The sequence below is a fragment of the Daucus carota genome, chromosome 9, assembly GCF_001625215.2.
Source record: "Daucus carota subsp. sativus chromosome 9, DH1 v3.0, whole genome shotgun sequence".
Lineage (NCBI taxonomy): Eukaryota > Viridiplantae > Streptophyta > Magnoliopsida > Apiales > Apiaceae > Daucus > Daucus carota.
The window spans coordinates 29,624,946-29,752,561 of NC_030389.2; the positions used below are offsets into that span (position 1 = coordinate 29,624,946).

General features: G+C 34.3%; 8 protein-coding genes and 1 long non-coding RNA gene across 14 annotated transcripts; 6 read left to right on the top strand and 3 right to left on the bottom strand.

Annotated features, from left to right (window-relative positions):
• Positions 1 to 53,941: 53,941 nt before the first annotated feature.
• LOC108192748 (uncharacterized) lies at positions 53,942 to 58,484 on the top strand. Of its 5 annotated transcripts, XM_064084697.1 has the most exons (4): positions 53,942 to 57,010; positions 57,346 to 57,518; positions 57,597 to 57,716; positions 57,994 to 58,484. In XM_064084697.1, exon 1 carries the CDS (start codon positions 53,997 to 53,999, stop codon positions 56,910 to 56,912), a length of 2,916 nt encoding a protein of 971 aa, XP_063940767.1. In that variant the 5' UTR covers positions 53,942 to 53,996; the 3' UTR covers positions 56,913 to 57,010; positions 57,346 to 57,518; positions 57,597 to 57,716; positions 57,994 to 58,484. The 5 variants fall into 5 exon arrangements, with proteins under 5 accessions (XP_063940767.1, XP_017227737.2, XP_017227736.2 ...); XM_017372248.2 differs by having other exon boundaries at positions 57,346 to 57,716; XM_017372247.2 differs by having other exon boundaries at positions 57,597 to 58,484.
• Positions 58,485 to 58,616: 132 nt separating this feature from the next.
• LOC108203349 (cytochrome P450 CYP94D108-like) lies at positions 58,617 to 60,876 on the top strand. The gene is made up of 2 exons (XM_017372220.2): positions 58,617 to 59,712; positions 59,805 to 60,876. The coding sequence occupies exons 1-2, from the start codon at positions 58,773 to 58,775 to the stop codon at positions 60,428 to 60,430; spliced, it is 1,566 nt and encodes a 521-aa protein (XP_017227709.1). The 5' UTR covers positions 58,617 to 58,772; the 3' UTR covers positions 60,431 to 60,876.
• A 128-nt stretch (positions 60,877 to 61,004) lies between these two features.
• Positions 61,005 to 63,892, bottom strand: LOC108192529 (mitochondrial fission 1 protein A). The gene is made up of 5 exons (XM_017372221.2): positions 63,683 to 63,892; positions 61,962 to 62,097; positions 61,732 to 61,856; positions 61,356 to 61,419; positions 61,005 to 61,253 (listed from the first exon to the last, which is right to left on the bottom strand). The coding sequence occupies exons 1-5, from the start codon at positions 63,761 to 63,763 to the stop codon at positions 61,168 to 61,170; spliced, it is 492 nt and encodes a 163-aa protein (XP_017227710.1). The 5' UTR covers positions 63,764 to 63,892; the 3' UTR covers positions 61,005 to 61,167.
• Positions 63,893 to 65,215: 1,323 nt separating this feature from the next.
• On the top strand, positions 65,216 to 65,536 carry LOC108192653 (photosystem II 5 kDa protein, chloroplastic). The gene has a single exon (XM_017372223.2). It carries the CDS (start codon positions 65,216 to 65,218, stop codon positions 65,534 to 65,536), a length of 321 nt encoding a protein of 106 aa, XP_017227712.1.
• Positions 65,537 to 65,840: 304 nt separating this feature from the next.
• LOC108192752 (uncharacterized) lies at positions 65,841 to 75,220 on the bottom strand. The gene is made up of 2 exons (XR_010287698.1): positions 75,103 to 75,220; positions 65,841 to 66,115 (listed from the first exon to the last, which is right to left on the bottom strand). It is a non-coding gene; the product is annotated as an uncharacterized LOC108192752 (long non-coding RNA).
• On the bottom strand, positions 69,049 to 69,826 carry LOC135149302 (uncharacterized). Its single transcript, XM_064084698.1, has 2 exons — positions 69,640 to 69,826; positions 69,049 to 69,564 (listed from the first exon to the last, which is right to left on the bottom strand). Exons 1-2 carry the CDS (start codon positions 69,808 to 69,810, stop codon positions 69,049 to 69,051), a joined length of 687 nt encoding a protein of 228 aa, XP_063940768.1. The 5' UTR covers positions 69,811 to 69,826.
• A 10,283-nt stretch (positions 75,221 to 85,503) lies between the features above and the next one.
• Positions 85,504 to 87,629, top strand: LOC108192354 (early nodulin-like protein 18). Its single transcript, XM_017372182.2, has 2 exons — positions 85,504 to 85,812; positions 86,961 to 87,629. The coding sequence occupies exons 1-2, from the start codon at positions 85,608 to 85,610 to the stop codon at positions 87,473 to 87,475; spliced, it is 720 nt and encodes a 239-aa protein (XP_017227671.1). The 5' UTR covers positions 85,504 to 85,607; the 3' UTR covers positions 87,476 to 87,629.
• A 2,447-nt stretch (positions 87,630 to 90,076) lies between these two features.
• On the top strand, positions 90,077 to 92,481 carry LOC108192403 (protein NRT1/ PTR FAMILY 4.5). Its single transcript, XM_017372193.2, has 4 exons — positions 90,077 to 90,169; positions 90,260 to 90,347; positions 90,502 to 90,719; positions 90,921 to 92,481. The coding sequence occupies exons 1-4, from the start codon at positions 90,167 to 90,169 to the stop codon at positions 92,310 to 92,312; spliced, it is 1,701 nt and encodes a 566-aa protein (XP_017227682.2). The 5' UTR covers positions 90,077 to 90,166; the 3' UTR covers positions 92,313 to 92,481.
• A 3,287-nt stretch (positions 92,482 to 95,768) lies between these two features.
• LOC108192665 (uncharacterized) lies at positions 95,769 to 100,826 on the top strand. Of its 2 annotated transcripts, XM_017372209.2 has the most exons (3): positions 95,769 to 95,851; positions 99,659 to 99,746; positions 99,861 to 100,826. In XM_017372209.2, the coding sequence occupies exons 1-3, from the start codon at positions 95,837 to 95,839 to the stop codon at positions 100,724 to 100,726; spliced, it is 969 nt and encodes a 322-aa protein (XP_017227698.1). In that variant the 5' UTR covers positions 95,769 to 95,836; the 3' UTR covers positions 100,727 to 100,826. The 2 variants fall into 2 exon arrangements, with proteins under 2 accessions (XP_017227698.1, XP_017227697.1); XM_017372208.2 differs by having other exon boundaries at positions 99,659 to 100,826.
• The last annotated feature ends 26,790 nt before the right edge of the window (positions 100,827 to 127,616 follow it).

Here is a 127,616-nt window from a genome sequence, read left to right on the forward strand (position 1 = left end):
TTTTCCTGACTTTATTGCTTCAGCATGTTCTTTCTTTAGTTCTTCTTCTTCTGCAGCAATCAACTCCAAGTCCAAATTGGCTTCTGGATTTTCTTGTTCAAAAATTAACTTAGCAAGTTCTTCATCAGTCATTGGTTGATCTGATCCAGCCACTGGTCTCTGCTTTGACCCAGATGTGACATTGTGTGTTGGGACTGGAACAGACTTTGAACTTTGCTTAGGTTTTGAACTGTCAGAGTTTGAAATTCTTCCACCAGTTCCTGCCTGAAATCTCTTGTGCTTTGTAAAATCATCAGCATCATCATCATCATCCTTTTTCTTCCTTTTCAGAGTTTGAGTAGTAGACTTGCATTTGACTTGAGCTACTCTCTCCCCCTTTTTGGCATCATCCTCATCAGGAATCAGAATTGATGTGATCAGAGAAAGTGATGTTTGGATAGCTTCCAGCTGCTTTGACATCTTTTCTTGATTTGATTCAATCAAGGTCATCCTCTGGTCCAGAGATTCATTTGCAGTGACCAGCTTCTGTACACTTTCTTTTATAGGATTGATGGTCCTTTTCTTTTCCAGTTCATTTGTCTCCTTGACCTTTGCCACCTCTGTTCTTAGACCATCTATTGATTTAGATGTCTGGGCATGAGCAGGATGAAATGTCTTTAGATAGAGAATTGTGCCTTTGAGGCTTGACATAACATCAGAGTTTGTAATTTTCTTCTCTGCCATAGCTAAGAACTCTTCAGCTTTAGGTGTTTCCAAGGAATGCTGGTGGCTCAACCAGAGTTTATCCCAGACTTCACTTGGTGGATCAACCTGAAGATCTCTTGGGAGTGGCTCAGAGGCTGTATTCAGAGTTTGTAGCCTGGCATTGAACTGGCTAGTAGACTCCCATTTTTGTTGTGTCAGAGGGACTTCAGCATTTTCATCCTTGTCAGTATCTGAACTGGCATCATCCTCAGTATCAGAGTTTGCTTTTTCATCTTGAGGAACCGGATCAGCAACTTTCTCCACATTATCCTTAGCAGATTTTTCTTGAGCTTCAGACTGTGACAGGATGGGCTCTTTACCAGTCTGAGCAAGAGATTGTAAAGCTTCTACAGCTACTTTGTCAGGGTCCTCAACTACATCAGACCTGTAGTTCTCTGGAGCTGTATCATGAACAATGGCATTCTCAGGTATTTTCATTGGAGAATGAGGAATTGGAGTAGAATGGCCATGATCAGATATTGGAGATTTAGGATCAGACATTTGGGACATTGTGGCTCCAGCTTCAGTTGTAGCTTGTGCATCACACGCTATTTCTTCATCTACTGCAGATGCTGTAGAAGTTGCTTTAGGAGATGTTGTAGGAGATATTAGAGGAACAGCTTGAAGAGGGTCCACCATCAGAGGTTGAGATGAATCATCAGGAATAGTACTGGATGGTGCTTGCTCTTCTTGGATGGTGAAATCAGTAATTTCAGATTCTGGAATCTTGGCCCTCTTTGGCTTGTGTGCCCTTCTTTTGAATCTAGCTGGTTTTGGACTGGGCTGAGCAGGTTCATTTGTTGTTGTAGGAATAGGTTCAGGATTTACATCTTGTGCAGGTTCAAGATCATCAAATTCATATGCTGCAACAAGTCTCCTCCTTCTTTTCTGCTTTGGAGTAGAAGCAGCTTCAGAGTTTACTGGGACATCAGAGTTTGCAGCATCAGAGTTTGCTGGTTTATTAGACTTTGTCTTTAGAACTTGTGTATCAACAGAGGTTCTGGTTTTGGTAGTAGAGGGTTGGTCATCAGACTTTGTAGATTTGGATGGTTTGGTAGTTGATGATCTGGGTTTTCTGGTGACTGTGGGAGAGGTAGGATGTTGTGGTTGAGATTGTTGAGGCTGTTGATGTGGTTCTTGAGGAAGGTTCAGCCTTGCTCTGAATGGAGCTGGGATTTGCAGAGGCCTGAGAACTGGTCTCTTCTCATCTTTAGATATGAGATCCTTAAAAGCCCTTTTATGAAGTTTAAAAGGTTTGATCTCATCTGCAGCATCAAAATCCACTTCTCCAACAGTGGCATTAAACAACAATTGACAAAATCTTGAGAAATATATGACGTTCCTGTTCTCAAGCATTCTTTCACCAATATTTCTAAGAACTAATCTACCAAAATCAAAAGCAGTAGAATAGATCAGAGAATACCCGATTTGGAGCATGTCCATTGGAATAGCATCCCAGTTGGTAGATTTCTTCTGGAAAGCTCTAGTAATGCAATCAAAGAAAAAACTCCATTCCTTATTGAGCCATGGACGCTTCAACTGACCCAGTTTATCCAGAGATTCGTAGTACCCCAAATCAAGCATCATCGTTCTGAGATTTGCATCTCCATTTGTAATGTATGCAGGATGTTCCGGCAAGTTGAGTGCCTGACGAACTGTTGCTGGAGTAACTGCATACTCCTCCCCGTCATAGGAAAACACAATTGATGGTGATCCATCTGCACCACCATTGTCATATGTACCCGACCTCCAAAAGCTGATGATTTGGCTTCCTGAAAGTCTTGCAGGAGCGGTGAGAGCTGTACCGATGACACTCTGTGCCAAGAATCGCTGAAAGGGATGATAATCCCTTGGGGCTTCAGCAGTATCAAGGATGGCTGCATAGTTGTTGGGAACAAATTCAACACCTGCCAAGATAAACGCTGTAGTGGCCATTATACCAGAGATTGTGTTTGAGAAAATGTGTGTGAGAAGATTTGAATATGAGAGAGAAGAGAGCAAGAGTGTGTTGAGAGAGTATGTGTAAGTGAAGAAGTGAATAAGTGTATAAGTGAATGATAAGAAATAAAATCTGAAGTGAAAAACTCTTCAGATTTTGTTTTACTGAACACGCATGAGCTGTTTGTTCACTTGGACACCTGTCACAGTTTAACTGGTAGATGAAAGTTAGTGGGATGGAGAAACGATATTAGTAATCATGAGTGCAGTAAAACACGCGCAGTAATAAAGGCTGATTACACGTTCTCCTATTAAGATGTTTTTCATGTAAACCCACTAACAATACACCCGTTTGAAAATACTCTCTTCACATTCTCTGAATATTTGAACTCCTGAAATGTACAAGATTAAAAAAAATCAAGAACAATTCACTCGAATTTTAAACTCTGAGATTTAAATCATAGAAAATAAATTTCTAAATACCTCAGAATAAAAACATAAGTGTCAGAATATTCATCAATAAATCAGAGGTTGGTTCTAAAATCCATAGCTCAATAATGTGCTTGTGAAATCTGTGTGTGGACATGTGAAATCAGAGAATATAAAATTTCACAATTTCGTAATTATAAGGTAGACAAAAATAATTTATGCAAGCTCTCAAAATTTAGACTGGGACATACTCTGATGAAAACAATAAAATAATATAACCCCCTTTTTTTTTTTTTTTTTTTTTTTTTTTTTTTTTTTTTTTCAGGACGCTTCTCAGTGTAAGTGAGGCACGACCTTTAAATATAATATGGCATTGGTATTTCTCCAGTAATCAGAGAATGTGACTGGTCACCATAGATTATAAAATCTTAGCAATTACTTAATACCAGCAAATGTTTGGTTCTTCCCAGTCACTGTCATCTAAGATCTCAAAGGAGTACCATGCTTATTCTTCAGGGGGTTTTGTCTCAGGGTAACAAAACATCAGAGTTTATAATCACTGTCTAATATATGAGAGAAAATTCAAATTAATCAGTCTCACTTATAATTAAGATATGTGAAGTAGTAGAGTCTCAATGATATCAGCATGCATAGTGTGAACTAATGCAGCACAGAATTGAGATCAGGATTAAGGAACTTAGCTGAGATTCATGATTACTCATTCTGAACATGCTTCATGGTATCTTCATAGGTGATTTGTCTCAGAGAAGATAAAAATGAGATCATTTATCAAGATTCAGAGTTTTATAAGCATCAGAGAATACTATCAGAGAATGTCATCAGAGAAAAGCAAACAGAGTATATCATCAGAGAATGTCATCAGATTTTAACAATCAGATTATATCATGGCAAATGTGTGAGTAATACATATGGTAAATTTGATAATTTAAATTGAAAGATCTAACCAATATGTTTACTCAGTTCCTGATATCATTCCTAGCTCATTCACCAGCCTAGTAAAAGTTGCTTCACTTAATGGTTTGGTGAAAATGTCTGCTAGCTGCTGTTCAGTAGGAACAAAGTGAAGTTCAATTGTTCCTTCCTCCACATGCTCCCTTATAAAATGATATCTTATACTGATGTGCTTTGTCAGAGAATGTTGAACTGGGTTTCCTGTCATAGCAATAGCACTTTGGTTATCACAATAAATAGGAATTTTAGAGAAGGATAACCCATAGTCCAACAGTTGATTCTTCATCCAAAGAATTTGAGCACAACAGCTGCCTGCAGCAATATACTCTGATTCTGCTGTTGATGTTGAGATGGACTTCTGCTTCTTACTGTACCAAGAAACTAGTCTTCCACCCAGAAATTGACAACTTCCACTTGTGCTTTTCCTGTCAATTTTGCAACCTGCAAAATCTGCATCAGAGTATCCAATTAGATTAAAATCTGATTCTCTAGGATACCATAATCCCAATGATGTTGTTCCCTTGAGATATCTGAATATCCTTTTTACTGCAATCAGATGAGGCTCTCTTGGATCTGCCTGAAATCTTGCACATAGACATGTGGCATACATAATGTCTGGTCTACTTGCAGTCAAATAAAGCAATGATCCAATCATTCCTCTATAGTTTGTGATGTCCACTGATGCACCAGTATCTTTTTCTAGTTTGGTTGCTGTTGCCATAGGAGTAGTTGCAGCTGAACTGTCTTGCATACCAAATTTCTTCAAAAGATTTTTGGTATACTTGGCTTGATTTATAAAAATCCCATCTTCAGTCTGTTCAACTTGTAAGCCCAGAAAATAACTGAGTTCCCCCATCATGCTCATTTGGTACCTAGACTGCATGAGCTTGGCAAATCTTTGACAGAGTTTAGCATTAGTGGAGCCAAAGATAATATCATCAACATAGATTTGAACTAAAAGCAGATCATTACCATGATTCAAATAAAACAGAGTTTTATCTATGGTACCTCTAGTAAATCCACTTTCAAGAAGAAATTGAGCTAGAGTTTCATACCATGCCCTTGGAGCCTGCTTTAGTCCATAAAGTGCTTTGTCCAACCTGTAGACATAGTCTGGATGTTTTGGATCCACAAAGCCTGGAGGTTGTTCAACATATACCTCTTCATCCAGTTTCCCATTTAGAAAAGCACTTTTGACATCCATCTGAAATACTTTGAATTTCTTGTGTGCAGCATAGGCCAGAAAGATTCTAATTGCCTCCAATCTTGCAACTGGAGCAAATGTCTCATCATAGTCAATACCTTCCTGTTGTGAATACCCTTTTGCCACAAGTCTTGCTTTATTCCTTGTAATGACACCCTCACTGTCAGTTTTGTTTCTGAAAACCCATTTTGCACCAACTATTGATCTGTCTTTGGGTCTTGGTACTAGGGTCCAGACTTTATTTCTCTCAAATTCATTTAACTCTTCTTGCATTGCTTGAATCCAATCAGCATCTTGAAGAGCTTCCTCCACCTTTTTGGGTTCTGTTTGTGACAGAAAGCAATGATGTAAACACTCATTGGCTGTAGCTGTCCTTGTTTGTACACCTGCTTCTGGATTTCCAATAATCAAATCAGGTGTATGAGATTTTGTCCACTTCCTTGCATGTGGAAGTTGACCATTTTCATCATTGGATCCTCCCCCTTGATCCATGCTCTCCTGATTCTGCTGATTATTCTCTGTAGCTCCCCCTGCAATTGTGCTATCAGAGTTTGAATCAGCATTCTCTGATGAGTTTGAGTTAACATTCTCTGATGAGTCTTCAGTAGAGTCTGAAACATTCTGATGCTCCCCCTCAACAAGTGCTTCACCATCATGAACCTGTAAGTTTTCATCAGAGTTTACTGTATTTTGTTCACAGTCAGAGTTTGACTGATCATCAGAGTTTGTTGAATCAGAGAAAATTTCTTCATTTTCAAAATGCAGTTCTTCATGATCATCCATATCTGTTAGACCCATTATTCTTTTGTCATCAAATGACACATGTATGGATTCCATGATCACCTTGGTTCTCAGATTATAGACTCTGAAGGCCTTTGTTATGATAGGATAACCTACAAAAATGCCTTCATCAGCTTTTAAATCAAACTTGGTAAGCTGTTCTGGATGAGTCTTCAATACAAAGCATTTGCACCCAAATATGTGAAAGTACTTCAGATTTGGCTTCTTTTTCTTCACCATCTCATATGGAGTTTTGCCATGCTTATTAATCAAGGTTGCATTTTGAGTGAAACAAGCTGTTTGAACAGCTTCTGCCCAGAAATAAGTAGGCAATTTAGCCTCATCAAGCATAGTTCTGGCAGCTTCTATAAGAGTCCTGTTCTTTCTCTCAACTACACCATTTTGCTGTGGTGTACCAGGTGCAGAGAATTGTTGCACTACACCTCTTTCTTTGCAGAACTCCTCCATTGTTGAATTTCTGAACTCAGTTCCATTATCACTTCTAATGATCTTCACTTTGTCTTCAGATCCATGATCCAGTTGCTTTACATGATCCATCAGATGCAAGGCTGTTTCATCTTTAGAGTGAAGAAAATATACCCAAGTATATCTAGTATACTCATCAACAATAACAAGAGCATATTTCTTCCTTGCAATAGATGGTACATTTACTGGTCCAAATAGATCAACATGTAAAAGGTGATATGGTTTCTTAATTGAGAATTCAGTCTTACTCTTGAAAGAAGTCTTTCTCTGTTTGGCTTTTTGACATGAATCACATAATCCATCAGATGTTAGTAGTGATTCAGGGAGTCCTCTCACAAGCTTTTTCTTTATAAGCTCATTTATTGAATTGAAATTTAGATGTGAGAGCTTCTTGTGCCACTTCCAACTTTCTTCTGCAGAGATTCTTGTAGATAAGCAAATTGCTTTTCCCTCAGAGTTTGTAGGCAGGTGGATTTCATAAATATTTCCATGTCTGTGTGCAATCACTGCCACCTTGCCTGTAGACTTACTTACTATCTCACTGTGTTCTTCATAGAAATCAACATGATACCCTTTGTCACAGATCTGACTGACAGAGAGTAAATTGTGCTTTAGCCCTTGAACAAGAGCTACATTTGATATGATGACATTTCCAAGATTGATATTGCCATATCCCAGAGTCCTTCCTATGTTGCCATCTCCATAAGAAACACTTGGGCCAGCTTTCTCCACAAACTCTGATAGCAGGGTCTTATTTCCAGTCATGTGTCCTGAACATCCACTGTCCAAGACTAGGATATTCTTCCTGTTGCCCTGCAATCACAAAGACCACTAGATGTTAGTTTTAAGGACCCAGACTTGCTTGGATCCCTTGGCCTTATTAAGTTTGTTAGCTTTTGCAGCGGTATTATTATCAGAGTTTGAGCTAACAGACTTTGCAACAGAGTTTGTACTGGAAACAGAGTTTGTACTTGCAGAGTTTTTATTAACCTTTAAAGAAGGTTTCAATTGATAATAATCATAATACAAACTATGATATTTTTTGCAAGTATAAATAGAATGCCATAAACTACCACAATGAAAACATGGATCTTGTGGTTTATATCTAATACTACTTTTTCTAACTCCAGACTTTGTAGGTAAAGAGTTAATGTCCTTGTTCTTCCTGCAAAAATTAGCAAGATGATTAGTATTACCACAGTTATGGCATGTCTTCCTAGGTGCATTTGGAATAGGCATGTAGTTATTACTCTTGTCTATGCCAATCTTACCATTTCTATTTTTCCTAGGCTCTCTGTTTTTGTCATCAGACTTTACCTCTTTAAGCTTGTGTTTAAGCTGTTTCTGAGTCATCAGTCCTATGTTAACCTGTTTGGGCTTTTCAGATTTTAAATTGTTGTTAATCTCTGATTTTGGTCTACTCTGTTTAGACTTAGAGGATTCAGCAACAAATTTAACAGGTTTAACCTTAGGTTTTTGAGTTTTGACAAACTCTGTTTTTGATGACTCAGCTTCTGAGTTATCAGAGTAACCTAGTCCCTTTTTCCAATTTCCACTACCTAAGATATCCTGAGTAGTTTTGCCTGAGCTAGTCCATGTCTTAATAATCTCCCTCTCCTTAGCAAGTTCTGATTGAAGAGATGCATACCTCTTTAATAATTCATCTTTGACAATGACAGCATCATCTCTTTCTTTCTGAACTTCTAGCATTTGAACTAATTCTTTTTCTAAAAAATCATTCCTTTTCTTTACACTCAGAGTTTCAGATTTTAATCTTTCATTTTCTAAAGTCTGATCTCTAAAGCTAGTGTGCAAAGTTTTAAGAAATAATCTTAACTCAGTTATATCTTCAGTATCAAAGGCAAGTGTAGAATGAGGTACCTTTGCAGTAGATTCAGAGTTGTTGTCAGTGTTTGCCATTAGAGCATAGTTGACTTCTTCTTCTGAATCAGATGTATCTGTCCAGTTTCCTTTCTTGGTGATAAAGGCCTTTTCTTTTTCCTTTTTGGCCTTCTTGCATTCAGATGCAAAGTGACCCTTTTCACCACAGTTGAAACAGGTGTACTTGTCAGCTTTTCCAGCTTTCCCTTCCTTGCCCTCATTCTTCCTGAAGTTCTTCTTCTCATAAACTCTGTCAGAGTTTCTGTCTTTCCTTGAAAAACTTTTGCCTTTGTTGAACTTTTTGTAGGCCAACTTCTTGAAGCTCTTCACCATCAATGCTGCTAACTGCATCATCTCATCATCACTTTCTTCAGAGTCTGAGGGAACATCAGAGTTTGAGTCATCAGAGTTTGATGTCTCAATGTCAGACTTTGTGACATGAGCTTTTCCCTTGCTCTTAGCAGCTTCCTCTTGAACTTTCAGAGCAACAGACTTTGATTTTCCTCCATGTCGTTTGCTCCTCTGTTCCATCTCAAGTTCATGAGTCTTCAGTCTTCCATAAACATCATCAAGAGACATTTCTCCAAGATCAAGATTGTCTCTTATTGTGGTGACTTTCAAATCCCATTTTTCAGGAAGAGCTAGAAGGAATTTGAGGTTTGAGTCTTCAAGATCATATTCCTTGTCCACCAGAGATAAGTCATTCAGCAGTTTGACAAATCTGTCATACAGATCTGTCAGGGACTCACCAGATTTTGAGTCAAAGTGTTCATACTCCTGTGTAAGGATTGTTTTTCTGTTTTTCTTAATGGCCTGAGTTCCTTGACATCTGGTTTCCAGAGCATCCCAGATTTGTTTAGCAGTTTTGCACCCAATCACCCTATTAGACATTGCATTATCAAGGGCACTATGCAACAGATGCTTCACCTTTGCATCTTTGCTGATTGATGAGATGTCCTCTGGAGTATAGTCTTTCTTTTCTTTTGGAACCATCTTTTGAGGTTCATCTGCAATCCCAACAGAGAGCTTGGTGGGCATATGTGGTCCATCAAAAATCCTGTCAAGGTATTCTGGATCAACAGAGTCTAAGAATATGATCATTCTTTCTTTCCAGACTGGATATTCAGATGCCTTAAGGATTGGAACTCTAAAGGATGAAGCTTGTGATTTTTCAGACATGATTGTGTTTAAGATCTCACTGTAGTAATCTTAACAGAGCTGGCTCTGATACCACTTGTTAGGTCCTATATTTTCACTATATAGAATGATATAGTGATCACAATCTGTAACACAGTAAGACAATATAAGAGATCGAAAGCAATAAACTCTTATATTCACAAAGCTTTTAATAGTTACAAAAACTCTCTCAGTGATTTATATTGTATCACAAAGAGCTGCTAGGGTTCTTAACAATATACTCGATAACTCAACTCCTATAGAGTAACCCTAATCTGTGTTTATATAGACACAGTTACAAAATCAATCTCTGATTTGATATCCTATAAATCAGCTAATAATTCTATCAATCAAAGATTGCTCCAGTTTTCTGTTTAGTTTCCATAGTCAGCAAATCACTCCTCAGCATCTATCCTTCCTTGAAGTATATCCGCTTCTGAGCTCTTTCCACGTGTAAACTCTGTCGAGTCTTGACTATGTAAACTCTGATCAGACTTTATCAAACTCTGTCAGACTTTACTAAACTCTGTCAGACTTTACTTAACTCTGATCAGCTTCTAGCTTAAACTCTGATGATTCCTGTTCTAAAACAAACTTTAAGAACATTAGTAGTAATCATCAATTATATCTAACATCACGTAACACAAATTTCCACATAAATTCATATAAATCAGCACACAACGGATAGTTGATTTATGGATTAAAACTAACTATAAACTCTTGAAATGACCTGCATGCAAAAATAATTAATAATATGTAAAATACTAATAGTAAGCTGATAAAACCTGGACCAAGCTTATTAGCTTGCTGACTGCACATCACACATACCCAACTCCCTTCTCAGCACGACATATCGTTCTTCAGGAAGAGGTTTTGTGAAGATGTCAGCTAGCTGATCTGCTGTAGCCACAAAAATCAGCTTGACAGCACCCTTTGCAACATTGTCTCTCAGAAAATGATGTCGGACATCTATATGCTTTGTCCGTGAATGGTTGACTGGATTTTCTGAAATGTTGATTGTACTAGTGTTGTCACAAAAGATTGGAGTTTGCTTGCATTTGATTCCAAAGTCCTTCAATTGTTGTCTCATCCAAAGCATTTGAGAGCAACAGCTACCAGCTGCTAAATACTCCCCCTCAGCAGTAGATAGAGCAACTGAAGTTTGCTTCTTGCTTAACCAAGAAACTAAGCTTTGACCCAAAAATGCACAAACACCACTTGTACTTTTTCTATCAGTTTGACTACCTGCATAATCTGCATCACTATACCCAACAAGATCAAAAGCATTTGTGATAGGATAGAATAAACCCAAAGTAATGGTTCCACTTAAATATTTAAATATTCTTTTAACAGCTTGTAAGTGAGAATCCTTTGGTTTTGCTTGAAATCTAGCACAAACACAAACACTATACATAATATCAGGTCTAGAGGCTGTAAGATAAAGTAAACTTCCAATCATACCTCTATACATCCGAATATCAACATCTTTACCATTTTCATCTGCTGTCAGCTTGTTGACAACGCTCATTGGTGTTGATTTCGCCTTGATATTCTCATATCCAAATCTTTTGAGTAGATTCTTGATATACTTGGATTGATGCACATAAATTCCTTCTGGAGTTTGCTTAATTTGGAGCCCCAAGAAATAATTGAGCTCTCCCATCATGCTCATGTCAAACTCACTATGCATGCACTTTGAAAACCACTTACACAAAGAATCATTAGTAGATCCAAATATAATATCATCCACATATATTTGAACAACTAATATATCTTGACCTTTAATAATGGTAAACAAAGTAGGATCAATTTTACCTCTAATAAAACCATTTTTGATCAAAAATTCACTTAACCTTTCATACCATGACCGAGGTGCTTGCCTTAATCCATAAAGTGCCTTCTTGAGCTTGTAGACACGGTTTGGATATTTTTCATCCTCGAATCCTGGTGGTTGCTTGACATAGACTTCTTCCTTTAGATATCCATTTAAGAATGCACTTTTGACGTCCATTTGATGTAGCTTGAACTTCTTGAAGCATGCAAATGATAATAGCATCCTAATAGATTCCAATCTTGCAACTGGAGCATATGTTTGATCAAAATCAATTCCTTCTTGCTGATTGTATCCTTGTGCAACAAGTCTAGCTTTGTTCCGAGTAATAGTACCAAATTCATCAACTTTATTCTTGAACACCCATTTGGTTCCAACAATTGAAGCATCCTCTGGTGGATCTACAAGTTCCCAAACATCACATCTTTCGAATTGGTTGAGTTCTTCTTGCATTGCCATGATCCAATTTTCATCTTGTAAAGCTTCTTGAACATTCTTTGGTTCCTCTTGAGCTATGAAGGCAGCATAAGCACAAATGTTGGCTTGAGCTTTCCTTGTCCTGATTCCAGCTGATTTATCTCCAATGATCAACTGAGGAGGATGATTCTTCACTGTTCTAGTTGATTTTGGTAGATTATGTTGAGCTATGACTTCTTCATTCCTTGTAGTCTGCCTAGAAGGAGTCTGATCAACAACATTTTGGCTTGCTGATGAAGTTTGACCTCTGGATTCATCCAATGTAAGCTTAGACATCTTATCCAAAGTTTCTTCAAGAGATGGAGTGGATTCAGTAGCTTTATTGCCTTCTGAAGTTGTGGCAGTTGACTTGTCAGCTTGCTGATTTCCAGTTTCCTTCACTGTCAGCTTGCTGCTAGTACCTGTACCTGCACATTCTTCCTCATCCCTTGCAAGATCATCAGTAGACTCTTGAAATGAAACATCAATAGACTCTTCAACAGTATGTTTAGCAAGATTATATACTCTATAAGCACGACTTGTTAAAGAATAGCCCAAAAATATAGCTTCATAAGATTTAGAATCGAATTTACCATCCCTATCAATGGTTTTGAGTACGAAGCACTTAGATCCAAAAACCTTGAAATAGCTGATATTAGGCTTCTTTTTCCTTAGCAATTCATAAGGAGTCTTGTTGAGAATTGGCCTGATAAGCACTCTGTTAAGAACATAGCTTGCTGTGTTGACAGCTTCTGCCCAAAAACTTCTTGGCAGCTTGCTCTCCTGCAGCAATGTCCTAGCTGTTTCTTGTAAGGACCTGTTCTTACGCTCTACAACTCCATTTTGCTGAGGTGTACGAGGTGCTGAGAACTCATGTGAGATTCCTCTTTCTTCACAATAAGTAATGAAGTCTTTTTGGAATTCCCCACCATGATCACTTCGAATACCTACAAGTCTTGTATCTAGCTTGTTCTCAAGCAACTTGATTAGTTTCTCAAATTCACTAAAAGCACAATCTTTAGTTCGCAAGAATAATACCCAAGTGAATCTAGAATAATCATCAACAATAACAAAGGCATATTGTTTACCTCCAATACTTTTATAAGCTTCGGGACCAAATAGATCCAAGTGAAGAAGCTCTAAAGGTTTAGAAGTAGATACCATTTTCTTTGCCTTATGTGGAGTCCTTGTTTGCTTTCCCAATTGACAAGCTGAACATGTCTCCATCTTAACATACTTAAGCTTTGGTAGTCCTCGAACAAGCTTCTTTGCTGACAGCTTGCTGAGATGATCCATATGAGCATGTCCAAGCCTTCTATGCCAAATTTCTAGATTGTTATCTACAGCTGCTAAACAAACACCTGCCTCCTGTTCTTCAAAGTTCAAAACATATATATTTCCTTCTCGTTTTGCAACTAGAGGAGTTTTGTTAGCACCAACAAGTATATTACATTCATTCTTACCAAAGTTAACAATATGACCATCATCAAATAACTGACTTATACTAAGCAAGTTATAAGTAAGACCTTTGACATATTGTACCTTGTTAATAGAAATGATACTATTACCTATAGTTCCTTTGCCAAGAATAGGAAGAGTTTTGCTATCACCAATTGTGACACGACCACCCTTCTTCATCTTCAAGCTTAGAAACTGAGATTTGTCTCCACTCATGTGCCTAGTGCATCCACTATCCAATATCCATTGATTTGGCTTTACTTTAGACACGAGACAAACCTACAAAACAAACACAAACAACTCAACGTTTTGGTACCCAAATTTTGTTGGGTCCAACAGTGTTAGTTGATAAAACATATAGAACATTAAGATCAGATTTCTTGATCCACATTTGGACCACTTTAGAACTCTTCTTCCATGTTCTGCCGGTCTTATCAGCATACTGTCTTGGAGCTGTCTTCTGTCTGTTTCTGTTGTCAGCATACTGCCTGTGAGCTGACTTCCTTTCCCAGCTTGCTGATTGAGAATTCTTCATTGGACAATTATTAGCAAGATGGCCCTTCGTTCCACACTTGTGACAAGTCACCCAAGGCATGGCATAATTGTATGGAATGCCATTTTTCCCTTCATATTTCATTGAAGAAGTGGATGTAGAAGCTGCACCAATGCCTCCTTTGTCATGAGAACCTTTAGCTTGTTTCATTATAGATTTGAGACTTTCTTCTCCTTGAACAAACTTTCCCATGGCTTTCTGAAGATCTTTGACTTCTTGCTCCAATGATTTGATCTTTTCAGCTTGAATAGAGATTTCGGCTAAGCTTTGAGATTTGCTTAACTCGAACGCCTCCAAGCTTGCATCCTTAGCTTTAAGATCTGCTCTCAGCGAGCTGAGTTCCTTCATGAGTGTATCATTCCTTCTTTGGATTTGCATGTTGTTCCCTTCAAGTTGTGAGATCTGTTCCTTGAGGGTAGCAATGATTCCACTACTAGCTTTGGCACTCTTTTCATTCAAGAAATCACCTATGACTTTCTTCAAATGAACATTTTCTTTCTCGAGCTCATAATTCTCATTCTTTAGATCAATGAGTTCCATTATTGATAAACAACTCTTATCCTGCATGGTTAGTTCACAAGTAGTTGTATCAATAGTATTTAATTCAGAATTAATAGAGTTTACCTCACTATTAGTGTCCGTATCTGAATCAGTTGTATCAATTGAGCCATCGAGACCAACAAGAGCCAAATTCACCATCTCATCACTAGAATCATCAGAAGCTGACTCATCTTCATCATCACTCCAAGTTAGAAGTGCCTTGGATTTCTTTTTGTTCTTAAAATCAGCTTGCTGTCTAGGCGGCTTTGACTTGTTCTTTAGCTTGTAGCAATCCCTTTTGAAATGCCCTTTCTTGCCACATTCAAAACATGCATCATCCTTTGGATCTTTCTTTGCACCAAAAGCTTTGCCCTTTTCACGCTTCATTTTGTTTTTCTTTTCAATCATTCTCTTGATTTTCCTGGACATAAGAGCTAGATCCTCATCTGATTCTGTTTCCTCATCTGTTTCCAGCTTGCTGACAGAGGAGTGCAGTGCAAGATTCTTCATTTTCTCTGTTGGCAGCTTGCTGCTTTCTGAGCTGTTAGCTTCAATCTTAGCTTCAAATTGTTCCAACTCAGCAAATATAGCCAGGTGATCCATAGTATCAATATTGAGAGCTGACTCCAATGCTGTGACTTTGGCACCATATTCGAATGGAACATCATTTAGAATATTCATGTTGATTTCCGATTGAGGAATCTTTTTCCCAAGTCTTTCAAGACTGTTGAGAGTGACTTGGAATCTAGCTTGGCTTTCTCGAATGGATTCTCCCTTCTTGATAGCAAAGCTTCCAAATTCTTTCATAAGCTTCCCGAGCTTGACTTTCTTTAAAGCCTTTGAGCCTTCGTGATATGTCTCCAATGCATCCCAAATTTCTTTTGCAGATTTGAGAGAAGAGACCTTGTCATATTCAGCTTGATTCAGCCCATTGATTAATGTACTCCTTGCTTTTCCATTGGCAGCAACCTTTGATAGCTCGTCCGCTGTGAGAACATCAACGTCCTTGACTTTGCCATCGCTATCACGATATTCATAAGGACCTCTTTGCACAACTCTTTGCATTAGGGGATCTCTGGATAGATGAGCCTCCATTTGGCCTTTCCACCAATTGTAGTTGTCAGAACCCGTGAGGAGAGGAGCTCTAAAATCGGACTTTCCCTGAAAGTTATCAGCCATATCGATCGATACTATTCCTGTTACAGAAGTATTAGTACAAACACAGCTCTGATACCAATTGAAATTACACACCTAGAGGGGGGTGAATAGGTGTTATGGCTAATATGACCGATTTTTAATGTTACCGAATATTTATACTGTCACAGACAGCTTGCTGTTAATTTCAGAGTAAACAGTCAGCTAGCTAACAATGCAGATGCAATGCAAAACAGATATAATCAGTAAGCTAGCAACACAGAGAATTTTAGCCAGGTTCGACCCCTAACCCTAATGGTCTACGTCCTGGTCCCCTACCAACTGGTAAGAGATTATATTATTAATCAATAATGTTAACAATTACAATGATTCAATAATATAACTCCCTTTATCCCTTGTTCCTGTTATCAGCTTGCTGAAACCCCTGAACCACGAACCAAAAGCTCTCCAAGACCTATACTTCTCAAGTATACTCTTCTAGCTAACTAGTCCCCTTGTTCCCTTGTTTCACAAGCTCGATACACAGCAACAAACCTTTACACTTTGAACAATACAATGTATGAGTGTAATACAACCGAAACTATAAACTCAATATAGATATATAATCGAATATAAGTACTAGAGCTCAAGTAAAGATTTTGCAATGTAAGTGTGTTGTATTTCAGAAGCTTGAAGTGTGTTCTTGTTCTCTACCAAAACGGAAACCACACTCAAGTTTATATACCATCATTCCAAACGGTCATAACTCAACAAACTATCCAACGTTCTTGGCCCAACAACCTCACGTTTAATTTGCTTGAATAATGAACGTTTGAACGATGTATCTTTACTGAGTAAAAGGTGTAAAGACGTTGTAAATATCTCAGTAAAACGTTTATGTATAAAACCACAATTTGAAATCAAATAGGAGTAGTTTTAGATAAGATCGAGTATGAGATAAAAACTCCTATAAGTTAGGAAATCGTTTTTGTTTGAAATTCTGATTTAAAAACTGAGCTCTAATATTTATATAAGTCATATATAAATATTAAAGTCCTTACAAATCGATTCCTAATAAATCTCCTTGCTTTTCGACTTTGATCCTTATCCATTTGTTATTCTGTTCACGCTGTGAGCTCGCTGATAAGCCTGAATGACAACCTGTAAGCTTGCTGACAGTTGAACATAACACTGAAACTTATCAAGCTGTTAGCACATGCATATATCATTGATAGCTCGCTAACAAGCACCAGTTTTATGCTATTAGCTTGCTGGCAGTGTGATCATCAAAACCTTGAGAGTATCATCGAGTACGGGTTGCCGCGAAGGGGAGTCGCTACCTCGGAGGAAGTGATTTGGCAAAGAAAGGAAGGGAAGGAAGGATGGAATGGAGAAAAGAGGAGAAAAGAGGGTCGTGTGTGTGCACCGGGGGTTTGCGTGTGTCGGAGGCGGAGCCGCCACGATAGAACTTTGAGAGAGATAGATAGATAGATAGAATAGTGCTGAAAAAGAGAGATAGATAGATAGATAGATAGATAGATAGATAGATAGATAGATAGATAGATAGATAGATAGATAGATAGATAGATAGATAGATAGATAGATAGATAGATAGATAGATAGATATAGATAGATAGATAGATAGATAGATAGATAGATAGATAGATAGATATAGATAGATAGTTAGATAGAGAGTGCTGAGAAAGAGAAAGAGAGATGAGTGGAGGAGTGTAAAAAGCGGCGGAAAGAGAGAGCGCCGGGAGAAAACTGCAGTCGACGAGATGGAGAGGAACAAAGAATCAATATGAGTGGAGGCAAGTCCAAGTCAATTTCCTTGAAGGTTGTGGAAAAAGTTACTAAAAAAAGGTTATGTAAATAAGAGGCACTCCAAGGGAAAAAGGCTAGCTTTAATTACAAAATTCGATAATGAGTCATCAAACTCTGATGATGGCTCAAACTCTGATAATCTCACAGATTCTGATGATGAAAAGATTGATGGTGAGGTGATGCAACTTGATGCCTTGATGGTGAAGAGTTTAAAGAAGATGACATATAAAAAACTTCAAGAAACGTAAAATATTGTCTAGAAGGGATTCCAACTCGGAAAAGAAGAGTCTGAGAAACGCTGAGGGAAGAGTAAGCAGATCTGAGAAAGTGGACAAGTCCAAGATCAAATGTTACAACAGTGTTAAAAAAAGGATACTTTGCACTTGAGTGCAAGAAAGGAATGTCAAGATTTCATCACAAAGAAGATGGATTGGGATGACACTTCAGATTCTGATAAGGAGGTGAACTATGCCTTGATGGTAAATGTTGAAAGTAGCTCACAAACTTTTGAGATAAAGGTACCTCACTCCATCCTTGCTTTTGATACTGATGATACAGCTGAGTTAAGAATTTTTCTTGAAAACATGGATGTTAGCTTTAGAGATCAGACTTTCGAGAATGACAGAATAAAATCTGAATGTCATAATTGTGGTAATACTAACAATCTTGCTATTTATTACATGAGAAATGAAGATATAAACTCTGTTGCTCCTAGCTAAATGAGGAGCGGAGAGTGGTCTAAGACACATAACTTTTGTTTTCACGGTCTATTTATTTTGTAATATCATAGTTTGGAGTATTATAGTTTGTATTATGATTATTATAAACTTAAACCCTCTTTGAATAATGTCAAGGTTGATTGTTCATGTATAAATTTTGATAAGAAGTATGTTACCACAAATCTGATAAAAAGACTTCTACTACAAATGCTAATACTACAAATGACGCATGAGTACTAAAACACATGAATAGGTGATATCCATGCCTTGGACTCAGAGTCTACTGAATACAAACATATTTTAATACAAAATATTGATAATAGATTTATTCTTAGTATGTCCACTTTGCAAGAATTATTGACTTGTTATAGGTTATATACTTATATTCTATACCAAGGAAAAATACGAGTTCCTAATGAAAAGATCATATTACATATTTTTAAGATATATTTTACTTAACAATATAAATACACATACACATATAAAACCTCCCATTAATATTAATGAATTTCAATGTATGTAATCTTAAAAATATTTTATTAGTTTAAAGGGTTCGGGTATCGGCTCATATTTACATCAAAAAATTCCCAATGCTACTTTTTACGGATCAATGATTTTTGTTTCTTTCCTTGGTTGCCTTCTGTTAATTTGCTTCTTTAATATAAATCACATCCTTCTTGATTGTTCTTACTTTTCAAAGCTGCTACATGATTTATCTCCGAGGTCTGTGCACATATTTTCTTCTAGAAAATCATTCGAAAAATTTCATATAACTTTAAAATTAATCGAAATTACATGAATCCATATTACATGGACAAATTTTGCAATCTAAATAAAACAATACACCTGCGATCTTCAGGATTAAGAATAGAACAATACACGTAAAATGATACATATGAGCACATAATCTTTGTAAATATGAGCACGATTTAAAACTTGATGAAGACATAAAGAGTGATACTATATTTGTTGGTGAAGGTGAGTGCCGAGTAGATAATGACTGGAGAAAAAACGATAGCAGCTAATGAGTGGCGAGTAGATAATAACGATAGCAGATTTTGGTGAAGGCATATGGCAAGGAGTACATTCCTGCGGCTCTTTTATATAAAAGACTGTGCGTTTAACATCCATAGCTGGCAGTTTTCATGGTAAGATGCAAAGACTAATTATAAGATACTTTTGGAACAGGCTAATTTCTCATGTCTTCATCATTGCTCTAGTCCCTAATTTCCCATCCCCTCTAATTTCATTTCAGGGAGAAAAAATTTTGGTGTGTGTATATATATAAGAATCAACAAACTGAGTTAAAGTTTGTTTAGTAATATTATAATTTGCACAAAGTTTTATAACGCCAAATCATTTTATAATGAAAAGCCACCCCGGATATATCTTAATCCTTATTCTCTTATTTTATTTCATTGATATATATATATATATATATATATATATGTAACTTATAATTGATTTCCAAATGTATATTTTGTGTGCATACGAAATGAAATAAACTAATACATCGCAACAATAAAGTCGTGCCCATAAGGAAAAGTGTATATCAGGGAAAACATAAGGAATAAATATTTGAAAATGATTTATTTGAACGGGATAGTTTATCAGAGTACATGGCTAGTGGATCTCTTGCAGTGCAGAACAACACTAGAGATAATAGAATTAAAACATCAGAATACTGTAGAAACGGCAAGAACAAGCGTAACAGTACTTGCTGCTTTCATCTGAGAGTGAATCTGTCCTCCCATAACATTACCTACAGCATCTGCAAATTGAACATGGAAAGAACTAATAATGCCTCCAGAAGCAGCATTCAAACAACTATAAGTCCCACATAACGAAATTATCTGGAAGCTTGTAGAAACACATGGCGGACGGATTGCACCTCGTGGATACGCAACATCAACATCAGAAATGAGTCCGTTGCCAGTAAGCACAGTTACAGAAAGCCCGAAATGCTGTGCAAATTGCACCACACAACTTATGACATCAAATCCATTAGGGATTTCAAGAAAGACTGTTTCCATTACAGAATGATTGCTGATGGCATTCATTGGCACACCGTTGGTGGTTAAAGACCCATCAGAATTGAACGAATAATGAGGAGCTCCTCCATGGCTGCAAGGAGCTTGAGATGAGGATCCACCCAAGTTTTTTGAATTACTCATCCCTGTGAAAATGTTATTGCTCTGAACTAAACAATGAGCTGTGTTCATGAAATTTATAGCTACGGACAATATTTTGCATATTCTTTCATACATATATATATTCTTACCACTGATTGATTGATAGAAGATATATATATATATATATATATATATATATATATATATATATATATATATATGGGTCAAGTTCCGTGGAGACGCACCTTATCAAGAGACGAGAGAGACATAACACCAGCCGTTGATTCCATCAGTATTCTTAGAACAATCAGAGGGGTATGTTGGGCAACAAAAAAAATTATACGTTGATCTGGATTGGAAGCATACGATCCATATATGTTTTTTATAAGGTAACGTGTATATTCTTCTAATTTGAGCTTCAATCATGGATTTTCTAAATTTGGCATCTTTGTAAGTCTTAATATATACGAGGTATATAACTCAAAATCAAGTCTTTAAGAGCTAAAAAGATTTGCAGAGGGTTCAATGTCAATGGAAGCTAACATGGGCGACCCAAGATTTCGTTCTTGCTTTTGATCTCATTGTTTCACCATATTTTATGAATCTCGTAGAGAACACCCTAAGTACTCTAAATTGTTAATTCTTTATTGGTTCATGCGTGATAACGGTAGTGAACAGTTGCAGAACATAGTAAGGTCAACGTCTATTCATCCCAACATTGTTCTCTCAAGGTTCGTTGTTCTTCTTAATCTCTTTCAGAATCAGATACTTATATAGTTGTTTGAAGAATATCACGTAGAACACCAACTAGTCTTTGTTCTTGATGTTTTTGATCCGGGAACGATAAGCTGATTGTTAGAATTAAACCTAGTATGCTTGTTGGGGTTTTGTCATCGCTGTCTGATGATTAGAAATCATGGATTCATCCACTGCTGCTGAAGTTTTCGGACCGACAAAACAATGTTATCAAGTCACTGCTGCTGAACTATGCAAGTTTATTATTTCAAACAAAGCTGCTAATAATCAGTTCAAAATCAACTTTCTGAATCTGTTGAGCAATGTTTTGATAGAGGCTTCATCCACTCCGTACGTGAACACGAATATGGTTGAATTTTCTGGTGATCATGATATTTGCAAAAAGTATAATTGGTGCAAGTATCTTATACAATGCTTACCAGAACTGTTTTAGTTATGAAAAATTAACTTGTTTGGTTTATTACACCTTGTTATGAAACAAATCACTGTAAGGATTCAAACCAGAATTCGACAGGATTCAAACCAGAATCCGACTGCTGTTCCTTGTTCCCGTTGGTGTTATGCATCGAAACAGCTTCCCTTTGAGAGAATTTTTTTTGTGTGTGTGATAGGCTTGTTTGTTTCTCCATAGTGTTATTTGTATTAAAGTTTTACCATATTAAGAGATTGTATTAAAGTTTTTACCATATTGATATTGAAGGTGCATATTAATATTAATGCATATTAATGATATTATTAAAAGATTTGTATTAAAGTTTTACCATATTAAGATATTTGTGAATATTAATGCATACGTTGACAATCCATGATGTATGCATTTTATTTAATGATTTTAAAATTTGAATTTTCTTTACTAGTCTCCTTATTTATGTTTGTGTAGTGCGATTTGCTTGCTACAAGTGAGTTTCTTTCCATTCTTTCCGGATTCTACCTCCTAATTTAAGAGTCTGGATCCTCTGTCTCGTTGTTGTGTCTCCTTAGATGTCCTTTTTGTTTTATTGGTCAATTTTCCTATCTCTCAGGCGATTTCACTCTTTAAAGTCTGTTAGTTTATATTTTTAATATATAATTAAAATATTATTATATTTAAAATGTCAACTTTATATTTTCTCACTCATATTTTTTTGTGACATAAAAGATTAACTTTAGAATGTACAGTTTTTTGGTCAAAAAATTTAGTAATAATTGCTTCTCCTGAATGTAGAGGTGAATTTCCTTCGTATATAAATACATTTGCTTTTCAGAAAATATCTCATTATACCAAAATTTAATTTTAGTATATTAAATATTATATAAAAATATTTCAATATTTTAATATAATCTTAGTTATAAAGAAAGTATTTTTTGATTTTTAATATAATAATATTAAGAATATGTTTTCAAAAATCTAATTAATTATTTAATATAGAAAATATAAAAATAAAAATTACTATATAATATCATATTTATACCATATGAAAATATTTTAGTTGATTATGTATTATACGAAAAAATTATATTCTAATAATTAAGATATACGTTATATAAATTTGAAAAAATTAATATACTTCAAATAGAAACTATCAAAGAAAGAATAAAGGAAAAATTATAAATCACACCTGAGGTAAGGAACCGACCAATAGGGGAAAGGAGACATATTAGGGGATACAACAAGGGGGACAGAAGATCCGGGCTCCTAATTTAATGTTATAGTTTAACAAATAAAGAAAAAACAACTTAATAGAATTATTATTCTCAAATAATAAAATATTTAATCTTATACTACAATATTCAAATATTTAATCTTACACCGGAACACTAAAATGAATCCATGATAAAATAAGCGAAAATATAAACAAATATGAAAATTGTATAAAATTGAAAATTCACAATATTTACTCAAAAAAATTATATTAAATTTTATATTAGAACAATTTATATATTATGCACAAACCTAAATATTACGAGCAAAAAAAGGTTCTAGATCTCTCATTACAACCTTAGTATTTTTGACAACCTTAGTATTTTTGAGAACACCTTAATGAATCTCCATATTAATCAAGTAATAAATTTAAAAAAAACACAACTATATATTTTTATTATATGGATACGTAACACCTTAAAGAATCTCTACGAAAGAAGATATTGAGTTAATATTTGAGAATTTTAAATTAGCAAGACACTTAATGAATTAATTTATTTTTTTTTAAATTTATCATCTAAAATTAAATAAAATACAAAGGTGCAATTTTTATCGTATTCGTAAGTAACATCTCAAAGAATATCTATGAAATCAGTAAGAAAAAATTTGAAAAAATAAGTTATTCCATATGATATGTTACATTTTTGGTGAAAAACTCATACATGAATATAAATTTTATTTAAATAATTTAAAATATTATACATTGTCATCCAATTTTTAATAAAATTGGATATTTTGATCATGAAATTGTTATCATGTATCTAAAGAACACCAGAAAGAATCTTGTAAAAATAACTTAGTAATTTAATATTAAAAAGATATAAATTAATAGGTAAAATATACTACAACAGTAAAGGAAGAATGAGATTTTCTTCTTTAACTCAGAATAGTAATAAATACAAAAGAATTTGCGGATATTAAAAGTAGACCTTATTGATATTATTTTAATTTTAAATTTGTAAATTTTAATATTAGAATATATAATTATTTTTATCACTTTCCACGAACACGTTATAAAAATCTCCATATAAATTAAAACATTAAATCCTTAATACAAACTTTTTCAAATCTCTATTCACCTTCTCAAAAAACTCCTGATAATTTTTCTCACATTTTTAATAATAATAAATTTATGAGAGATTAATTTGAATAGCTATTGAAGTATTTATTTTTTAAAATTTAATAACGTCAATATCTAAAATTTTAAGAAAAATATTATCTACTTTTAACGGATGGTAAAGAGACATTATTGGTTGTATTATGTATTTAAAAAAATAAAAGTAATAATTCAACTTAAATTAAATGAAAATGCATCATTCTTAACACTCCATTCAAGAACACCTTAACCAATCTCTCTCAATTATACCTTGCCATCTTTAACCAAATTATAATCTTCAACCACTTTTAATCATAAATTTTTGGTCAAAACCTTATATTTTAAACTATATTTGAAAAATAACAAAAGATATTGTGCACAAACCTTTGAAAAAGATATTGTGCACAAGCCTTTGAAATAGATATATAATTCGAATGAAAAATTTTAAAGAACACCTTAATGAATAGAGTTATAAATATTTTATTGAGATTCTTTTAAGTGTTTTCCTCGTTTAAATTATATTATACTTAATTACCATTATATTTATTATAATCGGTAGAATCTTAATTAATTTATCACTAATATATATTATATTAAAATTAAATTCGACCTATTTTAGAATCTTGATGTAATGGTTCTACTATGCTATGTCCCACATAAAAAAAGAATTCTATTTTAATGGTTCTTCTATACTGATATAAATTATTTAATCTATTGTAATGAATATTTGATTAAGATTTTTTTTTATTATTTTACTAATTTAATTAAAGATTTTTCAAGCTGTTTAAGTTTAATGCATCAATTTATTTAGCTAAACATTACTAATGTATCAATAAAATATATTCTAAAAAAATTAAATTTAATTAAAAAGTACACATAATTAAATTGTATTGTATATTCTATTAGGATTTTAACTGTATTAGGAAAAATATAATAAAACTTAATATAAAATGATTATATTCAATAATAATATAGTCGAAATATGATACTAGTGAAATAACTGGTATATTTTTGATAATATTAAAGTAACACTTTCTAAAATTTATATTTAAGGAATTTCAAAATTTTAACATACAATTTTTAGAAAATTCTAAATCTCAACTACTTTTCCAAGAAAATGCTATTATGTAAAAATTATAGAAAGAGATATAAAATGTGGATAAAACGCTTTAAAGAATCTCATTTAAAAAGTAAAATACATTACGAAATCAAAAAAATTAAAATATGATGATGTAGTTTGGAGGATAATTTAATATATAGTTTCTATTAAGTTTCAAAATATTTTTTTAATAATATTTTCTCATTATAAATTTATTTTTTATGTCAAATGAATTTTTTTTTTATAATTTATGATTCTTTATATTTTTTTGATCCTTTAATCTAATGTGTTCGTGTATTCTTCAATTTTTATTAACGTCTCCTTGGAGGAATATATTTTTAAGTTCTACTAAATAAAATAAATGGAAAACTATTTCGAGGAATCTTATAATGAATCTTTTACAGATCAAAATTCTAAAATATCACATATGATTTGAGTTAGTACGATAGCAATCAAAGTCATGAATTTAAAATAATATAATTTCTAGAATTATGTGGTTTAGATTAAACATGTCATTCTTGAATTATCTGGTTCTATGAGAACACTTATAGGAACATCTATTTGAACAACACATATATAAAAAATTACAAAAAATTACAACCAATGTTCTGCTATATTCACCATCATTATTGTTTACTCTGATAAAATTAAATCTGTGCAACTTTCGGTAAAAAGTTCATCTGGACAACAAACTCTTATAAGCCATACAATTGGACATGTCAGAGAACACAATTTGATGATTTGACATGTCAGAGAACACAATTTGATGAAGCTAAATCTTTTAGGCGCCTAATTTTGTTTTATCATGCCTGCATAAAAAAGTACATAAACATAAGATACGTAAAGTACATAAACATAAGATACGTTGGTGAAAGAGATGGGCAGACAACAAACATAAGTACATAAACACGATATACTGTTCTCTGAGTGAATCTTATACAAACAGTATTCACATCTAAAAACACAAGATCCTTTGAAGAAACTCCTCTCCCTGTTTTGATTCCAAACAACAAACTATTCTTGTAAGCATTGTATGAGATACCTGCACCAATTATATATATTGTAATTATCGATGTCACCCCCAAACTGAACCATATTAGTGTTCACGTACGGAGTAGATGAACCCTCTATTTAATGCATTGCTCAAAAGCACGATAAAGTTCAATTTGAACTCTTCATCAGCAGCTTGGTTTGCAGTGATAGCTTTGCAAAGATCAGAGGGAGTTACTTGATAACAATGCTTTGCCCTTGTTAAATTATTCATCAAGCTCTTTATCACATCCGTCCTTTCAACAAAAACAATATCTTGTTCGCCAATGGGGGAACCCATGATTTCACGAACATCTTCCTCGTTTATCTCAAAAATAATTTCATTTATCCTTAAGACCGGAGGGTTTGGTTCAAACGACGATAACAAAAATGCAGAAATTTCGACAAGATATTCCTTTGACCGGAAACTTAATACAGAACCAAACCCAGTAGAAGAAATCCATGATTTCTGATCATCAGACAGCGGGGAAGGTTTAAACCTAATCATCGGCCTCTCATGCCTGGACAAAGAACACATAAAAGAAAAATAAGAGAGGATTCTTTACAGTGTTCTCTAATCATAACAAACAAGGTGTAATTCTTTACATCAAAATTAACTTGTTTGGTTTATCACACCTTGTTATGAAACAAATCACTGTAAGGATTCAAACCAGAATTTGACTGCACTTCCTTGTTCCCGTTGGTGTTCTCCATCGAAACAGCTTCCCTTTGAGAGCAAGCAAACAAACGATTTTACATGGATAGCTGTATCAACCTGAAAAGGAAAAAATAAAATTTAGAAGTAAGAATCAATCAAGGAGAGTAATAAAGGTAAGTTTTGTAATAAATCTTAATTTGATACAACGAAAGATACGTATAAAAAAAATTTTGGTTTAAAAGGTTTCGTATACTGCCCTTGTATTCAATTTAATTGTATTTGTACAGTATGTAGAGTATTTGATTAGATCACAAGATCAAGATTGATCCAACGGTCAGAATTCACGTCTCTCCCGTCTCTCGCTAATGCTCCGTCTCTTTTGAACCTTCCCATATATATATATATATATATATATATATATATATATATATATATATATGCTCAATTCATAATAAACAATTTATGATTTTTTATAAATTATTACTGATTTTGATTCTATGCAAAATTTGGCCGTGTTGAACTGAAATATGCTGGTCCTAAAATATTCAAGTAATTTCTATCAAAATCTCGTAGATTATGTTCGGAAAAGAAAAATAATAATGTAGAAAATCATATACTGATACCCAACCAAAGATTCAAGTATACTCTATCAAAATCTCATAGATTCTATTCGGAAAAAAAAAATTAACAATGAAGATAATCATATATTTGATACCCCAAAGAATTTAAGTATACTCTATCAAAATCTCATAGATTATACTCGAGAAAGGAAAAAGAACAATAAAGATATAACAACCCCAAATTCTCAACTACTTACAATTATTATTTAAAAATTTTATTTTTTAATTGTACAAAATTTACTATTCATAAATAGGCGCGAGTAATAGTTAAATAAACATTATTACTCTTTGATTAAAGTTAGAGTAACGTAAGAAATATTTAATAACTTATTTAATTATTTATTTAAGTATTGTGACGAGGAAATGACAAGTTCTCGTGATAATAATTTTCTTATTATTATTTATGAAGTTACGAGATACTCAATAATATATATATATATATATATATATATATATATATATATATATATATATATATATATATATATATATATATATATATATATATATAGGAGGAGGTTCAAAAGAGACGGAGCCTTAGCGAGAGACGCGGGAGACTATATAATCAGCCATCGGATCCGATTTAATCCAGTGGTCATGGTTAATCCAACTAATAAAAGATATTTATTAAAGATTGTGTATAGTGTATAGGGGTAGTATTGAGAATAAAAAATAGTACATTTTTCAGAATACGTATTAATTAGAATTAACTTTACAGGTTTCCTATTATAAGTAGATATTAATACACATTATTATTCCATGAATAACGCTGAGCAACTATTAAACTTTCCTTACAGTGAAAACGTATCTTTATCACCTCTATATTGTATCATTCTCATCTCTTTTCAAGAATTAATGGAGACCAAGGATTCACCTCTATATTGAATATTTGAAAATCATAGTTTACAAACAACTTATATTGAAACAACTTTTTCTAATATTTTTAAGCATATTATAGTATCATTTTAACTGTGCAAATTAAAATAAGAATATAGTTTTGGAAATTAGAAGGTGTGTATATCTATCCATATTTAAGAAAATCTTCCCATTATGGCAATACATGTTAATTTAAAGATTGTAGTACACAAGAATCTTTTTGTTTTTGGTAATGAATTGATAGCAATATTTATATTTTTGGTTATATGTTTTGTGATGCATTCATGCCAGCTTATACCACGTTTCAATTACACAAATATTTTGTAACTCGTACTAAATCTAAAATTCATTTGAGAAAAAAATCAGACAATAAGATTAATAAGTTCTATTCTTTAATCTACTAAATTATATAATACTGATATATATAGATCATTTAAAAAACTCAAAATATTAAAGAACTCAAAATAATTATAATAAAACAACTCAGCCTTATCAGATCAGTGGACTCCACTAATACCTAAGCACGGTTAAGAACACTATTAAGATCTCAGTACAGATTTTCTCAAAAAAAAATCTCAGTACAGAACATATTAAGATCTTATTATAGAACATAGATGTGCAATGATTTTCAATCAATTTATTTCCATGTATGTGAAAATTGCATTGAATGGTGCAGTTTACATATTTCTATATTCATGTTATTTTAATAATTTCTTTACTAATTTTCTTATTTATGTTTTTGTAGTACGATTTGCTTTTTATTCTTTAAAGATTCTCTTGGCATTCTCACCTCCAAAGCTAATGTTATGGTTTAACAAATAAAAAAACAACAGCTTAATAAAATTTTTATTCCAAAATAATAAAATATTTAATCTTATACTACAAATCTACAATGTTTAATTAAATATTGAATCTTACACCAGAACAATTAAATGAATCAACGATAAGATAAGTGAAAATATAAACAAATACGAAAAATGCATAAAATTGAAAATTCACAATTTTTACTCAAAAAAAATTATATTAATTTTATATTAGAACAATATATTATGCAGAAACCTAAATATTACGAGATAAAAATGTTGTTAGATCTCTCATAAGAACCTTAGTATTTTTGAGAACACCTTAATGAATCTCCATATTAATCAAATAATTAATCTCTATTAGTAAATTTTCAAAAACACAGCCATATGTTTTTTATTATATTGCTATGTAACATCTTAAAGAATCTCTACAAAAGAACATATTGAACTAATATTTAAAAATTTTAAATTAGTATGTAGAATAATTTATAAAGAAATCGCACACTTGGCACGCAAGATACTTAATGGAGAATATCTATTTTAAAATTTACCATCTGAAATTAAATAAGACAAAAGGCTGCAACTTTTATGGTATGCGTAAGTAACAACTTAAAGAATATTTATAAAATCAGTAAAAAAAACATAAATTATTCAAAAAGATATGTTACATGCATTGGTGAAGAACTCATGGATTAATATAAATTTTATTGAAATAAATTTAAAATATTTATACCTTGTCATCTAAATTTTAATAAAACGAGATATTTGATCGTGAAATTGTTATCCCGTGCCTAAAGAACATCTTAAAGAATCCTATGAAAATAAGTTAGTAATTTAATATTAAAAATATATAAATTAGTAGGTAAAATATATTATAACAGTAAAGAAAGAATGAGATTTTCTTCTTTGAAACATAATAGTAATAAATTCATAAGATTTTGTGGATATTAAAGTAGAATTTATTGATAAATTCTCGAAATATTTTTTTATATTACTTTATTTGTGATTCTCTTAAAGATTTTTAAATTATAAATTTATTATTTATGTCAAATGAATTTTTTTATAATTTATGATTCCTTAAAGTGTTTTTGATTCTTTAATCTCATAGGTGATCATGGATTTTTCGGTTATATTAATGTGTCTGAAAAATATATTATTAAATTTTAATAAATAAAATAAATGGAAAGTTTTTTTTGGAGGAATACTATAATTAATCTCAAAGAAGCGCAACAACTAATACCAAAAAAAATAAAAATACAAGATCTCCAACGAATAAAATAAAATAAAAAGATACAGAAAAAACTAAAAAAGCACCATGACTGATCCAAATCTGCTAATTACATAATAATAATAATTCACAGGATTCTTTAAGATGTTCTTTAGACAAAGGATAATAATTCCACGATCAAATATCTTGTTTTATTTAAAGTTAGATGACAAGGTATATATATTTCAAATTATTTCAATAAGATTTACATTAATCCATGAGTTTTTCATCAATATAACATATCTTATTAAATAATTTAGATTTTCAAATTTATAATGGTAAATTTTAAAATAGAAATTGTTCATTAAATGTCTTGCGTGCCAAGTGTGTGATGTCTTTATAAATTATTTGACATACTAATTTAAAATTTTCGAATATTAATTCAATATGTTCTTTTGTATAGATTCTTTAAGATGTTACGTAACCATATAATAAAAATATGTGGTTGTGTTCTTAAAAATTTACTAATAGAAATTTATTATTTGATTAATATGGAGATTGATTAAGGTGTTCTAAAAAATACTAAGGTTCTAGTGACAGATCTAACAATATTTTTTTCTCCTAATATTTAGTTTTGTGCATAATATATAATTGTTCTAATATAAAATTTAATATAAATTTTATGCATTTTTCATATTTGTTTATATTTTCACTTATTTTATCATGGATTCATTTTAGTGTTCCGGTGTAAGAATTAATATTTAAACATTATGGTATAAGATTAATATTTTTTATTTTAGAATAAAGATTTTATTAAGCTGTTGTTTATTTATTTGTTAAACTATAACATTAGCTTTTTGGGTATGAATACAAAGAGAATCTTGAAAGAATGGAAAGAAAATCATACTACAAAAACATAAATTAGTAAATTAGTAAAGAAATTATTAGAATAACTTAAATATGGAGATATATAAATTGTACCATTGAATGCAATTTTTACAGATACGGAAATAAATTGGTTACATATCCTTGCACATCTAACATGTTCTGTAATGAGATCTTAACAGTGTTCTTAACCATGCTTTGGTATTAGATCAACCAGCAGACAACTAACCCACTTACCCACCTCAACTCACAGTACCCAGAAGAACAAATCACCAGCCATAACAAAAGAGCATAGCAGATGACACAATTTGGACCACCACCAAAAACACACAAGCAGAGAACTCTGGCAATCCTTAATAAATCTGCAGCCCCACACCCAATAACTGACAGAAAAACAACAGAACATCCCCGATATTCTGACACACTACCAAGCCTGCAGAAAACACATCCCACCAAAATGAAAAATCACGCTGAAACACAACCTAACTCCAACAAGCAGATCTCAAAACAACAAATACTGTGATTATTCTTCTCAGCACCCACAATATATCAGACACTCTGTTGCTCAATAAAAATATGTAATCTAGGAACAAAACTCCAACAATCGATCTCTCTCCCGAATCCTTAGGCACCAACAAACAGAAAAACGTAAGATGCAATGTTCTTTGAAGGGTTCTACATGTAGTTCTTATAATAGCAACACTACACATAATATAGCTTACATCAAAAAAACAAGAACAAACCTTTACTCATCCATGACTGTGTACGTTAATAGTATTAGGGTTCTATGAAACTTTCTTCTGCACGTTTAATTGTCTTTTTTATTATATATGTTGCATTGCTGCATATGTTAAAAAGCTTCCAAAAATAAATGAATCCCATGATTGACGACTATACAAGATCAGTTTAAATCTTTCCTTCTGTTGTCTCGTATAAGATTCGTATTTTTATAATTTTTTCTGTATTTGAGCATCAAAATGGACAAACGTGCCCTTGCTTGTATTTATAGAATACTGATGTAATCAATGGCTCACATTTAGTCTCTTGCGTCCCTTGATAAGTGACGTCTCTCTAGAACTCGACCCTATATGGGTTGCACTCCACACAGAACACTTTAAAAAAGGAACAACACAAAACACTGTCATAACACTTCATTTTTCAAAAATAATTATTTGTTAAGGTTATAACTACATAGCTAAACACTAATTAAACTTAATATATGAAATCTAACATCCAAACTCATCCAAATTATTGATATGAAATATTATAGAATCCAGAACAGAATCCAGAATAGAATCATATAAATATATTTTTTGCACGATTATTTTACATAGAATCATGTTATTTTTAATAAATATTTATTATTAAACATGGTGGATATTATTATCATTCATAATAAAACGTTATTCAGCTTAAAATTTGAATTTAATTCAAGCTTTAGATGAGATTCTATATTTGATTCTAAAGTGTTCTGTGTTGTTCTTTTTTTAAGAGTGTTCTGTTTTGAGCAATGGCATATATATATATATATATATATATATATATATATATATTGGGAATAGATAATTCAATTATTTCTAAATTAATAACAGTAGCGACAAATCTAAATATTTAGATAGTCGCCCGCAAGAATTATTTGCTTTATTTACTGGATAAAGCAACTATAAATTGTCATTAAAATTATTTACTATAACTATTAAATAGTAATAATAAATAGTGAAAAGTGAGTATGATTTTAAAATAATAGACATGAGCAAAAGAAAGAATTGTGTTCGGTAACCATATAATGACAAAATAATTTTTATTTTTTTAAAAGGATTTATCCAAATATACAAGTTTTGCCATCAAGGACAAATGTTAGGACATAAATAAAACTATTTGTCCTTGGAAGCAATTTATAAAAATATGTATTATAAAAATGCTAGTAAATAGTGATTAACTCACAATTCTAAGTTTAGAGAGAGAAATTGGGGAAGAAAATGTAGACAGAGAGGAAATTAGAAATTTGAGGAAAAGAATGACATTCAAAGGAGGAGATATTGAAAAATCACAAACCTAATTAAGTTAAGATTTATCATCTTCAGTATTTAATTTATGTATAGAAAATGTAATGATGATACTTTTATTTACATTCTTCTAAGGACCCAATTCTAACTATGTTGAGTGTTTCTTTAAATAAATTAACAAATTAAAGTTTTCCAGCTTTTGTGATTTATGCTTGATTATGTAATCATTGGTTGATTTGAGTTGCCTCAAGGGTTAGCGATAGCCTTTCTTGGTGCAACCGCAGGTGGCAATTGTGACACCCTCGGCCCGAGAAGACCTCAGCGTCAACCCGGCCCGGGGGTCGCAGCAATATGCCGCGATGTGGTGTTGTAGTAGCGGAACCGCTATAGTGAGAGACACGTGAGTGTGTGTGGATATGTGTACGTGTTGCCCGTAAGGGGAACCGCTACCTCGGCAACATGCAGTGATTTGAAAAGAAAGGAAGAAATGGAAAGATGGAATGGATAAAGGTGGAGAAAAGAGGGTCGTGTGTGTGGACTGTGTGCGCACACGAGGGGTTCACAGATGTAGGAGGCGCGGAGGCCACATCGGTAGTGATGCCAAAGACAGAGACAGAGTTGAGAAAGAGAAAGAGAGATGAGTCAAGGAGTGTAAGGGGTGGCGGAAAGAGAAAGCAATCGAAGAAAACTCCTTTCGACGAGTCGGAGAGGGGAGGAAGGAGAGAGGTGATAGGCTGGGGTTATATAGACTTTGTATCATGATCAATTAACAAAAAAATAAAAGAAAAGGTAATTAGGGGTTAGATTTAGAGTTAATTGCAAATTGCATCCCTAAACTTGGGCCCAAACGCACTTCGGTCAACATACTTTTATAAATTGCATTTTCCATCCCCTCGGTATTTAGTGCGCTGCAATGTGCAACCTTTCCGTCAAAAGATAACAGAGCCGTTTAAAAATCAAGGGCAGTTACGGTAATTAAAAAAATTTAAAACACAACCACTAATCATAAGTTAATTACAAAATTAACATCTAAATCTAATAAAACCCTGCGCAAATCATAACCACCCCACCAGAACGCGCACGAACTACTCATCGGAGCGAGCCTCGGTATTTATTTTCAGCCACAAATTATGAAAAATACAATGATGATGCAAGGAAAGGGCTTGAGATGTATATCTCATTATTCACTGACTGATGCCCCCATGGAACTCTGTGAAGTGCTGCAGGAGGCTGGGTAATTTGCCGAGTTTGGAGATTCTGTTGGTTCTCCACCGAAGCCTGTAGGATCTGTATTATCAAATTTTGGTGGGCTAGGCATCGAGTCATATCCAGTTGGTGCACTAGGAGACGTAGGAGTTGGATAAATCGGTGAAGGAATTATATCAAGGTTCTAGGAATGATTTTTTTCCCCATATATTTCACTATATGTCTGCTTAATTGATCTATACGCATATGACGTATTGGCTCTTGATGATCAAATATATCTTTTCTAAAGAAGAGAAGAGACTAAGCCAAAAAATTAGGGCTAATACAAACAAATTTAGGGCATATATAGAAAATTGGGGAAGAAGATCGTTGAAAATGAATTTTTCCCGTTCTACCCTCACTTAAGTAACGTTAAACACTGAGATTTAACGGACTTGGACGGAAAAATTGTACATTGCAGCGCGCTAAATACTGAGGGGATGCAAAATGCAATTTATAAAAATATGTTGACTGAAGTGCGTTTGGGCCCAAGTTCAGGGGTGCAATTTGCAATTAACTCTTAGATTTATTATAATAATAAAATTAAAGGAAATGAAAATATTTAGTGATTAATAGAAAAAAATCTTTGAGAATTTAATTGTTGGATAAGAATGTAATTGTTGTGAAAAGAAATGATTAAAAAGCATCTAATTAAGTATTAATAAAAATATATATATATATATAATAAAGGATAAATTATATAATTAATAAGACGATATATATTAAATAGTTATAAATGAATGATAATTGAACAAGACAAGAGTAATAACGAATTCGGAATAAATAAATATTCTCAAGGAATAATGGGTAGAAATGCGAATTCTAAATATAAATATGAGAAATTTTTTTAATATTAGGAGTCTCCGGAGAATTTATAATTTAAAGAAAAACGAGATTACTACTCACTCCTAATTCAAGATACCTTAGTAAAACAAAGGTTATGAAAAAAAAGATAATGAGTTTCATATCTAAGAGGGTAAAAGTTCTTTTCGTAAATGTTCTTAAAATTATCAATAGTCATTACTTTATTAAAAAAGAGCTACTCCAAGAAAGAAATGCTTAATATTTGAGTACACCTCGGAGTTTGATATTTAAAGAAAGTGATGAGATTTATAGTAAATAACATATAGGGGATACTAATTAGGAGATGAATATTAGCGGGAGTGATACTTTTAATAATTAAAGGATATAATTTATTTGTGATTTCGAATCTTGAACAAATTAATTGTGATTATTTAATAATAAAAGATATTTACATAAATGAGAGAATATAAAACAATAAATAAATAATCCAAAGGATTAAAGTTAAAAAATGTGAATAGTGTGTGAATATAATTTATAATTTCATATTAAGAATAGATAAGATGAGATATTTTTTATTCTGAATAGAATACTAAAATTATTTATTTACGTTTAGAAGAATCTTTATTTGCTAGAAAGAAAGCAAACTATTTAATTTCCGGAGAGGGCCTCTATTTGAAGGATAGCCATACAAGTTCACTTATACCCTATTTTGAAGTGCCAAATTTTTTGATCTAATTATGTTGAATGCGATTGTGTTCGAATCTTAATTAATATTTTATTTGGAACTCAACATTATTAATTATTTGACTATTCGGATATTTAAAAAGAGACGGACACTTGAAGACATTATTAGTTATTTGACTGTCATGGGAGATTAAAAAAGAGACCGACACTTGACAACTTTTTATTATTCATATTCGAGTCCATCTGTCGTTCTGTCTGACTTTTGAATTTTACAAATTTATATATATTATTGGAAATCATAAACAGCTTTTAATTACGAATTGTCGTTTTTTCTTGGATTCATGTTTTACTGTGAGAAGTGTTCAATCAAATTTCTTCGATCAAAAGACAACTCATTAAACGATTTTGCTCGATTATCAGACTCTTAATTTCAGATTCTTCGTTTCTTTCAAAATTATAAACTTCTAATATTTTCTTTTAGAAATGAATATCCCTTCTATACATGCTAAATAGTCGAGATTCTAGTTCATTTTTTCAATTTTATTCATATCTTCACTCGGATAATTTCATCCATTTATGATATGAGAAAACTTCGATTTTATGTTGTAAGATTTAATTGTTCACATCTGATGAGAAGAGGAGAAGATTTTTGTTCAAAGAGAAGGAAGTTTTCTTGTACTCGGAGAAGATTCCCGTAAATTGGTCAACACTAATGACTTGCATAGAAGTGAATATTTATTGTCTCTAGTACGGGACAGTTTAAGGGTTAAAAATGATAACCTTTATTCTAGCAAGAGAGTGGGGGATCTTGTGGCGCTATTCGATGGTCGCAATCAGACTGCGTGGGTGATACCGGCTTGGTTTTTGCTTAATAGCGATGATTGAACCAGGTAATGGAACAACTAGGATGGAGACCATCAAAATTATTCATTTCTTTATCGAATTATGTATGTGTTTAACTGCAGCACTTCCTTTGAATCTGCTTAATTTTTTGAATATGTTTGAATTTCCTGGTGATATATCTTGTGTTGTTTTCAATTAAAATAGTGGACTTGTTGAGCATTCAATTGCTCATACTTGCAATTATTTATAATCTGTAAATCGTGAAATGTGAATATATATAGCACGAACACGAAGTACTGTCCGAAAGTGAACAACAAAAAGTGCAAGGGCAGGCATGAGGTCGCAGCAAGGAGGGTGCATTGGGAAGTTCCCATTGCAAGGGTGATAGTGTTTATCTTTGTAGCTTGTAGTTGTAATAATATTGTGAACTAGTTTGTATATGGACAATAGATCATGGACTTGTGGCCTCGAGTATGTGTAATGTAAAACAGGTATGCCGAAGTTAGTGTGGCGGCGTGGATCCACTAGATGTGGGTCTGGGGACATCACAAATTTGGTATCAGAGCCTAGGTTATATTCTTAGGAAACAACAACAGTAGGAATATAGCAAAAGAGTGTGAGATAACAATAAGCAACATAATACATACATACATACATACATACATACATACATACATATATATATATGCTAGAGTTTAAGGGTTACCAAATCCAAAAACCTTTAGTGGGTCATTAAACCCCATATATATGAACACAGTATATGTATATACAAATATCTTTAAGATGAGAAACCTAGGGTGACATTGTTTAATTATCTGTATAGATGATAGTATCTAGTCCTCTTCCATCAGAGATTTTCCATCAGAGATTGACTTTCCATCCCTATTGCTGCTTGATGAGGTTCCTCCCCTATTTCCTCCATCAGCAGCATCATTATATATCCTACTTCAGAGTTTGTTGTGAAGAGCATTTGGATTTGAGTACTATCTCCCCCTTTTTGGCATCATCACCAACCAGGAGGGAAACAATAAGCTTAAAAACTTTTTAAGGGAGATTTTGCCTCAGAGATCAATGCTTGAGTGTTATTACTTTGAAACAAGAGAACCAAGAGAACTAAACCTTGAACAAGTTTAGTTCAAAAAGTTTACTCATTATTTTTAAATCTTGTTTACACTTTGAAACAAGAGAACCAATAAAACTGCAGAGTGTTATTACTTGATAACTAATACTGAGTACCACCAAAGCCTTTATAAAAGGACCAGCTAAACCTACTTCCTATAAACTAGAACCGATCATGAAGAATAACAGAGTAACTCAGACACCCCTAACCTCCCTATGACTCTTCTGAATAATCTGAAACAACTAATGACTCAGTGTCATACTGCTGGCTAACAAATGCCATCATTAAAAACTAATAAATAAAACTAACTAATAAGTTTAGATTAAATCCAAAAAAACACCCCCTTAATCTAAACTTATGCAGACAACCTCTTCATCCCCAACAACACGCATCCGTTCAAATCTGACAGCTCCCAAAGCCTGTCAAAACATCTGCTTTCTACTTATCAGTACTAACATGCTTAAGCTCAATTTCCCCTCTACCAACACACTCCCGAATAAAATGATAGTGGATGTCTATATGTTTTCTGCGGCCATGAAAAATTGGATTCTTTGCCAAATCTATGGCAGACTTGTTGTCCAAGTGCATTACCACAGGACCTAGCTTTACATTGACGATCTGACTTAGTAATTTCCGCAACCAAACAGCTTGACATGCTGCTGCAGTAGCAGCCATGAATTCAGCTTCCCAAGAAGAGAGTGCAACGAACCTCTATTTCTGAGATTCCTATGTTATCAAGCTATCATTAAGATAAAATATCATGCCTCCGGTGCTCTTCCTATCTTCTATATTCCCTGCCAGATCACTATCAGAGAAGCCTGACAAGATATAGTTTCCTGATCCCTTTGCATAATGTAAGCCGTAGTCCAAAGTTCCTTTAACATAACATCAACGTAAACCTCATCAGTAAAACTTCATTCCCAACTCGCTTGGTGTACACAGCTGGTTCATAGGGACACTTGATGAATCCCAACCTCCCTAAACAGTTTGAGCTTCGCATACCAGGCCCGTGGTGCCTGTTTCAAACCATACAAAGCTTTCACTAATTTCTAAACAAGATGCTCCTTTCCCTTTAGCACGAACCCTTCAGGTTGGCTTACATACACATCCTCACTTAGCTCACCATTTAGAAATGATGATTTTACGTCAAGGCGATGCACTTCCCAACTATTTTTGGCTGCAAGTGCTAGTAATAATCTTACCGTTTCTAACGAGTTACAAGAGCAAGAACTTCATCATAGTCTACACCCTGTCTTTGAACATAACCCTTTGCCAAGAGGCACGCCTTATACTTTAAAATCTTTCCTTCCGTGTCTTTCTTCAATTTATACACCCACAATGTGTAACACCCCAGTCCCACATCGAGAAGAGTGGAGACTTCAGTTTATAAGCATAAGTACTACTACTAATTACACCAACAAATCATGATCTTTTGGGGGCCTGTGGTGGGCTTGTGGATTAGCCAAGTTGTTGCAGTATATTTGGGCTTATTTTCAGATTCGGAATTCGGGACTTGACCCGATTTCCGAAAAGACTCAGGATTTGACCCGAGTTGTTTCATATGGGTATTCAGAGCAGGCTCTCAAAAACTTTATTCGTCAAGTTGCCCGAGGTGGGGACACGAATGCTGGTGGTATTATCCCCTAATGGACAGAGATCCGGAGGCGGGGAGACGAAGCCAGCCGGTATTAGGTATTATCCCATAATGGCTAGAGAGGTTCGATCTGGGCCTATGGGGGAGTTTGTAACACCCCAGTCCCACATCGAGAAGAGTGACCCCAGTCCCACATCGAGAAGAGTGGCTAGAGAGGTTCGATTTGGGCCTATGGGGGAGTTTGTAACACCCCAGTCACACATCGAGAAAAGTGGAGACTACAGTTCAGTGTTGTTGCAGTTGGGCCAGTATATTTGGGCTTATTTTCGGATTCAGAATTCGGGACTTAACCGGATTTCCGAAAAGACTCGGGATTTGACCCGGGTTGTTTCACAATGGCTCTGTGCCCAGCTGGTAGTTCTACCAAATTCCAAGTGCCATTCCTTTCTATAGCTTCGATTTCAGCTGTCATTGCCTTCTCCCATGACTTTTCTTTTTTTGCTTGACTATAACATACGGGTTCATCCACTCCTGAATTTGCACGGCATACCGTTTTCTTTTAAGATGCTTTTCGCCATTGGTACAATTAACCGTCCTATTCCTTCGTTCAACTACACCATTCTGCTACGGAGAATTAATAAGGAGTTGTGTAGTGCCTTTGGATGCCAGCCTGGCAGCCTTCTCACAACAATTAGTGAACTCATTAATTTGAACAGAATTCCCCGTCTCTGTCCGTCCTAAACACCTTAATCCTCTGTTCAGGTCTATCATCAACCAAAGCTTTAAACTTTTAAAATGCCTCAAACACCTCATCTTTAGTTTTCAGAAAATAAACACCCACATTAATCTGCTATAGTCATCCACGAGTAATAAGTACCTTTTTCCACCAGGTGTTGGAGGAGATATAGGACCACAAATGTCTCCGTGCATTAATTCAAGAATTTAGAAGCATGAAATGTTGTTTGCGGAGGAAATGATTTTCTGACCTGTTTAGACATCTAACACCCTCTGAACATTTCCCTTTATTGTCACAATCAAAACATCGCCAAATCTGACCTCTCCAGTCACGCTTTCATCTAGCTCAACAAATTTGAAAAGCAGCCCTGTCATATGGTTGCTAGCTCCATTATCAAGATACCACAAGTTTGACACCATCTTTGTTTCGATATCTTCCTTCAACTTTGGCATCACATTTTTCTCGTCCAACAAGAACATATTTTTCTCCATTTCATCACATTCTGTCAAGAGTAAAGCTGGCTCCCTGAGGTTTCGAGAGGCTCACGAATACGTTCTTCATGAGCTTTGAGTTGTCCCATAGTCTCTTCCACTGTCATTTCCTCAATATTGCCGAACTGTTTAATAGTTGAAGCAATTTGAAGATATTTTGTTGGTAACAACATATGATTCCTCCATCTTTTCACCCAAAACTCGTATGTTTGTCCCAATGCCACCTAGCCTCAAACAGAAATCGTCAATCTGCTCAGTATCTTTCAATATTGTTAGAGACTCCAGCTCGGCTCTTAAGGTCTGTACTTTCGCCTTTTTGTCAGCCCCTACACACATGGTTCGTATGGCCTCCCAGGCCTCCTTTGCCGATTTCTTCTCTGCTACGGACAACAAAATATCCTCTGGGATGCCCTGATAAATGATTGCCAACCCCATTTTGTCTGTACGCTCTTCGACCTGTGGCTGTGGCTTTTTATAATCAGACTCAATTGCCTGCCACACACCTTCTGACTGCATGAAAACTTTCATTTTCAACGACCATGTCGTATATTTGTTTCTTGCCCGCATAGGATAGTTGAGTCCGACCAATCCCTCCTTTGATTTTGACATGTCCATAGTCCCCGTCTTAGGCAAGTACTTAGACAATATCAAGCTGGTTAATACATATTGAATTGTAAGCCCCTAAAAAACTTCATGAAGAGACAAATTTTCCTAATTTATCTTTTAATTATACCATTAGGATTCAACATATCCACATGTACTTGAACTCTATTGCTGGTGGCCTAGCTAAATCGGGGCCCATAAGCCAAAGGCTTCTATTTAATCCTGGAATTCGATCATTTGTATCTCTTTTGGGAATGGAGGAACTCAACATTGGAAGGAGTTCATCCTGATCTTGCAAGCATTGTGCAGCAGCTTAACAAGCGCATGGACGACAAGAACTTTGAAATGGAAATCAAGCTTGTTGGGCTGGAATCAAACGCCATGACCACTTATTTGGCTAAGCATGGTGAAACAAATTATCATGATTGTGAATTGTGTTAGCAGCTAGGAAGCATGAGTGCGGGTGCGGGTGGGCGGTACGTGGATACGGGAATTCTTCAAATTCCAAAATATGAGGATACGGGTGCGAGGGATACGGCAAATATTAGAATATTAAATATATTATATAAATATAAATAATACATAAGATGCATTTAAGTAGAACAAAATAGTGGAATAACTAAATTAATCATCCTTTAGTCTTGACAATTAAAATACATAAATAACTATTGCAATTTAAATGCTTCAATCGAGCATAATCATGGCTTCCATGATTTTGACCATCTAATTTTAAGTTTTTTTTAAAAAAAAGTTCTGAAAAATTACTATTTGTGCCACTACCGCACCCCCATCCCCGCACCCCCGCGTATCTCCATCACTGCCTCAACCGATACGCCACGTGGCGTATCCCGCCGCACTCCGCCGCACCCCAAGTATCCCCTACGCAGTTCTTCATCCAGATGAAGTATCTCTCCTCTCTAGGATAGCAGGCTTTTGGAAGGGTATTTGAGTTGTGGAGTTTAGATATGGATCTTTTGCTCAGTGAAGCAACCTATATTCACGAGGGGGATTTAAAGCCAAAAATTGTTAATGCTGATGATGCTTCGGTTATTGATGAAGTCAATATATTAGCTGAATATATTGGCTGTGATATGTGAGGGTGATTCAATGGCAAATGAAGTTTTTTTTTTTGGCATTACGGGGCCGTTTGGGTGTTCTCGATTAAAATAAAAAAGTGTAATAGAAGTCAGAAGCAAGATTTATAAGTGATTAAGGTGATTAAAGTGTTTGGGAAAAAAGCAGAAGCTCTAACAGAGAAGCTAGCATTTATAACTTCTAAAAAATGCTTCTTGCTTTTTTACATCAAGAAAAACAGAATTTGGAAAAGAAGTGCTTCTCCTTGATTGCCAAACAGGCACTACATCTGGTTACTCTTCCGGTAAAAGATCTTTGCTACCCTTCTGCAGGATCAGAGAATTTAATGATAATGTAGTTATATTGGCTATTTTCAGTGTTTTTTAGCTGGGTCTCAAATTTTTATGTTGTTTCTCATCCTTTTTACTTATGTTATTATTCTAAATTATTTTTACAAGATATATATTTTATTCAAATTATATATCATTACTCAAAACTAGCATTTGCAAAGTTTGTTGGTATTATTCAAGTATGGCTAGGCTATGCACTTGTTATTTTCACTCTTTTTAATATTTATTATAATCTAAAAAATTTAACTTATTTACTTTTATGTTTTTTTATCTTTATTACGTTTATACATTATTATTAGTGCTTAGTATTTATATAAAAAAGTTTTATAACAAATTATTATTATTTCCTAAAAATAATATAAATATAAATATATTATAAAAAAATTAAATTAAAAATTTTAAAAAAAAAATACTAGAAATAATTCAATAAATCTTAACTAACATATAATATTATCAAAATTTTAGAACTGAAATATGAAAATATAAAATAATCAACTAAATTAATTTACATTCAATTTCTAATTGATAATAATATAAGATATGGAATTTTAGATAGTGCGTAAAATTTTTCTAATCATACGAGTTTGTTACCGGTTAAGATAATTTGCTTATATTTATTCATTTAATTGATTATAATATTCATTCTTAACTCATAAAATATAATGTTCATTATTATTTTCGTAACGACTTATATTATTTTTATATGTTATTTCAAATTTTTTCAACATACATTTTATTCTAAATCTAAAATTTTGACTATATTATATGGTGATAATATTTCTAAGAATTTGCTGTAATTTTTTATTAGCAACTTAAGAATTTATAAATATATTATATTAGTACATTAAACTAGTATGATTTAGAAGAATATAGTGAATGTATTTAGATCAATTTTCATTTTAATAAATTAAAAATAAATTAAAATATCAAGAAAATATAGTGTCTCCGTGTTAGTATTAGTTTTGAGAAGTGGTTTAGTGCCAGGTTTATATATATAGTAATGTGACATCATTTGCAGAAATTTTTTGTAACCATTGAATATGAGAAATGTTACGTGCATAAATTAGTTATAAAAATTAGTGGGAAGGATGTTAGGTTATGCGCTAATCATAATCTAGTGAACCTAACATTAATTTAGAGCCGACATTATCAGCTAAACCTAATATTTAGAGCTGACATTGGCGGCTAAACCTAACATATAAGACTTTAGTCTTCCATTACACAAATATATATAATATTAATAAAAAATAGTCGTATTGTTTTTATAAAATTACATATGAATTTTGTGGGGAATAACTCATATATTTCTATACAAATTTTTAGATAATTTGTCTATGTTTATCCATTTAAACAATTATAATATTTATTAGAATTTATATTGTTGATTATTGTTTTTAATAATGAGTTATGTGATTATTCAAAGTTATCTATAAATGTTACAACATATAATTTTTTTCTAAATGTCATATTTTTGCTATATTGTATTGTGATAATAATTGTAAAATTTGTTATAATTTTTTTATTAGCATTTTAAGCGAAGCTATAACGAGTATTTTCTTAAAATATATATTGTTTATTTTAGATCAATTTTCATTTTAATAAATTAAATATAAATTTGAAAAAGTTTCATGAAATAAATATTAAAAAAAAGTAGTGCCATGTTCAGGTAGTAAGGTCCCTTCATCATTGTGTAAAATTTTTTGATTTATGTTCAATTTTGTGAATTTAAGAAACATATACGTACTGTGTGCTAAACTTAAAAATTAATAAGAGAGTTGTCGATCAGTTAGTTTGTAAGGTCGTGTTTCCTTAATTATCATTCAGTCAGATCAGTGTATTTTGTATTTTAGCTCTTTTTAATAATTATTATAATTTTGAAAAATTTATATTATTTCTTTTTTTGTTTTTTTATCTTTATTATTAGTACTTAGTTTTTATTTAAAATACTAATTATTATTTTTTATTCTAAAATGTAAACTTATTATGGAAACTATTGCAGTTAGGAGCTTAATTAAAAAATAGTAAAAATAATTTTACAAGATACAACAAAAATGATTCTAATAACTGAGTTCAATATGATATGGGAATGGTGCCAGATTGGTTGCTTCATAAACTTAGCACAGCAGGACAAGAGGAACTGATTCTTTTGCAATAAAAAAGTATGGGAAAATAGGACTGTGTCAACAACATAGTGGCATTGGACTGAAGTGCTAAATTTTTTGTCTGACCGGAAGTTGGCCAGATCTAGCAGTGCCATTAGTCCAGCTAGTACTACCACTGATAAGACACGGTCTCCTCAGAGATGGACGCCACCACTCTGGGATCTTTTAAGCTCAACACCGATGCAGCAGTTATATATAGCAGGTGCTAATCATTTTTCTGTGGATCTTATTCTTCGTGGTCACTTGGGAAATTATGTTACTGGTAAAGTAATGAAGGTGGGGATGAAGAGCTCAGTTTTTGAAGTGGAGGTGGTTGCTATTTATGAAGGTTTAAAATGGGTGACGGCATTTTCTTATCAGAATATCAAAGTCAAGTCTGATTCCCTCATCGCGGTTCAAAGCTCTTAAACGACCACATGATAATTAGTTGGAAATTGGTTTTGTACTGGATGAGGGTCATGGTATTATTAGTTCTAATCCAGGTCTGTCTATCTCTTTTGCTAAACGGCAAGCAAACAAAATAGCACATTTAATGGCTAGAGAGCCAAAGCACAAACTATAGGTCTCCTCCAGATGATGTGTTGGAGTCTTTGATGTATGATGCAATGTTTTAATGAAAGTTCTCTCATTTGAAAAAAAAGATATGGAGATTGCAATTGTATTATTTTACACACTGATTTTGATATGCGCTATTATAAAATATTGTTGATGACTAAAAAAACAAAGTGAGGCTAGAGGTTAGAGATGTGGTCTATTGAATCCAAAAAATCATTTATATAAAATTTTGACAATATTGATTTTTCATAGGTTATATAATGAAAAGTCGTTTACACAAAAGGCCCAAGATATATCTTAATCCGTATTTTCTTATTTTATTTCATTAATATTTATGTAACTCATAATTGATTTTCAAACATATTTTATGTGTGTATAGGAAATGAATATCGCGCTTATACGGAAAATTATATATCAGGAAAAATATAAGAAATAAATATTTGAAAATGTTTTATTTGAAATGGATAATTTTTCAGAGTACATGGCTAGCATATCTCTTGCACTGCAGAACAACACTAGAGATAATAAAATTATTACATCAGACTTCTTCTACGGCAAGAATAAGCGTAACAGCACTTGCTGCTTTCATGTGAGAGAGAACCCGTCCTCCCATAACATTATTTGCACCATCTGCAAATTGAACATGGAAATAACTAATAATTTCTCCAGAATCAGGATCCAAACAACGGTAAGTCCCAGAAAACGAAATTATATGGAAGCTTGTAGAAACGCATGGCGGAGGGATTGCACCTCGCGGATACTCAATATCGACATCTGTAATGAGTCCGTGACCAATAAGCACGGTTACAGAAAGCCCGAAATGCTTTGCAAAATCCACCACACAACTTATGATATCAAATCCAATAGGGATTTCAAAAATGACGGGTGTCTTTATTAAATCTTCGCTGATAACATCCGTTGACTCACCGTTGATCGTTAAATGCCCATCAGAATTGAACGAATAATTAGGAGCTCCTTCGTGCCTCCCAGGAGCTGCAGATGTTGGGCTTGATAAACCATGTTGATTGGGTGCCTCATGATTTTCTTCCAAGAGAGGTGTCGATGGGGATCTGTCGAATTTTCCTGAATTACTCATCACTGCAAAAATGTTAGTACTGCAAAACTGAGGAATAAAAGAGATAAGTATATAAAGCGTGTAGCACCAGGAGGCGAGCAATTTACAGATGTTCATGATAAACCTCTCTGATGTGGGTTGAGTTTGTGATTCCTATTGTTTACATGAGTTTAAATAGGAATATGAGATTTCATAGTTATTCAATAAAATAGTTGTGTCTTTAATTTTACACGTAGGTACAATCTTTTAGATATTCATTTAATACATAAAATCTTTAGATATGTATGTCAAATTCATAGTAAAGAATTTATGGATTTTTATAGATTATAACTTATTTTAATTCTATGCAAAATCTGGTGGAGTTGAATTAAAGTATCTGTATATATGATGCGTACTCTAAAGAATTTGAATATACTCTATTAAAATCTCGTAGATTATGGCACGTCCAATCAGGTTGGTTATATATGTAATCATGGGCTAAATTAGACATATAATACATTATGTAAAATTTGTTGAACATTTAAGACATTATGATCCAATGGTATTGCCTATATTGGTTGGTTATAATTTAAAAATAGTATGTTATTAATATTTTATATTGTTAAAATAGAATATGTCAGTTCAATATAGTAATAAATGATATGTAATCTTCCTACAAATTTCTTATAGACTAGTATAGTGCCATCCTGTACGGCGCCTTAAAGTTCGTCAAATATAGTCATCTATAGGAGATTGGCTAAAATTCTAGATATATGGTTGGAGTGTGATTTTTTAAAGAGGTTGATTATATTTTCTATTTTTGGTATGTCAACTCACATTTTAGTTAAGCGCTTCTTATGGTTGAATATGCTCTTAGAGCATCTCCAATGGTGGTGGCTATAATAGTTGGCTAAATTGTACCTATTGGATATTATGTAAAATTTGCTGAACCTGTAAGATAATTTGCTTTGATGGTATTGGTTATATTGGTTGGCTATAATTTAAAAATTGTATGCTATTAATATTTTAGATTATTATAAATAGAATCTAACACTTTAATATGGTAATTAGTTATGTGTAATATTTTTACAGATTTCTTACAGACCTGTAGTGGATCGACAAATATAGTCATCCATAGAAAGTTTGGCTATAATTATAGACAAGGGGTGAGTGTGGTTGAAGTGTCGTTTTTTGAAGTCATTGACTATAATTTTTATTTTTGGTATGTTTTAGCTAAGGCTCTCCCATGGTTGGAGATGCTCTTATACTCCAGAAAAGGAAATAACAGCGGTGAAAATAGTGTATTTGATGCCCACGGCAAAGAATTCAAATATACTCCATTAAAATCTCGTAGATAATGCTCGAGAAAAGAAAAATAACAGTGATAAACATCGTATATTTAATACCTCACCTTAAAGAATTCAAGTATACTTTATCTCATTGATTATGCTCGAGAAAAGAAAATAACAATGAAAAAAAATCATATATTTGATGCCCATCTTAAAAAATTTAAGTATACTCTATCAAAATATTGTAGATTATGCTAAGAAAAAAAATTAATAGTGAGGAAAATATGATGCCCACCCCAAAAGAATTCAAGTATAGTCTGTTAAAAATCTTGTACCAGCGAAAAAAATGTCATAGATTATTTGAGGTTCATCCCAAAAAATTCAAAGATATTCTATCAAAATCTCATAGATTGATGTCGTAAAAATGAAAAATAAGAACATTGTGGAGAGAGTTGAATACAACAAGACTCATACCAACTATGATACATAAAAATTAAATATTAAATGAGTACTATGTGATATTTGATTCTATCTCAGGGGCATGGAGCCCCAGTATACTAATAAATTCTTAATTCAACATCTCAATGAATCTTGCAAAGATTATTAAAAATACACCAACGAATTTTTCATAATCCATCATGTACGGTATAACTTTATTGTAATATCTGAGTCAATCACACTGCAGTTAACCAATGAGAAAAGAGGAATTATTTTAAGACTAATCAGAGGTCATTCCTAAATTTTAGACCAATCATATTCAATCTCCAACTTACAGGACCAATCAGAAGTCATTCCTAAATTTTAGACCATTCATTCTTCAACTTTCCTTCTACCACCTTATATAGTTAACCAATAGTTAACCACTCAGAAAATAGAATTTATTTTAACCAATACAATTTTTTATTATACAATATAATTAATCAACTCCTTTTCATTATATGATTTTCCAAAAATTACTCTTTTTTTAAAATATCATTTCTTATGTGTTCATTAAAATATCATTTTCTAAAAAATACCCTTTTTAAAAAAACTTTGAAAAATAAAAAAAATCGGGAAAAATTTGGAAACAAGTACGAAAAAAATCTCAATATTCAAAAAATATGAAAAAACAAATCTCATTTATAGTGTAAAATCACTACTTCAAATTCTGAATAGATTTTGAACTATAAATGAGAAATGGCATAAATGATTGAAAATAAAAAATATCTTAGATAAATTTTTAGAAATTTTATTATTAGCGAGATTGAATAATATGGTTTGTAAATCCAATCAAAAATTTAAGATTTTGATCCGAATTGTAATTTTAAAATTTTGCCCAAAAAATTTGAAAGAAAAATTCAAAAATTGAAAAAAAAAATATGAAAAATGTTTTTTTTTTTCAATTTTTTTGGTATTTTAAGAAAAATGAATTTTAAACATTTTTCCTAAATTTTATCGGTTTTTCTTGACTTTTTTTCATATATATTTTAGAAATTTTGAATTTCCCGTTAAGTAGTTAACAGAATGGTTAAAATGAAATGAAGATATAACGTTAGTGCTTATAATAAATATATATTTTGTTTAGTGACAAGTTTCTAAAAGGGGTAAATAATTTAGTGACAAAAAAATTCATTTGCCTAATATGAAATAATAAATAACTATGATACAAGAATCGATTGATTAACGAACATGAAAATACATAAAAAGATAATCAAGAAAATTGAAGCAATTACAGAATTATTGAAATAAATTCATTAATATGTTCAGGCCTAGTGAAGAATAGAGTACGGCCTATTTTACAGCTCTGAAGTTGTCTATCGACTCAGTATGAAGTGCCAGTGAATTCCAATATCATAATTGATCATTCGTAATCAAATTCTGAAACTTTTCTAACTCGAAAATTGATGGATCAATGGTAGCTGACAGAGATAGTACAAATTTCGAATTCAATGTTAGTCATTTGTGAATCAGACCGGTGCACTAAACATCAACATGTACGAAGTTGATTATCGTATTTATCGATAGAAGAACTGATCAAGTCAAAAAAAATCAAAGAAATAATCAAGTCATGCACCGTTCAATTTCTTAGAGTCAAAGTATTCAATAAATTCAAATTTGACTATTAGCACCAAGGAAATTGATTATATACATACACTACATATATGTGTGTGTAAGTGTATGGGCACAAAGGACCTTGAAATGGCTAAGTATAAAGGCACTTGTGCCCTACATAAATGTATAGTGTGGTGGCGTCAGCAAGCTTAAATGTATGTCTAAGTATGAACTGCTTACGTGTATATATAGTGAAATCTTCCTATGCATAGACATCAAAGGTTGTAATTTAACTAAAAAAGAGTCCTTTACGCCCACAATCCCTTGTAAAGGTGCAAGGGGAGAGTACTACATATACAACTTTATAGTGTACTGGCGCAAGCAAACTCAAATTTGTATAATTATAGAAGCCCTATAGATCTCTATGTAAAAGCCCATGGGGAAAGCATTTTCATAATGCAGGCTGGAAACTTCATGCTTGATTTTTTTTTTTTTCAAGTGCTATTAGCGTCATAGGATTCAACATACACTAAAAACTCTTTAAATTAATACTCAGTAAATTAATAAACTCTCTAAAATAATAAATTTGTCAGATGTCGACTTGAGCCAATATAAAAAATTGAAAAACTTGATAAAATAATAAGATAATAATATTTTGGGAGATCCCCTTATAATTTTCGGTCGCAAGAAAATCATAAATTAATAATTCATAGAACTGAAAACATAATATTACACTCTATTGAAATATATATGATTCATTAGTTTTCTATTTTCCTTTTAGATTTCGCAACACCTTTTAGATGAGAAGCCATCCTGTGAGATATGGTTTTAATACTCTAACATATTCATGTAATTTATATATGCCAAACTTGTTTAGAATACATTGAGCACATTTATTCCTCTTGTTTACATTTTTTGTTTCCAATACATATGCACGCTGTATTTACTAATTTACATTGAGTCCCAAAGTTCGCTGCAATGTAATTTTAAGAGGCGTAGACTAATTTGCCTTTTTTTGTTTGGTATATTAATTTATATACAACATGCTTTTTTGTTTGGTATGTACAATATAACCGGTTAAAAACTCTTTAAATTATTAATTATTAATTTATCGATAAATTAATAACTCTCTAAATCAATGAATTTCCCCGGTCCCAATATTATTAATTTATAAAGTTTTTACTGTACATGTTCAAAATACTGATTCAATGATTGTGAAGATATGATATGGAAGCTGATCAAGATTTGATAAGTGATGTCATCAGTAAAAGCAGCTCATCAATATCTGAAGGATGATCAAGATTGTTGTTCATCAGGATATGGAAGCTGGTCAGTAATAAATGATATATGCAAGTCTAATTTAAAGACAACCCTATCTGTTATATAGTGATGACAACTTAACATTTAGGAGGACATGTAAATAATACTACGCTCGCACAGGAATAGAAAGATACGAAGATAAAGGATAAAGAAGTCATCTACTAGCTTGAAGAAATAAGTTCACTAGATAAATGATAATATGTTGCTTTAGAAATTCCCGTATTATTTTGATAAATACTAGAGACAATTACGAAAGTACTCGAAGTGGTTTGTTGTAAAAAAAACAAACAGCTGATTTTTTTTATAAATGATTAAATAAAGAGGTATGAATAGTAATGTGGATAAAATGATATATATTTGATTGATATTGGCTTAAATGAATCCCCGATGAGATGATTGAGTCAACTGAGATATTTTGACGCAACGGAGGGTCAGTTTGATATAAAATCCTGATAATATATTACAATTTAGACATGATCTAATATTCATAAAAATATTTCTTTTAGTTAATAATTAATTAAACCAAAGATATGTCATATTGAATATATAATATTATATATTATAAGTTCGTCAAATTAAAATCAATTTTCACTTAGTCGAAAAAATAAGTGAGACATGATAAACATTCAATGCATGGTTATGAGATGCGTGCAATTTTTTCTTTAAAATAATTATTAATTGATGTATTTTAAATATTGATGATGTATATATATAGGGGTTTGTTCAAATACAAACCAACTTTATCATAAAAACCTAAAAACTAATTTCAAAACTAAACAAATATCCCCCCAAACTCTTAAAAACTAACAATATCACCCCCCCCCCCCACAGCTTTGCCATCAACTTCCCCAAACTTACACTTTCCACCCCGTCACTGCTGACGTGGCACTGCCACGTCAGCACTGGGTCACCCATGTGCTGACGTGGCAGTGCCACGACATCTGCCATGTCAGCACCTGCTGACGTGGCACAGATGATGTCAGCAGTGGGGCCCCCCTGAAAATTAAAAAAAATAAAAAAATAAAAAGATTTGAGTGCTTGTAGCAAAAATGGGAGTGGAAATAGTGGTTTTTAGGTTTGTATGGGAGTGTAGTTTGTAGTGGAATAAGCCCATATATATATATATATATATATATATATATATATATATATATATATATAGGGGGCTTCTCCTTGAGTAACCAATATAGATGGGTAACTAGGAACCAATATCTTAACCCTACATTACTAAATCAAATGAGCGGATGTGATCACGTTGATATATACTACGTGCATCTTATCCTGTGTGCATCTTATCCAATCCTAACCCAATCACACCATAAACCGTAAAACAGTTATGATAAAACATATCAACTCCTCCCATTTTCACGTGCATAGTCTAATATATTGTACTGTAAATGTAAACCAATTCTGTAAACTATTTTCTTTTGAATATATTTTGTATTACAATTATAATCCAGTTACATAAATTATAAACATAATTATTTTGTAAATTCTTAATTTTAAATTATAACATTTATACGTCTAAGAAAATATAGAACATAGCTAAAAATACAAATAAAATATGTAATATAAGAAGGATTCTTGATTTATGAATTTTCAAATATAGAACAAAAAATTTATATTTTTCATGTAATTTTTATTTAATGAAAAAGAACATGTAATATCTTATATTTCAAATTTTTAGTGGCGCATCCGCAGTTTTTGCAGCTTTTCTTTTTTCAAATTTTGTATTCAATATTTTTTTGTACTTAAAATATATTGGATATAATTTACAAAATATGAGAAAGAAACTATAAAGCATGAATATAAATAAATTACACACAAGTTAAAAAATTATTGAATATGAAAATAAATACATTACATAACTCAAAAAAATTATTAGATTTAAATTATAAAATATGAGAAACATATTACAAAACATGTACATAAAATAAACTACAGAACACGGGGAAAAAATACAGAACATAGAAATAAATAAGATGATATAACATAAAAAATTACTTAACATAAAATATGAATTACAGAACATAAAATATAAACTACAGAACATGAAATAAAAATTACTGAACATGGAAAGAAATTACAGAACATGAGCGTAAATAAATTATAGAACACAGAACACCCTGACAAACAAAAATTACAGAACATGAATACAAATAAATTACATAACCAAAAAATTGTCATATATAAATTATAAACTATGACAAACAAACTAACGAAAATGTACATAAATAAATTATGAAATAGTAAAAATCAATTATCAAATATGAAAATAAATAAAATTATATATAAAAAAAATTACTAAATATAAATATAAATTACAGAATATGAGAAACAAATTACAGAACGCATAAACACATTAAACTTTTTGAACATGAAAATTAATAATATTATATAACACAAAATACTAAATGAAAAATAAAACAATACAAAAGATGAGAAAAAAATTACAAGCTTGAGTGGCAGTTGTGTTCCTACTTTCATGCGTGCGTGGTTGTTTTGTTCCTCCGTGTGTGTTTTGTTTCTCTGTGTCTAGACATACATAATGCTAACCTGCACATTCACAAATCTAACGACCCAGATCAAGTTACTCAGTTACTCGTATAAATTAGTTCCTCAATGAACCTTCCCCTATATATATATATATATATATTATAATCATGTATCAGGAATGTTAGTGTATTTGAAAATTAATGGTTAATTATTAATAAATTTAAATTTTGATGTCGGGTTTCTGATTTCGAGATTTTGGACATATCCACATCCAATTTTGAAAAAAAAGTTGGGTATCAGGTATACTCGAATCCGATCCAAATCTAACTTGGATCGGGTTTGGATTTTCATTTTTAGGTATTTTCCGTTTCGGATCGGATTCGGATATAGATAAAATTCAGATTTGTATTTGGCTACTATAATTAAAAAAATTATAAATGTTTTTAAAAGAATATTAAATTATAAAAAATTAAGATGGTTTTTTTTTAAATTCCCTTTTAATTTTAACCGAGGTTCTCACTTCTCAGACTGGGTTTGATCGGAGAGTAACTTACAAAGACTCTCTCTGTATGGGTTCAAGACTGATTGTTGGAGCACCCCACGAAGCTGATAACTTGCTTGAAACCTCTTTAAGAGAAGCGTTTGAGCTTCTTGAATCTCAGTTAAGTCCCCCCTTCTCGCTAAAATGTCGTAACGAATTGGAGTATTTTGATATTAACAAGGCAATTATTTATGGGATTTTATGTGAACCCCAGATGGGCAATGTGCATATTAAGCACTTACATGGTATTGTCACTGATGGGTATGCGTTTTTTACTAATACCCTTGTGAGGATTGTTGATGAATTGTATGAAAAGCTTGTCGATTCGGTTAGGGTTCAGCTGATTTGGATTACTTTGGAAATGATTGATGTTTCGGCTATTGGATTTCAGGGTTTGTTGGTGGCCCTCTTGAGGCAAATTGTTGGTGGGGATTTTAGTGATAAGAATTTATGGTTGTGTTCGGAGTTGGTTCGTATTTTTTTTGCCAAATGGGATTGTTTGTTAGAAGAAGAATCATTGGTTTTGACCAGTGCTTTGTATGTATTTCTTAGGCTATTGGCAGATCATTGTAGGCTTGTGGGTAATTTAAAGGTTGAATTGTTGAAAAAAATGGAGATTGATTTTTGTGTTAGACTTTTGAGGGAGAGGTTTCATTTGTGTATGATGATAGGGAGGGATCTTGTTAGGCTTTTACAAGAACTGGTTCATGTACCCGAGTTTCGAGCCATATGGAAGGACTTGATGTTGAGCCCAAGTGAATTTAAAGTTCCTGAGTTTCGAGATATTTCTCAGCTTTACCGTGTAAGGACATCGAGTAGGTACTTTTTGCTTCGTATAACACCTGTGATGGAGTCACAGTTGCGCTTTTTGCTTAGTGATGTCAAGTTTGGTAATCACAGAAGGTACCAGGTCTGGTTTGGAAAGAAGTTTCTTTGCACAGCAGAGAAGGAGACTCTTCTTATTGACATAGTTAGATTTATCTGTTGTTCACATCACCCACCTAATGAAATTATATTATCGGACATAATTCCCAGATGGGCTGTCATTGGCTGGTTATTGAAATGCTGTAGGAAGAATTATGTGGAGGCTAGTGTTAAACTGGCACTCTTTTATGATTGGCTTTTCTTTGATGAGAACATGGACAATGTTATGAATATTGAGCCTGCATTCCTACTGATGGTCAACTCAATGTCCAAATATATTGAAATGACACATATGCTTCTAGATTTTTTGCTCCTTGTAGTAAATAACTATGATACAGAAAGGAGGGAAACTATTGTTCAGGGCGTTCAATCATCCTTCGATGTACTTGTTAGGAGAGGCGTGGTTCAGTCTCTGGATGTTTTGATTTCTTCTGATAAGCTTTTTCCTTTTCTTAAAGAGAGAATTGTAAAGCTGTTATCAGAGAGAAAAGTGACCTCGTTAGAAAATCTCCAGGCTGGTAGTTTTCGTGGATCCACTTCCTTACCAGATCATCCTGCTGCAGTTAGGATGGAATCCGGAACATTACAACATGACATGTCTGCATCTGCAAGCCAGAATGATGTAGAATTGGGCCCCCCTACTAATGTTACTTCTTGTTCTCCACTAGCAGAGAATGATGACATCCATCAACAAAGTTTAGAATCTCTAGTCCAGAATCTAGGAAAACATATCCGAAGTTCAAAACAAATGGGCATGCAAGCACTAGACAAGATACTGCACTTATATGTTAACCTATCTTCTAAAGCAGAAACCACCAATTTCTCTATTAGCCCTAATCAGTTATCTAGTATAATTGCAAAGGAATTTCAGTACAGTGGTAACCAGCTGTTTGAACAAAACTGGGATCAGGACCTTCAGTCTGCATCAGCCATAATAATACGGCACTTCATGTTTTCTCAGCATGAGACATTGCTAGGTATGCTTTTGTGTTGGAATAGAGATGGTCTTACTGTTGGGCCTTGCTTCTTGGCTTATGCAATAAATCTTGCTCACGAGGCTCATGTTCTGGGTTATGTCACACATCCCAATACCGTTGCCCATCCCGACACTCTGAGAGACTCTAACAAGACAACAGATTCTGGAATGTCCCTGCTGAAATATCATTGTGAGCAGTATTGTTGTTTTGTGAACAAAGGAAAGGATCTTTCTCAAGCTATTATTTCTACTTCGAGTATTAACGTCAAATTAGTAACTACCTTGATCGAGGGTGCATTTGCTGCCTATAGGGGCTTTAATATGCATAGGGGAAGGGAACTTGCTCCAAACTCTGATAATTATTTGCCGAAGATACTTTACTGTGATCTGATGTCCTATGCCAAACAGGATAATAGAATTTTGAAATTTTCACTGTACGGTATCTCATCTAATCTTCGTGACTTATTTTTGTGTGAGGAAAACATAATGAAGTCAATAGTGAGTCAGTTGGACTATTCTGATCTTCTTGACATACAATTTGATTTAGGATCGAAAAAACTATCCATATTTGGGGACAGCATTGAAGCTATATCTCATTTAATCAGAAGTTCTTTTCAATGGGAGTGTATCGAACAACACAACTTCTGGGGATTGCTGAGATCAGAGCTTGCAGTTTCTGAGGTTCCAAAAGAAAAGGTGCTGTTGGAATTTTTCTGCACTGATGGCTTAGATCCTAAGATTTCCTCCATTGCTGTTGGTGGGCTCTTGGCACTGTGCAGCTCTCTTGCACCTACACCTGATCTTGTTGGAGCAGTTCTTTTACTACCTAATAAAATATTTACCAACTTTGCTACTACAGTTCTATCTGCTTGGGCTGTGTCCAATACCTCAATGTTGTTTACTAGTCTGGCTGAATTTATGGATAAGATTAATGCTGGGGATTCCATGATTCCTGATCTGAGTGAGATAATGATCAATAACTCTGCCTTCATATGGTTACTGAATTTTCTGGATGCAAAAAGGAATGAAAAGCAACAACTTTAGTCCAAATATTGCCCGGGTCATATCTATGCTTGGATATGATCAAATTTTTTCTATAGGGTCACTGATGCGAGATAATCCCTCGAAAGCTTTCATTAGAGGTCTGATTTGTTCTCTTCAAGATATTACGCATAATGATAGTGAATGATATAGCTGATATATAATTTATGTTAGTTCAGAACTAATAGTCCTCTTGTAAATGGCTTAAAAATTGATCAACAGTATGCCTAAATAGACTCTGCTTCTTGCAATTTTTTTTTAAAAGATGCATTTAGAAGTGGTCTCTCGTTTTGGGACAGATAGAGTATGTAACTATTATACTTTGGGTTTTTTTTTTTTTTTTTTGAGTTTTGAATTCCAAGAATACTCATAGATTGTGCTGATCTTTTTAGCTCATTTTCTGATAAAATATTTTTTTATTTGTGTGTGTATGTAGTGTGGAAGTTTAAGGAGATGTGTTGTCAGATTCTGTTTCAAGAAAAGAGAGCGACTCAAAGAAATTGTATTACAATCACTGTATGATTCTTTGGATGATTTCAGTTCTTGATTGTAGGTCAAAGGATGGTCAAGGTTCATACTTGATTCTTTTGTTCCGAATGAAGCAATTTGGTAATGTTTTTTCATCTGTTGTAATATAGATAACTGTATTTTGAAGTGTACATGTATTGATTTTTTTATGCCAAACAGATGTTATAGTGTTGCTTCATTGCATCATCATCATATGTCTAGTCATGCAAGTGTTATGGAAAGACATTTGTCTGATTTACCTGTGCAGCTCAAACCATCGGTTGAATAGACACTATACAGGTTTTATCTATCTCTTCCCTGGGCTCGACAATTCTATTCTGATGCACTCTGAAAATTTAATGGGATTCATTAATATTACTACAAATGCATATCATCAGAATTCATAATCTTTATAAATAATTTCATTAATGTGTTAATATTACTACCAATTTTCTTCCAGTCGGTTTTTGTAAATGCTGCTTGTACATTACTTGCTATTACCTTAATTATCATAAAAAAGTATTTGTCTTGTGTTTTAGCCTTGTCCAATTAGCTTCTGACAACACCTTTGGAACAGACAATTGTGACATACAGAGTACATTATCAAGTGATGCAATTCCAAGGTCAGGGATGAAGACATGTTCAGCGACACTGCAGTTGTTGCATAATCTAGTAGAGTCAAGCATGGAATATATCTCGCCTAATCTGGTCTCCAGTTCCCGTAAAATTCTGACAACCCCTCGGAGGACCATCACAGCAAGGAGATTCTTCTGAAGTGGACATATCTGATGCAGAGGTAAAATGGATATCATTTGGTGCTCGACTGATACACATAATTATGCAAATTGAAGACAAGAATGAGGATTGTGGTCATGCTGTTATTCTTCATCATGGTGGCTCACTTGGCTGATAACCACTGTAAAGGAAATGAAAGGGTGGTTTGCTGGTGAAGATTGTAATTTAATTTGGGGGTGTATATACATGATTTCTAAGCTTATAAATGATATAGTTTGTTGCTGCATATGTGTTGGTAATATCGAAATATAAAAAGATTTGTGTTTTTTGTTAGTTTTAGTAATTATGTATTTTAGACTAGTTTGGCTTATCTTATTTTTTCAAAAACAAGTCACTTATTTCCGGCTTTTGAAAATAAATACTTGTTTTTTGTAAAAAGAATGTTAAATGTTCTTTAAATATTTAATTTTAAAAAAATTATGTAGTGAAATTTTTTCTGGAAACAAGTACTTGTTCTTTAACTACTTATCATGACATCATTTTGTTGTTACAGATCAAGATATATAACCTGTGTCACAGAACTTGCAACCTCAGGATATCATTGACTTTTTCAGTTCAGTTATGGTAGACCTAAACTCATCTCCTCTTTCACTCTTCATCATCTCCTTGTTCATCATCATCGTCATCACTTTCTTGTTCTACAACAAGTCTAACTCCAGAACCCCTTGTCCTGAATCTTATCCGCTCATCGGAAACCTCATTGGATTGATCAAGAACCGCCACCGTTTTCATGACTGGGTCACTGACATGCTCTGCACCACCCCTTCGCTTACTCTCCAAGTAACTGGTTTCCTGCACCTCTCTCACGGCATTTGCACTGCTGATCCGGCCAATCTGCACCACCTTCTCCGCTCCAACTTTGACAATTTTGTGAAAGGCCATCGATTCTACTCCGTCCTGCATGATCTCCTTGGTGATGGTATCTTTAATGTTGATGGCCATCTCTGGTCCTCTCAGCGGAAAATAGCTAGCTATGAATTCAACACCAGGTCTCTTAAGAACTTCATTTCTTATACGGTCAAGCTTCAGATCACTAATACTCTGATTCCACGTCTCGAGGCTGCTTGTGATGCTGGAGAAATCATTGACTTGCAGGAAGTGCTTCGACATTTCACTTTTGATAATATATGCAGTGTGGCATTTGGGGTTGATTCGGGGAACTTGATGGCGAAAGGGTCGTTTGTGGAGGCGTTTGATTATGCGGTGGAGAGGAGTTCGGAGAGGTTTATGTTGCCAGTGCAGATGATTTGGAAGATGATGAGGTTTTTTAATGTGGGGAGTGAGAGGAAGTACAGAGAAGCTATTAAAGTGATTGATGAATTTGCAATGGAAGTGATAAGGCTTAAGGAGAAGAAGTGGGAGCTCATGGAAGGCAACGCGGATTTTAGCAGTGAGGACTTGTTGTCGAGATTCATGGGTTCAACTTTGGATTTTGGGTTTCCAGATCAAGATGAGAAGAGGAAGTTCTTGAGAGATATTGTCATTAGTTTTGTACTTGCAGGTATTATATCCCCTTTTTCTTGGTTCAGTAGTGACATATATTGCAAGTTGAATTGGTTAAGTTTAGATGTTAATCTGTGTTCTCTTCTTTAGGGAAAGACTCGACCTCAACAGCATTGACATGGTTCTTTTGGTTGATGTCCGGGCATCCTCGATGCAAAAACTTGATCTACAAAGAATTATCATCTGCAGTTCCAGGGTCCGGGAACTGGTTAGAAAGTTTTAGGTATGAGGAGCTGAAGAGGTCTCATTATCTTCAAGCAGCTCTTTCAGAAACGCTGCGCTTGTTCCCCCCTGTGCCAATAAATTCAAGGTTAGTGTTAAGAGACGATGTTTTGCCTGACGGAACTCGTGTTGGCAAGGGATGGTTTGCTGATTACTCAGCTTATGCAATGGGGCGGATGGAGAGACTTTGGGGGCCTGATTGTAGGGAGTATAAGCCAGAGAGATGGTTTGATGGTGATAAAAATTATCAACCTGTTGATCAATTCAAGTTTCCAGTGTTTCATTGCGGTCCAAGAATGTGTTTGGGGAAGGAGATGGCTAATGTGCAGATGAAAGTCATTGCTGGTGCAGTGATGAACATGTTTGAAGTCGACGTTGTCGATGGTGGTGGTTGTGCTTCACGGATGAATAATCCACCTTATACATTATCGCTTCTTTTGAAAATGAAAGGTGGGCTAAATGTAAGACTGAAAAGGAGAGAACAAGAGACATAAAATCCAAAATTCAAGATGTGTCATTTGAGTGTTATGCACTGACTTTGGGCACAGAACTCCACTTGGTTGCATTACAACAGTTAGTAGATTGTTCATTTACAAAGAAAATGCAGAGCTTGCAAGTTTAGACAGATGATGTGATAAAAAGCTTTGAACTGCTATAAAAACTCTTGATTGTTTATCAAAGCAATCATATGCCTAGGGTGTAAGGCCATCTTGGACGTGCTTGGTGAACAGCTCAGGTGAAAGGCAGAAGTACAAGAATTCTAATGATCACAATATCCTAACTAAAGCGATAAATATCAAAGTCTATCACCTGTATCAAACTAGTCACTCATTAAAAAAGTAACTCGGGGAAAATTAGTAAAAAAATCGAATCAATTTAGATAGTAACAGATGGTTTACTTGATTTTCAAATAAGTGACCATATTCAGTGACTTTCGTAATGAGTATTCAATTTGATACATCTAGACCGAACGAGTGATACGACTTTCATATTTATCCCCTTGACTAATCGAGGTGATCAATTAAAACAAAGATACACAAATAACAGCATGGACTTAAGAACCTGATATCAAGTAAGATTTTATCAATTTCTTAAGCATTTAAACTTCACATGATTCCAACCTTAAGCATTTAAACATTGGCAGGATTCCAAGTAACGGGATTCATCATGCTGGATGTTCACTGCATGGATACAAATAGGCTTATTCCACGTAAATGAAAAACAAGTCTGATCAGCTTCGACGAGCTAGTGCTGTAGCAAGTCCACCGGCCAGAACTGCTGCAGCAGTGGCAGCTATGCCTATGCCTATCACTCCATCTGTGAAAACAATTACAAATAGAGTGTAATAAAAATCAAACTGTAAGGTTCTTCCTGAACCTGGATTGAAATAAAGGATAGGAATTCAATAATGCTTATTACCTCTGGTAATGCGATCTTCAATTGCTTTTTCTAGATTTAAAGCCTGCCTCCAATCTGGTTGAACCTAAACACCAAATTTTATGAGTACTTTATTTCTAATAATAGAAACTAATATATTTTTCATGACTCAATTTCACAATTCATTTTGAACATCAAACTGAAAACAAACTACGACAATTTCTTGCTGACCAAAATATCTAAAAGAACAAGGTATAAGTAAACAAAATTGTATCAACAGTTGTTACATCAATTGTGCACATATAACTACTTTTATGTACAAATTTAGGATTATGTATCTTGACAAGCAGCAACATAAAAGAAAATCCTTCGAATACTGCCAGATTAAAAACTCATGAGAAAAGGATTATCATCAGACCTCCAAACAGCGTTCAACCATATGTTTGCTCCTAGGATAATCTCCACTTCGGAAATACCCAACAGCAAGAAGGTACCCCTTTTCCCTCATTTGTTCTGGGCTGCTGTCAGTGTCACTAAGAAGAGCTGCACATAAACAGTGAGTTTCAAGGATGTAACATACTTAGGTAGCCAACAAGATTGCGGAACCCATATTCAGAGAACAGACAAATAAAAATTTCTAGATTTTACCTTCAAGCATAGCAATCCCGCGGCGTACATCATCTGGACGTCTTGAGTGAACAAGAGCCCATGACAATCTCATAATGCATTCATTTTTTTCTTGAGAAGAACCTTTCTCAGTTTGTGCAACCTCCCTCTCACAACCCTGAACATGCATTTGCAAATTTATCTATATCATGGACTTTAATGCAGATATAGATGCCATACAAAATAATACTTTACTTAACTAGGAATAAAGTTCATAAATCTGGCACTCCAGTGTTTCATAAGTAACCTGACAATTATAACAGCTAATTTGCTATAAATTAGATATTGCCACTTTACTTGCATTTTATTCATATTTTGGGATATTCTCAGTGGTACCCTTGTGTAACTGACTTTTCCTATTGGCATCATTGTGTATACATGACTTATGGTACACAAACTTTTGAATTTCTCAAGTCTTATACTCTTGGTGTTAGCTAAACAAGAAACTGTAACCTATCATTAAAATTTTTAAAATAAAAATTGACAATTTTCATCTCTTGGAGCAACACACGTAACTTTGTATAATCATATTCCGCCATCTTATCTTCACCTTATTCTCTTTAATTGGGGTTTTCAAACTATGTTTTCCCTAATTTTAATATGCAACGAAAGTATTTTATACGTTACCACTGAAAAAGTCAGGTACCATTAAGAATTTCCCTTATATTTCAGAGATGATCAACGAATTATTTGTTATCTAAGCTTGCTATGTTAGCGGTAAGTGGTAACTATGACTTTATAAGGTGCATTGCAGATATAACACTTCTCCAAACAAAGATTTTTGTATTTTACCCACTAATATTTACATTTTAGTCATTTATGACAGGAGGGCATGTTGTCATATTTATGACTGCAAGATAACAGTTGGTTTTCTTTTCTTTTTAAATTGGTAATTTGTTCTTCCCTTCTACATTTTCAAATACAAACTCTATGTTGGTCTCAAATCTTCTTTTCTTTTTCTCTATAAGACCAAAAATTGTGGTGTTCTTATCTTCTTTATATAAAGTTGGTGGATCACAACAGATAGTGAATCGGATCGTGTTCCATAGTGAAATCTAATATGTTAGAAGATGTTTTTTTTCTTGATTCTCCCTGTTCCTTCTCCTAAGTTCATCGTTTGAATATTTCAGGCCTTAGTCCATCCCCTGTCTTTTGCCCGAAAATTCAGATTTGTTTTGGGTTCCACCATATTTGTGTTTGTTTTCACTTTCCACTTGTAACCCCCTCAACCTCCTGAAATTTATATCCCAAAATATATAACAGCCGATTACAAGAATTCAAATTGTTGGTTCCCCTTCCCTGCTTAGTGAACGAGTAGTTACTCCTAATATTTTCCTTTAATTTCCATTTGCCGTGTGAAACATCTCAGGTAGAATTTGTAAATTTTACATAATTTACTTTGAAACATGTTCACCCTCTCGACATAACACAGCAAGTCATGTATTTACGCAAAAAGTACCTTGTCACAATGTAATGCAATGACCAAAATATAAATTACATTTAAGAAGCAGCTTTAGGCAATGATTTAAGTGTTATTATCAGCTTAATCCACCATACTTGTCTTTGAAATTAATCAGTCCACACGGAACCTATACAAACAAGATCCTAGCAGTAATGCAAGTACTTACTATTATATAAACAACAAAGCAGGAATAGAAAAAATAAAAATAGAATGGAAGTGTAGGGTTAGAATGAATAATTACAGCGACAATGTCGGAGTCACACCAAGGGATTTGATCGGCGCCGATGAAAAACGACTTGACTTTGTTGAACAAATCACCCATTTCCCTTTCGCTTCTCACAACAATTTCAGATTGCACCTGGGATCACTGATTTCAGTGTAAAATGGTTCACTGATTGCTCCTAATGTCAGTGTCGATCAATCTTTTTATGATAAAAATACATCGCAGTAGTTAACAAAAGATTTAATCACACATCTAAAATATTATTTTCAAAATTTTACTTTCATAAATTAAAATATGATGATAATATTTTCATTAGGATCAAAATTCTTAAATACGTGAAAAAAGTCGAGAAACTAATCGTGGAAGTATTTTCATACTTTTTTTTTCCATTCATTCTATTGTAAATGCATTCTTATCTCAAAAGATAAATCAAAATTATTAAATATTTTGACAATTAAATATAAAAAAATCTTATATTATTGTTATATTTTGACAATAACTAGTTGCTTAGGTACAGTACTCCAGTAATACACAGTATATATTAGTATCAAATGAAGTAATTTATGTTAGAAATATAAGTATAAGATATGCCTTCCTCTAACAGAGGTTTTAGATGGATTGGTTCTCTACAATTTACCAAGATTGGAAAAGTAACATGAGGTTACATAGTGTTGAACCAAAAACAGTTATTTCATTCTCGACTGAATTGTCAGGTGTAATATTACAGTTCCCTGAAGAAGCTGATGAAACAAACAAGACCTTAGTTTAAAGAATATTACTTGTCTCCGAACGTTGTTGGCTGTCTTTATCATCAGATGAATGTTAATTAGGGGCTATGGCATCTGGGGCATAAGCTGAAGTCCTATGCCTCTCAGTACATCTGGATGCCTTTTCTCCCTGGTATCCCCTTGTTTGCACATATATTTCCCTCTTTTATATTTGAAAAGTTGTTTCGTTTTACAGTGCTATGAATAATCACTGATTATATAGAACAATTATCTCTACTAGATTAACAGATCCAGTAGAGATTCAGAAACTATTTAAACTGTAACACAATTCAAGAAGCCAGGCTTCAAAAGACCTAGGGTATCGCGGAGTCTTGTGCACTCAGCGCTGGTATATTCAGAGGCGGATCTAGGATCTGAATCATGGGAAGCACCAATCAAATTTTTGAAAAACACTTATATATTTTAAATTTTGTGGGAGCACTTTTATAATTTTGTAAGATTTAGAACGTTGAAAAAATGTCAAAATAATTTTTGGAGGAGACATGTATTTCGTGCCTCTTACTAAATCCGTCTTTGGTACACTGGTATGTGTGTTGCTAAAGAAATTTCCATAGAGTAATAAGACAGTATCTATTTCTCCTGAACCACGGATTCATGCATAGATAAAGTGACACATGGCATCGTCTCATTTGAGACAACACAATAACAGAGATAAGGAAGTGGATGAAATTTGTATGTAAAACACACAAAATTACAAATCTCTTTAGTGTAAGCCGACTCCCTGCAACTATCTGCAGACTTCTAAACATTGAAATTAAGCAAAATGGCTGCAGTGACTATGACATCTGCGTTCCTCGGGACAGGCTCATCAGTCACGTTAGCTGCCTCGGCAAAGCAGCCGATGATCAGTGTCTGCAGAAGCAATGTTGTCATGTCAAAGGCTTCAGAAGTGACTAAGGAGAGTTTTGAAGTGAATAACAAGAATGCGAGGAGGGAACTGATGTTTGCTGTCGCGGCTGCAGCAGCATGCTCGGTGGCAAACATTGCGTTGGCTGATGAGCCGAAGCGTGGAAGTCCTGAGGCCAAGAAGAAGTATGCTCAAGTTTGTGTTACCAATCCAACTGCTCGCATTTGTCGTAACTGACGTTCTTGAGTTGTTAGTATGTTGAAACTGGTGTTTTTTTGTTCATATGGCAAACTCTGTTTCTTTTCCTTCTTTTTAGGGGCCGTTTGGCCAAGCTTAAAAAAAGTGACTTCTTACTTAAAGTGAAGAAGTAGAGTAGAAGTGAGAAGTAAATAAGTTAATAAAGTGTTTGGAAAAGAAGCAGAAGCTGTGAGAGAGAAGCTAGCATTCTCAGCTTCTTAAAAGTGCTTCTACTTCTTTACACAAACGGGTAAAAAAAGCAGAAGCCAGAAGCAGAAAATACTTCCTACTCCCAAACAGGCCCTTAATCTGTGACTTGCAAGTTAAAAAGTTGATTAGAATTAATCAATGAATATAAAATTTTATCTGAATAAATAAATTATCAACAAAGTGTATTATTTTCCTGTTAATATAGGCTATAGCCATGCAGAATGTGAATCCAAAAGTTGCAACAATACCACAGCTTGACATGTTCTATATATTATCAACTGTTGTGCAAAATAATTTAACGAACTTGACGATATTTCTCTTCTCTCCCGAGTCCAAGTGATTTTTGAGCCTTTGAAATTCCTTCTGGTTCTGCAAAAGCAAAACGGTGGGCAATGCCAAGAACACCGAGAAACATATAAAGATTTTCTATTACATGAATATAAAGCGAATATAGAGGAAACGACAGTGGATCACAGGCAAGTAGGTAAAACAGTTCATGACTTCATGATATGTAATATGATAGGGTATAACCCGGATCCAAGCACTACATGATCCGGAGATGATCTCGGACCCAGGAGATGATCCCGGACCCCGGAGATGACCCAGACCCAAGACACGACCCTAGACTTCGGAGATGGTCCGGACCCAGGAGATGATCTCGGACTCAGACACAACCAATCCATCCCTCTCCCGGACCAGCACAGGATGAATGGAGGGCCCAGGTGATAGGGACAGAACATGAACAACTACTGTCAAGAAACGACAAGCTGACACGGGGACACGTGTAGGGATTCCAGACATACAGGTGTATGGCCAAGATTCAGGTTTCCTACCCTTAAACCCTAATCCTTGGCCTATAAATAGACCAAGGATAAGAGGTTTAAGGGTTCCTCCTCCCTTCTCTCTCTTCAGCCTCCACACTCATATTTCCCACACACATATATATTCAGCAAACACAACCACTCAAGCAACCACCATACACACACCCTCTACATTGATAGATAGCTCATTTTCCGTCCGACTACTTTCAAGCCCGCTCTTACTCTCACGCCGGAGGCGCCTCGGGGTCCAAACCCCCCTCCGGCGTTGTTTTGCAGGCACCCATCCAGCAGCTACACCGCAAGACGACGGAGCAAGGCGGAGAAAAGGCCGGAACGGGATCTGGAGTTATCATTTGGCGCTAGAAGGAGGGGTGGTGTATACTCTGTCCTGTGGTCTCGGTGCCACTGGACTCATCTCCATCAACAAGCTCCCGACAAGGGAGTCCCATTTCATCTCTGTAAGCTTCAACAAACTCCAACCTTTAAAACACCATCTCAACCATGGCTATTTTGTTGTGTGCACGTTAGCAAACCCCACACACAAGAAGTACAAAATTTGTCTCTAGTAAATTAAGCACTTTGTCTGGTAGCATCTTATTTTTCTTGGCACATAGCCATTTCAAGCATTCCCCCAAGTAGTAAGTTGACTGTCTGTCTATACTATTTGTGTCATTCTGTTACTACCCATATTGCACATATACATTTTCACCAAAAAAGCAATCATAAATTTTCAAACCGAGAATTCTCCAAGCAACCAACCCGGATATAAGCAACCAATCCGGATTCAATCATTTATTCATTACTTGAATTATTTTTTCAAGGAGAGAATTCTCCAAGCAACCAACCCGGATATAAGCAACCAATCCGGATTCAATCATTTATTTATTTATTACTTGAATTATTTTTTCAAGGAGAGAATTCTCCAAGCAACCAATCCGGATTCAAGCAACAAATCCGGATTCAATCATTTATTTATTACTTGAATTATTTTTTCAAGGAGAGAATTCTCCAAGCAACCAATCCGAATATAAGCAACCAACCCGGATTCAATCATTTATTCATTACTTGAATTATTTTTTCAAGGAGAGAATTCTCCAAGCAACCAACCCGGATATAAGCAACCAATCCGGATTCAATCATTTATTTATTACTTGAATTATTTTTTCAAGGAGAGAATTCTCCAAGCATCCAATCCGGATTCAAGCAACCAATCCGGATTCAATCATTTATTTATTACTTGAATTATTTTTTCAAGGAGAGAATTCTCCAAGCAACCAATCCGGATATAAGCAACCAACCCGGACTCAATCATTTATTCATTACTTGAATTATTTTTTTTCAAGACAAGCAACCAATCCGGATCCAGCCATTTATTTATTACTAGAAATATATTTTCAAGGCAACCAATCCGGATATAAGCAACCAATCCGGATTCAATCATTTATTCATTACTTGAACTATTTTTTCAAGGAGAGAATTCTCCAAGCAACCAATCCGGATATAAGCAACCAACCCGGACTCAATCATTTATTCATTACTTGAATTATTTTTTTTCAAGACAAGCAACCAATCCGGATCCAGCCATTTATTTATTACTAGAAATATATTTTCAAGGCAACCAATCCGGATATAAGCAACCAATCCGGATTCAATCATTTATTCATTACTTGAACTATTTTTTCAAGGAGAGAATTCTCCAAGCAACCAACCCGGATATAAGCAACCAATCCGGATTCAATCATTTATTTATTACTTGAATTATTTTTTCAAGGAGAGAATTCTCCAAGCAACCAATCCGGATATAAGCAACCAATCCGGACTCAATCATTTATTCATTACTTGAATTATTTTTTAAAGGCAAGAATTCTTCAAGCAACCAATCCGGACTCAACCATTTATGTACTACTTGAAATATTTTTTTTTCAAGCCAAGCAACCGATCCAGAGTATAATACTATATTGTACTTACAATTACCATTCTACAAGTGACCAATACCGGACCCAGCTATCCACCTAAGGCAAAGATTTATTCAACAGCCAAATCGGGTTACTTCTCAATTATTACTTGGAAAAATACTCCAAGGCAAGAGGAGCAGGAGAAAAGAGGTCTAGCATGATCCGGACTCGCTTCACACATCTAAGGCGCAAAAACTCTTTCAAAAGAGATTGGATAACCTGGACCCTGCATTATCACTACCAACCTGCCAAGCTATCCAGATCATATGACAAAAAAGAAAAACAAAATACAAGCCCGAACCGGAAACACAATAGCTGTAATCAAACAAAAACAGCAATCAAGAAAGCAAACAACAACTAATGAAGCAAAAGGTCATCAAGATTACGCCCAAGTAACAGATCCAGTCCGGAACACAACTGACCCAAGCAGAAACAAGTTCAAGACTACAAAGAAAACAAGTTCAGGTTTACAAAAGAGAGAATGCGCTAAACCAAGACAAAGCAAAAGATAGAACCATCCGGCGGTCTAATCCTGAACGACAAGATGATCCAGACCGACATCTTGGTCCAACTCCTTGGGAAGAAAGCTAGGAGCAGGCCCATCAAATGGTTCCGGCTCCCCAAGACCCTTTTCGAGGTCCTCCTTAGCCTTGACATATAAGCCACAAAAGCTATCGAAGCATGCCTCTGGGTCAGACTTGATATGCCTCTCAGCAACAGTCCAACAACGTAAAATCTCAGCCGCCCCAGCATCGGCCAAGGCACGGTCATACTCCTCAGACTCCTTGAACTCAGAAATCACCACGGTAGGCTCCTTCCTCTCAGCAAGCTGCCGCTTCAGACTCTCGATCTCGGTCTCAAACTCGGAAACCCGAGTCTCAGCTGCCTTCAACTTCTCTCCCAAATCGTCAACTGAGGACTTGGCCAATTTCAGATTCGTGTCCAAAGTTGTGATCCGGACATCCTTGTCGTCCGAAGCCGCCTTCTCCTCCCTCAGTTGGTTTGAGCTCAAGGCAACCATCCCAGCAATTGCAATGCCCATCTGAAAAATTCAAATTGCACATTTCAGCAACAAAACAGAAGAGAATAGTTAAACAACTAAAGTTGATACACTCACCTGACCCCAAACCGCAACAGCTTTCCTGTACATTCCCACCGTTCCGGATTCCCCCATCTCAGTCCAGTCCGAATCCGAAGGCATCTCAGACATGATCTTCACCACCTCTTTCATAGAATGGTCCCCAACCCGGAGACCATCCTCCTCATCATCCAAGTCCAACTCCTCCATGATTTATTTCCCACGACCAGAAGTAGAACCCTTGGACACATGCTTCTTCTCCGGCTTCTTTCCCTTCTTGTCAACTTTCTTGGCCGGCTCCGGGCCGCCCATCTCCACATCAACGATTGCAACTGTCCCCAGATTCACCCTCGGCGTACTAGACTCAGACCCCGTCTCACGGGCAGAAGACCTAGATCGCGCAACCAATCCAGACTTCTTCTTTGTCATGTGGGAGGAACCCAAGTTTTTTAAAGCTACAGCCAATGTACCGGAAGACATCCTCCAAAGCCTTCTACGAAAATAAGGCAAGCCTGAAACAAAAAACAAGAAAAATCAGAAATCATGGACAGAGCATTCCCAGACATGTATAAGAAGACCAGAAAAGAAACAACTACAACTACAACCACAACTACAAATGCAAGAGAAAAGTATAAAGAAGCAACCACATAAGAAGAATAGACACAAAACAACTACAAACTCGGACTTACACCCCCACTTATGTAACTTGAGATGCTGCATGAAAGTATCCCGGGTGAACTGTTGCCCAAAGAAATTGCAGAAATCAAAGACCTGTTGCAAAGCATCGCCTCTTAAAATGGGTGGAAAGAAATCCGTCTCTACCCCCCTCAGTCGCAATATAAGGCATAAACCCCAGATCAAGACCCTTCAAAAGAATTATCTCGTGATTCCAATGCTTCAACGAAGAAAGCATAATCATCGGTCTCGCAAGACCCGGACCGTACCCACACACCTTAGCCCGGAATCTCACCTCATACAAAGGTTCCTGGGTGGACTTAACTAGGAGAAAGACCTGGTTAAACAACTTAAAGGTAGGCTGAATCTTCATCTTGTTACAGGTGGCTAAGAACCAAGTCATCCACATGATTCCATTCGGGGTTATCTGCATTGGTGAACACTTATACACATATTTACACAAATGTTTGAAGAAGAGGTGCCACCGGGGATTCCACCCAGACCTAAGATGTTCCAACCAAACAGGAACGAACCCATCGGCTGGTTTATGATAAATTCTTTCCCCCGGTTCAGGCCACCTCCACTCTATCTCCGAACCTAGCTGGAAAGCAGACCTCACCACGGTGTCCATCTCTTCCTTGGGCAAGGAAGTGAGACTCTCCTTCAGAGGATAGGGGTCCCGGGCCATAGCAAACTCTGCAAACCTAGAATCAACGTCCTCCTTATCATAAGGACCAGGACCCCCATCCGGATGCCTATCACGATACAGCCTACTCAAATCCCGAAAGTATCGGGTGTCGGGAACATCCGGAGCCTTCTTCACAAAGTGATAATTACTATTTGTCCAACAACCATCCGGAGTGAACAACACCTGTCTATTCGAAACCTCCTTCACAGAAAATCTCTTTGACAAAACAGCAGCCCGGGGCATGGTGGGAGGACTCGGATCACCCCCTCTTAGCTGACTCCTTGGTCCGGACCATACACCTACATATAATAATCTGAGGTCAGTTTTATACATGAAGAACTCTCTGCAAGAAACTAGCTTATTCCTACTTGGTTTCTACATTGCTTTTATTATGGTCCGGACCTCCAGCCTAGACCTATATGTTAAACTTCCTATCTAGCAAAAATACACAACCTAAACCAAAATAAAAGCCACGACCTCACAGCCCCAACCCGGACTCCAGTGAACAATCCCGGACTTCGGGACATCATATATGACCCACAAACACAATATTTAAACCTAAAACAAAAAAATGCCTACACACATACAACCAAAAACAACGCTACCAAAACATTTGCCAAAAACCTTGGGGTCCACGAATCAATACAAAACAAACAGAAGCACACAAAGACCCAGCAATTCAAAGAACATATATACATTCAAACAAAGAATGCTGACTCGGACAAAAGACAATGACAACTCGAAACTCAAACACAAAATTCAGTTAAGACCCAACGAGGCAAACTGACCAGGTGACGACTCGATTGCTTTGCTTCGAGTGAAACCAGTCCAAAACAACTCAATAAATCGGCAATACACGAACTCATACAACAAGCAATCAACTCGAGACACAAAACAACAGACACGGCCAAACAACTCGGCAAAAAGAAACTACATCCCAGACTCAGTTTCATCAAACCGATCCGGACTCACCTCCCGGTCCCGGACTCCCGACAATAAACAAAGACAAACTCATCAAACAAAGCAAGTCACCTGACACCAACAAATCGAACAAAACAAAAAACCGAGAGCAGAGCTCTCTGTCCCCAAAACCCAGAACTACATACTCCTGAACTCAAAACCCAAACAACCACAAATCCCACTCAGCCTCATCAAAACAATCCGGACTCACCTCCCGGTCCCGGACTCCCGACAATAAACCCAGACTCAAGTAAACCTCGACAAAAGGCTGCGGCTTCATCACAACTCGAAAACAAACCAGACTCAAGAAAGCAAGTCGCGACTGGAATTATGTATTAACAAAACTCAGCAGACAAACTCGGACTAGACTCTTGCACGACTCGGTGACACATCAAAAACCCAGCAACTCAAAAACAAACCAGACTCGGGTACTAACTTGCCGAGTCGACTCAGAGCAGACTCGACAGAGTTCAAAAACACAGCAAACGATGACAGCTCACTACAACTCGGCACCTCGACTCGGACTAAAATCGCAGCAACAACAAAATTTCAAGCAAAACAAAGCACAACGGGCTCAGACTCACAGCAAACAACGACAACACAAAGACAGTGACTCAGCATGACTCGGCGAGTCAACTCGGGACAGACTCATCACATTACATACAAACACATACGGAGACCCACCAGCCTTGAAAAAATAACGCCGACAAAATAAATTTACTGTGAAAAGAAGAAGAAAAAACGAAGTTTACCTACGGGGCGTGGACTTCGTGGAAACGCAGATGCGGGTCGAGGTGAAGAGCTCCGCCAATATTCAAAGAATCGCTCGCTCAAGTAAAAAGCTTTTGCTGAAAGATAAAAATAAAAAGTGGAAGTGAGGGTTTTTACAATCCTTTGTTACCAGAGCCACGTGTTGAGGATCCACTGGCTAGCAAAGAAAAACTAACAGCTGTAAAATATCATTTTCAAAGCCAAGAGGAAAGCAATAAACCTTCCCACCGCCCGCTTGTCAAAAACACCCCAAATCACAATAATAAACCCAGACTCCACTTTTAGTCCCGGACGCGTGAAGGGCCCACGGTTCGGGAGTTAATCCTAACTCAACACCTCACCCCGAGCCCATGGCCACATATATGTTATGGGTCCGGACCAACCGACAAGAAGAAAGAAAATAAAAGTGCAGCAGTTTGATAAAGTTGAAATTCCGAAGAAAATTGAAGGAAAATACGAGTTATTTCAATAACCGTCACCTAGCAAGCCCACAAGCGGAAGGCCCAATCTGATTTGAATATAGGCCCAGAAGTCACAAATCCAATTCTTGGACTCACTCATTCACATCGAGACCGAACCATGGTGGTGAACCCGGACCCCTTCTTTGACTCCGGATCCCGACGCTTGATATGTAAACAAGCCATGAAACAGACCAACTTTCCAACATCAACCAGGACTACACGATAATCCGGACAGAGGAAAGCAACAAAGCACAAGACGTTTCCACCTTACGCACATCCCAAGTAATAATAAGCCCGAACTCAATTTTCGGTCCCGGACCCCTTTAGGCAATTAGAAAGAAAAGGATGCTCCAAGCCAACAATGAATCCGGACCTCCTTTCTGACTCCGGACTAGGAGCCAAGGACCTGTTGGGAGTCCGGACTCATTCCCTCATACCGGACCCGCAACGATCAGAATTTCCGAGAAAATATGAAAATATATGTGTACATCTCATGTTTCAAAAGGTTGGCGCTCCAAGCCAGCAAAAACAAAAACAATCAACCCCGACCTTGTTTGTGGTCCCGGACTCCAGCGCTCGTTTTGTAAGAAATATAGCCCGAGTCAGACTTGTCTGAAGCAAGAAGCAAAAAAACAACATAAACTCCCGCCCCCAGACCAGACCACAACGATGCTTCGAAAAAATTCGGACATCTCAGGGGATTATCAAATTGACCAGGACTACGCCAACAACAAAAACCCTCCCCTAATCCAGGTCCATCAAGCCTCAGAATCAAGAACAAAAAACACACGCAGGGGGGCAAAAGAAAAACTTCACCCTCTCCGCAATCAGCCCGGACCGAACACAACACTCTACTCCCTCACACAGAAAATCTGTATAAGGGAGTGGGGGGCAAATGATAGGGTATAACCCGGATCCAAGCACTACATGATCCGGAGATGATCTCGGACCCAGGAGATGATCCCGGACCCCGGAGATGACCCAGACCCAAGACACGACCCTAGACTTCGGAGATGGTCCGGACCCAGGAGATGATCTCGGACTCAGACACAACCAATCCATCCCTCTCCCGGACCAGCACAGGATGAATGGAGGGCCCAGGTGATAGGGACAGAACATGAACAACTACTGTCAAGAAACGACAAGCTGACACGGGGACACGTGTAGGGATTCCAGACATACAGGTGTATGGCCAAGATTCAGGTTTCCTACCCTTAAACCCTAATCCTTGGCCTATAAATAGACCAAGGATAAGAGGTTTAAGGGTTCCTCCTCCCTTCTCTCTCTTCAGCCTCCACACTCATATTTCCCACACACATATATATTCAGCAAACACAACCACTCAAGCAACCACCATACACACACCCTCTACATTGATAGATAGCTCATTTTCCGTCCGACTACTTTCAAGCCCGCTCTTACTCTCACGCCGGAGGCGCCTCGGGGTCCAAACCCCCCTCCGGCGTTGTTTTGCAGGCACCCATCCAGCAGCTACACCGCAAGACGACGGAGCAAGGCGGAGAAAAGGCCGGAACGGGATCTGGAGTTATCATAATATACTGACTGAGGCTAGACATGGCAAAAGCTCGGTCTCTAAATACTGGTTCTCCAGCTTTGTGGTAAATTTGAAATTTTCAATATTTTTGGCTTGAAAGGTAGTGTAGAGTGCACAAATATATGTCCGTCCAACATGAATTAAAAGAAATCACAATATACAAACTATCAAAGAATGAAGAGAAAAATGTTCATTTTACCAATATTCCTCCATGTTCTACCCAATCAATTATAATACTTTTTTGTATTGCCTGCTTAAATTACTACAAGAAGTGTGGCTAGAAAAAGGAATAATGATAGGTAGATTTTAACTGTCATGAACGAGTTAGCGATGCATTTATCAGATCTGAGTTACAGGAAATACAGTAGGAACACGGTAAGGATATACGTTACCAGAAAATTGTGTGAAGATACGCCTAAAGAAACTCAAGTTGCGAGCAACATTTTCTGCCATTGGAGGAGGAAGAGGTTTAACAAGCGTCTCAATACTGAATACATTTTGAAGAAACTGCATTTGGACACACAAAAATACTTTCTTTTAGACCAATTGAACATCACATAATTGACACTCCTCTGAGGAGAAATTATAAAACAAATTCAAAATGTAAAGCAATAACCGATAATCTGATGCAACAGAATGAATTATTAAAAATATATAATACAGAAAGATAAATCAGAACAGAGTATTCAGAACTTAGTGTTTAACCTTTCAAAGGTCCTTAGAACTTAAGATTTGACAAAATTGTAAAACAGGAAAATGTAGGATATTATACGTCATAAAGAAATAAAATTCCATTTCCTCAACAAAGTTTCATCTTAAACCAGTAAAACAAAAATGCTATTACTGTCAAAGAAATATAGTAAACTCTAACAGACCACAATATGATGAAGAACCAAACTTTATGGCTTATGCTATGCCTAGTTTTTTCCTTAAAAGATTGAAATAATTAAGGATATGGTTTTACAATCAACAGCTCATACATGGACTTACGTAGTACTATCTTTTAATTCTTTTTTTTTTTGAATAAATATCTTTTAATTCTTCTTTGAGAGTTGATAGTATTAATAGTATATTGTAGAATGAAATTCTACTACTTGAAATTTACAGAAAATATATTCATGATTAACATTATCAACTAAACACTAGGATGCTATAATCTGTCATTTGGCTCCTTCATTTTGGAGTTCGGAGAGTGTTACACAACTGCTGGAACAACTGATGAAGGCGAAGATTCACATAGGTATATAAAACTCATACAAAAAAATATTAGCAAAGTGCTTCTATCTTTGAAATGACAAACATATATTTCAAAATTTGAAATAACAACTGGAATCAAGTAGTTTGAAATGTATCATTTCAAAAGAATTTCACGTTCCCGATCACTATCCAATTTTAATTTCATTACTAAGGTTACTTTAGCCAAGGATGGTCATGTTGGGCTCCAGGTTAAAAGCATGTTAAGAGACAAACATATCATTCAAATTACCTGGACGTCTTTATAGAAGAACCTTTTCTTTTTGGATATGCCTTTGCCTCAAAATGATCATATCATATTGTTGGCACGGAGACAAGTCCCCTGAGTTGTTATAACACTTGTACAGTTATGGCTTACTTGGATGTTATGGCTAACTTAGACTATAGAAGAGATAATAACAATAATATATATAGGCCACAAAATGTGCCTGGGTTAAGGAAGCTCCTCATGCATATGTGTTTAGATAATCCCTGTAGTTTATTTGTTCACTGGGTTTTGGGCCAGAGAACCAAATTGCTTAGGAACATAATCTTGTAGTATACACTAATGGACTAACAACTCTCCACGAGCAGCCTCATTATATGGACACTAGGACAATTGTTGTATATGACATAAAGAGTAAAGGAATGACACAACAATGCCTTTGACATCAGGCAGGGCTAAGGACTAGAACAAGAAAATCAGATAGTTGTTTAGTAATTTTTTTATATTTGCATATTATGAATTATAATATAAAAAAATATAATATATTTGATGAGGTTTCGTAGTAAAATCTATGACTGCTTCCAGGAAAAGCGGAAAATCAGCTTTTTGCAAAAACATGGGAAGACCTGTTTTTCCTAAAAGCAGCTCTTAAGCTGTTCATAAAAGCTGTTTTAAAATTTACCTAAATAGTTTTCACCTTGTTTTCAACAAAAAACTGTTGTTACCGTCTCTAGCAACAATGCCAAACAGTACCCAGACAATACAAATGATTCTGAAAAATTCTCAACACTATTTGATTTAATCAAATCAATCACTTCATTCAACTCTAACAATACTCTGTCAGTTCTGCGGGACTCTAATACTTCTTCTGCAATATTATTGTGATGGGAAAATAGAGGGTAGCCAAATTTTCAACCAAAAAAGAGTTAAGTTGTGCATTGATAAATTTTGAGTGTGCATATATCAAACGCTCTAAGAAAAAGAGTACATGATAACTTTCGAGTTTTAACATGTATTTGATTACTGTATCTTTCATGAAACAACTCATTCCCTGCAGTCTGCATGCATCCTACGTATGTTTAATTTGGTAATCATCAAAACCACAAAGTAAAAACGTTAAAGAATTAGCCCGAAACCTGGTAATTGCGGCGGAAGGCGTAACTAAGTTGAGAGTCGAATCGAGTTAAAGAAACATCATTATTCTTGGTATTATTGTGATGGAGATGCATAGTTGAACCTGACTCGTCTGATGTAACAAGCAGCTTCAGTTCATTACATGCGTCTTCTTCCATATCACCTCTCCATGGCACTGAAGATTGAAATTCTCTTTTCGGCTTCCCCATGACTCGTGCCCAACAACACTTGTATCTCTACGTAGGTTTATGTCAGTTTCGAGTGTATTCAACTGTGATTTTAAAGCATTTTTTTTGTCGTTGCTTAGCATTATATATGGACCAATAGTTGTGTAGCATACCTAGAAAATTTCGGACTGTGCAAGGCGTTTATTACTGTGTATTAAATTGGAAAAAATATGTGTAAATTATTTTTTTAATAATTAATGTCTATGTTAATCGACCTCTACATGTTAACTTCAGTTTTATTTTTTGAAATATATTAATCGACCTCTGTATGTTTTAGATGATTCTCCAATCATTTAATTGATAAAAATGAAAATTATTAAAAATAAAAATTATTATTTTTTAGTTTCGGGTATATTGGAAACAAATTTCAGAACTACCTTACTCAAAATATCAAAATAAAATGTACCTACTTTTTTAGTATCAAAAGTATTGGACCCAAAACCCTAATATTCTCTCTATTCTTGAAGTAGCCGTCTGCATCATCGGAGGGGTTCCATCGGTTTTCACCGATGGAGAGCCCCAAATCTTTTATTTGTTTCATCTTAATTGTTTCTTTCAACAATCTTCCTCGTTGAGGAAGGATTTATCTCATTTGGTTTGTTTATAGATCTGCATCATCGGAGCTTCCGATTTACTTTTTTATTCGATTCAAGCGGAGCTTATCGGATATGAGAGTTAATCGTTATTCTTGTGTTTTCGACTGTTAGATCTAAGTATTTTTATTTTTGTTTGTTTTCAGTTTGCTTTTATTTCGATTTGTGATTTGTATTTTCAGGTTGTTTTCCTTCCTTGGTGAGAGCTTTGTTTTTTGCTTCTTAATTGTAAGCGGGGTCTTGATTTGGTGATGAAAGTTTGTATGGAATCGCAGTTCTGTCGATAGCTCAAACGATAGTTCTATCAGGACATGATGAAGAGGGTGAGCCGGTCATGAAAGTTTGATAAGCCGGTCTTTTCTCAAATCAACCCTATAAATTGAGGTTAGACTATTTTTTGTGCCTATTTATCTTCTCTGTCTAATACAATAATGTGTTAAACTATGCTAGATGTTTTGTATAATGATTAGAGATGATTGGTTGATAAGAGTAAGAGTTTGTCGGTTGGGGGAGTCGACAAATCCAAATACAGGAGAAGAATATAGTCTTGACATTATATTGATGGATGAAAGTCAATAAATTAACTGTTAATGATACATATTTGTTAATTATTCTTTTATAATATTTTTTTTCTCCATCGGACATGTTTGTTATTGTTAATTTTTATATGGTTTACTTTGCATAGAGGAAAATATTATTCGTGCAACACTTCCGCAATATCTATTTGCTCGGTTCAAGAACCTTTTAAGTGAAGACTATATATACAATATTAAAAAAATAAAGGTTATTGCAAGTAAGGGTAGTTACATGCCCTTATCTCATGGATTTAAATTGATGTTTTTCCGGACAACCAATCCGAAGAAATTGGAGTAAGGAGTCACTAATATACATGTGCATGGATTGGAGTTCATACGTCCCGACATGATTAATGTTCGTACAATTAGAACATAATGTTTATCCATATTAAAACTAGCGATGCTTTCAGATTTGCATCTCAATACAGTAAAAACTCTATAAATTAATAATGTCAGGACCGGGGAAATTTATTAATTTAGAGAGTTATTAATTTATCAATAAATTAATAATTATTAATTTAAAGAGTTTTTAACTGATTATACCGTACATACCAAATTAAAAAGCATACTGTATATAAATTAATATACTAAACGAAAAGGCAAATTAGTCTATGCCTTTTAGACTTACATTGCAACTAACTTTGGAATTCAATATAAATTAGTTTCTACCATGTTCATATGTATTGGAGATTATTAGGCAAATTAGTCTATGCTTTTTAGACTTACATTGCAACTAACTTTGGAATTCAATATAAATTAGTTTCTACCATGTTCATATGTATTGGAGATCAATAATGATTTTCTTTTAGACTTACATTGCAACGAACTTTGGAATTCAATATAAATTAGTTTCTACCATGTTCATATGTATTGGAGATCAATAATGATTTTTAAAGTACCGTACAACAAATGTAAACAAAAGAAATAAAAATGTTGTTCATTACTCTATCCGTCCCAGTAGGTTGTATACATTTGGTGTGGACACGGAGACCAAGAAAAAATGTAAAAAATGAGTAAAGTTAGATGAAAAATAGGTAAAGTGCCGGGACCCATTTATATTTAATTATAGATGTGTGATAGTGGGGGAAAGTAGTGGGTGTAATAGTGTTTATATTGTTATAAAATGAAGATAGTGGAAGAAAGTAGTTGGTGTAATAGTGTTTTACATTATTAAAAGTTGTTATTTTAGGAATGTATAGAATTGATGAGACGTCCCAAAGAGGAAACTGTATAGAAATGACCGGGACGGAGGGAGTATATTCTTGAACAAGTTTGATATATATAAATTACATGAATATGTTATAGTATTCAAACCATATCTCACAGGATGGCTTCTCATCTAAACGGTGTTGCGAAATCTAAAAGGAAAACAGACAACTATTATCAAATTTCAATAGAGTGTAATATATTTTTTTCAGTTTCTATGAATTATTAATTTATGATTTTCTTGGGACCGAAAAATATAAAGGGATCTCTCAAAAAATTATTATCTTATTATTTTATCGAGTTTTTTAATTTTTTACATTGACCCAAGTCGGGACCGAATAAATTTATTATTTTAGAGAGTTTATTAATTTACCGAGTATTAATTTAAAGAGTTTCTACTGTATCTTTTAGACTTGTATGCACCTATGTTTTACAAGTTTACTATCTGTTTTATTGGCTAGTCAATGTATATGGCTAAATGTCATCAATCACATCTGTTAAAGAACCATATAATTTTTACATGCAGGATGTGATGTATGTCTAAGAAGTAGTGTTTGGAAAAGTTAATGACAATGTTAGTGAGGAACATGATTACTTTTCAAAAAAAATACAACTAAAATTAAGATCCGTTCGTGCATTAATTGTTAATTACACGTAGACATAAGTTATTTTCTTTTTTTCACTCATGAATTATAGTTCAATTTTGCAATTTTATATAGAGTTAATTGCAATTGGCACCCCTTTGGTTTCAGCATATTGCACATTGCACTTAATAGTTTTGGAAAATACACTTTGCAGCCCCAGACTTTTAACCTGTAGACATTTTGCACCCTTTCCGTTAATTTCTGCCGTTACCGTTAACTTTTGCAGGGCATTTTGGGAAATTTAATTATATCTAATTAAAATCAGATCTTTATTTAAATTTTTTGACCATCTAAATGATATGTTTTGGAAAAACTTAAAGAACGAAAGTTGTAGAGATAAAAAGATCTTCTTATAATTATAAGGTTTAAAATTTTCGTAATTCTTTTTATAATTATTCTATAAAAATTCAAAAATTAGCAATCTTGTAAAAATAAACAATCGTTTTTAAATAATTATTTAAATTTTGAACCTTATTGTTCTAAAAAGATCTTTTTATTCTATACAACTTTAGTTCTTTAAGTTTCTCCGAAAAATATCGTTTAGATGGTCGGAAAATTTAGATAAAGATCTAATTTTAATTGAATATGATTAAATTTCCCAAAATGCCCCTGCAAAAGTTAATGGTTAACGGCAGAAATTAACAGAAAGGGTGCAAAGTGTCTACAAGTTAAAAGTCTGGGGCTGCAAAGTGTATTTTCCAAAACTATTAGGTGAAATGTGCAATATGCTGAAACCAAAGGGGTGCCAATTGCAATCAACTCTTTTATATATTAATACTGGTATTGCGTCGAGATGTCTATAATATAAAATTTATTTTATTATACAAATATTGATTTTGAATCATCAATATATAAATTTTTATAGGCTGCCGTAAATTTATTTTATTCTATAAATATTAATTTTAAATCATCATTATAATTTTAATGGGTCTCCGCAACGCGCGGCTTCTTAACTGGTTTTATGAATAAAGTACATCTTAAGAATATTTAGTGGATGTTTGGGTGGAGCTTTTAAGCACTGCTTCTGGAGTTATAAGTTAGAAGCACTTATTCGTGCTGTTTGTGTAAAAAGTCGAGAAATACCTATAAAAAACTAAAAAAATCTTAATTTTTGTTTCATGACTTCTACCTTTTTCCCCAAACACTTTAATCACTTATAAGTCTTAACTAACTACTAAATTGTACTTCACTTTTTTAATTTTAAGCTAGCTCACCCGAACGGCCCACATTAAGGGGCCGTTTGGGTTAACTTAAAAGAAGTGACTTCTTGCTTATAATAAAGAAGTGGAGTGGAAGTGAGAAGTAAATAAGTTAATAAAATGTTTGGAAAAAAAGGAGAAGTTGTGAGAGATAAGCTAGCATTCTCAGCTTCTTAAAAGTACTTCTAATTTTTTACACAAACGGTTCAAAAAAAGCAGAAACCAGAAAGCAGAAACCAGAAACCAGAAGCCAGAAGCCGTTTTTGATTCTGAAAAACAAACACCACTTATCCGATATAAGATACTCCCTCCGTCCCACCAGATTCTTTACAGTTTCCTTATTTGGCTGTCCCACCCATTTCTTTACATTACAAAACTTTCCTAAAATAGTTAATGGGTCCCACTACTTTCCCACTTTTTCTTCCTTTTCACACTACTTTTACTCCACTATCTCTCTTTTATATATTAAAAATCAGTGGGTCCCACCACTCCACCCACTTTTCTTTCTCTTTTCTACTACTTTATACATATTTCTTAACCTCCGTGCCCAAACCCAATGTAAAGAATTGGGTGGGACGGAGGGAGTACGTTATTTTCCCATGAACATTAGAGCAGTGAATTGATTATTATTTATACGGACTGAAAAGGATAAACTAATTTAGTAAAATCATCTACTGAAATGACACTTGGCTTCAAAGGATATGTGGTACTGCGCAAAGCCACATGGAGCAGGTGCAAAAGCAATCATATCACATGTCACACCATATAATCCAGAGACCGTAGCTTTCTATCACCGACACAAACTCTAATTCTACTTAACCGACAGCAATCTACTTACTGTCATCCCGTATCACAAATATCTCACTCTTCGGAAATTCCCTGCTCCAGCCTCCAGCAAATAATCTTTGTGCACTAAAAACATTAAATTCTCCTCTAAAAAATAAAATTTTATAAAATAAATGTAATAGAAATGATATGGTTAAAGTATTTATATTTTAATTTTGTTAAAATTTCGCTGATGTTATGGTATTGATAATATTTATTGAATCTAAAAAAAATTATAAAAAAATTATGCATATGGATAAAGTACTGGACACGCATTCAATTTTTTTTTGTAAATTGTAGTTTCATAAAGTATGTTAATATTTTTTCTTCCGAAAATCTAATTTTAAATTTTTCTAAAAAAATATTTTATTTTTTATAAAATTGTACTTTATATACACTTTAAATATATGCCGAATAGTAAAAAAATTATAAAATAATAATAACAACATATTACTTTTAATATAAAACACACCATTATAACTAGTCTCATTTACAAATTCAACAAATTTTATATTATTTTAGCCATAACATTGAAAATACTCTAAATAATTGTAATTTATACAATATAAATTAATGTTTATGTTTTTTAATTTTCATTATGTATTTAAGCTTGATTTCAGCAAGATACCGCTCATTTGTAATATACTAGTCCGCAGCAAGAAATATATCCAGTTTCCGTAAATTAAATAGAACGGTACGTAATCCTTCCATCCCAATTAACATAATCATCACAAATATTTTACGATAAACATTAAAAATGTGTATTCGAATGAATAATTTGATAGACTTGTATGAGCTGTAATAACTTTTTAATGTAATTATTTTTGAGAACATTATAAAAAATTGGGTTAATGCTCTATTTGATTATTGTACAAGACCAAAACTTTCATTCGGCCTACCGAGTCAAAAAAATTTGCATTTAAATAATAAAGAATCTGAAAATTTCAAAATAATTATTTTGAATTTCTAACAAAAATTGACGGAATAGTTATTTTGAAAATTTTGAATGTTATAATTAATTGATTAAATTTTTTTTTGATTTAATAGATCAACTGAAAATTTTGGTCAAGTACTGACCAAATAGAGAATAAATCCACAAAAAATAGGTGCAAATTATTCATGAAGCTTGTGTGCTTCAAATGTAATTATTTACGAAGAAAGTCGCATAATTCATTTTCACAGCCTAATACCTGACCCCGAGAGAATATTAATACATGGTCACATGAGGATGTTCCTTCTACTGTACGGTGACATTTATGCCGAGATCACTACTTTGACATTCTCTTATATTTTTCTCTTTGTACAAAACTGCCCTCAAAATAATATTATATTATCGAATTTTTTATGGTGTGCCATGACACACAATAATCACTAATTCTCATGATATACTATTTTTTGATTAGTGAATGGATATAAGTGTTGATGGCCCCCTGCATTTAGACAAATTCCACCAATGAAAAGAAATCATTTTCATAAGAGTTCGTGCTTATTGCGTGCCCTTGAGCATACATTAGAAAAACCGTTATATTATTTTTTACAATAACTATATATATAAACTTGTTTCTACCCAAATGATAAGCTCCAAACTTTTGACAATATCTCAGTTTCTAAATTTTCGTGCTACTAGCACAATGATTTATAATATATATTATTTCTTATATATATAAATTTTAAATTTATTTTGAAATAAATTTATGTTAAAATAATATATGCAAATTTGAGTTAAATAGATACACATGTGTGGATTGTTATTTATTAGTTGTGTTGAATATATATTTTTATTTAATATATTAAATAGGTTTTTAATAATTAAATATGTCGAAGGGTTAATTAAAAATTGATTTTTGAAGATATGTTTAGTGAAAAAAGTTAAACAAGTTTAAATAAAAAATTTCACCAAAAACTTTTTTAAATAAGGTCAATCGATAATCGTAGGCCAAGTGATGAGCCACCAAATTTTAATGTTTCCAGATTTTTAATAGTATACTATACAGCATGAAACCAGCACATACTATTTATATATAGATATAGATTCATTATACTGCATAACTTAATTCATAATGAGTACCTTCCTATAATTATTGACCAATAAGTGCAGTGAGTTATTAAACATCTTTAGTGACATATCATCAGATTATAAAAGTCGAAAGGTGATAATGGGGCCGCGTCTTTAAAAATCAGAGTATAAATATTCTTAAAACTTATATTTAAAATACCAGAATAATCAATTAAATACTATTCAATTACTGATTTTCACATACTTGTCAAGAGTAGGGGCAATTTGTCTAAATATAAAAGAATTTTTTTTAATAATAAACAGAGAAGTAGATTATATAAATTATAATAGAAAATGATTTATATTTATAAGATTATTTTTGCATTTGAATTATAAATTATTTTATTATTTGAATTATAAATTATTTTATTATTTGAATAATTTTACTTAAGAAAGTAGAGAAGTTATACCCATTTTGTGTTTAGAGAAGCCCGACTTCTCAATTGTCAAAGGACTCCGTCTCATTTAATTGTATATGTTTTTTCCCCACGACTTGACATGTATTTTAGAGATATGTTATTTACAGAGCAGAGTTTTTTATATTCAGAGCAGAAAAGGCAGGTAAAAACGAAATTACTCTCATATTGTTTGTTTTTTCTTTTGCTGTTATTGTGTATGTATGGGTCAGTTTTGTCTTTTCATGTTTGTTTGCTCTGGAAATTAAAATCCAACTGTGGATATAGCATTCCCGCATTTTAATACTTTTATTAAATATATTTTCAAATTTTAAACAAAAATTTAAATATTAAATTTTTATTTAAAATATAAAAATTAAAAAAATAAATCATAGAGGAGGACTTCAGTATATAACACCATCAGCCAAGTGAAAAAAAGAATGGGTATTTTAGTAATTAGATACACAAAAGATATATACCAAGCTTGAAGAGATGACTGATGGTCTGCATCTCTCAGTACCTTTTATCTTCAAAAACCAAGAGACAATCAGTCTCCTGCACATTCTCTCACAAACTCCAAAAATATGGAACAGAGTAGCAAATCATTAGGCCTGATGCTATCTTACACAACTCTTTTGTTTCTTGCATCTGTGCTTATAGGATCTGTTGAAGCCTACAAGAACTACACTGTAGGTGATTCCTTGGGCTGGTATGACACTCTTGAGAAGCCCCATGTGAATTACCAGAAATGGGTTTCTGGCAAGACTTTCAGCCTTGGAGATTTCCTCAGTACTCTCTCTATCCTTCTCTATTTATCTATCTTGTCATACAAATATGCATAAAAAGATATGGATGCTTTAATTATGTGATCACAAGTTTTGTTGAGTGTCAACTCCTTGCTTGAGTCCCAAGTGATTTTGGTAAATTACCTCTTAGCTTGGCTTTAACTTCCTGTGCTGTAAGTCTCTACACACATAAATTTTGGCATGAATCATCTATCGAATTTTTCGTGAACAACCACTGGCAGCCACTTTTTAGTTAGGGTGGATTTCTCCGATTTGATGATCACCGGCATGCACAAAAATCTCCACCAATCAAAATCTTCCATTTAAGTGGTCTGTCCATTCTCTTGATTTTTGGGTAAAAGTTTGGTGTATCCATTTAGTACATATTAGGCCAGTCATTTAGAATTAGATGGATGACTTATTTTAGTAATTAATACAACTCTCTGCTACTTTTTGTTATTAGTGATTTGTATGGCCAAATATCTTAAATTATCTAAATTTGGTGATCTCAATGAAATCTTAATGTAATACTTTTTCTGTTGTTTGGATGATAGCCTGTTGCTAATTTCCAGCAACAGATCCAGACAATATTTTTGGTACATTCTCCAGAGCATGTGATAGCTATACAGTCGGTTATACCCTCTGAAACAAAAATAAATAATTTATCTATTAAGTTTTTAAATATACCGTGTTTATTATGTTAGGAACAAAAACAATAATTTATCAGATAAAATACTGCTTTTTCATTTTAAAATTTGAAGTCAAAAGTTTCATACTTACATATTTTAATGGAAGTTTGGTGAACTAAGTGACAGGTTAACAATATCCTTGGTTCCAATACTCTGTATCCCACTGTCTTACCTAGTTGCCTTTAACAGAGATTTTGTATGCATATTATGTTTTCCATGTAACTCATGATAAAACTGAAGAAAGATTCACCGTTGATCCTAATCAAGTGACAATAAGTGTCGGTCTAACATAAAACCGACCCATAACAAGAGAAAAGCGATGGTTTTATCTATAACCGACAATCCGACATAAGAAGTGCGACGCAGAAAATCATTTTTGTATTAGTGATTGGACTCACAGCTCTAATTTGTTTCTGAACAAAAATGTTTGACTAGACCTTTAATGTTGTCAATTTTTGTGCAGTATTCAACACAGACACTAACCACTCAGTTATTCAAAGTTACAACTTCACCACCTACAAGCTTTGTGATTTTGATGATGCCTTGAGTAATGATACCTCTCAATTGTCGGCTGCTGATCCATCAGCAGCGTCGCCCAGCGCTGTCTACTTGGCTGTTCCGCTTGTCAAGGTTGGAATGACATACTTTTTCTCTAGTGATTATGATGGTGAGCAATGCAAAAATGGGCAACATTTCAAGATAAATGTGACATATGGTCAAGGATTGCCCAAGAGTTTGAAAGAACCAGCTGATGAAGCTCCAGGACCGGCTGATCCTGAATCAGGCGACGATCAACCTACTCCTGCTACATCGGTCCCTTCTAGTTTCAATAATCCCCGTGACATAAGTAGTGATGACGACGATGACAAAGATGATACTAAAGCATCAGATTCTGTGTCATTGGCAGAATTCTTGAATCTCTATGGTAGGCTACTGAATGGATTCTTTGTTTTGTTGGGAATTGTCTGTATAGTTTGATATAAACGTGAGTTCATTTTTCATAATATCATTAGTAAGAATAGAGGATGAGAAGAAGCAGAGTACCTGTATTACCATGTATAACATAGTGTGATTCTTTGTAACAACATATTTGATGGAGTATATTGAGTGTAATAAATTTGTGGCTTATGCCCGTCTCGATTGTGTTTTTTTTTAAAGCATCAACCTCTGTGCGACCTGCGTACTGAAGGGATTTTTATCTTATTCTTGCTCGAGCCGGAAGATGAAAATTATCATGTTCGGCTTCTTGACACAAGATAGATCTTTCAAAAAACAAGATTTTTTTTAAATAAGTCAATTCATTTGGGACCCTGCATATCCATTCTTTTTCCAATTTCAAAGATCAGCCATTTGTCTCATCCAATTTTAGAAGAAAAAAAGATCGAATAACCATTTTATATTTATTTTTTGAAAGAACTGTTCAAGAAAAAAGCAATCCTCTCTCTAATTACTTGTTGATTCTCAGACCTCTTCCTTGCTTATTCCATCAACTCAATTTATTCTTAACTGTGCTCGGTTTTCATTTGGATTATAGGTGTAACTAACCTGCTATTAAGGATATGGCAGAAAGAAATAATAGAATAAGAGCTCCATCTTTCTAAAACATCATCACAGTAATAAAATGGAGTTTTGCGGTTTGGTGTGAAGCTGAATTTGTGTTTTTACATGAAAAAAGGAAAAACACATTTCAATGACTCAATGGATATTTATCTGAGCACGATTGGATAGCCCAGTGGTTAAGGGTTTATCCTCTGTCGTCCCAGGTCATGGGTTCGACTCTGGCTCACCCCGAGAATATCTTCGAACAGATACTCACTTTGTAAGGCTATAAGCCATATTAGTCAAAAAATGGATATTTATCTAATGGTGTGGCTTAACAAACTTATTTTATTCATGGATATCTCATATCTGGAAGTGAATTCCATATGAATTGTAGGTTCTCCCAATAACTAAAAAATGTAGTATGCCTGAATCAATTGGGGTTCACAATGATGGAGGAACCAGATCAAAAAGGGATAAAAAAGGGATTCTAGCTAATTAATTATAGGAACATTGAACCATCTCCTTTCTGAGTGGCAGAGTCATTTTCGAGTAGTGTTCGATAAATTACGTATTAATCAATATTCTATTAATTGGTACGGGGTTATCATAAAAAAATTATCTAAATAATTTCTTGCAGAATTAATATTTCTACCAATATAAAATTATATCAACAATTATAAATAAGATATCTTATCAAATTGATTTTTTTTTTAACTTATTTAGAAAAGCGGGACGAATTTCAATATAAATTTTGCTGAGGGAACGGGGAGAGGCCGGAGGGTGGGATCTCTCTCCTTGCATCAGAATCCATTTTTACTGAAGCAGCCAAATGATTCTGCTTTTTGATGTATTATGCTTTTTTGTTTTGTGTTTACATTTGATACATAGATACCAAGCAGAAACATATACTTCTTGAAACAAGTTGATATGGATGGTATATAAACTTTTGTCTTCAAGTGGAAGGAGATAAGTTTGGGAACAAGTTCATATACAGGGAAGATTGCTCAGCAATTATGATGAAGACAATATGTAGAGATCCCAGGTCCACTGAAAGATACAAAATTAGGCATATCCTTGGCAGAAACCTGTGGCTTTCAGTACAATAATAGTTCCCATCAGGCTTTTAGAAATAAAAATACACTCCTTAAATCAAAATAATACTCATGTCCCACTCATTTTGTGAGAAATCTATCTTTTATTCACTCACATATTATTTTTCATATATTTATATGTCATATTTCTTGAATATGGAAAATAATATCAGGACAAGCAAGATAGAAATGAAGATAGAATGCGTGGGATCTTCGGAGCAGCTAAACTGTACACCCTGTCTCATCAGGTTCTTGAGTTAATTTTTAGCATGTCTTCTAAGACTCCCGTAATATATAGTTTCATAATATTTTTTAAAAACTTTTTTCCTAAATAAAAGTTTGACGTTTAAACTTTTAATCAAAATATAAATAAATTAAAAAAATTTTATGGAACTATACTTTATAAGAGTATTAAAATGCGTACAAACAGTAAATGTAAACAACATGCTTAGACGGAGGGAGTAGCGTAAAGTTTTAATTTTTTTGACAATGTGAAAAGACAAATCCTATTGATTTGTTACATTAAAATATTTTTTGCAAGCCATGACAACTCAAAAAATAAACTTTCGGCAGTAAAATACAGTATGTTGCAAAGTGCCCCATTATTTATTTGCATCAACATTTTAAATATTCAGAATTCAAGTATAATTACAAGCAACTATAAAAACTATAATTAGGGATTATAAGTAAATTGCAAATCAGAGAGGGTGGAGCAACTAGTTTTCACATAAATGTATTCATCATATCAAGAATCCAGAGTATTGGACTATACTGAACTCCTGCAGTTTCTAATACTGACTTGATAGAAATAGTTTACAAATCAGAATCTACTTGAAAAGTTCACACATATACTCTATTTTGGAATGAGGAGTAAATGACAAAAAATTACAGGGAGAAACAGCATGCACAAAATTCAGAATAAGTGAGATTTGTACAAAGCTTCATATATAAATTAGCAAGGGCTCTGCAGTCTATTGCATCAACTACTTCTGCAAACAGAACACACACTTGTCTCCAAACGTTTTAAGTTGAAACAATGGTAAATGCAGCTCCAATAGACTAAAAGAATTATCATCTGCTCGGTTTCTTGTATTTGAAATTTTCTAATATGAAATTATGGCATGAACAGGAGGACGGAAAGTATGATCTGTATGCACTGAGCACAACAGCTAGGAGGGATGGGAAAGGCGGTTATCGGGCAACTATGTTTGTCTATGGTAGGATTGGAAGTTGGAACTCAAGCTTTTATCTGTTTAATTGTTTATTTTTTTGATTATTCATTGTTAATGTCAATGATTTATCTACCATATTGATCAGACATCTTAATGCATGATCTTTATTGATTTTATTTTATTTTAATATTTGATTTAGTGTTGGGGTCCTTGGAGAACATTGGATTCATTGCCAATATGGCAACATTGGTTCTTTACTTCCATCTGGTGATGCACTTTGATATCTCAACTGCTGCAAATACTCTTACAAACTTCTTGGGATCAACCTTCCTGCTCACAATCGTGGGAGGTTTCATCTCGGACACTTACTTGAACCGTCTTTACACATGTTTACTCTTCGGCCTCCTTGAGCTAATGGTATGTTTTTACAATATGATTATGGAAAGGAATGTTGTTGGTAGAAATGCCAAGAATTAAAATACCTGAAAATTTTCACTTCAACCCTTCTAACTCTGTTCTCATTTATCAATCCATTCTCACGTTTGCCCTTTTAGTTCAAGCATATGCAATGCTAGTGGTGTCAAAGACTAATACGCTTATATTCACTTCGTGGTACAGGGTCTTACACTGCTTACGATCCAAGCTTATGCTGATAACTTGCATCCGGATGCCTGTGGCGAAGAAAAATCTTCTTGCATCAAAGGTGCAGATGCTCTTATGTTTTATGCCTCTCTATGTCTAATGGCACTCGGTGCTGGTGGACTCAAAGGATCTCTTCCAGCACTTGGTGCAGATCAGTTTGATGCTAAGGATCCCAAAGGAGCTCAATCCCTCGCAAGCTATTTCAGCTGGTATCAGCTAAGTGTAACCTTTGGATCCATCATTGGTGTGACTGGCGTCGTGTATGTCAGCATGAATGTCGAATGGTATTGGGGATTTTTCATTGGACTGGTCGCGGCCTTTGTAGGTTTTGTGGTGCTAGCACTAGGAAAGCCTTATTATTGCATCCAACCCCTTGCCAGCAGTCCTATCATCAAGATTTTTCAAGTCATAGCAGTCACATTCAAAAACCGAAACTTGACATTACCAGAGGACCATATGAACCTATATGAGATTGAGGATAAAGAAAGAGATATATCTGATGTCAAGATTCTACATACTGACCAGTTTAGCATACTAGACAAGGCAGCAATCATCCCCGAGGGTGTGAAACCAGAGGCATGGAAAGTCTGCACAGTCACTCAAGTCGAAGAAGTCAAGATACTCACCAGAATGTTGCCTATAATAGGTAGTACCATTATCATGAACACCTGTTTAGCCCAATTGCAGACCTTTTCAGTGATCCAAGGCATCTACACCGATCCCCACCTCGGCTCCCTAAAAATTCCCACCGCCTCTATCCCAGTCATTCCTCTGCTTTTCATGTCAATCCTCCTTCCAATCTACGAGTTCATCATCGTCCCATTTGCAAGACGTTTCACAGGCCACCCCAACGGAATCACACAGCTTCAACGTGTCGGTGTAGGCCTTGTCCTCTCAGTAATTTCCATGGCCATAGCAGGCCTTATTGAGGTAAAGAGGAGAAACCAATTCTATGACAACCCTTTAAAGCCCATCAGCCTATTCTGGCTAGCTTTCCAGTACGGGGTATTTGGCATTGCTGATATGTTCGCGATGGTAGGACTAATGGAATTCTTCTACAAAGAAGCTCCATCAGGAATGAGATCACTTTCGACTTCATTTGCTCTCATTTCCCTGTCCTTTGGCTACTTCTTGAGCACGGCCTTTGTGAGCATCATAAATGCAGTCACCAAGAAAATCACACCAAGCAAACAAGGCTGGTTACATGGTCAGGACATAAACCACAACAATTTAAATCTCTTCTACTGGTTTCTAGCTATTATCAGTGCCCTCAACTTTGTGAGTTACATATACTGTGCTAAATGGTACAAGTGCAAAGAAGAAACTAAGGTAGCTGCTTCGGAGACAGAAGAAAAGGTCACTAACTGATCACACAAATCATCGATAGATAAATTGTTGTGAGTTGGCATGGCTCGTTAATCACGCTATATGTTTGTAATAAATTTGATCCACCGATTCAAAGGTTTTTTTTTCCTTCTTTTGATACCTTTTGTATTATATAAAGATATAATAATAAGCGATGATTCATGGTCTATAATATTATCAAATACATAAGTGTAATAGTATATATTGATGGTTCTATGGCCGGTCCTAGAGATTCGAGTGCCCTAATCAAATTTTTGAAATGATGCCTCTTCTATAAAATTGTGCAAAGAAATTTTATTTTTTTATACATGAATACTCTAAATCATGACATTCATGTCAATATATATAAGAAAATTAGTAAATAAGTAATTTTGTTCAAATACACGCTCAAATGCATTCATATATAAATATATTCATAAATTAATACCATGTAATAAACATATATACATATATAAATTTTTTTTGAAGAAAAAAAAAATAAATTTATATATAAATTTTGGAGCCCTTTTAGTGATGGTGTCCTAGAAGCCCGTCTTAGTCGTGTCGTCTTACCTAAGGACCGGTCCTGGATAATTCTAAGGAATCATGGTCTATGAATTAATGAATACATGATACTGTCTGTTGGATTATAAATCACATACATAATGACTGTTGCATGAAAAATAAAAAGCAAAACTACGTTTTATATACAAATTGGTAATTACCCGGGTTCAATTCTCAGTGGGATATTGATGCCCAATTTTTCTCCCACTATGTTGCTATATGACGGAATATTACGAGGAATTTACCAAAAATCTAATAATTCTTAAAATTTTTGCAATTTTATTATTTTTTAGGAGGGTTTTGGTCCTGACATGTGTATGCAAGAGAGAGCTTATATAACGTCATACGGATTGTGGACCGTTGCAGGTGCTGATGTATCTATATGCAAAGGTGTGTGTTATATGCAGAATGTGTGTGTATTGTACTCTATGTTAGGATAATGTAAAATAGGTGTCTTGATTAAATAAGAAAATATGCCTTGGTATGCAATACAGGATATAATATGTGTTTAGTGTGAACGTTTAAGTGATCTATTTGTAGTGAATTTTGCAAATTGGTTTAGCCAGATGGTATGGCTTCATATATAAGTGATAAGATAATAATTGACAGATTGATAATGAAGCAAGGAGTTTTGTGATGCCTTATGCTTTGGCAATTATATATACTGTGTGAATTAATGCCTAGTTTTTTTAAAAAAAACCAAATGCCTAGTTATTTATACGTTAAATAGGTAATTATATGCAATACTCATAACTGTTATATGTATCTATGCGCGTGAGGAGATAATGGAACCCTTGTGTGCTATGTGCTACGTGTGAATGATAAGGTGAATTAGTTATTTTTTATTTATTTATTATTTACTTAAGCTATTTATTCACTTCTTCATTAATTATTTATTCAATTCATCTATTATTTTTTTTAAGTAGAAAATCAATTCAATAATGAAAAGGCATACGACATCTATAAAAACAGTCACGTCGAACAAACATAAAACAGAAACAATCACCGATTAATCCATTATTTATGGAATCACGTGATTTGTTGAAGATGAGATATTTACAAGCACCCTCTTCTCCACATCTGTTTGGAGTTAATCATGTTTGAGCTATATCGACCATAATTGCAATCACTTAACAGACCACAAGAAAAATCGGGTATTTTTGACTGCCTTATTTTTGACCGAACGCAATCACATTTAAGGTCAAACTCGCATGTAACCAAGTCAAGGCTAAAATTGACCGATTAATCTTGACTGCTCACATATTTGACCGAAAGCGGTCAAAATTAGTTTTCTGTCAAATTTATCCGGTCAATTTTAAATGGCGGGCCCGCAAAAAATAGAGGGAAATTTTCCACCAAAACTTGATTTAATGACATCATCAAAATTGACCGATCGCGGTCAAATTTAATTGTTTGTGGTCAAAATTATTTTCAAAGCGAGAATTCTCCTGCACAAAGTTTCAAAAAAAATAATTAAATATATGTTTAACCGGAGTCGGTCAAAAATGTAATTATAAAATAGACCGACTGTAGTCGTTTTTATATATTTGACCACTCTCATTCAGGTATATAATTTGGACCGTTATTGATCGAATTTATAATTTTGACCGGGGTCGGTCAATTTAACCCTTCCTAGATTGAATACCTACGGGTCATTCACGCCGCTTTCCCTTTCTCTATCCTATTCTCCCTTTTCCACCATTTCTCTTCTTTCATGCCATCATATATATCATATTCTTCTCATCAAATCATTGAGATCATCAAGTGAGTATCACATTCTAGCTAGTATTTAAATTTTACTAGTTTTTTTCCTTGAAATAATATAAATTTAATACCTAATTATGATAATTATATAGGTAAATTGTGTTTTCTAAATTTGTTAAATTAGTGTAGAGTGTTGTTTGTGAAATTGGTATAAATGTTTGATGTTACTCATGTATTACAAAATTGGTATAGATGTGTGCATTAGTATACATTTTAGGTATGAGTTAATTAGAATTTTGTGATTTTATTTTATTTGCATTTATATTGAATTGTGTGTATATTTTGTAGATGACATCCGATCATAGTTGGGTTGGTCATAATCGATACAATGAGTTGAAATATATAACTGGGAGAATACAAGAATGGTGTGGATAGTTTTCTTAAATTTGCTTGTGATAATCTTGAAGATGAAGATAAACCTTATGAGATGTCTATGTCAAAAGTGTAAAGATAGGTATTTCAAAGATCCTAGTGATGTGAAAGTTGATTTGTATCTTCATGAGATTATGCAATGGTATACCAAATCAGATTTACACGGGGAGAAAGATATCGTGATACACAATTCTAACAACACAAAGAGTCGAGAAGTAAATGAAAGTTTGACATCTAAAGAAACAAATAGAGCAAATGAAGATGCTTTCCAAAATGAGGTATTAATTTCTTCATCATTAAATGTGGAAAGAGTGATTATTCGTGATCCCACATTTTTTTTATTGATTTGACAATGGTTGAAAGCAATCATTTGGATGACTATGAAGAAGAACATATTGCAAGTGACAATGACGATCATAATGAAGATATGGATGATGATGATCACCAAAGTGATGATGATGATTTAGTTTAATTTATTTTTGGTTTCATCAAATTTGTATTAATGCTCATTGTGATAATTTGTACTAAATTAACCAAATTTATAATTATGCCCTTAATATTTCTTTTTAAATATTTAAAATTAAATTGATTTAATTACTATGCTTTATTGCTCTGTTTTATTTGATTGCTCTGTTTTACTCCAATAATTACTGCCGAGAAATCCATATGTTCGCTTTTTTTTACGGAGCTCGGTAAATTTTAAAATTTGACCAAAAACGGTTATATTTACCAAATATATAAATACAACTAAAGTTCCCCCCTTTTCCCCCATTTCTCACATTTATCTCTTCACAGACGCCGCTCTTCAGAACTAGGGTTTATTCTCTGTCATAGAACTCTTTCAATCCATGACTATATCTCAGGTAATAACCTCGATTTCTTATATATACATGTATATATATGTATGTTTAGTCCAGAACATCGATTTTTCTCGCTGTTTGTTTGCTAGTTTCAGTGTTCGTCTGCCCGGACTTATTGTTGATTTGGTTGTTTCCTTCCATTTAGATGACCTAGGTTTAGCTGGGCTTCCATTAGTCTACTAGATGCTGATTTCTTGAACTCTCTGTTTGTGGTGGATGTTATTTTTAGTAGATTTTGATTTTATTTAACTATGAACTTTGAATTTTCGTGAAAATTTGAACTTTGAAAACAATAATCAATATTGACCGAAGGGTCGAAATTGGCGGTCAATTTTATTCGGTCAAATTTAACTATATTTGACCGGAGATGGCTGAAATCCACTATGCTATGACTGACCTCCTTTTCCGATCAAAATTAACTAAATTTGACTGGATATGACGGTCAATTTTACCCGTTTTCTAGTAGTGACAGTTTTTATCACTAAATCAAAGATCATACTCTCACAAACAAAGGAGAGAAAAACCAACGCTCTTACCAAGGAGAGAAACAACCTAACTCTCACCAAGGAGAGACAACACCATACCAAAATAATAACTAAAGATAAATAAACCTTAAATGTGAAGCGGAACCACAGAAACAAGAGAAATCAGACTGAAAATCCACCTGCTTGGAACAGAGAAGAAAGACAACGAAATCTCTGATGGTTTTAGATTTAAGAATTCTCCCGAGATTAGATCCGGAGCAGAAGCACAAAAACAAGAATCGGACGGAAACCCACGCGCTTGGAAGAGAGACAACGAAATATCCGATGGTTTTAGATCTAAGTTTCCCGAGAAGAAGTATTATTAAAAAACTAGGAAGAAAACAAAGTAATTAACTGATTTGGGGCTTTCCACCGGTGAAAACCGATCGAATCCCCAGCGGCTATGACAAGAGAGAGGCCAGAGAGAATTAGAGTTAAGAGAGAGGCTAGAGAGTATTTACTCTAGTATTATTGATCATAGGTCCGGGCAGGAGACTCGACAAGGAGCAGTTCTGGTTCAATCCTAAAAAGTCACAAATATCAGCCACAGACCTGTAAGACGAGTGTACAATCTATCCTATCTTGATTAAATTCTTACTGCACATATATTGGAACTTCCCTTAGCTTGAACTATCCGGAAATTTATTTTCACTAATAGAACTTGGCAAAATATCATCTTGTTGTGCCTACCTAGCAATAACCTCAAACCTTATACTTAACCTGAACATTTTTCCTTTGATAAATAGAGTCTCCACGCTGAACAAAACTAGATCATATTCCGTTTTCTCCCTAACAACTATCCATTAGAATCTTGGCATAATAATTCAGTTTAGCTTGCTTAAATACAATTCATGAATTTTTTCATTGTTAAGTATTGGATTTGAAAGTTAAGAATCAAATCACTCATCATCATGAAAATCTTTTAGAAAGGAATTGGATGGAGACCAAGATGCCAGTCCAAATTATTATTTTATTATAAGCCAATGTGTGTCTACGGATCCTTTATATTTAAGAATCACATTATATGTGGTTCAGAGCTATGTCATGGGCTAATCACCCACCTTAATTTATAGCATCTTATCAGATTTCCACTTCAACATCTATAACTGATCAATTTTGCTTTTGTGTTGACTAATCTTCTATTTTAGATTCTTGGTTTATTTCATCCTCTTGTTCTTTTATCACGTTTTTTGTTTGACAAAAATGTCTTATTCTTTTATCACTAAATCTATTTATTTGAGATTTTGCAATTGTTGAGCTTTGGCTCAATTATGGTACTTTTATCTTACACTGAAATCTGAGAATGATGAGATTCATCCAAGTAATTAACTTGTAAGACGACGTGAGGGTCTGGGTATGCCTAGAGGCTCAAGTAACTAGAAAGGGCACAGTTTAGAAGGTTTAGTGAGAACTTTGAGAATGGATGTAATCATATTTAAATAGTTATTTTGATCTGTAATAGCTTTGGATTTGTAGATTGTATTGTTCATACTCATGCCTGTGACGATCCCAGTGTATGCGTATTGTTGACTTATATTAACAGTATGATATTATATTGTTTCATTATATATTTATATTATCATATTGTTATATAGGAAGTCGGTTCTGTTGCACCAATAATTATAATTTTGTGTTGATTTAGTTTCTTAAATAAGTGATGTGTCAAATTGAATTAGTGTTGATTTTATGGACAAGGAACCAACGACAAAGAATGTACAATATTGATTGAACTTGAGATAAATGATTTTTTGAGACACTAGCCTGACTTGACTAAATTGTAACATTTTCTTTTATGCATAGCATGTTACTCATTGAATGCGAATCTAAAACTAGCTTGGTAATATAATTATTTTGGCACTATGATTATGAATGAAAATTTGTATTGTAATGTTAAAGAAATTGCAAATGTTGTGACTAGAAATTTTTTTTATTAGTTGACTTGTAAGTATATATAGTCTAAACTTAAATGCTTAATATTTCACAAATATATAGAATTGAATTTTACCGATTTATATCTCGTCAACTCTCACAAGACAAGTCAATATGGTACTTACTAGATTGTAGCATCAAAATCGTCAAATAATCACTTAATAGTATGCCGGAACAAGACACGAGTGGTAGATGCCAACGACATAAAAGATGGTTGCATTGTATCTTGTCCTTTAGTTCGGATATGATTTATTTTCCTATTTTTCAAATTTGAGGATATTAATGCTTAATATAGGGTGATAGCAAGAGTAAAATGAATAAAGAAATTTTTCCTCTTTTAAATACGATGATTTTATTAATCAGTAAAATATGAAATTTATCAACCAAAATATATGAATAACATAAATTTAAAATAATTTATAAAAATTAATGCAGTTCAACTACTAGCAAAAAACCCTAAATAATCACATTTCACTACCCATATTCGCTTAATTATCTTATATATAATTTTTAGTAATTATTCTTGTAACCAACCAAGTGAGTATATATTATTCTATTGAGATAAATTTTGACAATCATTATTTAGCTGTTATCAATCCTATGAGTATATATTATTCCATTGAAATAAATTTTGACAATCATTATTCAACTATTATCATTCTATTGAGATAAACTTGGACAATCATTGTTTAGCTGTTACCAATTCTATGAACATATATTATTCCTTTGAAATAAATTATCACAATCATTATTTAATTTTAAGCAACTCGTATGAAATTCAATAAATCATACTTCAATTATTTTGTCTTCAACTATCATTTTGCATATTTCATTAAATGCTATTTCAAGAAAAGTAGTGCCGCTTGAATATAAATTTTTGTTTCATTTCCAAGATATAATTAATGTTACAATTCAAATTACATATTTATTTAATTGAAATTATTTGACATGTCATGGAAGTATTCTTGTGAAATACTCCCTCTGTTCCACAATACAAGTCTTTTTTGAAAAAAATTACGCATATTAAGGAAATATTAATTAGATAATATAATGGGACGGGAGGGAGTAACAAATACTCTCTTCATTTCAAAATGATCGTGACTTTGATTTTTTGCACTTACTTTGAGGTCTAAAAAAACACTTTTATACATCACTTTTTAAATTTTCTTTTTCTAATAAAAGTTCAACATTTATATTTTTATTTAAAAAAATTTAGAAAAAATTCTTAAAAATACGTTTTCTTTACATTTCAAATTACATGTAAAACATCAAAACGGCTACTTTTTTGTCATGAAGTGAGTAAATGAGAACCGAAAGAGTATTGTCTTACAGCTGTAATACACCCTTGTATTTTCAGCTCGGAGCCGGTGTTATTAGAGGACTTCCTCCGAACATATCATTCACGCCTCAGCTCTCAATGTTTTCCTCATCAGACCTTACTTCCGGTATGAATTACTTCGATAATTCTTTTGATGTCTCAACTCCAAACACAATGCCTCATGTTAATTCTGGGCAAAATGATCTAATCAACGGGGCAAGCCCAATTTTTAATAATGCAGGGGGTGTTGCTGTCAGTAACACGAGTGCAAGTCGTCCTGGACGCCCTCGTGGATCCCGGAATAAACCGAGAGGAGAGGATTCTGCACCTGTTAGGGTCATTTTGAAGGCGCCACGTGGCGTTGATTTGGTTGATTGGGTGGTCAATTATGCCAGCTCAAAGAAGGCTCATCTCACTATTCTCTGTGGGAGTGGAAATGTGTCTCGGGCTGATCTGAGTCACATGGGGTCCCAAGCTCCTCCAACAACATTTACCGGACCACTTAGCCTGATCACTATGTCAGGGATGTTTTTGTTCTCTGGTTCGAGAGACGGTCCTCGTGCCTTTTTCAATGTCACATTGGGCAGACTCAGCGGGGGCATCGTCTCTGGTACTGCAGTGAGTATGATAACCATGGATGAGGTCGCGTTGACTGCAAATGTTTTCTACAATCCGGAAATGTTGGCTGTTAGGGCTACTGAGGAAATGGCTATGGAGTCCAATTACAATCTGTTGAGGGGAAGAAACTTGAAATGGTCTGTGGTCCTGAGTTTCGAACCAGGGACTGATGTTATCAATGCCTTGGTACAATTTGCGAGGTACTATTCTCTGAATTTGTCAGTTGTTTGTTGTAGTGGACTTGTATCAGAAGCTGACATTGGTTATTCGAGGTCTCATCCCCTGTCTGTAGATGCTTTGGGAAATTTTCAGATAATTTCGTTTTCAGGGAACTGTGATGGTCGCGTTGCTAATTCTTTGGGTGACATTCAGAAGTCTTTTGTTGTTTCGATGGTGAGTGAGAATAATGTTCTTACAAATGGAACAGTGGTTAAGAGCATGAAAGCGGCTAGTTATGTTACTGTAGTCGCGTTAGCAAAGGATGCTTAATTTTATATGTCCTAGGTCCATCATCATTGCTCTGCAGTATGAACTAAGTTGAACTTTTTTGCTTCTGATATATCATAATATTGAATTGTTTTGAAGTTATGCGTGCTTGAAATATATGAATATTGTGAAATAGTTTATTCATGTTCTTTTATGTATAGCATGCTACTCATTGAATGCGAATCTTGCGCTAGCTTGATAATATATTTTGGCACTATGACTATGTATGGAAACTTGGATTATAATGTTAAAGAAATGTTTAAACGCTAGCTTGATAATATATTTTGGCACTATGATTATGTATAAAAACTTTTTTTTTGACAGTAAATGCTTGATACTTCAATAATATATGAAATTGAATTTTGCGGGTATATATCCTGTCAACTGATCTCACATAACAAGTCAATGTGGTACTTAACAGATTGTTACATCACATTTGCCAAATAATCAATTAGTAGTATGCCGGAACAAGACACGAGTCAATATAATAGAGTGCCAAGGCTTTACAGATTGTTGCGTCGCATCTTTGAAATTGGTGTTTTAGTTTGGATATGATTAATTTTTTTATTTTCTAAATGTGAATATTAGCGCTTAATGCTTAGAGAGTGAGAGTAAGAGCAAAATGAATAAAGACATACTTCCTCTTTTAAGTATGATCCCTTTATTCACCAGTAAAATATAACATAATTTAACTAACCTATATATATATATATATATATAAATAACATAAATTTAAAATAATCTATAAAAATAAATGCAGTTCGACTACTAGCAAAAATACCTAAATAATCACATTTCAGGGAACTGTGATGGTTGCATTGCTAATTCTTTGGATAATATTCAGAAGTCTTTTGTTGTTTCAATGGGGAGTCAGAATAATAACCTTAAAAATGGAGCACTGGTTAACAGCATGAAAGCGGCTAGTTATGTTACTGTAAGCAAAGGATGTTTTAGTTATATATGTTTGAATTGGGTAGCGTTCTAGCTAGGTCCATCATGATTGCTCTGCAGTATGAATTAAGCTGAATTTTTATTGTTTTGTTTTGAAGTTATGTGTGCTTGAAAGAAATGAATATTGTGAAATAATTTTATCATTCAAGGAAGATACTGTAACAAAATATTGAACATTTGATCAACACTAATTTTAGGACTCTATGAACACAGACATTGGCAGTCGAATGATTACCATATGTATGTTATATATCCCTATCAGCAGTTTTCATAATATGTTCCCTTGTTTCTTGCAGATCTATGAACAAATGCCAGTTTTTATAAATTAGTAGTTAATTAATTAAATATCAGGATACCTTTTCCAATATGTTTAATAGGGCCAATTGTATTGGTGCAAGGGCAAAGGAATTTGCAGATATGTGCAAGTTTACCTTCGGCTAATTGTCATTTATTAATAGATTCATGTATCATAACCCTCCTAATCTATATCACTCACATGGAACTGAGATACTTACCCAGAGGCGGATACACGTTAGGCTCCATGGGGTCACGTGCCCCCTCTATAAAAATATTTATAAGTATATTTTGTATATTTTTTATTTTCAATTAGTTGCATATTACATGATATATGTCCCTATATAATATTGAGTACTCCATAAATATAGATATTTGAATAATTAAGGATCATTTAATTCATCCAATAAATCATTTATAAGTAAGAAATATCTCATTAAAATAAATAAAAGGAAGGTTTAAACAAATAATTTGCAATCAAGATAATTTTTTGCTTCCATAAAAAATTTAATTTTTTTTTTTGTAATATCGTTATATACATGGTGCCCCTTCTCTATAATTGTTCTAGATCTGCCACTGTACTTAACTCCTCAGGATACTAGAGTAAAGAAGAAATCATAGTAATTGTGATTTGCCTGGGATGAGCGATGAATGGAATCAAATATAATTATATATATTATGAACACGGATCTGGATCGGTGCAAATGTTTGCTACATAAGCATTACCCAACAAATGGCTTCAGATTGCATCAGAAAATAAACCGTCTTGATTTTATAGGAGCCGCATTGAAAAAGCGCAGCCCCCGTCATACTTGGGCCAGCACTTTTTTCCGAGGCAGCTCTCGGTTACAAGCAACATGACTGAGGTCTCCTCTGCACTGAAACAGACAAGAAATGGCTGATTGGCCTTGCCCGGAAGCGGTCTTGTAGAATTTATCCGTAGTTGACTGTGAAATCAAAGTTGTAGATAGGGTTTTGAGATGTTGTGAATAAACCCCAGTTGGCTCTCCTTTGTAAATGAAATTTGTGACGTCTTCTGACCAAGAAAACTTAAGAAGTATGAAGAAGACAAGAAAAAAAAATTGAATTTTGAGACTCTGCGAAGTCCATTTGATAAAAAAGATTATGGTGGGTGTTAGTTGTTTTTCTCAAATATATGACCGGTTTTCAAGAAAATGTTAGAGAATGTTGTTTGCATGTACACCGCACAAGCTGCGGAGAAAGGCCGCACTTTTTTTTGTTGTTGTGCGTCTCTTTTAAAATCTTAGGTCACACTTTTTTTTGTTGTGCGGCTCTTTTAAAATCAGGGCATTTATTCTCTCTAATCGAACGGTTATGAAGCCATTTTTGTTGGATACCGCTTAAGTAGCAAACTTTGGCACCATATCCAGACCCTATAAACATATATCAAAATGTTCCCTCATTGCTCTCTTCCATTCTTATAATCCATTTAAATTCCCCCTTCTCAACCCTTCTCATTTTCTTTTTGAATCTTAACACAAAAATCTGAAATCACTCATTTTTTCTGTAAGAACTTTTCTCCTGCCTCCATAATTTCCTCTTAAATTTGTTCAATGCAGTCCACTCCTCTACAACCAAACACAATATAAGGTTCCTACAAAATAACAGCATAAAATTGGCAAAATGTTTTCTTTCTGCATACCAGTGGTTGCACATAAGAGCTTTTCTTCTCTCAAGGAAAAATCTAGAAAACGGCTGCAAGAAATTAGTAGTCATTGGATTGGTATCTATGGCCATGGAACCTGAAACTCAGCCATCGTCTGTATACGAGCTCAATGTTAGAGAATTTGAATATCATTAGGAAAAAACTCATCACAGCACTATTTGTCAATGCAGAGATGTAACGTGCTTATATATCTTAATTGTCAAATGTGTACGCATTACTCAAGGTCAAAAATGTATTTGTAGCACTTGTAAAGCACCACTATTGTTTCTAGCCACACCAGTTGATGAATGAATTTCTATTATCATTGCCCTTGGAAAGTAAATTTTGAGAATTTTGTTTGGTTGGACCTTTATGATCCATTCATCAGAATGTAACTTGTCATGTACGTGTCTAAACAAATTCCGCTATGGATTAAATGCTCTCGAGATTCTGCTGTTTCATTGTCAAAATATCATATTATTTTATTTTCCTCTTCTTAATAGTAAACCAATCACAATGTAAGTTTATCCCTATGCTCGTGAGAGAGCTAGCCATATATGTCAAAATGAATAATGAACAAACAAGTTTTGTTGTTAAGAACATGATACCTCTTTATGTTATACTATGAAAATATTTTTAATTTTTTTATTATAAATTGTGTAGTGTCTTATGTAAATCATGAGAGCTCTTTCATATAATTACAGGTAAATATTTTCATGACAAAGCAAATATTTGGGTTGATTTCAAGTGATTCTTATGCTTGAATGACATGAATATTATTTTTTCAAAAATTTAATTTTAAGATTGAAGTAAAATATAGTAACAACATCCTGAAACACTCAAATTAACACTTTATGCATGATGGTCGAAATGATTACTACATTTTAAATATCCTAATAAAAAATCTCCATTATTTTATTTTAGATATACAAGAAAATCCCACTTTTTAATTACATTTAATTCAATATCGAAAGACCTTTTACGATATGTATGTTTAATCTTCAGGTCTTTTGGACTTTAAAAGTATTTAAATTAACAAAATTGCGAGAATACAATTTTTTCATAATTTGTAGCATAAAATATCACTCCAACAACTATACTAGTAAATATTTGACTTTCGTTATGGATCAAAGAAGCATTTGACATTGGTTTTTGATACAATATATATATATATATATATATATATATATATATATATATATATATATATATATAGGGTTTTACTCCAGTACAAACTCCTTATTGTACAAACGTACAAACCAGTGATTATGACAATAATATTTAGTGATTAGCATACTTTAATTTAACAAATACATCCATCACCACCGCCACCACAATCACCTCCAATCACCACCACCACGCACGGCCACCCCACCCACCACAACCACCATCCACCACTGCCCAACACCACTCTCTCTCTCTTACCCACCACCAACCACCACCACCGTCAGCGGCTCTCTCTCTGGTTGTTCGCTCACCGATTAGTGCTATACACACACAAACACACACATTCACCACTGCTTTTCTCATCTCCCTCAATCGTGTCTCTCTCCCTCAATCGTGTTTCTAGCACTGCCCTCGCACCGCCGGCCGCGCTGCACCACCACTCGGCTATGCCGCCCCGTAAATGCTCCCCTCCCCTTATCTCTCCATCAGACCCCCGGGTAGATTTAGTGATTCTGTTCAATCATTTAGTGATTCTGTTCAAGTCATCTAGTGATTGTTTGTACGTTTGTACACTAAGGAGTTTGTATTTGAGCACTTGCCTATATATATATATATATATATATATGTTATAGCCAAATTTGGCTAGGTCCTTGTTAGGCCGAGTATGTACTTAGTTTAACTAAGTTAGACATGAATCGGGCTAAAAGTCCTATATGAGGTATCGGGACGCGCCCTCCTACTTACAAAGGAAGGACGCGACCGACCCTTGAAGAGACTAGTCTGAACGGAATGGGCGCAGCCCTCCGTGGCGTGACTAATCCGCCGATGTTGCGTGAAGAAGACGCGTCCTCCGAGTCACGAGGAGGGACGCGACTCTTGAGGATGTTGATGGGGAGACGCGACCGACCTCCGTCCACCCATGTCGTGTAATCTGTGGAGGAGGGTGCGCCCTCTTCGGAGGTGACCAAGGGCGCGCCTTTAACGGGGTGTCCCCGCCTCCCCGGGGACGCAACCTCATGTTAAAGAAGGACCTGTCTGATGTGTTGTTTAGACAACTAATGGGACAAGACAGCGAAGACGAAGGGCGCGCCCTCAGGGGTCGCGCCCACATGTGGACGCATTGTGTGAGAGGATGAGTGTACAGTCGCTGAGACAACCCTTCCGAGGGAGACGAAGACCGTCCCTCCGGGGATAGGAAGACCTACCCCTCCGGGGGATACGACGACCCTTCCGAGGGATATGATGACTAGTTACCAAGCTCATTTGGTAGTTATCAGGCTCATCTGGTAGTTCCCGGGTTATGTCCGGGCGTGATCTATAATCCTCAATCCTGCTATCTGCCGGGTTGTCCTCGTGCGGGGGCTTGAGGTGATCATGATTGTTGAAGGCCCTCAGGGGTGACATGAAGGCCGATCATATGTCTGGGTCCTGTATTCTATTGAGTTAGCCCTCATTGGGGGACTGAGACGATCGTGTAACTTGGCTCCTTACTTGTCTGACCTCTTAGTGAGAACCTTCACTAAGGGGGAAGGGCGCGTCCCTACACCTCAAGGAATTGGTCACGGCTCTACTAGACGTCTCCTCCATGCTACGAAAAGTAGCGGTTAGTGTCATCTCTCGTAGTGGAGATGATGCCGTATCCGTGATGTACTTGGACTAGGAGTCTGAGGTAGTTGCCTCAAGGCTTAATTCTAACTGGAGTAGGACTCTGAAGGCGTTGGACGTCTAAGAGATAAGGCACCACCTCAGGGTTGGTCTTATCCCCAAGAGTTCTAGTCTTGATCAAACTAGGAGTCTTGGTTCAATAGAACTACGTATGGCTTGATCCCCTATAAATATAGGGGTACGTAGGCACATTAGGGGATCATGAGTTGAGAGCACGTGAGACCAACTCAAAACCCTAATCTCAGCCACCCCCTAAAACGCACAACCACCGCACTCCGGCGACCAAAATCACCGTCCCAGATCTTGATTCCGGCCATGAACCTCATCTTTGTTGATTACCAAATTCCTCCATCAACAATACACACACACACACACACACACACACACACGAAGGCGAAGCTATAGGTATGTGTCTTTTGTAGTGTGTCACTTTTATACTTTCTTCTGTTTAAAAATCAATTTATAAAATAAGATAATATATAGATCATAAAAATTTCAAAAGTAATCCTTGAATAATTTATAAGGGGGAGTTGAATAATCAAACTCATACACATATATGTAATTATATAAGCAGGTGCTTAAATGAAAATCTTAATTAAAGTTATGAGAACTCAGACCAAATATGTATGAGACCTCGGTAAATCTTTTAATCTAAGCGTTCCTTTTTATAACTTCTATAGATCCATGATTTATCTATCCCACTATTTCTAATATATTCTAATCTCTTACTCTTGTATCTCTACTTCGTTCTCATCTATACATGTCTTACTCTTTATTTATATCATCTATATGAGTTATGTTTTGATTAATTATGTGTTGAATTCGACCTTTAATTTGGAGCAATATGACCTTAACAATTCAATCAAGAGGTATGTTGTTTGATCTCAGCATGTCTATCTTTATTGTCTTATATATCAATTGGTATGTTAAAGTGTAACATCTTAGGATAATGAAAGCACCTGCAGAGTACTGATATATTGACATGATTGAATTGGGAAGTTTTGGAGCCTGTTTATTTTGTGCATACATATCAGTGTTGTCGTTTATTTGAAGTTGTAGGCTTGTGGCAACCTTTTTGAAGAAGAACTTGGGACGAACAAAAAAAATTGGACAATCTGAAACTCTCAAACATATGTTCATGTAGTAGAGGGTTACACAATAAGATTGACGATAATTTATAGGAATTGAAACTGACTGTGGAGGATAAGCATGCAAATTTAGAGCAGAAATGAAAAGAAAAAATTCTCAGAAATTTACGTTTCCCGCGCGAGACAGAGAGGTTGTCAGGGGTGCCAATCGCCATGTTAAAGGTCCTTTGACAGATGTATGCAAGTGGTGCAGTATGCTTATAAATTCTTTGAGACATTTAAGGGAAATATGGCTCATCTTATTTTTAGTTTTCACGAACGTGACCTTAGTCAAGACTTCTTCATTGCAATATCAGGTAAAAATTCATGGTCGGAACTGGTGGGGGAAGATGGACAAGCAGGAGCAGAAATAGTGGAGAAGGAAAAGTGAAAAAAAATACTCAATGAAAAAAAATTAAAATTGTGGGGTGCAAAGAAAAGGGTACATCTGTTAACTTTAACGGTCAATTAAACGGAGAGTGGTCAAAGAGTTGCAAAGCGAAGCGCTTTTCGAACTTTAGGGTGCATACTGTCAAAAAAATTGTTTGAGACCAAATCGAAAAAGCGCGTAAACATAAGGGGTGCAAAGTGTTAATGTGACGCCCCAGGAATCCGGGGGCCTGGATCCTGACGTCACCACACAAAATCTTTTAAAACACTTTTGAAAAACTGTAATTCTGAAAACCAAATAATTTAAAACCTGAAAGCATTAATAAAAGATTTAAAAGAGAACATTTTAACCCCCTAAAACCACAGGATCGCATCCAGGTTACAGTATTGAAATTAGAATCAACTACTACCATTATCGGATCAACTTCGATAAGAAGAATCACTGTTAATCTACTACAACTATAGTTTACAACTGAATCTCAATTACACAATTCTATCTAAGACCAACCTTGAACATTTCCTTGAATATCTCTCTTGACTATTGGATACTTAACAGCTCACACTCTTCGCCTAGCATTAGCCTTAATATCCTTCTCTGAAATTCTTCCCTGTAAAGTTAGTACATAAAAAGGGATGAGCTTATAAAGCTCAGTAAGCATATACGTACATTTCAACTGAGTTTTATTCGCAAAACTTGGTGAACCAAATCAATATTTCATCAAAGTCATCAAAACAGTTTCACACACCAAGATGAGTATGAGTATGAGTATTCAAGCACGATTAGTTCATCAATTCATCAAGTTGGGATCCCAGCCAGCTAAACAATCGGTTTAGCTTTACTTCCAATAAGGAAGCATCATCATCAGTGCATCAAGTATCAATGCAAGAATACTCATTTCTCATTATAAGATCATCAATAACATTTTCACCAAAACGTCACATGTTAGGTCCAAAGTATCGTAGAAGGGGGGGTTGAATACGATACTCACTACAATTTAAAATTCTTTCGAATCTTGCGGATAAATAAATTGCAGTCCTGTAATGGGTTTCGTGTTCCGGATATTTATAGGGTTGATTTCTGAGGATATGAAAATATTAAACCAACACACAATATTTTCCAAGGTATATCTGTATATTGATAAATACCTCGAAGGTGCTATAAATCCAAACCCGAAGGTTCGGCTACAATGGCCACTACTCTCAATATTACAAACTCTAACCACTACTGATATTTCTATTACAAAGCTAGGCTAGGGTGTGTGTATAGTGGGAGTAGCCGTGCAGAGCACTTGGCCATTTCATCCCGAAGGATGATGTGAATTGTGAGAACCACAATCACATATTTATAGGCTTTCATAAACTAACCATGGTTAACGAGTTCGTCCTGGACGACTTGAGTTCGTTCAGGACGGATTAGATTTATAAAAATAAATCTAACTCCAAAACTGTTGAACTTGCGCCAATTGACCAGAGGTGGTCAAACCTTGCGCTAGGAAGTCAAAAGCTGCGCCATAAGGTAGTTCACCTTGTGTATGTGACTTAGAAGTTATTTCACTCATACAAAGTTGCGCTTAAATGAATTGATAGTCAGAGGCGCAACAATTGACCAGGAATGGTCAAATGTTGCGCTTGACTTCACCAAGCACCACTGTTCCAGTATCCATGACTTAGAAACATTTCTCCCAGTTGAACTTGCGCCATGATTTCCATGTATTGTGTGGGTGTGTGGCGCCAACTTTGACTCGGTCAAAGTTTGCGCCCCAATTATGCTTCCCAGTTACTCAGCCAAGACTTAGAAATAATTCTAAGTAAAAACTCCAACTTGTGCTCCATGGTGAAGGTGTTCCCTTGTTCTCTCTCATCTCTTGGGACGAACTTTGACTTTGGTCAAAGTTTGCTCCACAAGAGTGCATTGTCTTCACTTGTGATGATACTTAGAAAAATTTCTAAGTTAGAGCAAGGTGCACCACTGCATGAATGGCTTGGAGGCGCAAACTTTGACTTGGTCAAAGTTTGCTCTCCAAGTGAAGTTGCTTCCATGGTGTTGTATGTATGTGACTTAGAAAATATTCTAAGTCCAATTCAAACTTTCTCCATAGTGAAGGTGCTCCCTTGTTCTCTCTCATCTCTTGGGACGAACTTTGACTTGGTCAAAGTTTGCTCCTCAAGAGTGTAGATACTCCATTGTGATGTACTTAGAATATCTTCTAAGTGAGGAAGAGCTGTTGACTTTGGTCAAATGTTGTTCCTCACATGGTAAGAGCTTTCCTTGTTATCACTCCTTTGACTGAGATTGACTTGAGTTTGCTCCATCCATATATTTATATTATATTATATTCATAATATTATATAAATATATGCATAAATAAAGATATATATATATAAATGTATATAAATAATATTTATATAAACATATAGTAATATATATATATATACATATATTTAAATATATTCTCATATATTTAAACATATATAATATACATAAAATTATATGTAAATATAAATATAAATATATATAGGGATATATATATATAATTATCTATAGATATAAATATACACATATTTATGCACATAATATAATATATATATATATATATACACTTAAATATATAAATGTTTATGTAAAATATAAATATATATACTATATACATATATATTTATTTAAATATAAATACATATGAATATACATATACATATGTTTAAAAAACATATATACATATATATTATATATATTATATTTAATTAAATATACATATATACATATATAATTATATTTGTACATATACAAATATATAAGTGCACACATATATAAAATGTCACTTTCTGATATGGCTTTCTGTGGAAGCTTTGACATATGACATTTGAGCAGTAAGCTTTGGCATAGCTGGCATTTGGCTTGACTTGGCTTGGCTTTGGAACAAATGACTTGATATGACTGGATCAATTCTTCGATCGATAAATACTTTGCAAAGCTCCGTACGTGCTGACGCTTAGTGCACTGGTCTGGTTCACAAGCGACTAACACTGAAGTTAAACATTGTACTTTCTTTGTCAGCAAACATTGATCAGTCGGTTCCGGGTTAGTTTATGCTTCAGTTTGTTGATTATAAATAACCAACCAAGATATATAGAAATATCTTGCTTCAGGGGTTGCACTGAAATCTTTCGAGTACTTGGACAACATCTTCATTGCTTCCACAATCTTGAATACTTCAATCTTTATTCTTCACTGAGGCATGAACATATTAATGAACTTCTTCCAGTGAACTTATTCTTTCAAGACTGTAGATGGCTTCTTCAACCTTTGTCTTCGTATCTTCCGATTCCGGTGCAGGCGTAGTGTGTTATTTACTTGTCCTGTTCAATTGTTGAGTTATCATCCCTATGTAACAGATAGGGTTGTCTTTACATTTAGACTTACAATCTCCCCCTATTTGTTTGTTAATCATAACAAGCAAATCCTCTGGAGGATAACTCAACTAACACTAGAAAAAGTAAAGTCCTGGACTAGTAAATAATGCTACAAAGTTTCTGGATCATATAATACATTTCCAGATTTCATGAACAGAAATAACAAATGTGCATATCACCTTTATTTCTCTTGTTCTTGCTTACCTGCCTGAAAATCCTTATAGTCTGTCTTGAAGAGAATTCAAAACATTCCATTATGCAAAGAATAATCAGCAGCTTCATTGAATTCTTCAGTGGTAATGAATAAGTTCCTTTCTACCACTTACTGAAGAATAATTGTATCACCTTATTCTTCTCCTCCCGTTACCTTGATCAGGTTACCCTTAGTGATAAGTAGTTGTCTCCCCTTAGATGAAAGATCAATCCTCCTCCTTAGTTGAAGAAGAATCTCCCCCTCAGTAGTACACAGCTAAAGAGTAGTTTAATCCTCCTTAGTTGTAGACAATAGAAGAAAGCTAACTTACTTTTTCTTCCCCCTTTCATATATTCTCCATACATTCTCCCCCTAAATATATTCTCCCCCTTAGTTGTGGAATCCTCCGAGGATATGTGGTATCAGATATGGTCAAGGAACGTGTCCAATACATCCTGTACCAAAAGATAATATCCCCGTAGAGAACTAAACAACGCTAAAGCTGGGGTCGAAGAAAGAGTTCAGAAGAAGGGTTTACTTTGATTGGGTTGGTCCCTATGCTGAAAGAATAGGTTCCAAACGGAAAAGTAATGAGTAAAACTGACATTCTAGTAACAACATCCACTTTGTCTTTAGGTATAAATTTGGTAATTAGTAGGTGTCTCACTAAAATGTTCTGCAGGTGTATCACTCAATACTCAATTTTCTCTCGGTTTTTGGGTAATGGTGTCACTCACAAGTTCTGTAAGTGTATCCCTCTACACAAATACTGAGCTTCCAAAATGCTGAGTACCTGCAAGAAAATCACCTTAGCCACCCTTAAAGGGGGTCACCGATGGTGCAATGGGAGTTCGTAATTCCCAGTCCCTGTAGACTCATCAGATAAATCCGAATCATGGTCCACAAGTTGCCAACCACTAAGTGGCTTATCCAAATAAGGATCCAGAGTTGTTTGCTCTGGGAGGTTAGACAAAGGCTTAATTATGGCAAAGGCCTAAGTCCTCCTCAATGTCTGTGAAGACACTTGATTCAAGAGAATCATCAACCATAAGTTCACACCGTGAAATGGAATGAACCGTAGTTGCTTCTGTCAATTCTTTCAACAACTTGTGAGCTTTCAATACCAATTATTATTATATGTACCTCACAAGTGTTTCACTCTTCTCAATATCCAATGTTTGCACTCACTCATGCTCACATATTTTTCATTCTGATATCTCACTGGTTCTTCTCAGAATCTCACCAAGTGTTTAACTCTCAGTGTTTAGCTCACAGTGTTTCTCTCAGCACTCAAAGTATGGTCTTCTGTACCTGCATGAGAAAATCACCATAGCCCCTTCAAGAGAGGTCACTGGCGGTGCAATGGGGTTTCGTAAATCCCCGATCCTCAACCGACTCATCAATAAATTGACTCATAGTCAGAGAGTTGCCGATCTCCTATAAATAGGAAATCCATTCCGATTGGATCCAGATCTGTTCTTATCTGGGGAGGGAGACGAGAATCCTGAAGATTTGGCAATTGAGATCCTCGTTTCCTCCTTACACCTGTAAAGGCATCAACCATCCTATCTACCGTAAAATGGTAAATGAAGAAGTTGCTTCTGGAACAAAACCTTTAACCTTACTGTGCACTCTCTTGTATTGTGTCCATAAGATTTTTGTTTAGGCTCTTCATCAGAGTGATTACTAATGATGTGCCTGACTCAATACAAGATGCTCTAGCTGACGAGCGAATTTCAATGGACTCATCCTGTTGAGAGAATGATTCCAGAGACTGTTTTATTGCCTTTTCAGCTCTATATTCTTTTGAGAGAATACAGATGAGCAACAGTTACCTCAGGTTTGAAAACACCTTTTCTTCTTGAGAGGTAGAGCTGTGGGTACACTATCCCTCACATCCTTATTTGCTGCAACAAGTACAGTTTCTCCCTTATTGACCTCTAGTCTAATAAGTTCCTTATCACTGCAGGGGGAAAGTTGGGATGTGTTCTGAATTTGGTTTTATAGTCTGGGATAAAGATTGTTGGTTTTCAACCTTATGACTATTTAGGAAAGCCAAGAGGCTGATTAAGTTCCACAGAACAGAAAGAGATATAAATGCATTTTAGAAAATCTATGATTTTGAATGAAAGCAATTGCATTTAATCTTTTGAGGAAAAATGAATCAGTTGTGATTGTAAAAATGATTTGCATAAAGAATGACAATCACAACCGATGAAAGAATCAAAGTTTTCCATTAAAAACTGGTTTGAGTACGAGAGTCTGAATCTATGCATAAAATGTTTAGATGAACTTGTCTTTGAAAAAGACACAGACTCCTGTTTCTCACCACAATTTAAAAAGGAAACAAGAAAATTTATGTGCTACAGTGTATAAAGCATTCGCCACACTAATTAGTGAAAAGGCCTCATACTAGCACATCGTTAAAACAGACGCTGCAAGTGACAAAGATCACCAAGTACAAAAATACAAGATAATCAATGTCTCGTCCTATGACGCTACATGTATAGATGCAAAATATTCTAAGAAATATTTATGAAATAGAGTAGTGGATACCAATTGTTGAAATCAATTGATAAGGAAATTTCTTGACAGAAACTCACCACTCCAGAACATAAATACGAGACTGAATAAAGATTATGTTGTCTCCCTTGTACTCAGAATATTAAACACCTAAAATATATTAGCACCAGTGGTTTTAAGAAATATGCAACAATATTTCACCAGTGCCAATACATCACAATCAATTCACAAATAAAACATCAATAACGCATCAAAAGTAGATACCAATTAAATATTTCAAAAATGAATTAATCATGCTTCTATTATTCTATCAAAGTCAATCATGAAACAAATACGCATATAATTGTCATGGATCACAATCTAACTAAGATAAAATAATAATTACCTACGCAATATCATATAATCATCACATCAGCATATAACAACTAAAATCATGACAATCATACAAAGATATTCGCAAGCCCGAGGGAAAGTTGAAGAAAAGTTCACAAGTCTTACACGGATAATCATTAAACACAAGTGAACTCACACAACTCCTCGCAGAAAATATTAATACTTAATATTAGTGATCTACATATAAGCATGCAAAAATATCACTAACACTATAAGTATCACAACTAATGCAGTTAGACATGAAACAAAATATCAATTAATAAATCATCAAATATCCAACACAAATAGTTATGCTTCAAATATATACACTAATATAAATGGATTCAGCCTAGAGAGAATCTAAGTAACTCCACAAATATTAGTATATCATGACTAAATTTTAAATAGATTCAAACTAGATACCAATTACTGATACAAGTCATAAGTCTAGAAACAAATAAGTCATGCAACCGATTATATATCAATATAAGTGAATTCAACCTAGAGAATCATCCTAAGTATGTTCACATATACAAATATATCACAACTAGATTATGATAAATTTCTCTACTAGATACCAATTGTTGAAGAGGTATAGATCAAGAAAAATAACATAATTAAGTCATGCTTCATGTGATCTCTAATCATTTAAATCATGAACAAATAAGTCACTTAATTGTCATGCAACACAATTTAAATAATTGAAATAACAAACACTCATGCTAAAACATATAATCACCATCTAAGCATATAACATATTATCATGGCAATCATATATAATGGCAAAAAGCACGAGGTACTGGATTTTAAATAAATTCACAAGTCCTATGTATAGACAATTTAATACTCATGAATTCATTTAAGAAATACGATAGACATGCTCATGAAAGAAGTAATACCTTATAGAAAATATAGTATGTGATCTACTTGCAGTTAAGTAAAGTGATAAGTTGAATACCTCTGAGACTTGACATTTCAGCTGATGTACCTTTCTTGTACTGATCAAGTCCAGTGGTTGTTGGCATAAGTCTTGACATGTCTAGAATCTTCCAAAATGCGCATATTCAAAACATCCTTGACTTCCTCTTATTGCCATCATTCTTTAGGCTAACTAGTAGACCATAAAGAATTGCAACTTTCCAACAAATTCATCATATCACTAATCTGCATTCACTTAGCAATTATCTTGCACAAGTGACGTTAGTCCACATATAATATAATCATGGTATCACAGCATAGATAGTTATATTGTGTGTGCCTTGTATCATGAGAGGTAATAATTTGGATACCAAATATGACTCTAGCAAACAGATATTAAAATAATATGCTAGTCAGAAGTCATACCATGTCCGTGACGATCATCAGGTGTTGGACAGCAACTCATAGCTGGTGAAGAAAGAGAATACAAATTCCGTTGGATCTGCAACTGCAAAGTCCTTGAAATTTTGTATGAATCTTCATCTTCTAGCTCACTGTAATATCCTGAACCCGAGTCTCGTCAATGGTGCTTTAGTTCAATCATGAAGGTTGTTGAGTCCCCTAAGATGTAGAGTCCTGAACTTGAAGATTCTATTTCCATCATCTTCATAACCTTCTCCTTTAAAGTAACTCTAAGCAACCAAATTGGCTTGTCCCTCGTAACAGAGCCAAAAGCATCCAGTTAGAATCTAAATACCCGACAAATATTAAGTAATGAATTGTCATTAGGTCAGGATATCAGAATCCGCACAATCTGCTTTCAAACTGATTGAGATCATCTTGCTGTGCAATCACTCAATCTGGATCCATTTAAGAGCTTCTGAATCTTCCTCAAGTTTCACTTCAGATTGAAACTCAAAGAAATAACATCCTTTCACAATAGCTCTCCGAGTCTTCACTTCACCATTAGGAACATTTAAGAACTAGAACCCGGGAATAATATTGACTCCAAACCCTTTGTCTAAGCAGATACGTTCTTTATATGTCCTGTTCATCTTGTGTGGTGTTGAGTTTGACTAGTGGATCTACCAAATGCTCCCCCTAAGTTGTTGCTGGGATTTCTTTAATAATCCTTATCCTTGCAAAGAGATTCTGCTTGGATCTGAATCATCATTATACCAATAATATCACCTTTAGCAGCTTGGAGCAAAGTGTCGTTCAACGTCCTGTCCAGACTTACAATCACCTTCTGTTGATTAATCACAATCACCCTGTAGACTGTAGACTCCATTGAGTAGCCGAGGAAAATATTCAATGAGCTTCAAATGCAAGACTTGCAAAGAGGCATTTTCCTCCAAACACATACCAAGAGTTAGTGTTTGCTTCTGATTGGCGACTGACAAGAATGGTGCCTTTCTGGATTTATCAATGATCAGGGTTCATCTTGATCAACCTTCATTTGTGACGTCTTGTCCTTCGAACACATACGAACAACACGAAAGAATCTAGAGTAGTCAATGATCATCGTAAAAAGATATTTGGCTTGTTTTAGACATGACATTAACTGATCCGTAGAAATCCATACGTATCATCTGAAGCGGCTCAGTAATGTTGATCATATCTTTGCTTCTGTGCGATGCTCCTTTGACTTCCCTATTGACATACCTCATAATCTTCATCCACAATGAATTCCAAATGAGGTAGTCCTCTCACCAATTCTCTTCTTACTAATAAAAAGAGGTCCTTGTTTTGACATACAAGTTTGAGAGCTTCAAGTGCCATAGCTAATACTCATCCGATGAAGCTTCATTATCAAAACAGCTCACTCCATCTTCAATTGAAGTTCCATATTAGCTATGAGAAAAATTCACATCCTTCTTGATTTAAGATAAAACACTATTCTATGAACTGACATAATGTCCTTTGTCAGAGAACCGTCTGATACTAAGAATTTGTGTGCTTTGACTCTTCCAAGAAAGATATTCTTCCATGATGACATTCCAGGAAAACAGGCATGTCCCGTAAGAGAATCTTTGTTGTCATCTTTCAAAGATTATTGACGGAACTGCTCACATGATCACATTTGCTAACAGGGTACTTTTGGTAAATATATGATTTCAGCTACTCAGCAAACAGAGTGCACCAAAAATCATATGGAACATATGTAACCTGCAATCACAAATGGAAAGTGTTCTATGGTCCCCAATCATAACTGGGTCCGGATGGATTAGAGATTTTTCTTTAACAATGGTAACAACAGAAACAACCTTAACATGCTAATTCTTATCTAGACATTGCCCAAATGTGATTCTCAAACATGCTTTTCTAAAATCAATGCAAGTACAAAGACATGCATTCATGACATGAAAATAAGTAGACATGATGTTGAATACACATGGCAAACAATCAAAGATAAGACAAGAGCAAGATAGGCAGTTATGCAATTCAGAAGATTCAGTACTCTCTACTTAAACCAATTAACACAAACGCAACAGGTATCAAGTAGAATTACATATATTCAATAATCTTCTAAGAGCATAAGGATCTGATTCCAATCTGTTGTTATATGGCATTATACTATCTCTATTACCAAAGTCAGTTTTAGATCTAACATGAAGTTCTAAAAGTTCTACTGACACAAGGTAGACATACCATCATAGAACAAATAAATTCCTTAACAAACAATTCAGATAAATAAGCAAATCTAGTTGTACTAGGGAATCTGAAAGTAAGTGTTTTAACAAAGTTATATATGCTAGGATCATAACCCCTAAAACTAAGAGTCGTGTTCCAAAGGAAAGCTTCTAATCTCACCATTGCAAATAATCAAATCCTAAATATTCATACACATGTTAAGAATCTGCTAAAGACACATGCACAAGATTATCATCAATCCTAGTTACCAGAACAGTGATCTAGCATACTAGTTCAACATTATCTATTGTGATGCTATCATGCTTGTGCTTGTGTGTTAAACAATTCTACTCAGATTTATAACATGCTTTGAATATAAAGAAATATGTAATGCATAGTTAGAAAGAATTCGTACCTGAGAAGTGCGAAGTGAATCATCTTCAGAGAATGCTTGGATAGCCAGATAACCATAATCATCCTTCTCATCAGCAATTGATCCATCTCACACCTTTCCTAAAATAGCATAAGAACTTGTTGTGATGCTTCTTTCAAAACATCCACTTGAATTTCAGACAAGCCCTATCATCCTTGTTTGTCGAGGCTTCAATATATATAGCAACCCTCCTTTGCTAAAGATACCAAACAATATTGTGTGTACTGACCAACTCAGTTTTCAAACAACCTGTCGAACTGAACCCCGAAGAGTCTTCACTTAAAACCAATGGATTCCATCTGAATCTGACATGACTAAACCTCTCGGACAGTGTTATGCTAATCCTTGAAGTTCTGTCCTCACATTCTTCAAAAGTGTTAACTTTCGTCGACTTGAGCTTCCTCAAATTCAGCAGTTACAAACTCTTCTGTTCAATCCTAAGGTTCTGACATTAATGCACGAAACTGATTTGGTGCGGTAGTAACTTGATAATTATATCCTTAAACCTCCACAGTTCTCTATCTTTGGTTCAGTCGATTCTGGATGGATTTAGTATTTGATACAATTCACTATGTAATTGTATATCCCTGAATCACTGAGTTAGATTGAAATCCCTTGAAGATTCGTCCGTAAAAACTTCTCTTTTCCTACTACCAGTGGTGCCATTCAAAGTTGACATTCCGAGCCCTGGGAAGATGCACTCAACACATAAAGCAAGTTCCCATCCTGATCTGGTGATCTGATAATCAAGTAGGAGTAATTACTCAGATCAAGGCCTGAAGTACCTTCTTCAAAATCCACTGTTAGTAGTACCAAATTAGTCTTCAATGGAATCTTCTTCGAATCACAATCATCTTTGTCGAACATGGAAAACTGCTTCTAATAATCCTTTGAGTAATCAATTGGATTGGGTCATCAATGTAATTCCATTACCGGTTCTGAGAATCTGGTATTTGAAAGCCCGGTGTTTGTCTTGTAATCTGTCAGCCTGATCTGTCTCAACTAATGTCAATCTGATTTGTCTTGGAGTAGAATAATTAAAAAGGTTACGGGACACTTGATTATTTAAACTAAGTTTAAATTATAAAGAAAATAAATTTAAAAATAAGTTTTTTTTTTTTTTTAAAAAAAGAAAGTATAAAATAAACTTAGTTAAATCTATAAAGTAAATTTAAATATATTTAAAAAATAAATTCAAATAAATTCATAATAAACTGAATAAGTTTAGAATAAATTTATTTCAAATTCATTTAGTAAATATATTAAAATTTATTAGATAAATTTAATTTTTGAAAATATTCAAGTGTCTCGTCTCCAATTAAATCATAGCTTCCAAAACAAACTAAATTGAACCCTTGAACTTTAACTTATATCCATAATCAGTTAAATCCTCTTAAATTTATATTTTATATTTTAACTTAAATTTAAATCATAAACTATACAGATTTAAATAATAAATTTATAAAAATTTATGATAAACTTGATAAAGTCTAAGAGTAAACTTTACAAGTCTAAAATAAATTTAAGCAAATTTATTAAATGAATTTAGTAAAGTTTATAAAGTAAATTTAATTAAGTTTATAAGATAAATTTAATTAATTCATAATAAACTCAATTAATAAGTTTAAAATAAATTAAGTCAAACTTATAAAATAAACTTTTTAAAATTTAAAGTATAAATTTATAAGTCCCGGTCCAAAGTTCAGTATCCGACAGATAATCCTTGCTTAGGCCTACGGACAAATTTAGCAAAACAAACCGGAAGAACATTTCCCCTAATCAAATATCAAAAGCTAGGTTCTTGATTTTCCGTACGATAAGGATCCTGATTTGTATATCAATCAGCCTGGCTCTGATACCAATTGTTAGGTCCAAAGTATCGTAGAAGGGGGGGTTGAATACGATACTCACTACAATTTAAAATTCTTTCGAATCTTGCGGATAAATAAATTGCAGTCCTGTAATGGGTTTCGTGTTCCGGATATTTATAGGGTTGATTTCTGAGGATATGAAAATATTAAACCAACACACAATATTTTCCAAGGTATATCTGTATATTGATAAATACCTCGAAGGTGCTATAAATCCAAACCCGAAGGTTCGGCTACAATGGCCACTACTCTCAATATTACAAACTCTAACCACTACTGATATTTCTATTACAAAGCTAGGCTAGGGTGTGTGTATAGTGGGAGTAGCCGTGCAGAGCACTTGGCCATTTCATCCCGAAGGATGATGTGAATTGTGAGAACCACAATCACATATTTATAGGCTTTCATAAACTAACCATGGTTAACGAGTTCGTCCTGGACGACTTGAGTTCGTTCAGGACGGATTAGATTTATAAAAATAAATCTAACTCCAAAACTGTTGAACTTGCGCCAATTGACCAGAGGTGGTCAAACCTTGCGCTAGGAAGTCAAAAGCTGCGCCATAAGGTAGTTCACCTTGTGTATGTGACTTAGAAGTTATTTCACTCATACAAAGTTGCGCTTAAATGAATTGATAGTCAGAGGCGCAACAATTGACCAGGAATGGTCAAATGTTGCGCTTGACTTCACCAAGCACCACTGTTCCAGTATCCATGACTTAGAAACATTTCTCCCAGTTGAACTTGCGCCATGATTTCCATGTATTGTGTGGGTGTGTGGCGCCAACTTTGACTCGGTCAAAGTTTGCGCCCCAATTATGCTTCCCAGTTACTCAGCCAAGACTTAGAAATAATTCTAAGTAAAAACTCCAACTTGTGCTCCATGGTGAAGGTGTTCCCTTGTTCTCTCTCATCTCTTGGGACGAACTTTGACTTTGGTCAAAGTTTGCTCCACAAGAGTGCATTGTCTTCACTTGTGATGATACTTAGAAAAATTTCTAAGTTAGAGCAAGGTGCACCACTGCATGAATGGCTTGGAGGCGCAAACTTTGACTTGGTCAAAGTTTGCTCTCCAAGTGAAGTTGCTTCCATGGTGTTGTATGTATGTGACTTAGAAAATATTCTAAGTCCAATTCAAACTTTCTCCATAGTGAAGGTGCTCCCTTGTTCTCTCTCATCTCTTGGGACGAACTTTGACTTGGTCAAAGTTTGCTCCTCAAGAGTGTAGATACTCCATTGTGATGTACTTAGAATATCTTCTAAGTGAGGAAGAGCTGTTGACTTTGGTCAAATGTTGTTCCTCACATGGTAAGAGCTTTCCTTGTTATCACTCCTTTGACTGAGATTGACTTGAGTTTGCTCCATCCATATATTTATATTATATTATATTCATAATATTATATAAATATATGCATAAATAAAGATATATATATATAAATGTATATAAATAATATTTATATAAACATATAGTAATATATATATATATACATATATTTAAATATATTCTCATATATTTAAACATATATAATATACATAAAATTATATGTAAATATAAATATAAATATATATAGGGATATATATATATAATTATCTATAGATATAAATATACACATATTTATGCACATAATATAATATATATATATATATATACACTTAAATATATAAATGTTTATGTAAAATATAAATATATATACTATATACATATATATTTATTTAAATATAAATACATATGAATATACATATACATATGTTTAAAAAACATATATACATATATATTATATATATTATATTTAATTAAATATACATATATACATATATAATTATATTTGTACATATACAAATATATAAGTGCACACATATATAAAATGTCACTTTCTGATATGGCTTTCTGTGGAAGCTTTGACATATGACATTTGAGCAGTAAGCTTTGGCATAGCTGGCATTTGGCTTGACTTGGCTTGGCTTTGGAACAAATGACTTGATATGACTGGATCAATTCTTCGATCGATAAATACTTTGCAAAGCTCCGTACGTGCTGACGCTTAGTGCACTGGTCTGGTTCACAAGCGACTAACACTGAAGTTAAACATTGTACTTTCTTTGTCAGCAAACATTGATCAGTCGGTTCCGGGTTAGTTTATGCTTCAGTTTGTTGATTATAAATAACCAACCAAGATATATAGAAATATCTTGCTTCAGGGGTTGCACTGAAATCTTTCGAGTACTTGGACAACATCTTCATTGCTTCCACAATCTTGAATACTTCAATCTTTATTCTTCACTGAGGCATGAACATATTAATGAACTTCTTCCAGTGAACTTATTCTTTCAAGACTGTAGATGGCTTCTTCAACCTTTGTCTTCGTATCTTCCGATTCCGGTGCAGGCGTAGTGTGTTATTTACTTGTCCTGTTCAATTGTTGAGTTATCATCCCTATGTAACAGATAGGGTTGTCTTTACATTTAGACTTACATCACAAAATATCAACAGTGAAGGGTACAATATATACTTACAGTGCACAACGTTCTCGAGTCCTACAACTTCATTCCCTAAAATGTTCACACATTTATTAATTATAAGTCCCACCTATATTAATTCTATAATCACAGCTAACCTAATAACTGAGCTAACAAAACTATAAAAATAACTCATTAATTAGGAATAAATAAGTAGACGTACCAAATTTAGCAGCGGCGCTTCCTAATTTTAATAAGCTAGCATGTGTTGTGTATATATAAGGAAAGGAGTGACCCTCCTTTTACTCTTTCTCGATGTGGTACGAAGAAATTGGTTTAAGAAAATAACATTTGAGTGGGCGACAGGAGTGACGCCAAGGGGTTGGCGACAGGGCGGAACCTAGGGCTGGCGACAGGGCAACGCTTGCCTCGGCTAACATAATTTTTAACACAATAGCTAAGCTCTTGCTTATATTCATGAGAATATAATAACATCTTCTCGATGTGGTACAAAGGTGGTTGTAAGAAAATAAGTTTTGAATTGGCGACAGGGGTGACGCTTGCACCACGGCGACAGGGTGGGCGCTTGGCTTACATATTTTCTTGAATAATTATATCACTGGTTATATTCATGAGAATATACCATTATGTTCTCGATGTGGTACAAAGATGGTTCAAAGAAAATAGAATTGAACTGGCGACAGGGTGGCGCCGAAGCGTCGGGGGGTGGCGCTAAGACACGGGGAGCAACGGGGGTCGGCGTCGGGGGTGGCGCCAAGACAAGGGGGAGCGACGGGGGTGGCGCCAACTTGACTTACACTCACAAACTCATAAACCAAGTCATTGCTTATATTCATAGTAGTATAACATTATGTAATCGATGTGGTACAAAAACAGGGCAAGGCGCTCCAAGGGCGCTAGCAAGGCGCTCCAGGGCGCTGCTGGCTTACGGGCGCTGTCAAGGCGCTCCTAGGGCGCTGGCAAGGCGCTCCTAGGGCGCTGGCAAGGCGCTCCAGGGCACTGCTGTCTTACGGGCGCTGGCAAGGCGCTCCTAGGGCGCTAGCAAGGCGCTCCAGGGCGCATGGCCAAAATTAACAAATTTTTGTTAAACCTTGCCTCGACTCTTGCTATATATTCTTATTCTTGCTCTTTTCTTTTATCGATGTCGGTTGAGAGTTTTCTATTCAATATAGAAGTTGTAATACACCACATTAAAATACACATTTTGTATTATTCAAATAAAATGGATTCGGGGTATTACAGTCAATCACTCTTACATTTAATCAATTACATTTGATGTTTGCTAAATTACTTTACATATAAATATGCGTGATTGTTATCGTACCCAACTGTGTGAGTATATATTATTTTGTGAATATAGAATTTTAGAGAGTAAACTTGAAAGTTGTTGCCAAAATTTACACTAATTTTTGAAAAGTTGGCCAGAATTCCAAATTCTCAAAAAGATGGCCAAACTTTATCTCCGCTTTTTAAAAGTGTAGCTGCCGTTAAATGTCACTAATGGGAGCATAACGGGAGCCAAAGTTTGACCATCTTTTTGAAAATTTTGAACTCTAGCCAAACGTTTTGAAAATCAATGTAAACTTTGACCACAACTCTGAAGTTTACTCAATTTTAGATGATCATTATTCAGCTGTTAGCAAAATTCAAATACTAACAAGCCGGTATGAGCTGGTATGAAATGTGAATTTTCTTTGGTGAAAGTAGGTTTAAAATGTTATAAAATCTTTGGACTGAAAACATTCTTTTGCATTTGATTTAAAATATAAAAAAAATATTATCATACATGACAAAATTTATTAGAGCAACTCCAACGCTTACTCCCTCTTAGCTATATCTGTCCAGCTGGCACTAAACAGTATCAATTATACATATCTTCACCCAAAAACACCGCTCCAACCGTATCTACCTCTTAGCCATATATTTAGCTATCAGAAATTGGGACGCTACTTCTACAGATTGCAAGACCCTCTTCTATCATATTCCAGCTCATCTCGCGCGCTTTTTTTCTCTCCCGCAACTTTTATCTTTCTCTCGTGCGCCAACTTTTTTTCTCTACAGATTGAAAGTAGGTTTTGTCTGAGAGAGAGATGTGTTTGTCTGAGAGAGATATGTTTTTAATTTTTGTTTTAATTGTCTGAGATATGCGGGAGATATGTTTTTTCTAAGGCGGTTGCAGCTGAATTTTGTTTAAAAATTCGACTGTCAAAACAAAGAGGGATGTTTCCCTCTTTTATTTTAACTCTTCTCTAAGGCAACATCGCACAAGATGTTGGCATTGCGATTTTTTTGTGGTTAAGGCAACAGTTTTCAGACCAATGGCAACACCGCTATATGATGTTGGTATACACCCAGTTCAATCAAATTTTAAGCATCTAAGGCAACGTTTTTGGTGGCAACATCATTATGCAATGTTAGGATAGACCATATATGGTGTAGTGACAGGTGAGTTTGTTTTACTTTTTTGATTTTATCTTGAATCAAAACTGTTGATATCCTCTTTACTTCATCCGATTGTATTGTATGTGTATGTAATTGGGTTTTGGTTTAGAAAGTTTGTGTTATTTTGATGAAACATATATGTAATTAGATTTTTGGTTCTGAAATTTAGGGGTTTTCATAGTTCACTCATTCAATACTTGTTCTTGTTGTGTTGTAATAGAGATGGATGGCTCGTTTATATCTTTGCTTAATGAAGGATCATTCTCAGAGATTGAAAATTTGATATTTTCTCAACCAACCCAACCCCAAACCCAGCCCCAACCTAGCATCCTAAGTGCAGCTGTCACTTTCTGGAGTGATGATAGTCCACGTTTTCCTACAACATCAATTCGTTGAGTGAAATAATGGTCGTGGACTGTAACTGCTTCCTGAATTTTCAAAAATAATGATCTGCGCATCCGAAATCTTCTACGAAATTGTGTATCTGTGTATGTAGGTGTGTTGGAAAAATAATTACGATACAATCTAGCATGACTTTCTTCTCTATTTCGATCAATTACACGATGATTCATCGTGGAACCACCGTGATGCGATTCAGAATTTGCTCTTTGTTGTCGATGATGAAGGTAAGCAGCACTCATTCTCATTCTTGCTTCATGCTCTTCTTCTTCCGCTTGCATGATATCAAGAATCATTCGTGTGGTGTTTGCCATTAGAAATGAGTATTTTAGAAGTGTGAATGAATTTGGATTTGTCGAAAATTTGTGTTCAGTTGAGTTCTGAATTTTGTTCTTTATAACCACAAAAATATGACCGTTGGAATATGACCGTTGGAATATAGCCGTTAAAATATATCCGTTGGAATATAGCCGTTGGAATATGACCGTTACAATTTGAAAAAAGCAATAAAATACTGTTTTTGAAATATAGCTAACCATTATAGCTAACACCATTGGAGTACAACACCTTACAGGTTCAACAAATTTTACATAACCATTACTTTATATTATTTTAGCTAACCAATTTAGCTACTCCCCTTGGAGATGCTCTTACTATGCAATTGTAATCCCTTAATATATTTTCCATATTTTTAACTCTTTTCCTGTGGTGTTGCTATCTGCCGTAACACGAGTGAAAGTGGTCCTATACCCGTCCACGTGGGTCTTGAGAGAGGGGAGAATTCTGAACCCATGATGGTTATGTTAATTGTGCCGATTTGATTGATTGGGTGGTTAGTTTTGCAAACTCAAAGAAGGCTAATCTTACTATTCTCTGTGGAAGTAGGAATGTTTTGCAGGTCGATCTAAGTCACAAGGGGCCTCAAGCTCCTTGGAAAACATCTATAGAACAACTTAGCCTGATGACTATGTCGGAAGACGGTCCAGTTTTCAATCTCACATAGAGCAGACTTACTGGGGATCATGTAGTTTCTGGAACTACACTGAAGATGATAACCGAGAATGATGTTGTGCTGACTAGACTATATATTGAGTCCAATTACAACATGTTGAGAGGAAGTGTAATATCCCTCGTTAATATTTAATTAGAGTTTAGAATTATAGGAAATAAAATATTGTGTGATAAATTATTTGTTTTTCAGTTTTTATGATTAAAATATAATATCCCTATAATTTAGTATGATTATTGTATAATAGAGATTGTTATTTATAATAGTATAATAATATTAAAATCTGTTTTAGAATAGAAATAATAATAGTTGACTGATCGAGAGGTTGACTGTGATCAGGAGCTTCATCAGGTTGACTGTGCCAAACGTCTTGAGGTTCAGAATCAGAAAAGAAAGAGAGGTGATGACACAACCGAGGAAACACAAGATTTTCAGAAAAACGGAGAATCTTCAGATGTATTCACGCAGACTGATCGTAGATACAACACTCGAAATTTTCATCAGGGTAAAAGGAACCAAGGAAAAGGACAAAATGGATCATCCAACAAGCATCAGGGTGAAGAAAAATCTCATTGTAAGCATTGTGGGAAGACCCATGGCGGAAGTACATGTCATTGGATTACTGGCGCTTGTTTTAGATGCGGAAAACAAGGCCACATTATTCGAGAATGCAAGAAATCGTTTAATCAGCGCGATGATCAAGATGGACAGACAGAAAAGAATGCTACAAATGAATGAGGTATTGATATCCTGATCTCATGTATTTGGAATATTTATTTATATTTCATCACTGATAAGTATATGTGTTAGCTTATGTTGATGCGTTCATTTAATTTCGAGGACGAAATTATATTAAGGGGGGAAGAATGTAATATCCCTCGTTAATATTTAATTAGAGTTTAGAATTATAGGAAATAAAATATTGTGTGATAAATTGTTTGTTTTTCAGTT

Excerpts from the sequence above, each read along its gene's own strand:
- LOC108192748 (XM_017372246.2), top strand. The coding sequence starts at position 53,997 with ATGGGTTCAAGACTGATTGTTGGAGCACCCCACGAAGCTGATAACTTG.
- LOC108203349 (XM_017372220.2), top strand. The coding sequence starts at position 58,773 with ATGGTAGACCTAAACTCATCTCCTCTTTCACTCTTCATCATCTCCTTG. Across the intron at positions 59,713-59,804 it reads CATTAGTTTTGTACTTGCAG|GGAAAGACTCGACCTCAACA; the intron begins GTATTATATCCC and ends TCTCTTCTTTAG.
- LOC108192529 (XM_017372221.2), bottom strand. The coding sequence starts at position 63,763 with ATGGGTGATTTGTTCAACAAAGTCAAGTCGTTTTTCATCGGCGCCGAT. Across the intron at positions 62,098-63,682 it reads GTGACTCCGACATTGTCGCT|GGTTGTGAGAGGGAGGTTGC; the intron begins GTAATTATTCAT and ends ATGCATGTTCAG. Across the intron at positions 61,254-61,355 it reads TGAAGATCGCATTACCAGAG|ATGGAGTGATAGGCATAGGC; the intron begins GTAATAAGCATT and ends TTGTTTTCACAG.
- LOC108192653 (XM_017372223.2), top strand. The coding sequence starts at position 65,216 with ATGGCTGCAGTGACTATGACATCTGCGTTCCTCGGGACAGGCTCATCA.
- LOC135149302 (XM_064084698.1), bottom strand. The coding sequence starts at position 69,810 with ATGGAGGAGTTGGACTTGGATGATGAGGAGGATGGTCTCCGGGTTGGG. Across the intron at positions 69,565-69,639 it reads CTGTTGCGGTTTGGGGTCAG|ATGGGCATTGCAATTGCTGG; the intron begins GTGAGTGTATCA and ends TGAATTTTTCAG.
- LOC108192354 (XM_017372182.2), top strand. The coding sequence starts at position 85,608 with ATGGAACAGAGTAGCAAATCATTAGGCCTGATGCTATCTTACACAACT. Across the intron at positions 85,813-86,960 it reads CAGCCTTGGAGATTTCCTCA|TATTCAACACAGACACTAAC; the intron begins GTACTCTCTCTA and ends ATTTTTGTGCAG.
- LOC108192403 (XM_017372193.2), top strand. Across the intron at positions 90,348-90,501 it reads GGCAACTATGTTTGTCTATG|TGTTGGGGTCCTTGGAGAAC; the intron begins GTAGGATTGGAA and ends TATTTGATTTAG. Across the intron at positions 90,720-90,920 it reads TCGGCCTCCTTGAGCTAATG|GGTCTTACACTGCTTACGAT; the intron begins GTATGTTTTTAC and ends TTCGTGGTACAG.